Raw genomic sequence first — 144,179 nt, forward strand, 5'->3', positions numbered from 1 at the left:
ACTTTTGTAAACGTTAAAAACCTTATAAGGTATATTTCTATAAATTGTATTCATTCTTTTCTGCTTTACTTCTAACCTCGTATAAGACGTTTCAGAAAAAAGTAGACCGTTATTAGTAAAGCCAAGAACCTTTGGGCATATAGTACAAAAGTTCTAGTCAATGTAATTACAATAATATAGAATAATATGATTTTCAATGAATAAAAAACAACACATGCATTATGTTTGGTTGAATTTCGCGCAAAGCTACACGAGGACTATCTGCGCTAGGCGTTCCTCACTTAGATTGGAGGGAAGGCAATTAGTCATCACAGCACACCGCCAACTCTAGAACTACTCTTTTATCAACGAATAGTGGGATTGACCATCACATTATAACGCCCCCACTGCTGAAAGGGCGAGCATGTTTGGTGCGACCGTTATTCGAACCCGCAAACCTCAGATTACGTGTCGAGTGCCTCAACCACCTAGCCATGTCGGGCACTGTTACGCTTGAGTCAGAACAAACGAAATTATTAATAGAAAATTCTAATGCTTTGGAGTAAATAAATATGACATTCAACGTCATAAATATAACATATATTGAAAGCTATACCAAAGTCTCGATAATAAATAACGAACTACGGTTGTATATTGTTAAGAGAGATTAGTTTTTACTATGTAAGCATCACACTTCCCGTGGACAAAAACTTCTTTAGTTACATTGGACTTTAGTAGCTAAGAAATGCAAAACATATATACCAAAAAGGCTACCGTTAATCTTACTGACTGCAGCTAGGATTCCCTGTATAATTTACATACGTAATGGGTGTTAATTTATCAAATTATTTTGATCGGTTTTCCACACTTCAGTAGAAAATGGGCGAGATCACAACATTCCCCAATATGTAGGTCTCACTCGTAGTAAACCACATGCAAGAAACTTTGCACTTGGAGGGTTAATAAAGCTAAATATTATGTATGGATAATAAACGGCTAATTACTTTTCTTTATGACTAATTACTCGATCCTCAAACTATACCGTTTTTAAAGCGCCCTCTCATGTCATAAATTGTTACTAAGTATTGCACGCAAACAATTCAAATATTAAAAACTGTGCAAGCTCCCTACTGGGTGATCTCTTTTTGTCTGAGAACCATTTATCATGAGAACCTGGAAACGTTTATCTTGACAGTTTCTTATCCTTTTTAATACAGTATTTCATTACTTATTCTATTATAATTATGCTGTAAACAAGGAATAAAAATATCAGATATTAAGAAGCATATTTGTTATGTACAACTTTCCGTTACACACCTGTGAGTAAATAACTTTTCTCTGTAAGCCTCCTAGTCTGTAACATTTCTTTGTAAACCTGTTATAATTTTTCTCATAAGTTTGCTAGCAATCCGACACAGAATTAATGTTGCAACACCGGGACAAAAAAAGAAACAAATATTTTATTGTTCATTTTAATTAGTTATGACCACATCGCATAATTGTATTTAAGAAGCTTTCGGCTAAAATACGTGAAAGAACTCCCATGACACTTGGTAACTGAAGTATAAGAAGATACCATAACTAACTGTTCATGGAGTTTTCGAACTATCGTATATTAAATAAGTACATTATTTCCAATAGCCAAATGAACCAAAATTTTGAGTATTATTTTCGTCACGTAACAACACCAAAAATGCACGCCCTTTCAGCTGTGGGGTTGTTATAAGTTGCGACCAATCCCACTATTCGTTGGTAAAAGAGTAGTCCAAGAGTTGGCGGTGGATGATGATGACTCGCTGCCTTCCCTCTAGTCTTACACTGCAAAATTATGTACGACTATCGCAGACGGCCCTCTTGTAGCTTTGCGCGAAATTTAAAACAAACCAAACTAATTACGTAACTTTTCTTGTGCTGCCATCTAAATAGATTGAGGAAAATTGGAAAAGTTAAATAAAACAAATTATTTTAAATCGTGTAATCCCGCCAAGAAAGGTTATTTTAAAGCATCTTTTTTACACTTTATTCAGTAAGAAATGAAAATTTTCGTCAAAGTACTTTCAGTGATATTTTGATTGGTAAAAATTATTTAATGAAGGTTGTATTGCTTTGGGGAAATTTAAATTTTCGTGATCGAGAGAGAAATTATGTTATCAAGATGCAAATGATTAAACATTAAGAATGTCATCTGATGATTGCTTTGGTTTGTTTTGAATTTGGCGCTAAGCTGCGTGAGGGCTATCTCAGCTAGCCGTCCCTAATTTAGCACTGTAAATCCAGTCATCGCCACCCACCGTCAACTCGTGGGCTACTCTTATACCAACGAATAGTAGAATTAACCGTGGGTTATAACGCCCCCACGGTTGAAATGGAGAGCACGTTTGGTGTGTTAGGAATTCGAACCCATCAATGTACGAGTTGAGTGCCTTAACCACCTGGCCGTGCCGGACCTTCAACATCTAATGAAATAAGGTAAAATGGTATACAATACAACTACAAACGTGATAACTCGGAAGAGAAATCTATAAATACAAACAAAAATGAACAGATCAATTACAGATGAACTGTAAACAATAGTTTGATTATTGATAACAAACGATTTTGTCAAGCACAAAGAAGTACAACAGATTATGTGTAATCTATTCACTACAAGTTCCTGTATCTGATTGGTGGATTTATAAGCTACTTAATGTTTGGCTGAACCATCAGGGATTTACATGGGGATCTCGGTAGATTGCTGGTTTAAGAAAAAATACTTATTACTTATTATTATTATTACTTATTACGCAACTAATGAACGAAATTATTTATGGAAATGAAAGAAAGTTAAGAACTTACTAGGCTAATGGTAAGATATGTTCCAGTAGTAAGGTATGCTACAGTAGGAAGGTATGTTACAGTAATAAGGTATGTTATTAGGTAGAACAAAACCAGGCAGAGACGATTGCTTACATTCGATCCTTTTCAGAATGACGTTATTATATAGGATAACGTAAAAGTTCCCGTATGAAAATCCTTCTCAGATGCCGAATGATCAACGATCCGGAACATTTTTTGTATAATAATGAGGAATCTCAGCCTTAATATTTACATGAAATTTGGTTCAAATCAAATCGAACTTTACAGAGTTATTAACCCAAAATCGCGAAAATGCCCTATTTTAACATTATAAAAAATGTTGCATAGTGATTCAGAATCTGGGTCCGGCCCAGATTTGGGGAGAATTGTCCCATAGAGACTTTCCATCTTGTTCGAACTTCCCACGTGCAACGATCTGTCAGCTTTTTAAATAGGCGCATGGAATCACAGACAGGGACCCGATTATTTTGCCCGGCATGGCCAGGTGGGTTAAGGCATTCGACTCGTAATCTGAGGGTCGCGAGTTCGAATCTCCGTCGCACCAAACATGTTCGCCCTTTCAGCCGTGGGGGCGTTATAAAGTGATGGTCAATCTCACTAGTCGTTGGTAAAAAGAGTAGCCCAAGAGTTGGCGGTGGGTGGTGATGACTAGCTGCCTTTCCCTCGAGTTTTACACTGCAAAATTAGGGACGGCTAGCGCATATAGCACTCGTAGCTTTCTGCGAAATTCAAAGCAAACCAAACCCGTACAAGGTGATTCCTGATTATGTACGATATAGTACAGTGCTTCCGTATGATTCAGTTGCAAGTTCATGACATCATAATTAGCTGATATTTAAAAATTAAACCTTTTTAACAAATATTGGGAAAGTACTGCTTCCTTGGGCCGCATGTCTTTAAATACAAAAGTAGTTAACGTTACATAATTATTATCGATAGGGTTAGAAACATTATGCCTTTATATTATAATTAATGTTAATGACGTTCACACATTTTGATGTAATAAAATTGGACTCCGTATCGTTTATTCATTGCATAGCCGGGATTTATAAATACGTCTGTTGTAATTGGTGTATCGTAGCCAGAAACGACGTTCCCTCGTTGCTACGATAAAGCAGACAGGTCCGTCATGGCCAAGTGGTTAAGGCACTCAACTCGTAATCCGAGGGTCGCGCGCTAGAATCCCCGTGCTAAATTAGGGTTTGTTTGTTTTGAATTTCGTGCAAACCTACTCGAGGGCTATCTGTGCTAGCCGTCCCTGATTTAACAGTGTAAGACTAGAGGGAAGGCAGCTAGTCATCATCATCCACCGCCAACTCTTGAGCTATTCTTTTACCAACGAATAGTGGGATTGACCGTCACATTATAACGCTCCCACGGCTGAAAAGGCATGTTTGGCGCGACCGGGATTCGAGCCCGCGACCCCCGGATTACGAGTCGAACGCCTTAACACGCTTGGCCATGCCGGGCCATACTTGTGTTTTCCTATAACAGCCACATCGGGATATCTGCTCAGCCCACCAAGGGGAATCGAACCCCTGATTTTAGCGTTGTAAACCCGTAGACTTACAGATGTACTGGCGGGGGGCAGTTAAATTAGGGACGGCTAGCTCAGATAGCTCTCGTGTAACTGATGAAAATATCTTAACGTAAATTCTATAAGTTTTTCTCCTCAACCAATGAAACAGTTGCTTGTTTGTTCTTACTTTGACCTTGTTGTTGTACTCTGTATGTTTCCTCAACCAATGAAACAGTTGCTTGTTTGTTCTTACTTTGACCTTGTTGTTGTATTCTCTATGTTTCCTCAACCAATGAAACAGTTGCTTGTTTGTTCTTACTTTGACCTTGTTGTTGTATTCTCTATGTTTCCTCAACCAATGAAACAGTTGCTTGTTTGTTCTTACTTTGACCTTGTTGTTGTATTCTCTATGTTTCCTCAACACTAATGTTAAGTGAATTACGTCCAATTACGGAGTATAATTAGTCGCACGAAAATTATTGTTTTCATTACTGAGTTTATTTCATAACTGTACAACATAAACATAACATTAAAACAGTTGCAAGACGAATTTCAGTTTCCATATTAATTATTATTGTTTGAGAACATTTAAATATCCGTCATTCTCAAATGATTTTTTAATAATTATAAATATTTTAGAACAAAACTATTTCAATAGCACTGGATGAGTGGATCAGTGGTTTATGTGTTACATCTCGTCTACGCAAATTCATATACGTAAGAATTTATACACATATACTTATGTTTATATACAATTCTACATGAATAATACCTTGGTTACAAGCCATCTTAAGGTATTTGCTAAAATTAGGAGTGAATTTGAAACTTATTCAAGGAATTCCAAAACATGTACCTACTCCATAGAGTATTCCAAGACATACTTCATGCGTAAGTGGACGACATGAACTGAACTAATTATCTTATCAGAATATTATTCTTTGTTCGTGCTTTTTATAATGGGTCAAACAGTTATGAAGTTATTATAGAACGAATTATATAACTATTTGTTTCTTGCGTATACATACATACAGTTACTTTACCAATCGAAATAGTTGCAGGTGTAACAATATGTACTCTCACTTAACATGTTCAGTAACATTTAAAACACGAATCGTGAAAAGCCCTTAAATATTCATTTCTGTATTTCCTGGAGTCCAATATCATTAGAGCTGTTTCTCTCACTGGAATATATTTTGGGAGAATAATTGAGTTTATCTATGATGCCTCACAAACTAATTAATTTCGTAGTTTCTCAAAAAGTACAATAATATTGTTTAATATTTACGAACCTATTATGGATTTTATTAAACATCTGGAAGCTTGCAAAAACTTTCGTAAAAAACAACAACATTGTACATACAGGAACAGTTTTACGATTTTTTTTGTCCATTTATATTTATGATGAAAAGAATAAAACATTTTAATGTTTATTTTAAGTTCCAGTGTGAAACATTCAAAATAACTAATTAAATTTCACTTTTCAAAAAGAAAAATTTATCAGGACTTTTCAAACAATTGTTACTTACAGTTATTTTCATAATAAAATATATACTGTGCAAATAACGAAATATGGTATTAAATAAACTTATATTAGTGTGGTATAAGTTGACTTTATAAAGATGTTACGCTATCATAAGTGGAACAACGTTTTACTGTTAGAAGAAGACTGATCCTTCAACTGCATATGCTATCTTTATTTACGTTATCTTCGAGTTTCAAAAATCACAAATAACGCCAAACACAGACTTTCATTAGAGGTGATTGGTCCAAGTAATTTTTTACTGGATATTTTAACAAAAACTATACTTTAAAAGAAAGCACAAATCAATTTTATGGCTACTTTATTTTATAAATTCCTTCAAATACTTAAAGAAATACAGAACAAACACCTATAAAGTTAAACAATAAAGATTAGACCCAGTCAAATCTATAGAATTTCTTTAGACTTTTCAGTTTAGCGACATGGTTCCCGATACTTTTAACAAAGAAAATTCTGTTGATTTTTGTGACCTATTATTGTTTGTTTTTTTTATTCCTGAATTTCTTCTTATTTTATTATTCAGAAAAAAAGTGAACTATTACAATAATATATGGATTAAAGTGATTGAAATCCAAGACATTATTTTCAATTCTATTAGTTTTAACAGATGTTTATATATCACTCGAAATTCAATAAATAAAACACCTTTCAAAACACTAAGATTTTTAATACGTCCAATGCGTGTTTTCAAACTGAAATCATAAATCTCACAGTATTAGGCTTTATTATACTATTAACGTTTGTGAACTAAACAAATGACTATTTAATAAATAGGTTAACTTACAAAATTTCTGCAGTAGCTGCCTTCAGAAACGTTACCTTAAATATCCTCAACATTCAGGTAGTCCAGATGTATGCTTTTCTACTTTACATATTCTCTCTGATGGATATAGTAAATTTATAATCTATATTCAACATTTATACTGAAAAACAGGTATGAATAAAGGTATAGAACTATTTTACTAACTTTCAAGTATTACAATAAACAAAAGATTGAAAACTGGAGGTAACAATACTTTGTTCATCTATACAATATATAAATAATTATGTGAATAAATACAACACCCAGTGTGGCATAACCCTGAATCTCTGACTTTGAACACAGAGACTATTTGTGCTGTTGAGGTAAAAGTTACGAACGTGTGACACAATATATGAAACTCTACATTTTTTACTAATTCACACTTTATTCAGAGATATGTAAATAAAAATTCATTTGGTTTTCTCTTATATATTGCACTTTCTGTCTGCTATAAAACTCATTTTCTCTAGAACAGTTTGTTTTAAAACATACACAAGTAATTAAAATTAGTGTGTTATATGCATTATACACGATTTCTATATATCCCATGACTTATTTTGAATTATCTTACTGTTTCTTAAAAGTATAACTAATCTGTGTGTATTTCATTATTTTAGCTCTATCTGCTTCAGATTAATAGAGGGTGCAACCTTTAGGTTACCAGGTAGAGCAGTCATTCTTATACCATGTATTGCCAGTTGGTTAGGACGTTCAACTCGCAACTTGCATTTAACTCGCCCTAATAATTTATTTCGCGATAAAAAGTCAATCAGATGATAAATATCATGCTCCTTGGAAATCAGACGAATAGAATAAAAACGTCGTGTGATTAGAGGTAAATTTGATAAATTCGCCTTTAGATATTAATTTCACTCAAGTCCTAAAACATTTTGATATAAATCTTTTATCAAAATAAAAATAAACAAAGAAGAAAAAAGCAATTTCAAAATGAAAAAAGTTAACAAAACAAGTGATTTGTTTATCAAACGTCACAGTGGGTCTTGTGACCTTAGCGACATCTGGCAGCCTTTATTCATCTATCTTTCGTTCACACCTTCCTGAATCTTTCCTTGAGCCGTAAATCTGTCATAAATTTCATAGCTGTCGTGGGACAATAGTTTTCTGTGTTATAAACCTTTGCGTCTTTTCTCTTCGTATGCATTGATTTTGCATATAAACCTTATATGCATAGCCGTATACCTTACTTTAAAAAGGCAGACCAGTGTTCTGTAGAAATATAAAATTTTCATTATGCTTATAAATCATTGTTGTTCGATTTAGTGTTACATAAAATACGGTGCCTAATGACCTTTCTCATAGGTTCGTTACATTTTCTTTCATAATTAGCCTAATAATAGTGGAGCATTTGTTTTATTTTAGATTTTTAGTGCCTAAAATCGAAATACTCCCTAACGAACTAATCAAGTAATTTTATAGTAAGCACCAGCCACTGAGGTATACGAACATATCAACTAAACCTTACAATACTTTGAATACTTGTTTTAGAGAGTTTGACTGCAATATAAGCAATAAATCATTTTATTGTGAAACGAGCGCATTCCTATTGTATAATCATTGTTTAATGGTCAGCAAGCTAAGTAGTTCTGTAGCAACCACATAACGTACACTATTCTTCCATAGCTTTGGTCATATCATTATAACTGTTGGTACACACAGCTTGGTATTTTTAACATAATAAGAACCTCATTCGATACATCTCAGATGTCAAAAGGTACAGGAAAATACAATCAGCTATTCATCGCTGTTTCGAACCGTGGTTCTTCCCACCTTGGCACAGCAACCTGTAGTTGAATCACTGTAAACCATACACATTATATCGCGATACGTTAGCATGACCAATTTAAATGGTAAATTGTGTCTTTTGTCCTAATTATTGTTCAATGTTCAACTGCTTCGTTAAAGCATAATAATCCTATGGTAACCATGGAAGCCATACTGATTTCACTTTTGTGCAGTAGTTTAAAATGCCACACCTGTATAATTATTGTATAACAATAAACTTAGTCACTGTAGCTTAACAACTATATAGTTACTAATTGAGTTACACAAGTGAAATCAACTCAACGTACAAAGATACATACAGGTAAAATTGTTGTAGATAATGTTCGTGGTACTGTTTCAAACTTACAAAATGACTTCCTACTTCAACACCAGCCAGTATTAGTACATCATTTATAACACAAGATAAGGCTATATACCTGGTAGTACTTATGAGTATGAGAGATACACTTCTGTACTATATTTGTATCCTCAAACTGATGGGTATTCCAGATTTATCATAACCCTGTTCCTGGACAAAGTAAAAAACAAATTACGAATCGGAACCCATAATGAATATATGTTATTGTTTGGCTACTGGATATGTAAGTTGAATAATGCTAAAACTTTAGGTATTTTATATTTATCTATATGTTTACTATTTTTAAGTTCTTGTATAACTTGTTATAAGTATAATTATGTATTTAACAGAAAACATTTAGACCGTAAGAAAGTAGTTGATATATATTTTGAGGTATTACATAATTCTTTTATAGCCTAATCGAAACAAATTTCAAAACATTAAAAACAACTTAATGTTGAATATTTTTCATTACGAAAATAACTAAATAGTACATACATATTCTAGACATAAATTACTACGAAAACAAAAGCTTTTGTTCAATGAGAAGAAATTGGTCTTTCAAATTAGCAACTTAAAAATTGTTTGTGTAAAATTAATACCTAACGTACATATCTGTATTTCATAATAACAACTTCGGCATAACATTTAATAAACTCTTGTTTCTTTTACATATCTTTTGCACTTTTTTTCGGTTTCAGAATAGATACATTATATTTGTTTACTAAGATAGAAATATAAACAAATAAAATCGATATTAAACACTTTGAAATAAGAATCCGAGACCTCTAATTTCCATTTCACAGATACAAATGCTTATGACTTTTCCTGTTACTTTGATCAGAAGATAGAATATGTTAGAATTAACTCAAGAATTCCGTTTAGAAACCTTCTATCGGAATACTAAAATCTACAAATCATTGAATACACGTTGGTGAACTATAAGTTTGCCAACTTTGTACTCTAATAACATTATACATATTTTATTTCAATTCCAATTTTGTAATACACGTGTCAGCCTCTAGACTTACTCGTGGCTTATGCCCAACAAATGTCAGCTAAGGAGCAGCCGGATGTTAATTTGGCATAAATTAATTCTACGCTTAGAAACCAATAATTTTATAGAATACAGCACAATTAATCTGGACGAAACGAAGAATAATTAATGCTCTGCAGTCACATTGAACTTTCTTTTTCTGTTGCACGTGCAGGAACATGGTGCCCAAAAGAGGTTTTTTTTTTTTAAGAAGCAACCAAAAGAATCGAACTAATAGATCATCATAAAGCACGTGGTTTTTTTGCTGTACTAATAATGTTTGTTTGTATAACGTACTTTGACTGTCTCTACTTGACTCTAAAATATGTCTAAAGATCTTAGTAACTAGATATATTCTGAAAGAGATAATAAATAAAAATCATATAAATAGAACATTTTCATAGACCACAGAAACACCAAACATTCATTCACACGTTATAAGGCATCTATGGTGTTCTTAGTAAAAGCCTGAGTTAACATTGTTCTCTGCCATATTTCTGTCCTTCATCCATGGCAAATGTGTTGACTCAGTTTTATTTACGTATAGTTTACGGTGCAGGTCAATGGAACAACAATAATGACCGATAAAAGTTACTAGCACGAGAGGTCATCACTGTCGTCACCTATCCCACAGCTCCAGTCATCTTTTCATCTTTATTAAGCTTTTCCAAGATACTTTTCCTAATAACTACGACAGGCATTTCTTTCCATACACATGGAACCAAAGTGTCCAGCCTAGCCACAGCATAGTGTTTCAGATTATGTAGGAGAGGGTTAGCAGAAGAAAAGAACAAGGAGTGTCCAGCCTAGCCACAGCATAGTGTTTCAGATTATGTAGGAGAGGGTTAGCAGAAGAAAAGAACAAGGATTGTCCAGCCTAGCCACAGCATAGTGTTTCAGATTATGTAGGAGAGGGTTAGCAGAACAAGGTAAAGGAGGAAATTGGAATGCTATTTGAGTGTTCTTCAAACCTAGACATACAGCCATCCAGTATCCTTTGTTTCAAAGAGCGTATGAAGCTAAATCACTACGATCATTGTTGTTTCTTATTCCTACGACCAAGTCCAAAACAAAAGGCACTTCAGTAAGTTTTTGTTTGTTTTTTCCACCTGGGTTCTTCGTATGATCTACTGATACTTGTTATTCTGTAATAAAATAAAACGTCTTGAAATAGTTCAAACATTAACCGTTAGTACAGTTAATATCTCAATATTAACCACTAATCGCATTTGCAATTGTTTTCAAAACTGTTATACTCAGCCATTCCCGAAATCAACATATTTCTAGGAAATACGTCATGTCTATTTCACATCGACGTTTGTTCGAATATTTCGCTTAAATTATAAATAAATACGAGATTTGATTAGATAGAATTACACACTAGTTAACTAACGTATAGGATAATAATATACTTGTTTCTTTGGTTAAATACTTAACGGTAAAGATTTAGCAGTTATTAATCTTATCAAAATAAATTATAAATTATCTACCTTCGCTTCATCCGCTCATCCTGTCTTTGGTTCCAAACCACCAATAATCGGTCACCGATCTCTGTTTGCTCCATCATCTGCTTCTTTGAACTTTGACCCAACATTAAGCTGGCACTGTGGGAACATACTGTTTCCTTCTCTCTCGGTCACATGAAGGAGTGTGTTAACACTGGCAGGAAGCGAGGCACGTTGACGTTTCTCTTTAAAAGTCACACTTCTAATTCCCTCGTGTTAACTTGTCCTAAAAGTGGTAAATGAGTCTTGCTTGGACTACTGGGGGTAGATTCTGACTTCCCGCCCCCATCTCCTCCTCCCGGCCCAGCCCCGGGACTACACACAATACCTTGTTCGGCGGCCAAACAGAGAGATGTATTGGTACTCTCGTCCGACGTACGCTTGAAGAAACTGTGCTGAAGACAGTGGTAGGGGACAGCACGGGTTCTTGGGTCAAAGTCTAGCATTCTTATTATCATATCTCTAAACTTGAGGTAATCAGACACCGTGTGGCCAGTTTCACCCAACCTTCTGCCACTTGGTCCTCCTTTCTCAACACCCAAAATATCGTGGAGGCGGCGTGACCCCGGTGTTTTGTACTGTAAATAAATAAAATCACAACTTAGATAATCCAGACTTCAATGTCACGTTATGGCTATATAAGGTGGCTTTAAAACCGTGTGGGCACTTGGAAACATGAAAAACAGCGGTGTAATATGCAGATGGAATATTTTAAATGCTTCAATAAATGGTAAGGACCAAGTCTTGTTTTAATGGTTTCTAGAAATTATATTATTTAACGCCATCATAACAACTGTTCACAATTCCCGCTATACTGAAAATAGTGCGGAATATTGGAGCACTGAACATCTCCCAGAATCGTTTGAGATACTTAGCACTACACCCATAGATCCGTACTTTTAGAAAACTCAACGACCAGTGCGTCGTTTGGGGAGGGTCGAAGGCGACAAGAAAGAACAGCCTATTTTTAAGCTCGGAAGGAGACCACAAGTAATGGTTTCTGCGAGATATTCCTAGACAGAGCGGATTAATACATGTACCCAAATTATGCCATAACATATGAACCTAGTTTAATTAGGGTCATTCTTCTTTGTTCCTTCCCAAGCCTTGTGAAATAACATTAGAGATTAGTTGAGTGTTGTGGTCAAGCGTAAAGGAAGTGATGTCCAAGAACTTGACCTTCTATAGAAGTCTGAATAAGCATTGGTTTTTAAGGTGGTCAGTAGTCAGCTATTCTAATGTTAATATGAACCATTCTCCAAGTTGAGTATTGTATTTTGTCTACCGCCACTCGTGGATATTGTTCGTTTCGTAATTTCTTCAATGACAGCTCATATTGCACAAAACACTGTTCTGCAACCCTAATTCTATTTATTGCAAATTACAGTTTTTTACAATAAGGAATAATATTTTCGAAACAGTTACAGCGTTTTAAACGCCGTACTTCCTTTAAAAGCGGTAAATTTCAGTAAAATAACCCTTATAATCAGTAAATATACTCAAAATGAAACTATTTACAGTTTATTTTCTCATCTAAGCAACGCCTTATGCACACAGTAACCTAAGTGATTAGTTCAGAAGCTTATGGATCACGCATACTTGATCCTAATTTTAAAGTGGAGAAAAGAAGCAAAGTGACCACTCTTAATGAAATAGCAGAATTGACTGTCTCTCTCTTAACGCACTTATATCTTAGATATAAAAAAAATAACTGTTTAGTAGGACTAGGTCAAAAATCCGAGACCAACAAAATATCAATCCGATAAACCAACCACTAGGCCACCGTGAGATCTGTGAAATTCATCCATATTCTCTTAGGCACGTTCACAAATATATTTTGCCCGTTGTACACTACACAGTTCGCCCAAAATATCGTTCCAAAAACCATACTGACTTTATAAGTACCCTTCTTAGTACCACTCTTAAACACAAACTCAAATAATCTTGTTTTGGTTAGATGCGCAACTGTTGTAAAAGCTGCTCCCAATAGACTTGGGGCAAATAAAAAACAAAAAAAAACCTACATAAATTGACGTGTGATAATAAACTTTAACATATAAAATTTCTTGATTAATTCAAAATATTCTTCCCAAACTAAAGAAAACTTGTAAAATAAACAGTGCGGTAACTTCAATGAAGAAACCGTTTGAATGCAGGCTTCAATTCGTGTCTGAATATTTACGTTTTTGCTTTTATTAGAAATTAAGACAAGTACATATCACTGAAAAACAAATTAATATCTTTAAATATACATACTGTAATTAATCCGTTATTCTGTTACCTGTAAAAACTACATATTTTGCGAAAATGTTACAAAATACAATTGCCACGTTAACGATTTAAGTATATTAATGAATAATTAATGTAAGAATTACACATGTAACTTTACCGTCCTAACCTTTTTCCCATCTTTTGAAGGTTTTGTAGAATAGTTGCCGTCCGGAAGTTTATCAAAGAATTTTCGAGATTTTGGTGCTTGGTCGAGAAGATGTTTCGGCGGCATTCCGAGGACTTCGATAATCTTGTACATCTGGTCCACCTTTGAATTAAAAATACAAAAGTATATTTTATTCATTACGTCAAAACATGAAACGCAATAAAACCAGGATGATTTAATAAATAACGATTATTAAATGCGTATAGAATAATAATAAAAAAGAATTTTCGTGAAATTGTCTGTATTTCTAATAAATAGCAAAATCGTAGACAAGACGATTTGTTTTGAATTTCGCGCAAAGCTATCTGCGATAACCGTCCCTAATTTAACAGTGTAAGACTAAAGAAAAGACAGCTAGTTATCACCACCCACCGCCAACGTTTGGGCTACTTATTTGCCAATAAAAGTGGAATTGACTGTAATAGCTTCCACGGCTGAAATGGTGACCATGTTTGGTATGAGGCGAATTCGAAATCGCGACCCTCAGATTGCGAGTCAAGAGCCGTAACTACTTGGCCATACCGGGCTCGCGAAGAAAACCGCCACACTTAGGCAGGAATTCTTTTGGGTCATCAACGTAAAGCAGCATATCTTAAACTTTCTCGGTTCATGGTACCCTTGGTGTCTCAATTTGTTTTTTCAAGGCGTCCCCAGGCAAAAAGAGAAACCTAACAGTTCTGTTTATTAAGTAGTTATGTCCAAACAACTTAATACTTAATAAGTATTTATGTTATAACAGCTTAGTAGCCGTTTGAAAGTAAAAAAAAAAAATGTTTTTATTTCATTTTTAAATAACCATAATTAGTAATGGGATGTCTGCTCCTGTTCGGCACTGCACAGTTTCTCAAACCTTGGAATCAGATTGGACATTGCAATCCTCATTTCCTGTTCCACATTTATTTTAACGTGGTACTTGCTTTTTATCACAGCAACCTCCGAAAACCCAACTTCGAAGCAGAGATATGACGTCGCACATGGAATTAGGATTCGCTGAGCTTTATCACTTAGCAGAGGATATTCATATTTTACTGATATTCAAAACTCAGTTCGTTGCATGCTGCCAAATTTTGTTTTTAAAGTATTGTCACAAGGCAGTTCAATAAGATTTTCTTATTCTGCAAAGGTAAATTAAGATGGGGCCTAAGCCTTGAATGGGTCTTGGATCCATGCAAACTTCTCCATATCTTCTGAAAAGTAATTTTCAAACCAGTCACTGAGCTGTGTTAGGTGCTCCTCTAAAACAGATTTTAGTTCGCGGGTCAAATCAACTTTATTGGATGTAACAAACTGCTACATCAGGGGAAACAGTCTTTGCCACCATCTTCATTCATTTTTTCTTCATAGTAATAACTTTTTCTGAAGGTTGAAACCTTCTCTGCGAGTTTCAGAATGCGTGTTGCTTCCCTGCATATAGAGAGATTCAACTCATTCAGTTTTTCAAAGAGATCACACATGTTTGCTAATTTTGACAAAAAATCAATATTTAAGAAATTTTTAGAACATTCGTGTTCTTTTTCTTCGAGACAAGAGAAGAATTCCTGTCGTAATTCAAACAGTACAATCCCACGGGAGAGCCATCGCGAGCTATAGTAGTACAACAAAGATATGTGATGAGATCCCATATCCTCACATGGTTTTATAAAAACCTTGCCTTCTGTGGCCTAGTTTTTGTAAAGTTCACCATTTTCAACACACATTCTAGGACTAGGTTCAGTGGATGACTCGGGTGCTTTGACGCAAGGGCTTCCCTATGTATTATGCAGTGGGTCCACAGTGCATCAAGAGCTTTGATTCGTATGAGTGCCTGCAATCCTCTATAACAGTTGGACATAGAGCGACCACCATCAGTACAGATGCCTACGCACTTAGTCCAGTCTAAGTTATTTTTGTACGTAAAAGTGTCAAGGATCTCAAACAAGTCTTGAGCCTTTGTACCTGCAGTGATACTTTACAAAGGAAAAGGTCTTCCACCATCTTGTTACCATCCACGAACCACGTGTATCCAATCAAATGAACATCCTTCCCTTTCATTTTTTTCAATTAGCTGATCGTTGAGGTTTTCGGCCACGTGTTGGATTCTATGACTAATAGCATTGTTGAATGAAAGCATCTTTGAAAGAAGTCTTCTCGGAGATTCACCTACCATAATGTGCACCATATCCACTGCAGCCGGTAAAATCAGCTCTTCTGTGATGGTGTGAGGATTTCTACATTTCGCTACTCTACATGACACCTTGTAAAATGCTAGCAAAACATTGATTGGTATTGGTGTTTGTTTCAAAACGGTACCTTTCTGTTATTTTTTTTTTAACTTTCTGATAAATTAATCACGAGATTTACTAGCCATGTTAGGATGATTGGTCTCCAAGTGACGTTTCAGTTTACTTGGAAGCATGCACTCTAGATCCGTATCTTTTAGATATAAGACACACTGCGGACACTCTTCATGATTAACATTACAGAAGTAAAACTAAAATCTGGATAACTATCGTCATATTTCCGTTTCTTTACAACTTTACCACTGGTCTGTGGTTCGCCATCCTTTTCTTCACAACTTTACCACTGGTCTGTGGTTCGCCATCCTTTTCTTCCACACTTCTTATTAATGTTAAAAAATATTTCCATTTTTGTACATAAGAACTAAAAAACCAACAAAATAATTCACTGAACTTCTATAGAGCTCGCATCACAACACCTTTCAGTTATTTCGGTTACAGACGGACCCGGAGAGTCAACAGGTATTTATATACAAAATCTAAGAAACGAGAAAGTTGGAGAAGTTACTGGCGTAGCCGAAAGTACAAGTAAACAAAAACATATCTCAAACTTTCGAGAACGTCATCGAAAGGTTTGTTTTGTTTGTTGTTTTTTTTTAATTTCGCACAAAGCTACTCGAGAGCTATCTGCACGCGCCGTCCCTAATTTAGCAGTGTAAGACTAGACGGAAGGCAGCTAGTCATCACCACCCACCGCCAGCTCTTGGGCTACTCTTTTACCAACGAATAGTGGGATTGACTGTCACATTATAACGCCCCCACGGCTGAAAGAGCGAGCATGTTTGGTGCGACGGGGATGCGAACCCGCGACCCTCAGATTACTAGTCGCACGCCTTAATACTGCTGGGCCATATTTCAAGTTACTACATTCATTGCTAGTCTCAGAATCATCGAAAGGAATATAGCTCGATCTAATGTTAAAATTGTGAACTACCTCCAGCTAGTAGTTCGCACAGTGTCCGACAGATATCAATATCTCTGTGTTTCCCTTGAAAATTTGAAATATTTCGCGGCGCACAGTTTGGGAACCACTGATGTGAAGAATTCTTGAATTTTATCTATCATAACAATCTAGTTTTTTTAAATGAACATTTAATAAGTATACCGCTGTGAAAAAATATATACCGATCTCACGAGAACAGAGTTCACATTTTTATTCCAATGTTTTAATTATCTATGCAAAAACGGCCGTTTTTGCACATATATTTCTCTACAAGTGGGTTTTCTCGATATAACTGAGTTTTGATTATCTGCTCTGTCAGGTGAATATTTACCGAGGCCGGCCAGGCATGGCCAAGTATGTTAAGGCATGCAACTCGTAATCCGAGGGTCGCGGGTTCGCATCCCCGTCGCACCAAACATGTTCGCTCTTTCAGCCGTGAGGGTGTATAATGTGACGGTCAATCCCACTATTCGTTGGTAAAAGAGTAGCCCAAGAGTTGGCTGTGGGTGGTGATGACTAGCTGTTTTCCCTCTACTCTTACACTGCTAAATTTGGGACGGCTAGCACAGATAGCCCTCGAGTAGCTTTGTGCGAAATTCAAAAACAAAAAAAAAAATTACCGAGGCATGACTTATTGAGACGATAGAAGAGAAAGAATCATTTGAAGCTTGATGTTTTCTTGTGTTTATGAAAGAAACTGGATTTAAGTTATCATTTAATGTTATCCTCTATTATTAACTGTATTATCTCCAACATTTGATCCCTTCTTTAAAGGAATCAACTGTCCAGACAATTTCTCATGGATTTATATTGGAGTTTGAGTCGTTTCTATTATTATTATTATCATTTCTGGGGAAAATTGCCTCAATAATTATTTATTAAAATACTTTCTCCGATGTAAAAAGAATTTAACTTAATTTGTTTGTTTTTCGCGCAAAGCTACTCAAGGGCTATCTGCGCTATCCGTCCCTAATTTAGCAGTGTAAGACTAGAGGGAAGGCAGCTAGTCATCACCACCCACCGCCAACTCTTGGGCCACTCTTTTGCCAACGAATAATGGGATTGACTTTCACATAATAACGCCCCCACGGATTAAAATACGATCTTGTTTGGTGTGACGAGGATTCGAACCCACGACCCTCAGATTCCTAGTCGAACGCCTTACCCCACCTGGCCATGCGGGGCCTATTGAAATTAATATACTGAACTGATTGTAAGTCATAAACATCAATTTGCTTTGATATTACATTATTTGCATTTGAATACCATTTACAACTTCAATAAATTGTGCCTCTGTAACTCTTAAAAATAAAGATTTTTCTTTCCTATTGTTATTGAAACCTGTTTATGTAATTTCATAAAGTATCCATCTTTATCTAGGAATAAAGGGTTTATTTCTTTGAAACAATTGTCATTTCCGTTTACTTATCAATTTTTAAACGAAAGTTTCTTTGGCCATTTCAATTTTCTACTTTAAGGTAACTGTCATGTTGAAAAACGTAAGGTCTATTGCATAATCTTTATTCATAATCTAAATCTATTGCTTTAAGCTGCCAGCAGACTTTACAAAGGTTACATGCGAATTGAATGTACATTAGTATGAAAGATGAAAATAATTATAAAAAGAAAAAAATGCTGTTACCACATTCAGATGTACGTGAAATATATTACCAAATTACCAACATACTTAAACCGTGTACGTTATCCTGCAGGCACAGTGATAGAGATTATTGAACTACTAACTCTCGTAGGAAAAAAAAAACAAAAACATATACAATTTTATCTTAAACATTTCAACGCCCAGTTCCTGAGCGTAAAAGGTATGGGAATCTGAAACATTGGAATTATGGACAAATAAACAATGTTATCACACTGGTCGGAACTTTACTCCTGTTGTACGTACATATGTATACTTGAGTGTGTGTGCTTTTCGTAAAGCAAAGCCACAAAGGGCTATCTGCTCAGCCCACCGAGGGGAATCGAACCCCTTATTTTAACGTTGTAAATCTGGAGACATACCGCTGTACTAGCGGGGAGGGGGGGTTCTGCTGAGTCCACCGAGGGGAATATTTGAGACTTTCAATTGTGTGAATGCTATGACTTCAGAATATTCTCTGTCAATTTTCTGATAGTCAGTTAAGTAGTTGTTCGTATGTTGTTCTTTATGTTCCTTGTTTTGTTTTGTTTTTAATTTCATACCAAAAGTAAAATTGGGTTATATCCACAGCATGAAATCGAGCCACGGATTTTAACGTTGCAACCCACTAAACGTATAACTTGTTTTAAACAAGCGCGTAAGGCGTGCGACTCGTAATCCGAGGGTCGCGGGTTCGCGCCCGCGTCGCGCTAAACATGCTCGCCCTCCCAGCCGTGGGGGTGTATAATGTTACGGTCAATCCCACTATTCGTTTGTAAAAGAGTAGCCCAAGAGTTGACGGTGGATGGTGATGACTAACTGCCTTCCCTATAGTCTTACACTGCTAAATTAGGGATGGCTAGCACAGATAGCCCTCGAGTAGCTTTGTGCGAAATTCCAAAACAAACAAACAAAAAGTTTTAAACATTTTTGTATTTAAACACAAAGCTACACTGTGGGCTACCTGTGCTCTACCCATCACGGGTATTGAAACCTGCTTATTAGCGTTGTGAGTCCGCATACGTATCACTGTGCCACTGGGGCGCGCTCAACATATAAAGTATATAATATTAACGCTAGCGATGAGTTCATTTCAGACAAGACAGCAAATTGAACATATGGATAAAAGTTGTTGTTTTCTTTCAGTTGTGGACCTCTCATTCAGATTGCGATTCGAGCGCCCTCACCACCTGCCAGCACAAGCAATAGGTAGAGAATAAACTCGGTTACAAGCAATAGGTAGAGAATAAACTCGGTTTATTTCAGACGTTCCGTTGAGCGATAATATTTCACTTGATCAAAATGTCCATAATTCTGGAAATTTCTAATTAATTCAGATTCTAAATTCAGTCTTATTTTCTGACAAATTTTTATTTCCCATAAGAACTCACTGCTAAATTAAGGACGGCTAGCGTAAATAGCCCTCGATTAGCCTTGCGCGAAATTCAAAACAAGCCAAACCAAACACATAAAAACTAAGGTCTTCTGTTGAGACTAAAGTTGCTCGTTAGACGCAATCAGTCAAAAATCATGAATTATTATTTCCACTTGTTATTTGTTGTTGTAAAGCCAAGTGTGTGTGAACTGAATCTTGCCAGATTTATTGTACGAAAAATAAGAAATGGGTCTGTTCTATCACCGATAAATATATATATTTAATTCACGTGAATAAGAGCTAACCCTAACTAAAGTCGAGCTGCAAATGGCTTTTGGTGAAATTTAACAAAGGCTTCTAATAGGGCTGTACATTTGAAACTATGAAAAGACATTAAGGTAGCACGTGTATTTTCATATGAATTTTGGCTCGTAATTAAACGTTCTATTTATCACTATAGTGAGTCTCTAAACAGCGACAAATCACATAGTAGTAGATAATATGCGAACGAAACAATACGATTTCACACTATTACTCGAGAGAAAACGTAGCACGTGGTGTAAAACAGGAAACAGAACAACACACAGCTACCTACAGCTTAATAAACTGTTAATATTTCTTTGTGCAAGTTGTACTATTTTTCAGTCAACAGGTTCATCTGCAAAGTTTTTTTGTTATTTGCTTCACACGACATGTGATATAAAACCAAAATAAAATATCAGGGGACATTAAATATGTCATTTTTTTATATTTTGTTTTTTACTCTTACGATCCATAATTTCGTTTACTCTAAATAATTTTGTAGAAAGTTCCAAGTTTACCACAAAAAAAGCAAATGTATTGGGTTGAGGAATAATTCGTGAGCGTTTTTTCAAGTTAAAAAATATATTCAGAAATGAAACGCTTTCGCAAAATATTTCATGTCATTTGGTAGATAATTTTTTGCTCTAATAGATGGTGTGTTTGATTTTCATATGTCTTTAATTTTTGCTTTCATTTTCAGCTCATTAAATGAAATGTCAAGTGGACAAAATCGAGCATTTTCGACACCATCTGCTTATCGCATTTAATTTCTTGCAATTTCGTTTAAAACAACGCATACTATATACCTTGGTATTACATGAAATAAAGTATCATAATAAATGTTTTGGGTGTAATGTATTCATGCATTGAAGCATTGTATAGTCTTGCATGTAATGCTTGAATGAAATTATTTAAAAACGCTCACGAATTATTCCTGAACCTAATACTTAAATCTATTATTTTGTTGAGCATTTTTTAAAAATAAAAAATGAATAAGTTTTGTGTATGAATTATGTGCATAACTGATATTGGTTTGCTTTGAATTTCGCGCAAAGCTACAGAAGGGCTATCTGCGCTACCCGTCCCTAATTTTGCAGTGTAAGACTAGAGGGAAGGCAGATAGTCATCTCCACCCACAGCCAACTCTTGGGCTACTCTTTTACCAACTAATAGTGGGATTGACCGTCACATTATAACGCCCCCACGGATGAAAGGGCGAGCATGTTTGGCGCGACGGGGATGCGAACCCACGACCCTCAGATTACGAGTCGCACGCCTTAACGCGCTTGGCCATGCCAGGCCCTGGGCTACTCTTTTACCAACGAATAGTGGAATTGACCATCATATTATAACGCCCCCACGGCTGAAAGGGCGAGCATGTTTGGAGTTATAGGAATTCGAATCAGCATAATTGGCGGAAAATATCGAAAATATATTGACTTATAGGTTATCTTAAAGAGTTTATAAAAGATGAACTCGAGCAGACCATTACTAAATATACGTATATATATTTCTGAAATAAGTAAACACGATTCCTGGACAAACAAGTGAGATATTGTTGTTGTTTTCTAAATTTTCTTTTAATTTTTGTTATTTGTTTTAAAAAATTATTATAAATAATACAATTTCCTAATTATGAGTCTTATAGTTTGTTGAATTATATAATACACAAAGAAGGATTTGACACATAATTATGGGCCTTGTATTTTGGTAAATTACATAATGCACAAAAAAGAATGTGGCCTATAATTATGGCCTTATTTTTGGTGAATTACACAATACACAAAAAGGATTTGGTATATAATTATGGCCTTATATTTTGGCGAATTACACAATACACAAAGAACTATTCGGTATAACTTCAGCTACACGTAATTAAAATTTATAAACATTTCTCAAAAAGCAACAAGCTTAAATAAGTTGCTTCGCTCAGCAACGTTCAATATTTGACCTCATTAATATTCGAATCTTACTTGTCAGAAAATACAATAAGACAAAGAATAAATAAACACGTTTTTGTCCCTTACTTTACACCCAAGTTCCCCATCTTTTGGTACCACTTGTAAGTCTACTTATTTCTACAGATATATAACAAGAAAATTAGAATTCTCAGACGTATTTTAATTTTATCTGAAAGCCAGTTGAATATTTAAACAAAAAAACATTACAATCCACAGTTGCCTTTTATACAGGTAGTTACACTTGAGAATGGTCACTTACTTCATTTGCACCACTAAACAAAGGCTCTCCTGTGTGCATTTCAACAAGAATACAACCAAGACTCCAGATGTCAATGGCCATATCGTAGGACATTCCCAATAGAACCTCTGGAGATCGATAAAACCTGCTTTGAATATATTGGTAAATCTATAAAAAAACAAAACAGAACAGAATTCATTCTTTAATTAAAAACGTTCAGTGTTAACTATTTAAATAATAAGTGAAACGACATGAAGCTTCGATGTTTAGACTCAACTATTTCATTCGTTTATTATTGTTATTTTCTTACTTTATCTATATATTATGTTAATTTATCTTAATATTCCTCATAGTTTGGTTTGATTTGAACTTTAAGCAAGACTACTCGAAGGTCATCTAGGCTAGCCGTCCCTAATTTAGCAGTAATGGGCTAGAGGGAAGGCAGCTAGTCATCATCACCACCCACTACCAACCGTTAAGCTACTCCCTGCCAACGAATAGTACAACTGACCGTGATTTTATAACGCCCTTATAGCTGAAAGGGAGAGCATGTTCCAAGAATGGGATTCGAAACCTTAACACACAGATCGCGAGTCGAGCACCCTAACCACGTGACCATTCTTCTGTCGTGTTTCTTTTCTTGTCACTTTGGACACGTTTCATGTTTTTTAAACATTTAATGTATAAATATTTCTTTATTACTTTTATTCTGTCATGTTTGAAAAGTTGGCATTCATGTCATGAAACCTGTGGCTTACCACAATTAATTACAGATTTTCACTGTTAGATACGTACAAATAGATAACACACATTGGAACGTTTAGGATAATCTGATTAATACGTTAATTTGCAATAAATATAAAATCTTTGGCAATAACCTAACCTGACCATCGAGTTTTAATGTTTGTATCGCTGTCTCAAACAGTTCACACTTTGAATATTTACAGATTATATTAGAAAACTATAATATGAGGTCTAAATACGTGTGAAACAGGTAGTGTAATTCTGTAACTGAAAACTGAGCTGTTAAACCCAATTAAGAAACCTCACTCCTGTATAGTTAGTTACACAAAACGTATCGCTTGAACATCAACAATCTCAGCATCACTCTGGGTTTAAATATGCAAGTAACACCATCAGAGCTTTACATGGTGTCCATCGATCAGTTATGTTCTTTACGTACGTGATTTTCATTATTAGATGGTTGGATTGTATCAAACCATGTAAACGTTTCCTGTTAAGGACGAGATTACATAATACTTATTATTATGTGGTTTTATTTCGTCAAACGATATTCATTTTTGTCAGCAAATCGTTTTATAAATTTTGTGTCATTGCCCAATGTGAGAGTTTTGGTTTAATGAACTACATTAAAATTAAAGATAAATAAGAGCTTGACATATCTGAAAAATTCTGCACAGCGTAAGGTAAATAAAACGTCATAGAACATAAACGTATTTATACCAAGAAATAAGTGAGTCCATGGCAAATACTGACAGTTTTATTTAGTGAGTTAAAGCAGTTAAGATTTTGTATCTCAGAACAACTGGTATGGGTTTATCACTTTTTTTTTTTCGACCTTCCCAGGTCATCTTCAGGTTATAAAAGAAAGAGTTTGCAGGGGGGCGATGTAGTTGGATGTTAGGTTATTAATTAGTAAAGGTATAAAGGTGTTCCTTTATATTGGTTTAATTTTGGTTTTAACGCCCCCTCAATCCCGTACCCGTTTATACTCTCGACCCTAAGACATGTGTCCGGCAACGGTCACCTACAAACTCTCTCTTTCTTAACCTGAAGATGACCTAGAAAGGTCGAAACGTTGTTCCCTCCTTATCAATAAGCCCCCCAGTGGCTCAGCGGTATGACTGCGGACTGACAACGCTAAAAACCAGGTTTTGATACCTGTGGTGGACAGAGCACAGATAGCCCATTGTGTAGCTCTGTGCTTAATTCTAAACACCACCATCACCTTATCAATAAAAGTGTCCATACCCATAACAGCCGTTCTGAGATACGTTTTTATTTCGAGTGGGTTTATCATCATTAAAAATTAAAGTTTTTGTGACACTCACAAATTTCAAATGTGTATTCAGCTTAAGACCGTTACCGATAGATAAGTAAACAGATAGCTATAGACTTTCCCCTAGAACTAATAAAACAAACCTTTCGTAGAACAAGTGATGAAATGTGTTGAAATACAATAATAATATAGGCTTAGCTTAGTATTCTTATTTGTAATACATAATTTTTTCTTTACACTACTGAGTGCTAATAATTGATATTTTTCTGAACCTTATTTGACTGTTATATTTAAAGTCAAATAACAGTGCCTCATAATTTTCAGTTTTTAAATAACTTAAAGTATTAAGATATTTTAATGGAGATACTTTAACTCTAATAATAAATAACATCAACTATTTCTATAATGACAAAGCTTTTACTTTTGAGTTAGAATAATTTAAATTTACCCTAACCATTTAGGTTGACATCACAGATTTATGTTTTCTAGATAGAAGGAAAAGGCTTAACTTATCTTTCAACCTTCAAAGTTTTTTTGTTTTTTTTAAATATAGTAAATTCGTTTTTAGAAATGAATATATTCACTTCCAGTATGACCTCTGTAGTGGCTCAGGTTGAAGGTTTATATGATGGAATTCAGGGTTAAATTCCTGTGTAGCTAAATACATAAGAACAAACAAACTATTCCAGAATTTAGTCTCCTTAAATCGAAATCAAGTACAATATACAATACGAAATAAAACGTTATAATTTATAACATTGATTATCTAAGCTAAAAACAAATTCCTACGTGAAAGACGAGTGAAATGGAATATTGGAAAGTGAACATTTTAAATTTGAAAATGTGGCAGAAAATAATTCAACATTAACAACATAAAAAATGTAATAAAATCTATTGATGTTATCTTTCTTATATAATGGTGACTTTATAAATGCAGGACCCATGTTGACAGTCCAACAGGATCGAAATTGGAGGTAGACATTCTAACTTTGTAAAATTTTGGAACGTTCTAAGATATCATTTTATTGGTTGAATTAACGAATGTTTAATCTAGCTTTAAAAATATTTTATAATTTTATATTGAACTAAAAATAAGAAGAATGCTTGCAATAATCAGGCTTAGAGCAACTGCATAAAGATGTGAAGTTTCAAGTTAAACTGAGAACTGAGTTCCAAAAGAAATAGTTCTGGTGAGAATCAACAGTAACATTGGGCCTACCTACTAGTGATCTAATACAAAGATGGCTTTATTAAAACCTACAATACAAGAAGAAATATTACTTTAAGTAAAAAAACACTTAAGTGGGAAATTTTATCCATGATTGTGTGTTCATTAAACGAACTGCGAGAAAACATTAAGCTGATCTCACAGGCCTCCACATCACGTGGTTTCATTAACAGAATAGTCAGTTTTTCCTTACCTTTCTCCTTTTGAAAAATAAAACGTAATAAATTTTGTGAAAACAGTATCATAATTCCGCACATTGCTAGATATGCCAAGAATTGATTTGATGATAAGGATTATTATTTATTTGTCATAAAAATGACCTCGTAATTCAAACATTAGTTGAAAAAAAGGCTTTACTCAACATGCTCAGCTTGTCGGTCTTTAAAGAGACGATTCTTTAACTTCTAGTAAGTTTGTACTGAACAGAACCAATATGGTCTTTAAAAAGGTTGTTCTTTAACTTCTAGTGAGTTTGTACTGAAAAGTACCAACATGGTCTTTAAAAAGACTATTCTTTAACTTCTAGTGAGCTTGTACTGAACAGAACCAACTTGGTCTTAAAAAGACTATTCTTTAACTTCTAGTGAGTTTATTTTTAATCATGCTGTCTGCTGTTGTTGTAATACATTTCTTTTTCGATCTATTTATGGGATTAGTCCAGCGATTGTTAATGTTACACACACTATTTGAAAGTAATTCGCTTTTCTTTGAAACAAGTACTCAAATTAAATGGTTTTGAGTGCAGTTCATATGCACGTTATCTGCATACGTAACACGAAAATACGTATATGATACACTGATTAAGTTGTAATCATAGCATTTCGAATAAGGTCGTATGTTACCAACAACAGGTTTGCTGTCGCTCACTGTATAGGGGGCATTTACATCTCCATAAACAAGAGCTTTGGTATTATAGAAAAAAATATGGTTGCATTTTAGCTACAACTCGAGAATATTTATGCACTGTGAAGCACACATACCCACAATATCTCTTTGTACAAATCCCACAACAACTGAAGGTAGGACGCTCGATCAGTGCAAACCAAATCAGCTCAGTTCAATACGATTGAAGTGAATAGATTAACGCGCATATATCGGGTTAGTTAAAGTTCTGATGTTTACTACAGTTGAGAAGTAGAAGTGAAATACTGAAATTCTGTTGACACACTGGACCCAAATGTCGCTTGTCATGACAAAAAGGTCAAATCAAAGTCAAGAAAATGTTACGTCAAGTTTGCATTATTTTAAAGCTCACCCCATAGGTTGTGAGTATTATTGTCCTATTGTGATATTAGTATTGGCTTCAGTTGGGTGTGTTAACATCCAACTAAATTATGAATATTTTAAGTATATTGTGATACAATTATGGGGTGTTGGTTGAATGTGTTATAATCAAACTATATTGAAGGGTATTACATTTCTATCGTGACACAAGTATGGGTGGAAGTTGGGTTTCCATTCATTGATCTTTGACGTTCGAATTTGTTAAAAATGTTTACACAAAATGTTGCTCGTGTTTATTTATTACAATATCTCCGGATGGATTTTAATGTTTGTTTGGAATTTTCGCGCAAAGCAACACGAGGACTATCTGAGCTAGTCGTCCCTGTTTGTTTGTTTTTGAATTTCGCGCAAAGCTACATGAGGGTTATCTTCACTAGCCGTCCCTAATTTAGCAGTGTAAGACTAGAGGGAAGGCAGCTAATCATCACCAACCACCGCCAACTCTTGGGCTTTTCTTTCATCAACGAATAGTGGGATTAATCGCCACATTAAAACTTTTCCACGGCTAAAAGGGCGAGCATGTTTTGTGTGACGGGGATTCGAACCTGCGATTCTCAGATTACGAGTCAAGCGCCTTAACCACCTGGCCGTGCTGGGTCATTTTCGGATGGAAAAGTGAAATATATTGCTCGCTAATCTTTCTAAATCTAAATTATATATGTGTATGTATGTATGCCATTATGTAGGTTGCTTATAATAGTCATTACAGGTCACCATGAAGCTTCAATGTTACATCAAATCGATTTTTCCATCTGTTTTATTATGACAAATTAAAAGACTATATACGTTAATGACTTGAAAATAACGACTGCATGACTTGACTTACCCTATGACCCAGTTGGCACGAGCTGCCAAAATCGACAATTTTAATTGCACTACGTTTGGGGTTACAAAGAAGGATGTTCTCTGGCTTGAGGTCACAATGTATGACACATAGGTCAGGAGAAGATAAGTAGGCCAAAGCCATGCACATCTGTTGAGCAAATTTTCTGGTCAGGTTCAGAGAAACTCCACGGAAGTTTGTATTTCTGAGAAGGTCGTACAGATTGTAGGAAAGCAGCTCAAAAACTAGACACAGGTGGTTCCGCCACAGAAAATGACCTTTCAGGTTAACTGCAATAACGGGAAAATAATAAAATATTGAAAGCAAATAGAACAATTGCTGAGTTAACTAAATGTAGGTACAGTTATTTAGGCATTCGAGAATGTTCACGATCTATTAAATCAACGGAATCACACTGACTGACACGTTTCTAAGTGAGAAAAATAATACATAGTGTCATATTTACTTCACAGAAAAGTTGAACGTAATATATAAATAATACATCATTACAGAATCTGGAAGCGTCAACTGATGTAGTCACGTGATTATAAAATTACATGAAAACAAATTTCTGGTGAAATGTACATATATATATAAATCCTTGTATTCATATACATTTATATGAATGCAAGTATGCATTCATATATACACTGCTGGCCAAAATCTTAAAGCCAATGAACATAAAGAAAAAATATGCATTTTGCGTTGTTAGACTCAACCACTTATTTGAGTAGAGCTTCGAAAAACAAAAATAAGAAAAGCAAAAAACTTTTTTACCATTTAATAGGGAAAATATGAACACTATGAAATTAGCCTAAATACTAGCTGGTCAAAATATTAAGACCATACTGAAACGAAGCCCTCGCTTGTGTGGAAATGATTGGATCTTTCAGCAGGACAACACTGCAATCCACAATGCCCGCAGAACAAAGGACTGTTTCATGGCGAGTAACGTGATTCTTTTGGACCATCCAGCGTGTTCGCTCGAACTGAACCTCATTGAAAATGTTTGGGGGTGGATGGCAAGAGAAGTCTATAGCAATGGACGTCAATTTCAAACAGTGCATGATTTTCGTGAAGCCATCTTCACCACTTGGAATAATATTCCAGCGAGCCTTCTGCAAACGCTTATATCGACCATGTCAAAGCAAATGTTTGAAGTAATTCGCAATGACGGCCGTGCAACTCACTACTGAGACCTCTTGTTGGGCATTTCCTACCCTGTTTAGGACTTCTTTTTGGTGTTGTCTTAAACTTCTTTTGGTAACTATTTGGAATTTTACTAAAAAAATTGGAATGTTTTATTGTAATTCACTCAATGAAAACTAAAATTACTGTAATTCTGAAAGGTAGGTTATCTTATAAAGCTCATTAACCTTCGTACTTTGATTGTCTGTATTTGTAAAATTCTATTGATAACCTAAAGACATCACTATAACCTACCGATTTTATCTTTTCCCATCGGGCAGACACCCTTTTTCCCTTCGTAACTGTTCATCAGCCCTAAGAGTTTAACTTCGATGAGAGCTTGGTTCAGGAAGGGTTTTTTGTTCTTGATTATTTTAATGGCAACAAAACAATGTTCTTCTGCATCATATGCTTTCACAACCTGGAGAGATTTTGTTTTAAAAGTAAAATACACTTAAATACGTTGTGGTAAAAACTGTCAAACCAAAACAATATAGAGAAAAAAATATTATCTTTGATTTTTTTAAGCCTTAGTACGATACATTGTGGTAAAAACTGTTAAACAAAAATACTATAGAGAAAAAATCTTATCTTTGAAATTTTTAAGCCTTAGTTCGATGCATTGTGGTAAAAGCTGTCAAACAAAAATACTATAAAGAAACAAATTTATCTTTGAATTTTTTAAGCCCGAAACCCTCAGATTACGAGTCGAATGTTCCTAACCCCCACGTTGAAAAGGCAAGCATGTTTGACGTTACAGGGTTTCGAACCCGCAACCCTCAGATTACGAGTCGAATGCTCCTAACCACTTGCGATATAAGAAAGAGAGTACCCACTTTATAAAAAAAAATTTCCAAATGCCACCAAAAGTACATAACTTATCAATCATTACGATTTTAAATGTGGATAAAACGAAACTGAAACACACAGAACATACCTGACCAAATGATCCTTTTCCAATCAATGAATCAATTTCATACCGATCCACAAATTTTTCCCCATTCTTAACAATATAATCATAATTCTCGTCATCAAATTCATTATAAAGTTTTTTTTCCTTCTTTGTACTAGTGTCCTCACCTTGACCTTGTTGGGCTCTACGTTTCTTCTTTGCATAATACACCTAAGATAAAGGTGTTCGTTATTTTTTGCATGAAATTTAAAATAATAGAACGTATTGAACCTAATCAGTTACTCCCAACTACTTGAACATAAAATTTCTCATTGTGTAGAGTTCTTTATAAATTCGCTCCTTTGAATATTATATATGTTACAAAATCGTTTACGTTTTTTGCATATTCGAACAGGCCCATATTATTATTACTAATGTTCCTCGCTGATACAGCGGTAAGTCTACGGATTTACAACGCTAAAATCAGGGGTCCGATTCCACTCGATGGAGTAAGCAAATAACCCAATATGGCTCTGCTATAAGAAAAACACAAATATTATTACTAATGGTTTCTGTCTCATGTAATTCTTTGTTTTTCCTTATAGAACTTTATCTTGACGTCACAATATTTGTTTTTCATTTCCGAACAGAACGATCAGTTTTTAAATAATGTTTCATATTTTAAACATTTTAGCGAGAAAGCAAGAATTACGTTATTTCATTTCTTATTGTATGCTTTTACACGAGGCACGCTGTCGTTAATTAGGTAACAAAAACTGCAAAATAACTTTGTTTTCTTCATGACTGTTTGTTTGTTTTTTTAATTTCGCGCAAAGCTATACGAGGGCTATCTGCGCTAGTCGTCCCTAATTTAGCAGTGTAAGACTAGAGGGAAGGCAGGTAGTCATCACCACCCATCGCCAGCTCTTAAGCTATTCTTTTACCAATGAATAGTGGGATTGACCGTCACATTATAACGCTCCCACGGCTTAAAGGTCGAGCATGTTTGATACGACGGGAATTCGAACCCCTGAACCTCAGATCACGAGTCGAGCGCCTTGATGACTGAAGTGTGTTTTTTATTAAATGTTGTTAAATACGAGATGAAATATTATGCATTATAACTTGTAGTTGTTAAACATAGTTACCAGTTTATTGATTTATTATAACTTACGTTAAAGGTTCTTACAGCTCCTTGATAAAATATAAATTTAATGAAGTATTAGAAGTATATTTTAAGTACAATAATTTTATCTTTCAATCGCTTGTTTTTTGTCACAGAAAGTCAACAAACACCAATGCATATTTTACACTAATAAAAATGTTCACCGTGAATGTGTGACTTCCATAATTACCAATATTTTAAGAATTTAAATGTTTTATTATGTAAAGGTATAAATAAATAAAGGATCCATATAAAAATGGTTCTATTGTCCAATTTGTTCATCAAATCTTTAAATACTTATTTATCAAGTATTACTTCTTGAATTCATTTATATAAAATATGGACATAGGATGTCCACGACACATTTCTATTTGTTTTGAAACAAAAGTTGTTTGCAAATGTCCCGTGATTAGCATGGGGGGCCCGGCATGGCCAGGTGGGTTAAGGCGTTCGACTCGTAATCTGAGGGTCGCGGGTTCGAATCCCCGTCGCACCAAACATGCTTACCCTTTCAGCCGTGGTGGCGTTATAACGGGACGGTTAATCCAACTATTCGTTGGTAAAAGAGTAGCCCAAGAGTTGGCGGTAGGTGTTGATAACTAGCTGCCTTTCCACTAGTCTTACACTTCTAAATTATGGACGACTAGCGCAGATAGCCCTCGTGTAGCTTTTTGCGAAATTCAAAAACAAACTAACTAAGCATAGAAATTCGAGTGATACTGATTGAGACATCAGATTATAAAGGACATGGTGCATGACAAGTTGACACATTTCTATTTCTTTTGAAATAAAAGTTGTTTGCGACGAGTTCCGCGACCATCACGGAAATCCGAGCAATGTTGATTGAATCATGCGATCAAATTATGGACGACATTTGCTGTTGATTTACAAACAATTAGAAGTTACGACATCAGAATGTCTCCAGAAAGGAAGACGCACACTTTTGGGCGCGCTATTGATGCGTAACTATATTTCTATCAAACACTTTGTCAATAATCACTACAGTTTTGTATAATTACACAAAAAACGTATACAAAAAATACCAATGTGTCGCTACCCTATGCAACCGAAAGTTGTACTCGACAAAATAGAGTAGAACAAAAGTAGAGGAGATTTCTTTCAAAACCAGCGGTAGTTTGGTTTGGTTTGAATTTCGCGCAAAGTTACACGAGGGTTATCTGCGCCAGCCGTCCCTAAAATAGCAGTGTAAAACTAGAGGGAAGGCAGCTAGTGATTACCGCCCACCGCCAACACTTGGGCTACTCTTTTACCAACGAATAGTGCAAACGCAAACGCAAACTAACGTGGCAGGGGTTTAGTTTAGAGAGAGAGAAATCGTTAAGAATTCTCTCTCCAACTGGGGTGTTCAGGAACGTTGTGGTTCCTCTTCGTCCCCTTTCGTGAAAGGTTATTAGGTTTAGTTTTATTTATTTATTTATTAAATAATTTTGACTCTTTTTTTGGGTGACGGAGGTCATTCTTAATGTTATCCTAGACCGAGGCAAAGGCAGCACCGGAGAGAACGGCCAGGTCCCGTCCCGAAAGGCAGAAGTCAAAGTAAATATGAACATGAACTCAAATGATCCGACTCAGGGTCTGGCAATAAAGTTGCCTGTGCTTGGATCTTAAAATCCAATGCCTAAGTTTTTGCTGTGGGGGGAAACGAGAGTGCCCCGAGAAAACCCACTTTCACAGGACAGGCGCCGAAAGTTTTGCCTGTCCTGTGCCCGATATCTGAAAAAGAGAATACATATTATTAACATGAGTTTAGTTCTTTAGATACTTTGTTGTGTAATTTGTGATTCTTGAAATATGTTGTAAGGTGAAATGTAATTTGTTGGTGCACTAGTTAGTTTGTATAATGATGCCGTTAGTTTGTTTCTGTTTTCTGCTTTTAGATAATATTTGTGTGATATTTCCGTTAGTCTATTTCTTAGTGTTGGTAAGTTACTGATTTGATGTATATAATTTACTGGCGTGAATGACGGTAGACTGAATGCAGATCTCAGTATTTTGTTCTGTTGAACTTGGATTTTCTGGAGTGTGTTATTTGACATATTGTATGGTGGGATTGACCGTCACATTATAACGCCCCCTCGGCTGCAAGGTTAAGCATATTTAGTGCGGCAGGGATTCGAACCCGCGACTCTCATGTTGCGAATTAAGTGCCATAACCACCTGACTGAAGAGAAGAAATGTTATTACACTGAGCATCACAAAGTGATTGGATTCGAAAAGTTAATGAGTTGACTTGACTTTCATTGGACTAAATGTTTCACTAATTTGTTAACGTTTTTGTTGAACTATGTTAGTTCTATAATGTATTATAACGACTATAATGTAAGTGAGACACATAGGTTGACTTTTTCTCTTTCCTTAGGGACTTTACCGTACAAAATATGCTGTTATTGTAATGCAAATAAAGGTAGTATTAAGTTACCCATGCCCGTTCTTAGTGTTAATGGGTTTTAATAATTCGTGCAAGTAGGAACATTTAGATACTTAGTAGCATAAACATAACGTTGTTAACACTACTGTAGTGGGTATTTCGCGTGAATTAGCTAATAAATGAGGTCATTACCGAGTTGACAACTAAAATATTACACTAATTTCTGGTACGATCCCAACTTTCAAGGAACAGCTTTTGTTTTCCATAAACTCTGTATGAAGGGGAATTGTTATTACTGTTCAAATTGCTTTTATTCGTCACTGTTGATGAAAACCACAATACCAGTAGTGAAGAGTGTGGTCTACTCGCTGTGCATATATAATTTTAGACCATAGAACGTGGTCTATAGTTAGAGTAATTAGTGTAGTCTATAAATTGTCTGAGAATTATTTATGGATTATATCTGACAATCGTTAGTTTGTTTGTTTTGTGAATTTCGCGCAAAGCTACACGAGGGCTATTTGCACTCCTAATTTAGCAGCGTAAGACAGAAAGGATTGTGTGTTTCTTCTAGAATTTCGCGCAAACCTACTCGAAGGCTATCTGCGCTAGCCGTCCCTAATTTAGCAGTGTAAGACTAGAGAGAAGGCAGCTAGCCATCACTACCAACCGCTATCTCTTAGGCTACTCTTTTACCAACGAATAGTAGGATTGACCGTAACATTATAACGCCCCCACGGCTGAAAAAGCGAGCATGTTTGGTGAGACGGGGATGCGAACCCGCGATCCTCAGATTACGAGTCGCACGCCTTAAACACCTGTCCATGCTGGGCCCCACCGACAATGGATCTAACTTTTTTGAAGACAGAGATATATCTTACGAGTTTAAGTTAACTTCGTACATACTTTACTAAGTTATCAAAATAAAACTTTTTTTTTTTCACTCTTAATCATTTTCGCATTTTTTGTCCAAAACGATCTTTATGATTAACTAACCCACTATAAAGCTGCACAAAAAATAATAGGAATAACTAAAAACTATGCAAAAATAATGTTTTACTTGAAAATATTGGCTGAATTTAACAGAAGACGGTCCTTTAATACGAGGCCCGGCATGGCCAGGTGGGTTAAGGCGATCGACTCAAAATCTGAGGGTCGCGGTTTAGAATCCCCGTTGCACCAAACATGCTTACCCTTTCAGCCGTGGTGGCGTTATAATGGGACGGTTAATCCCACTATTCATTGGTAAAAGAGTAGCCCAAGAGTTGGCGGAGGGTGGTGATGACTAGCTGCCTTCCCTCTCGTCTTACACTGCTAAGTTAGGGACGGCTAGCGCAGACAGCCTTCATGTAGCTTTGCGTAAAATTCAAAACAAACAAACCTTTAATACGAACTACCTAATTTCATATCATTTCTCATTATGAATTCAATTATCCAAGGTTTTATTGGACAATTCGAAAAACTCGAAACTTTTGAACTTAAATAATAATACTGACCCAAAGACAGGTCACTTACTGTATATAGTTTTTCGAGTAATGGTCAATAATTTGTTTGTAATTAAGCACAATGGGCTATCTGCGCACCGCCCTCCACGGGTATCAAAACCCGGTTTCTAGCGTTGTTATTCCACTGTGCCATTGGTTGGCACTGGCTGGTAACAAAGTAGACACGTTTTATCATTATATGATTTAACAGTAGAACAATAATTTACCGTAAATAAACACATGACTAGAGTAGCAAGAAACTCATTTTCTGCTTCCTGTGTAAAAGGAAATCATCTTTTGAAAAACCTATAAGGCACTATAAAGATCATATAATGACGTACAAAGTTAAGAAATTTTCTATCTTGTATCTCTCATTATTTAGTTCAAGGATTTTTACTGTGATATTAAGTACAATTATTATTACACATTGGTTTCTACGACCACGAAACAAATATGATGAGTTTGTAGCTAGATACGAATTTATTCGATTCTCGCGGTAAAGGTCCTCAGACACAATGGGACAAATATAATATAATATATAATAATATAATCTGAATCGTTACCTATTAACTTTGTTTCTTTTTTGCGTTATTTTTAATAAATTTATTTTATTTTATCTTCAGCACATAACCAATGTTGATTCAGTTTCCAGCCATAAAATAAAACGTTCATACTTTATATTAAATTTGTAACTGTGTAACAGCAGACGTTTTCGCATTTTGTGAGGATATTAATATCAAAATATAATTCCAATTGCTACCACGAAATATGAGTATTGAAATAAAAAGAATGAACAAACTATTAATTTCGTGTTTTTCAAAGTATCCTTAGAACATCCTTGACGTATTCGTCAGAATTACGTTTCACTTACATATTTTATCCAACAAATATTTATCATTTCAATTAGCAGTTAACATATTATAACCATAAAGCAAATTGAAATTTCACTATCAAATACAACGTTAGATATATCTTTATATGGAAAAAATATATCATACTTCATTGATATGTTTATATGTCTTTATAAGGTCAACACTGAGTTTATGTAGAGGAGTGGCGCCGGGGTCACGACGACCTTTAGTTGGAATTTCAGAAAGCAGGGGTGCGACCTGTTCTTCTGTGGGAGCTTCAGTGCCAGTTCCCATCGCCACTAGTTGATCTTGGGTGACTAGTTGACCATACATTGAGGTCACTGCTTGTGATGGTTCCCCTACGAAAGGCACAAAAATAAACTAAATGATAAACATGAAACTGTTTTCATTCCAAATAATATTTAATTATATTTGGGTTCATATTACACGAACAAAAGGTTTGATTTTACCATGAACATACTGGCAAATACACTTACTACTTAAAATTAATATATCTTAAAAATTCATCAGTAATAACTGAATACAATACACTGAGAACCGCAACCGCTTTTCAAGAAAATTTGATCGTGGTATAGCACCTTCCAAAACTGTCAGAGAAAGTGTCCAATAAGCTTTCCATCATTCTCAATCAGAATACCAAGCCTAGCCCGAAATCAAGCTATTGCTGGCACCATCTGTCCCAGACAGTGTTTGTCGATTTGCAATATTCTGCCAACTGACACACGTTTCATTCAAATCCGTTATATCATATCGTATGGAAAGGAACGAACGTAATATCAGCTTACATAAAGAAAACTGTCATTATGCAGAACCACACAGTTTGAGACAATTTGTGCCACTTCCATACTTTTCTGAATTGAAGATAATTTGAAGTTCTCTCTGATGAAATATAGTTTACAAAATCAACTCATGTTTAAAGTATAGTCATATTACAAACGAGATTTTGCTTAAAATGACTTTATTATGAATATTCACAAGGTGAAATAATCATCTTTCTGAAGAAATAAAAAAACGACCGACGTTGAATTCTCTGATGATTTAGTTTCTCATTGTATAGTTCGTAAAAATATTTTGCTCACGATTATTAATAATTAGCCTGGGTTTTGTTACACTTGTGTATATATCAGAAAGCATCAACTTTAAAATCGCAGAGAATGCGTGATTTCAACTGTACAAGGTTTTCTTTAGACGAGTATTTTGCGATTACACTGCACAACAAAGTTTTTGCTTCTTGAACACTGTTGGGTGTTTCTTATAGATTTTTGGCTGCTGATCACGAAAATCACATTCATATTTGCCCATCACGTACCGTTTCATCGAAATCTTCAGTTTTGCTACAATTGGAAAACAATATCAGGGTAACTGGAATCCGTCAATGCTTGCTGACCACTGTTGGACACTGCAACGTGATGCACAGGACATTGAATACAAACAAAAATCAGGAGCAAAACACTTTTAATTATGTTGAACTTAATAGCGTATTAGAAACATAAACACAATTAAATACGTTGTTGCCGGTAAACAGTTAACTGTCTATTTCTCAGAGTTCCTACGTGATGAAGCAAAACCAAAACTATATTTGTGCGTACCCACCAGGTACCTGTCACAATCAGCAAACACTTTTCAGGAAGCGAAACTTTTCAAAACAATTGTTGTGCAGTGTAATTTATTCGGCATTGTGATATAAACATACACACAATCCGACAAAATACCAAAGGGTAGACTCTAAACCATATTACGTTTTATTCATCTCATATTAGCTTTCCAAAAGCATTTCACTTATGTGAATGAAAGAAGCAAAAACGCGCACTTAATTTGTTTGTATGGCAACTTGTAAAACGATACAACAGTTTGTCATTTACCTTTTATTCAGATTAACTAACATTTTTTTACAAAACTAATTCTGATAGTCACAAATCTCTATAGTTTGTTTGTTTGTTTTTGAATTTCGCGCAAAGCTACTTGAGGGCTATTTGCGCTAGCCGTCACTAATTTAGTAGTATAAGATTAGAGGGAAGGCAGCTAGTCATCACCACCCACCGCCAACTCTTGGGGTACGCTTTTGCCAATGAATAGTGGATTGACCGTTACATTATAACGCCCCCACGGCTGAAAAGGCGAGCATGTTTGGTCCAACGGGGAGGCGAACCCGCGACCCTCAGATTACGAGTCGCACGCCTTAACCCACCTGGTCATGCCAGGCCTTATTTTTATACTATTTTCCTTAGTTAGGTTGATTTCTCCATTTTTGTGTCTGTTGTTACTTTTCGGGAATGATATAAAGATAAAATGTCAACTAATCCAGACATCTAAATGTCATGTTTAACCTTTGACTAACTTGTTATTCTTCCTAACTGTCAATAATCAGGTTTCGTGAGTGTTCCAGGTGTAATGTTACATGTGTATAGATAAACTTTTTCCTGACTTTTGTTGAACCAACCACAATTTACAGATATTATTCCGCTTAGAAACCATAGCGCTAACGACCCCCTCGTAACAAATTAATTACTATTAATGCACGAGGCCTGTCGAATTGAGCACCACAAGTTGACGGCTTATTTAGGTGTCATCAATATACCAAGACCTCAGAGAGTGTTAAACAGTGTATTCTAACTCCATACAGGTACATTTTGAGGTGCATTAAATAATTTTAATATATATACGAGACATATGAATGTGATAAAGTTCGAGAATGTTTTTTTGTGATTATTAAACACATAAACTGAATTGAAATGTTAGTAATTTCAATATCACACAACTCGTTTAACAGGCTTAGTTTTATATCATCTGTATTATTGGCGTCATATGTCATATCAAAGTTTCGGGTCGATTCGATTAGCCACTTGAAAAATCTCTAATTAACCTTATCCTAATTATAAGCGCAGATAGCCCTCGTGTAACTTTGCGCGAAATTCATAGCAATCGTAATTTCAAAGCCTTTCTTCAGTTTTTCTCTCTCTACGTATTAAGGTGTTTAGCTTCAGTGTAAGAGTTTCTCAGTTGAAATTATAAATTTCTGGGAAAATTTCAAACAGTTCCAACAAGACACTGAAGTGACGCTTTATCTTATCAGATCACCTACTCTCTGGTTCTCATAGACCAACTGATAACTAAAGGGAAACCAGTATTTTTATACATGAATGAGTCATCATTCTCAGTATGCTTCCCTTAATATACATGTGAAGAAATCTTGACACAAACATGCTGCTACCGAAACCAGATAAACAATTGTTTGCTTATCCTGAATCCTTTTGTATAAAAAGCAAAACTTGCACATCATTATGCACAAAATTTTATAGAATCAACAATAAAACATGCACATAAATATTATGTCATAATAATGACCAAAGTTTAGGAAATCAACAATACAAATTGCACATAATAATGAACAATAGTTTAAGGAATCAAAAGTAAAACTTGAACATAATAATGCAGAAACGTTTGAGAAATCAACAACAAAACATGCACATAATAATGAACAATAGTTTAAGGAATCAACAATAAAACTTGCACACAATAATGAACAAAGTTTTCAAGATTCAACAATAAAACTTGCACATAATAATGCACAAAAGTTTAAGTAATGAAAATAAAACTTGCACATAATAATGCACAAAAGTTTAAGTAATGAAAATAAAACTTGCACATAATAATGCACAAAAGTTTAAGTAATGAATAATAAAACTTGCACATAATAATGAAAAACGTTTTGAAGACTCAACAATAAAACTTGTGCATAATAATGCAGAAAAGTTTAAGGAATCAACAATAAAACTTGTACATAATAATGAACAATAGTTTACGTAATCAAAAATAAAACCTTCTACATAATAATCCTGAAACGTTTAAAATTTGTTGTTGTTGTTTTTAGAATTTCGCACAAAGCTACTCGAGGGCTATCTGTGCTAGCCGTCCCTAATTTAGCAGTGTAAGACTAGAGGGAAGGCAGCTAGTCATCACCACCCACCGCCAACTCTTGGGCCACTCTTTTACCAACGAATAGTGGGATTGACCGTCACATTATAACGCCCCCACGGCTGGGAGAGCGAGCATGTTTAGCGCGACGCGGGCGCGAACCCGCGACCCTCGAATTACGAGTCGCACGCCTTACGCGCTCGGCCATGCCAGGCCCAAAACGTTTAAAAATTAACAATAAAACTTACACACAATAAATTTTAAGGAATCAACAATAAAACTTGTACATGATAATGAACAATAGTTTAAGTAATCAAAAATAAAACCTTCTACATAATAATGCAGAAAAGTTTAAGAAGTCAAGAATAAAACGTGCACATAATAATGCACAAAGTTTTAAAGACTAAACAATAAAACGTGCACATAATAATGCCCAAACTTTAAGGAATCAACAATAAAACTTGCACATAATAATGAACAATAGTTTAAGTAATCAAAAATAAAACTTGCACATAATAATGCAAATAGTTTTAAAGACTAAACAATAAAACTTCCACGTAATAATGCACAAAGTTTTAAAGACTAAACAATAAAACTTGCACAAAATAATGCCAAAACTTTAAGGAATCAACAATAAAACTTGCACATAATAATGCATAAATATTTAAGAAATCAAAAATAAAACCTGTACATAATAATGCCCAAAGTTTAAGGAGTCAACAATAAAACTTGTACATAATAATGAACAATAGTTTAAGGAATCAACAATAAAACTTGTACATAATAATGAACAATAGTTTAAGAAATCAACAATAAAACTTGTACATAATAATGAACAATAGTTTAAGGAATCAGCAAAATAATGAAAGCCTGTAATGTTCCAGAGACTAAGTTTTTTATTGTCTATCCTTTTTTTTTCTTCTTCAAGTTATTGCCACATTGTTGCATGCTTATCAATACTGTCCAGCTGATGGAATGGCGGGAAAGATAGGTTTCGGCTTATACCTATTAGTAGTCTCGGTTGTATAAATTGTGTGTAGAACTCCAACATCATTGGCTGACTTACTTAACTGTAGATATACCATGGCGACTATGAGGCAGTTTCCTATCTATGTTCGAACGAAAGGTTTTTGTCAAACTGTGAATTTTGATTCATCGTATTCTTTGAAGTCTGATGCTATTTCATCCTTTCTGGTTTAGTTATCTCTCCTAAACGGATGTTTATGAGCATGTAAACATCCATAGATCCACGAGGAAATGTACCCACTTTTTCAGTTGTTTAAACACTCTCACCTCAATTACATCTATTATCAATGGTACTAGTTTAACATATTCTCTTCAGAGTTTTAATATATTTCTTATTGAACATGACGTTTTGTGTCAATCTGTTGCATGGTGTCCACACTAGATTTCTACCGCTCTCGTGACAATAGTTTGACTGGCGGCACTTTGAAAGGCATTATGCTGATGTGGCGCTGTCTGATTGGTTGAATGGCAGAGAATCCCACTGTAGTCTCTTTCTATTTAATATAGTAGGAATTGTCCCGTAATGTGTGTATTTTATAATTACTTTATTTACTCTTTATATGATTATTTCCAATGTTTATTGTCCGCACAAACAATATGTACACACATTATCACACACACGCACAAATGTTCATAGGAACATTAATTTTGATTTGCGGATTAAGTTGTCAGTTATTCCAACAATTAATAACCAAATAAAAAAACAACAACAACTTTCTAAAGCTAGGAACTCCAATATGAAGTATTGGAGTAATATAAATCATGAACTGTAAAATTATGGTAACTTTATATTCATGACCCACACCATCAAAACTTATATAGTAATGGATATATCTTTATCTATTAGAATTCAACACAAAGTGGTTTCACTAGAATGAAAGGACACTTAGGTAGAGATTGTCTTGGCCATTAGTGTAACCGATTGTTGGTTATCTTATATACTCGTTGTTCTTTTGCTTTGAATGCTCTTTTTCTTGGGAAACAGCCCTAATATAACAGGATTACGCTGGCCTATAAGCCATCATAAGTGCCAAAAGTATTGGTTACTTTTTCACATTAAATCTGTTGGTACAATGTACTCTGATTGGTTAGATTTTTGAACAGCAGTACAGCACTGAATAAGATATACGTTTTTCATATTCCATCTTCAATCTTCATAGTACAAGAACACTAAACTTCCTCAATATTATATTAACTATTTTTATTCAGTTAACAGTAACTTCAATTTCATTCTTAAAATAAATTTTTAAACATCCAGTGATGTTCACTGTACCTTCAATGTGCTGTCCAAGGTCAATCAACTTAGTTTTCATTGTTCCGTTTCTCGTCAACAAAGGATATATTGTTTAAAACTCATACCGTAATTATATACTGACTTTACTCTGCTTTAAAACAGCTTTTATTTGCGAGGTATCGGGTTTTTTACCTGTGCCTTTATTGGACAACACTATATATATATATATAAAGGCCAGTTAGATGGTTGAAAGCTCGCAAATAAATCTATTTTATCTTAGGGAAAAGTCCGTGTATGATTCTATAAAAAAAATTATATGTGTTTCACAAACACAGAGCTCAGCTTTATTAACCACTTCAGTTAAACCTAAAATAAATACAATGTCGCTAAAAAGTTTTCTGGGTATATAGCCGCAATAATTGAAGGATTCTATTTCAAGAAAGGGCCGAGTGATTAATATTTACAAGAGTAATGGAAATTAGTGGTAGTAACATTAAGTAGTTCCCATTGTACTGTCTTTAGTGCCATTTCAAGAAACCAGTTCCCACAGTACTGTCTTTAGTGCCATTTCAAGAAACCAGTTCCCATAGTGCTGTCTTTAGTGCCATTTCAAGAAACCAGTTCCAATAGTGCTGTCTTTAGTGCCATTTCAAGAAACCAGTTCTCACAGTACTGTCTTTAGTGCCATTTCAAGAAACCAGTTCCCATAGTGCTGTCTTTAGTGCCATTTCAAGAAACCAGTTCCCATAGTACTGTCTTTAGTGCCATTTCAAGAAACCAGTTCCCACAGTACTGTCTCTAGTGCCATTTCAAGAAACCAGTTCCCATAGTGCTGTCTTTAGTGCCATTTCAAGAAACCAGTTCCCATAGTGCTGTCTTTAGTGCCATTTCAAGAAACCAGTTCCCATAGTACTGTCTTTAGTGCCATTTCAAGAAACCAGTTCCCATAGTACTGTCTTCAGTACCATTTCAAGAAACCAGTTCCCATAGTACTGGCTTTAGTGCCATTTCAAGAAACCAGTTCCCATTGTACTGTCTTTAGTGCCATTTCACGAAACCAGTTCCCATAGTACTGTCTTTAGTGCCATTTCAAGAAACCAGTTCCCATAGTACTGTCTTTAGTGCCATTTCAAGAAACCAGTTCCCATTGTACTGTCTTTAGTGCCATTTCAAGAAACCAGTTCCCATAGTGCTGTCTTTAGTGCCATTTCAAGAAACCAGTTCCCATAGTACTGTCTTTAGTGCCATTTCAAGAAACCAGTTCCCATAGTACTGTCTTTAGTGCCATTTCAAGAAACCAGTTCCCATAGTACTGTTGTTAGTGCCATTTCAAGAAACCAGTTCCCATAGTACTGTCTTTAGTGCCATTTCAAGAAACCAGTTCCCACAGTACTGTCTTTAGTGCCATTTTAAGAAACCAGTTCCCATAGTACTGTCTTTAGTGCCATTTCAAGAAACCAGTTCCCACAGTACTGTCTTTAGTGCCATTTCAAGAAACCAGTTCCCATAGTACTGTCTTTAGTGCCATTTCAAGAAACCAGTTCCCACAGTACTGTCTTTAGTGCCATTTCAAGAAACCAGTTCCCATAGTACTGTCTTTAGTGCCATTTCAAGAAACCAGTTCCCATAGTACTGTCTTTAGTGCCATTTCAAGAAACCAGTTCCCATAGTACTGTCGTTAGTGCCATTTCAAGAAACCTGCAAGAGGAACTCATCGTGATATCTCATGCAAAATATTTCACAATTACTTTCTACGATTCCTCCTAAACATATATTGTTCCAAATATTTATTCTTAGTTTAAAATCAACCTGATATTTCTACATATTCATTCGCACACTCAGTTCGTGGGCCACTACTACCTGTGTACTGGTAACTCAGTTACTTGTTAGGAATAGTATAAAAATAAGAGACAGCTCTTAGATTAAAACTGTTGTGAATTATCATATAATAATAACAAAATATTGACCAGATCATAAAACTATTTGAATTCTAAAACATATATATATATATATGTGTGTGTAACCCAAAGAATGAGCAGCTTACGAAACCTGTATTATGGTGTTTCGAAGCAGACGAAATAAAAGCGCCTACTCGTGACACGGTGGAATGTCCGTAGGCTTATACTGCTGGAAACCGGGTTTCAATACCCGTGGTGGGCAGAGCACAGATAGCCCTTTATGTAGTTTTGTGCTTAATAACAGACAAGCAAGCAAAAGACAAAGCTGACACTATTACTTCACATATCATTTCTGATAAAACCGTTTAGCACATGAACTGTTGTAATGCACAGTGACATAATACTGTCTTTTGTTCTGCAGGTTCTGTTAAATCCTTAGATTAGCTTCACACACACATATCTCTTCTTGAATCTACATAGTTTCTTGGTGTGTGTGTTTCTTTTTTCAACAGATAGGTAGTGTTACGATAAACAGAATTCGTATAATGTAACACTTCTTTAATGATGTTTTTTTTCTCTCTTGGTGATCATTGGCAGTAAGGGTTAGTATAAGTTTTTTACGAACCTTCAATACTTTACGAGTCTACAGGGATTCATAACCTTAGCTTTTTCGCTAGGTAAAGACTCTCGCGCACTTGTTCCCCAGAATAATATATTAAGCGCGTTTAGTCTTCAGATAGCCAAGGGAATGCCGCTCTAATAGTTAAAACAAACCGCTGCGTAGTATCATTGGATATCCACAAGAAATGAGGCAGTTAAACAGGAAATTGAATTATTTAAATTGAGCGAAACATGGTTAAACAATAGTTTCAAATTGAGCCGGTAGAATTATTCGTTTGAACAGAATTATCCATTCTTTGATCTAAATCTCATTCAAACACACATGACTATTTCTTGACTTACACGCCAGATGAAGTGTGTTCCCTTTGACCAGAATGTCCAAAATAAAGTCTGTATTGTTTGTTACAGCACAATGTCAGATTAGATAAATTTGTTATCAGATTTTTCAGTCTGTATTCAACTGTCTGTAATCAAGAAATTATGTTTTAATATAATTATTTGATAATATTCTAAACATTTTTATAATGATATACTTACAACATTGGTTCATTTCTTCTTCAAACGTTTATAAGTTTGTTTCAGTTATTTATAGCTTTTTTATAGGTATGTATTTATATATTATTTTTCTTTACTTTTGTGAATACCTTAATACTTTGTAAAATACCTCAGCCGTAAGGCTTAGACAAGTCTATTTGAACTTAACGAAGAGACCTGAGAAGCTCAGTAAATACTATATAATTCCATACGGTAGTTACATCTATTTCTTATATTTTATATACATGATCAAGTTCATTATAATACTAATAATTTTTCAGCCGAATATAAAAAAAAACATGTTATTCCAATTTAAGAAATCCAGGTCTTCATACAAAGAACATGTTATTCCAAATTAAGAAATACGCGTCTTTATATAAAAGAACATGTTATTCCATATTAAGAAATACGGGTCTTTATATAAGAGAACATGTTATTCCAATTTAAGAAAAACGGGTCTTTATATAAGAGAACATGTTATTCCAATTTAAGAAATACGGGTCTTTATATAAGAGAACATGTTATTCCAAATTAAAAAATACGGGTCTTTATATAAGAGAACATGTTATTCCAAATTAAGAAATACGGGTCTTACAATACCACCGTTGCACCGCAAGTGCTTTAAATGCTTGATGTTCTCAGAATTCGATCTAAGTTATGACACCACAGTTTGGTTATTCTAAACTTCGTTTATGGACAGCAGTAAGTTACTCTGAAAGAGTTAATACGCTTTGCTACAAATATGTAAAACATAAAAAGAAGAAGAATTAGTTTATTTGAATTTCGCGCAAAAACACACGAGAGCTATCTGCACTAGCCGTCCTTAATATAGCAGTGTAAGACTAGATTGAAGGCACCTAGACATCACCACCCACCGCCAACGCTTTGGCTACTCTTTTACCAACGATTAGTGGGATGATTGACTGTCACATTACACTTTAAGTATGTCTTTACTAATTGTCTATTTTGTATATTCGCTTCTAAAAATACATGTGTAAGATGTTGTTACGTAAACGATTGTGCTATTTGTGACAATGAATCTCACTTTCAATGTATAAGAAAGTAAGAAGCGAACTATTATTGTTAATTACCTGTAAATATTTTGTAGACTGCTAAAAGTCCATAATTCTGTGACATTTGTTTGCATTCTTCACAAAGAACAGCTAAGATATGATGTTCTAGTGAAATAAAAGGTGTTAAAACCTTTAAAGGCGAAAACTGCTCAAAAATCAAATAAATGTCATGTGTTGTTCATATACATCACATCGTTTCCATGAGGCACTCTTCATCAGGTAATCGCACGTTTGATTCTTTGTTTGTTTGTTGAACTACTCCGGGGATTATCTGGGCTAGACATCCCTAATTTTGAAGTGATCGACAATAGGAAACATTATCCACCACCAGTTCCTTGAGGGAACATTATCCACTACCAGTTCCTTGAGGGAACATTATCCACCACCAGTTCCTTGTTTAGTCTAATCCGTTAGTAAGATTTGGCTATCACTCTTAGATTTGGTTTGTTTTGAATTTCGCACAAAGCTACTCGAGAGCTATCTGTGCTAACCGTCCCTAATTTACAGTGTAAGACTAGAGGGAAGACAGCTAGTCATCACCACCCACCACCAACTCTCGGGCTACTCTTTTACCAACGAATAGTGAGATTGACTATAACATTAAAATGCCCCCACGACTGAAAGCTACTTAACAACATAATTACAATTTGGTTTATTTGCCAAAGTAGAAATAAACTTTCTTTTTTAAATATTAAGTTTGTTCGTTTATCAATTTCACGCAAAGCTACACGAGGACTATCTGTGGTAGCCGTTCCTAACTTAGCAGTGTAAGACTAGAGGGAAGGCAGCTAATCATCACCACCCACCGCAAACTCTTGGGCTACTCTTTCACCAACGAATAGTGGGATTGACCGTCACATTATAACGCCCCCACGGCTGGGAGGGCTAGCATGTTTGGCGCAACGGGGATGCGAACCCGAGACCATCAGATTACGAGTCGCACGCCTTAACACGCTTGGCCATGCCGGGCCCTCTGGAAAAGTGACTTTAGTACTTAAATGAATATTCAATGAAATAATGCAATTTCTATTTGTTACATAAACAGGTACGTAATGGTTTAGACCGTTTTAGAAGTTTTAAGTTTGCTCAGTTAGCGCCCTGAAGTAGTTATTGTTAGTTTCCAGATATTTTAAAGGTGGTTTAAAACAGGTGACCTTTTTTTCATGGTCACCATTTTGTGTCTTCACGATTCCTACTATTAAGTTCTTCTGACTTAATGGTATAACGTTTTGTTTCTCGCTTAGTGTTTGGAATTATACATGAACGTTCTGTTTTATACGGATACGATACACTTTGGTTTTAGTGTGACTTTCAGTTGAAGTTAGAAGAAACAGGTTTAAGTTGTTTTGAAATCTTCCAGATGTAAAGAATAACAACATTACGCGGCCCGGCATAGCCAGACGGTTAAGGCACTCTACTCATAGTATGAGGATCATGGGTTCGAATCCCCATCATTTCGGACGTGGTCGCCCTCTTAGGCGTGTGGGCGCTATTATGTGACGATCAATCCCACTATTCGTTGGTAAGAGTTGGCGGATGGTGGTGATGACTGGCTGCCTTCCCTCTAGTTTTACACTCTTGAATTAGGAACAACTAGCGCAGACAGCCTTCGCATAGCTTTGCGCGAAATTCGAAACAAACCAAACCATACTACATTATGTTTCTTATAATATTACTTACCCGTCCACAAAGGTCATGTCCCTGAATAAGGACGCTTCGTGAATGACGACGTTGTGGATAAATTACACCATGCGTACTCAGCAACTTGTTTGCAAATTTCTCGCGTATTAGCAGTTGTCTTTCTCACTTTTTAACATGACTGAAAGAATTTATAACGATTTGTACCCAGTTTCGAATACTAATGACCATAACCGAAACGCAATATAACGTTTGACGATAGCAAGCAAATTCGATTCCAGCATTCACTGTAACTGTTCTTCTGTGTAACGTTCTTTCTGAATGTTTATTACTTAGTTGAAAAGTATTACGATAGTATTACGATAGTATCACGATAGTATTACTTTCCAGGTTGGCATCTCTTTTCAATTCTTCCCAGAGCTACAAGAGGACGATCTGTACCAGCCGTCAGTAATTTAGTGGCTGAAAGCAGAGGAATGACAGGTAGTCATCGCCAACCAACTCTTGGGCTACTTTCAGTAATGAAGAGGGCCCGTCACGGCCAAGCGTGTTAAGGCGTTCGACTCGTAATCCGATCGTCGCGGGTTCGAATTCCAGTCGCACCAAACATGCTCGCCTTTTCAGCCGTAGGGGCGTTATAATGTAACGATCAATCCCACTATTCGTTGGTAAAAGAGTAGTCCAAGAGTTGGCGGTGGGTGGTGATGAGTAGTTGCCTTCCCTCTATTCTTACACTGCCAAATTAGGGACGGCTAGCGCAGATAGCCCTCGAGTAGCTTTGCGCGAAATTTAAAACAAACAAACAAACAAGTAACGAAGAGTAGAACTGATCGTAATATTGTAACGCCCCCATCGCTGAAAGAGAAGCATATATGGTGGGACGTAAATTCAAACCCACTACTCTCGGAATCCAGCATCCTAACAATCGGGACCAGTTTGAATCTAAAAGTTAGAGAATTTGATACATTATGTCTTTTTGTCCTTTTGTTTCCTACCAACAACTAACTTTTTTTATAAAAAATAAAACTTGATGGGAGTAAAGGTTTATGTATATCTGGACAGCTGGTATAAGTATTAACAGTTACTAAAAAAGCAGAGAAGAACGTTTCGACCTTTTTAGGTCATCTTCAGGTGCCAGCCAGTGGCTCAGCGATATGTCTGCGGACTTCCAACGCTAAAAAGAAACCGGGTTTCGATACCCGTGATGAGCGAATCTCAGATAGCCCATTGTGTAGCTTTGTGCTTAATTCAACAACAACAACATCTTCAGGTTAACAATAAGTTGTCACGAAAGTGAAGGTTTCTTGCGCTAATTTTGTTTATTTATAAACACGTGCATTACAGACAAACATCGTGTCAGAGTGCACATTTTGTTTCCTAATTCGTCGATCCAATTAAGAACTTATTTTAAAAAAACGTAGCGTCTCTGAACAACAAACCTTTAGTTCTGTATCAAACGGGTTACGTGGACTGAACAACGGTCCTATTCTATAAATACCTGTGATTCAAAATTTGTAATGAACAGCTTAAGCATGACGTGGATGAAGGTGTCGTCCAACCTTACCCTTATTGCTAATATATTATACTTATTGCCCCGTACGTGCGCTCAAATTTCCTTGAAAAACATGATTTAACATTTGATATGAATTTTAACAATTGAATATTAGTGTTCGGCCTTTCTCGGAAATGTTATAATTTGGGTCTTTAAATTATATTAATTGAATTGACTTTAAATAATAACCGTCTTCCGGTTTTAATTACATTAGCATAGATTGTATTGATAATACAATAATAGAGTATTACAATGATGTGAGACTTCCGCAAATCAGAATTATCGACTTGTGAAAGTAACTCGTTCTGTTCGAAATACTTCAAAATGTTGACTTTACTGATTGTCTATATAAATGCTCTAATTTCCATGAAATATAGAGCTCGAAGTTCCTTGTGAAACGTAGATCTTTCCATGGAGCCAACGAATTTGAATAATTATTAATATAACAAACAAATAAATCTAGAAGCGTATCTAAAAGTCTAGAAATACTGTTTCCATGTACGATACAGCAGAAGTTGTAGTCTTCATTTGCTGTTTTTAATTTGTGGTTAATAATAAAACGGTCTTAAAAACTTGGAATCAAATACCCCAATAAACATAATAACTTGTGTTTGATTATACTATAGCCTATATACTAGATTAGACTAACAGAGTGTTTGTAAACCTATGAACGTAGTCCAAACGACTGGTTAACTACCCAGAAATTCCTCCGAGAAAAAATTATATAACTTTTGTTTTTATTTTAGTAAGCGGTCGATTTGGTCAACTAACTAGGCGCTATTACGTATGGCATTACTTCCCATGTTTTCACATTGGTATACAAATATAACTGGATTTCATTCGCAAATGGTGGTAGCAGAGAACGTGGGTAAACAAAGTACTTGAAACAAAATATTAAATATTTGTATCAAATTTTGTTTAATTTTCTCAAGTCATTTTTAAGACAGTTATTTGGTTGACAGTCGTTATAAATCGGTCAGTAGTTTAACAGTTGAGAACAGAACTATTCATGAATTAATATTTGTAACACTTTAAAACGGGAACAAAAAATTAACGATGTGGGGGAATACAGTCAAAATATCTAACTGTTAAAACATTCTCGTGTGTCAACAGTCAAAATATCTAACTGTTAAAACATTCCCACATGTCAACAGTAAAAATATTTAACTATTAAAACATTCTCGTATGTCAACAGTGAAAATATCTAACTGTTAAAACATTCTCGTATGTCAACAGTCACAATATCTAACTGTTAAAGCATTCTCGTATGTCAACAGTAAAAATATATAACTGTTAAAACATTCTCGTATGTCAACAGTCACAATATCTAACTGTTAAAACATTCTCGTATGTCAACAGTCAAAATATCTAACTGTTAAAGCATTCTCGTATGTCAACAGTAAAAATATCTAACTGTTAAAACATTCTCGTACGTCAACAGTAAAAATATCTAACTGTTAAAACATTCTCGTATGTCAACAGTCAGATTATCTAACTGTTAAAACATTCTCGTATGTCAACAGTCAGAATATCTAACTGTTAAAACATTCTCGTACGTCAACAGTCAAAATATCTAACTGTCAAAACATTCTCGTACGTCAACAATCAGAATATCTAACTGTTAAAACATTCTCATGTGTCAACAGTCAAAATATCTAACTGTTAAAACATTCTCGTATGTCAACAGTCAGAATATCTAACTGTTAAAACATTCTCGTATGTCAACAGTCAAAATATCTAACTGTTAAAACATTCTCGTATGTCAACAGTCAAAATATCTAACTGTTGAAACATTCTCACATGTCAACAGTAAAAATATTTAACTGTTAAAACATTCTCGTATGTCAACAGTCAAAATATCTAACTGTTAAAACATTCTCGTATGTCAACAGTAAAAATATCTAACTGTTAAAACATTCTCGTATGTCAACAGTGAAAATATCTAACTGTTAAAACATTCTCGTATGTCAACAGTCACAGTATCTAACTGTTAAAACATTCTCGTATGTCAACAGTAAAAATATCTAACTGTTAAAGCATTCTCGTATGTCAACAGTAAAAATATATAACTGTTAAAGCATTCTCGTATGTCAACAGTCAAAATATATAACTGTTAAAACATTCTCGTATGTCAACAGTCAAAATATCTAACTGTTAAAACATTCTCGTATGTCAACAGTCAGAATATCTAACTGTTAAAACATTCTCGTATGTCAACAGTCAGAATATCTAACTGTTAAAACATTCTCGTATGTCAACAGTCAGAATATCTAACTGTTAAAATACTTTTTGTGCAGCAACTGTCAAAATAAATGACTATTAAACGTATTTAACAGTCGGAATAGTCAACTGTTAAATATATTTCGTGTTGCAATAGATATAATGGCCAAATTCGAAAGATATATTTCATGTAGCAGCAACAACAATTATCAGAACAATAAATTATTAAGTGTGTATGTGTGTATTTTTATAGCAAAGCCACATCGAGCTATCTGCTGAGCCCACCGAGGGGAATCGAACCCCTGATTTTGCGTTGTAAATCCGAAGACATACCGCTGTACTAGCGGAGGGCAATAAATTATTAAACAGTTGTCTTTTAAACAGAACAACTGGCTTAAACATTTATCGTCTAATGATAATCAATACAATTGTAGGTTTAGCTGTTATTAAATTCAACAGGTGTTTCTGCCTGAACAGATCTGCCCTATTTCGATACAGTAACATATAACTACTTAATGCCAGCACGTCGCAAACCACTTATCGACTAACAAAAGTGTACTGTAAATGACAGATCAGGGACACTTAAATTTCTCCATTTTCTATTAACCTTATGTAAACGATAAGAACATTCGCTGTGATTGTTATACAGCAGATCTGTTTGTGCTAATAACGATACGTATTTGGTCAATTAAATGTGTATTAGTTTGATGAATACTTGAACGAATTGAAAAATGTCCTATTTTTTGTGTTTCTCAATAAGAATTATTTGTTATTTTGAATTTCGCGCAAAGCTACACGAGGCCTATCTGTGCTAGTCGTCCCTAATTTAGCAGTGTAAGACTAGAGGGAAGGCAGCTAGTCATCACCACCCACCGCAAACTATTGGGCTGCTCTTTTACCAACGAATACTGGGAGTGACCGTCACATAATAATGCCCCCACGGCTAAAAGGGCAAAATATTTGGTGCGACGGGGATTCGAACCCGCGACCCTCGGATTACAAGTCGAATGCCTTAACCCACTTGGCCATCGCGTGTCTTTTCAATAAGAAACTGTGGACTATACTCGCGTTATGCAGTTCTAACTAGAAAACCTATTTTTGAAGAATTGTTTGTTTGTTTGTTTTGGAATTTCGCACAAAGCTACACGAAAGCTATCTGCGCTAGCCGTCCCTAATTTAGCAGTGTAAGACTAGAGGGAAGGCAGCTAGTCATCACCACCCACCGCCAACTCTTGGACTACTCCTTTACCAACGAATAGTGGAAGTGACCGTCACATTATAACGCCCCCACGGCTGAAAGGGCGAGCATGTTTGGCGCGACCGGAATGCGAACCCGCGACCCTCAGATTACGAGTCGCACGCCTTAACACGCTTGGCCATGCCGGGCCCTTTTTTTTTTTAGAAGAATACATAAAATAGCGACATTTATAAAAAGTAACGAATCTTCATACATTGTTTTCTTCTATATTTTTGGAACTCTATACCGGAGAAAAATTATTTTTTTTTTACCTTATCAAATTTCGGAATTACACGACATTAGGAAAATCAAAGACAAGGTCTGGTTGAACAAAATGCTATATAAAATTAAAAATGCAGTTTCACTCGTATCATTAAGCCTCGTGTATGACGAAAACTCACTTGTTAGATTTATTTTGATAAAAGTAACTGATACTTTTTATCAAAACAAGCTACCCATTTATATTAAAACTACAATTGACCTTTGGACTAACTTCGGGTAATCCAATATACCTTTCTTACTCGTAAATATTACAATGCATTTTTTTCATCAGTTGGGTACCTACCCTCTCTGCTAACAGTACTTTCGGGCATAAATCCAATAACATCTCACGATGACAAGCCCGTTGAGAAAATTTAACTTAATCCTAAGTTAATGTGTTAACAGTCCAAAAAACATCTAATAAAAATAAATAAATTAAAAAAATTATAATCTCCATTGTTAATAAAAGTAACAACAAACAAAACACACACTTAATGTTTTAGTTTAATTATTAAACCCTACTTCAAAACTCTAGTGAATAATTAGTTAACTGAAACAAACAAACAACGTCTCCTAAAAAAGAAGGTTCTACAACCAGAGGTTCGTTGTGATGATAAAACAAAAAATCGATAACTTAGATAAAAGGTAAAGAGCTGGAATTATAATTTGAACTGCTACTATTGAGTTAGCTTTTATGGTGGAGTGGAGAATATGTTCGGTTTAACACATGCTCTGTTAGAATTTTATGTTGTCGAGACGTCGTGCGTTGGCGGAAACTATTGACGATCCATTTGTGATTCTGCAATCAGATTAAACTGTCAGCATTATTCAGTGGTATCCGCTAACCTGTGTCATTCTCGTCTATAAGATCTCTACTGTTTGATATAAAGTGTAGGCGTTCTTGTTACAAAATACAGAAAATCATTAAATCACTAAATTGGTTATCAAAATATCCAAAGAAGCCCGAATTTAATTTATCTTTCTTAGTGAACTACAAGCTTGTGTAAGCGATACTTTGTTAGTAACGTTACAACAGTACACCCTTTGTTACTCCATTCAAACTACAATTACGGAAGTCAAAAGGACACTTAAATCACACACATTAAATGATTTCTACTCAAAGATCGAGAAACGATTTTAAAAAATGTTGCACGAAATAATTACGTTACTTTTTCGCTCGCAAAATATTTTGGGTAATTTTTTTTTCAGAAAGTCAGCTCCATCAAATATGGCCCAAAACGTCCAGGTGGTTAATCTGAGGGTTGTGGGTTCGAATCCCCGTCGCACCAAACATGCTCGCCTTTTCAGCCGTGTGAAGCGTTATAAAGTGATGGTCAATCCCACTACTCGTTGGCAAAAGAGTCGGCGGTGGGTGGTGATGACTAGCTGCCTTTCTTCTAGTCTTACACTGCTAAATTAGCTATGGCTAGTGCAGATAGCCCTCGAGTAGCTTTGCGCGAAATTCAAAAAAACAAACAAGTTTCCAAAAGCTAAAGGGTTTAATCGCATGAGGCCCGGCATGGCCAGGTAATTAAGACACTCGACTCGTCATCTTAGGGTCGCGGGTTCGAATCCCCGTCATACCGAACATGCTCGTTCTTAAAACCGTGGGAGCGCTAAAGGGTTTAATCGCATGAGGCCCGGCATGGCCAGGTGGGTTAAGGCGTGTGACTCGTAATCCGAGGTTCGCATCCCCGTCGCGCCAAACATGCTCTCCCATTTAGCGGTATGGGCGTTTTAATGTTACGGTCAATCCCATTATTCGTAGATAAAAGAGTAGCCCAGAGTTGGCGGTGGGTGGTAATGACTAGCTAGCTGTCTTCCCCTAGTCTTACACTGCTAAATTAGGGACGGCTAGCGCAGATAGCCCTCCTGTAGCTTTGAGCGAAACTCAAAACATATCGGTTAATCGTATGAAGGCACGTAATTAATTTACACAAATACGTGTACGCCGCATTTTACTGACGAATATTTCGACTTTATTTTTTACAATAAGTTATATTCTGTAAGTGTACTATGTGTCCTGTAACTGTAAACATACGTTGCGCTTTGAATAGTTGAAAGGATGTCAGTGTATACTGTGTATTTAACAATAATAAATTAGAGACGTAAGTTTAAAGAGGATTTAGTAACTGTTCCAACTGTGCAAGTAATTATACTAAATGTCGTAAAAACTAGCTTAAGAAACATTAAGTAATGTGTGTTTGTTTTTGAATTTCGCACAAAGCTACTCGAGGACTATCAGCGCTAGCCGTCCCTCTAAGACTAGAGGGAAGGCAGCTAGTCATCACAACCCATCGCCGACTCTTGGGCTACTCTTTTGCCAACAAATAGGGGGAGTAACCGTTACTTTATAACGCCTAACACGGTTGAAAAGGCGAGCGTGTTTGGTGCGACGGGGATTCGAACCCGCGACCCTCGGATTACGAGTCGAACGCTTTAGCCCATCTAGACATGGCGGGCCTCTTAACGTTGTAAATCCGAAAACTTACTATTGTCCCGCAGGGAAAGAGTATGAAATTTTTAACTTCTACACTTCAAAACAGGATATCTGTGGACGTTTCTCCCTCTCAATGTATTTTAATCCGTGTAAAATTTCAGCTTACTGAGCGTTTGACTAAGAATTCCATTTCTGAATACTTTACATAATAGTTAAATATTTATATAAAGCATGCGTAAGAATCGACACTCAACGTTTATTTTTTTCTCTCCTAAAATAAGGAGAACATTACGTACATTAATTTCTATTTGTTTTTAAATTAAAACACAGCGAGCTATTATGCTTTCGAAATGTTGTTCAAACGAACGACAAGAAAAATAATCTTTACCTCTGTCGCCATTGTCTAACAGTTTAATGTTTAGTCTTAAGTTAAACGTACAGGTTGAACGTGACATTGACACTCTATATGTCTATATGAAAAATCGGATATTATTCATAACCTTTGAAATTTAAATTCTGAACCCCCTTCCCCAAGAAAACCGAAAGATGAATTGATCCACGTTAACGGGCGTGTCTTCCTCGACGGTTGTCCTGGGCAGCTTTCAAGAGCTGCATGTTACACCTGATGCACGAGCACACACGGTGTAGCGTTTGAACCAATCATGTCGAAGCATCGAAGGGCGAGGTTAGACTATTAATCAGACCTAACCAGAATTTCCGTAGTGATGTATATATTATGCAGCATAATACACTGATCCACTTTCTCTCACATAACTTCCATTTCAAAACAGTAAAAATATATGATAAAATGCATTACCTATTTCATGTTTACATTAGACATGTATTACCAAACGTATATGATAAAATGCATTACCTATTTAATGTTTACATTAGACATGTATTACCAAACGACCTTAGCCTGATTAAAACTCTAATCGTCGTAAACATTCTCCAAGTCTGTGAAAATATTAAATAAATCTTCTTTTAAATCTAAACGAACTCTCAAGTTAATGAATTTGTTAGTTTCATTTTATTCGGTATTCAACATGTATACATGTTTCGCTCATAACGTTTTCCAATCAGGTACAGTTTTGTCTGGAAGCCGAAGTAATACATTACTGTCGCATTCAATCAATAGCTACTCGGTTTTCTTGTTTGTACTGTTAAAGTCCGCGCTCATTAGATTTTTCTAACGTAAGGATCTAATTTCCAATTGACGTCATCAAATCCTTGCTACGCAACGATGACGTTTGTCTTCGTTGTGATCGTCGTGCCATCCACGCAATATCTTGCGCGCGTTGAGTGTTTTGCAGAGGCTGACAGTGGACGATCAATGTATCGATCCATCAAGAAATATCGACAGTAACCACAAACTGACATTTTCATTAGGCTTAGAATTATTTTTCTAACATTTGTCTACAATGTACAGAAATATATTACTGTACAACGATAGTTACAATTCTCTTAAAGATTAGGCCTAAGCAACATAGCGTTGACTTTTCCTACTTTCCTTTTTAAGAAGTATATTTAAATTATTTGTCTTTTTCCGAGAGACGTTAACTTCTGTAATATTACATATGGAAACAAAATGTTATTAAATTCAAAAAGTTGATTTTTTTATCGTAACTTAATTTGAAAAAAAAATTAAAATAACAAAAAAGTTACGGAAGATAACGGTAGTAAGGTTGACTTTTGTTAGAATTTCTATGGCGGTACGACATATTTTGTTTTTGCCTTAAATGTATAGAGGACGTGTTCAAACACATTTTACGTCTCTATTATTACACTTTTCATACACGTTCAAAACTAAGCCTCATGTATTGAAAGAGAGAACTGTTAAAACAAGTCGGTTTTATTTGAAAACTAGATTTACGGAACCTTAAATATAGATGTTTTAATACTTTTTATATTTCAATTAAAGCTCACTGTATGTAATAAAAAATAAATATAAAAAGAGAGACTGACCACTAACAGCATGTTATAAAGTGCTTATTGAAGGTATTACTTATTTTACAAGCTGAAGAACGTAGATTATGTTCAACTAATCAAATCATTAATAATATATATGTAAAGACTTAGTCTATTTTCTTATCAAAACATAATCCTCACCTTGAAATGCTCTGTTCAAGTATTTTTTCTCTTTCTCACTTTTTTCCCAATCAGCGCCAGGTTGGTCAGTGACCGGTGGCTGTGAATTGGTAGTCTCCATTGGTTTCCGGGTTCTCTCAGTTGTCAGCACTTTATCACTTCGTTAAAAAAAAATAAAAAAATTTGCATGATAAATAATAACTGTTTTTTTTCACTATGATTTGAAATATCTTAAGTTAATAGGCCATTAATAGTTCATAAGTCTTTACAAATATATTAATACTACGTATGTATGTAACAATATTGTGAACTTGCTCATTTGTAGCTAATTTCTACACTTAATCATTCACTTAGAATAACAAAGAAAGACCTCAAAGGAAATCCCAGTTTATTGTAAGACACGCATTTCCTGGGTCACGTCCACTACTGACATTGTTATACGTCCTAGATCTACCTACATTTATGTATTTATTGTAATTCGCTAACAACCACTTAAAAGGGGAATCTCCTCTCCATTTCAAGGAAACTAAAAGAGCTGATAAGTTTTCGACTTGAGGGATTAATGTTGAGTGGTGAGTAAATTACACTGAACACCTAAACCAATCTTTAACCCTTGTTGCTCCGCTGATGGTTTAATTCGAAGGTCTTCTAATTTAAGAAGTACATTCCAAGGTCGAATTTGAAATCTTTCTGATATAAGAAGTGAATTTTGAGCTGCAGTGCAAACAAGGGGAACCACACGCAATTCAAATTTATCTAAGATATAAAAATGCACAGAAGATAACATGTTCGGGTATGGACATGGAAGGATAACACACTTCTTGTATAGTCAACATTTACAGACACTTTATAGTTTTATATGAAAAGATTACACGAGGGATGCGTTTCACAAAGGAAATCCCGTTGCACTGTATATGATAAAAAATAAATAATAATAAAAAGAGAGAGTGACCACTAGCTCACATTTTATTTCAAGCCAATATTTTCAACCAACCATACTTATGCTACTTATTAAAACGTATGTATTAGGCCTAGTTAGTTTTCTGAAACTTTAGTATTCATTTACGCCAAAGATGTAAGATAATAAAAATATTTTAGGTATCTAAAACAACCAACCAAATAAGATATTTGTAGGTAAAAATAATAAAACTGACTGGGTATTCATTCGTTTGAACAAGGACTACGTGTAACAATAAAACACGAGCTGCTCTATATTTAAATAACTAGATAATAGGTTTTTCACAATCTTCTGAGTAAACGTACACTGGCATGACAGAAGCCTCCCAGTGGCTCAGCGGTATGTCTGCGGACTTGTAACGCTAAAACCCGGGTTTTGATACCCGTGGTGGGCAGAGCACAGATAGCCTATTGTGCAGCTTTGTGCTTGATTAAAAAAAATCATCAACAACAGCATGACGGAGAAAAACAAATCTCTGGGTGAAGATCAGAAAAATACACGTGAAATTTACAGTGCTACGTATTGCGCAGTAGGTAAATAAATGAGCGACTAATCGTGTACAAACCATAGAACAATCAGTCTAATGATCTGTAACCAAACAAACGTGACCATACTAATTGACTAATTTATATGCAAAAACGGCTCGTTTGGGTTGAGAAAATATTTTACATAGAAGAGCGAACAACGTTTCGACCTTCTTCTATGTAAAATATTTTCTCAACCCAAACGAACCGTTTTTGCATATAAATTTCTCAACAAGTGGGTTTCTCGACATCACTAATTGACTAATTGACCATACGTGACTAATTGACCATACAAAGTCGCCCAACTTTCACCATACCTCTTGGAAGAGAAACACCAGTCGCACCTACCTGTATGCAATTCCACTCTTGAAGTGGATACAGAATATTGAGCTGTCTGCCATTTAGCCTTACTTTTATTCATTCCTGTTATATATCAATGAAACGTTTCACTCTTCCTATACATGGAGCCGTTGGTACCTGTACACAAACATCTGACCATCGAACGTAAAGCTACTAGACTTCCGCGCCCAGATAGATTAAAAAAACAAAACAGAACTGTTTGTTGTCGTCTCAGCTGATCGTAACGCCGTGTCTGTCACCGCCCTGACGTTTAGTTGAAACAAGATATGTGCATCATACCATGCACTGCTCTCCTGCTCTGTTTTACGATGCATTTAACTTTACGTATATTCTGAAGTGGTAAATATTCAAGTTTCGTTATTTTACTTCGAATTACTGAGGATAGACCGCTTATTTCTTTGAATTAGTCTTTGTAAGCAAATTATAATGTTACACACATAGAACCAAAATATCGTAAGTCAATTTATATATGTAATTGGATTTGAAACTGCATACCATTGATTCTATTAATTACGTACATTGTAAAACATCTTTTCTTTCCATTCTATAAGTTTGCCGTAAATTAATTGAACATGCTGTCGATAGATGGCAATAGTGTGTGTAATATAACTTTTTATTATTATTATTATTTTCAAAGCTATTATCTTTATTCCACGTGCTACGTTGTTTTGTTTTGTTTTTCAAATATTTAGCCGAGATGTTTCTTCTCGATTTTAAAGTTTATAAATTTCGCTAGTTCGCGTATACTAATCTTTTTTTTTTTCATATTCATAAATCACGTTAGAGAACAATGGCCTTCATTTCGCGCTCAAAGGTTAGAGTCATGTGATTGAAGCAGCCTGAACAACGCACGCTGTTTACCTCAACCAGCCATATTTAATTGTAGTAAAGCCATATTAACCTGTATGTCCGTATAATATTCACTGATTATTTACACAAGTTATCTTTCGGTTCTAAGGAAAACACATTTGCTCTAGTTACGTATGTTAAGACTAATGGTAACCTCTGCCAAGTTTAAACCAATATTAAAAGGACTATTCTGATGAAAATATATATCATAAAATTTTAAATAAAAAATTTTAAAATTAAGGATAAAACTTAAGTTCGTAGACTATGCTTAATATAGTGATAACGAGCAGAGAGGGGTGAATGGCGCCGAAAGTCGTGTTTATTTAAGGTGGTTGCTCTTTCCGGCCGTTAGGGGGTAGGGTAATTAGTGTTTTCTGTTAGCTTGCTTGTTTCATTATTCTGCTTTGTAATTCGAGAACGGGAACAAAGATTTGTCAAACTTGACAGATGGATTCCCTGTAACACATGTTTAGAACTTAACAGTAAATGTGTTCAGTACCGCTTGAGTTAATTAATCGCAACTTTGCATGAACAAACGAAGAACCTCTGGGAAACCGAGATGAATAGTAAATCACGTACTTTGATGTTAAACAATCGGTTACACAATGGGCTATTTGGGATCTGCCTATCACGGGTATTAAAACCCGGTTTCTAGCGTTGTAACTCCGCAGACGTGCTGCGGTGGCACTTGGGAACAAATCACGTATTGAAGTTAATGTCGAAAATATCACCTTTGCTGGATTTGATAGGTCACATACTCTTGTTAAAGTCGGAAATCTGTCCTCTGCTGGACTTGGTAAGTTACTTACTGAAGTTAACAAGTTGATTCTACCATATTTTCTACAAAATTATTCTTCCATGAGAATATCAACTATCATAAGTTATTATAGGTAAGCATGGTTAAACACAACTGTCATAAGTTATTATAGGTAAGCATGGTTAAACACAACTATCATAACTCATTATAGGTAAGCATGGTTAAACACAACTATTATAAGTTATTATAGGTAAGCATGGTTAAACACAACTGTCATAAGTTATTATAGGTAAGCATGGTTAAACACAACTGTCATAAGTTATGATAGGTAAGCATGGTTAAACACAACTGTCATAAGTTATTATAGGTAAGCATGGTTAAACACAACTATTATAAGTTATTATAGGTAAGCATGGTTAAACACGACTATCATAAGTTATTATAGGTAAGCATGGTTAAACACAACTGTCATAAGTTATTATAGGTAAGCATGGCTAAACACAACTATCATAAGTTATTATAGGTAAGCATGGTTAACTTCTTGATTTATATTTTAAAGATATTTAGTGTATCTACTCTACTAAAAGATTAACAATGAGGCATGCTGGGTGGTCGAAACAACTATCGTTTTTCATTTAAAATGTGTGTCTGTATGTGGAACATAACTTAGTTTTCGGACTTTCTTTTTTAGCAGTTCTCAGTTCTATCTATCACATTGTTCATTTATGTTAAATAAATTTTATCAGAAGTTTGATTTATTACTTGAGACTTTAATTCCGTCACAAATAACATACGTATTCAACTCTATTTTTAAAGATAATTCTAATAGAACAAAGATTGAGGTATTATTGAAGGTTGTTTTATCGCAGAGCTTACACAATAAGCTACTTACGTTTTATCCACTGCGAAGAATCAAATTTCGGGTTTTATGCATTTATGAAAGTAAGTTACCATTGACCTAAGGGGGTGGTGGAAAGATGGTCTTGAAGAGATATATTACGTATTGTTTACATACTATTTACGTTAGCAAAGAAAATTGTATCGTAAAGGAAAATGCGTGAAATGGCTTATTTTACCGAAGATTATATAATAACTGACACCAAGCCCCCCCATCCGAACAAAATAATTAAACTGGGATGATCCATGAGCTAACTGGTGACGTTTTTAAGTGGTTCATTCCTGGTTAGATCGGTTATCATGTGCTACTTTACATTTTGTACACATCATTGTATGTATGTACAAATAATGTTTAAAACTAACTTGAACAGCTACCCCACCTTCCCAGCAGTAGCAGAGCAATGTGTCTGTGGACTTACAACGCTAGAAAACGAACTTCGATACCCGTGATGGACAAAGTACTAATAGTTCATGTAGCTTTGTGCTTAAAAACAAACAAACAGTTCTGCGTTTCCTTAATCTGAGGGTTTGATGCTTTGGGAATTATTCCCATACTTACGATGCCATAAGAATTGTAAATTATTAATATTATATGTACCGTGCCACATCTCTTACACATACTACTTTGACATTGTTATCATGTCATGAAAATGTCTTAAAAAGGAAATTCTCAGAGTCTTCCAATGTGAAAAGGTGTATATAAATATTCCAGCTTTCGTCTATGTATGTGCGTACAGTGAATAATTGTAAGTCAGAGCAATGTTCGCGTTCTACCACGTTTCACACACAAGCTGGTGATACTAAGAATATACGACAAACTGAAAGAAATCAAAGTCTCCCACTATTGCGTTTAACAAGATCACGAGAGAAGCAGTGTCAATGCTAAATCGTTAGTTGTATATCAAGTTGCGTGAGACAAACCAATTCATATTACGGTAAGACCAACCACTGTACGATTGAACTTTTAAAAACAGACGTCCATCTGTGCATTTATTACACAATGAAAGCTGGCGATCATTTGAATTCTGTGATACTTTTCTTCGAACTGTACGAAAAACACATGTGGAAGGAAAAAGAATTACTTTCATCACTTCTATTTAACAGAGTACAAAAATAACGGAAAGAAAAACTAGGGTAAATCTTCAAATCTATCGATCAAGATACATGTTACTGTCTTGCGGCAAAAAAAAAAAAAAAACACGTGAAAAACGCATACACACACAGGTATGGTGGCTTAGCGATTTTCTACCTTATCGAAGTGTTGTCATCCAAAGTTTCTCATACACACACAGGTATGGTGGCTTAGCGATTTTCTACCTTATCGAAGTGTTGTCATCCAAAGTTTCTCATATTTTTAGTGGATTTGCTCTACTGGATTCTTACTTCACAAACTAAATTTCAAGGCAATCTATTACGAAATACCTGAAATATAAATATCTACAGTATTGAGTTTCTATATTTTTTTTCTTAGCACCAAAATCACGGAAACTTTATTTAATGGAAAAATATATTCAGTTGTTCTTTTTATTAATTTGTTACACTGATAGATCTTTGTGACTTAGTTACACGGTTAAGACTTCTAATTAGGACAAAAATGCAAAACTAATTGGTAAAAACGTTCAATTTTGACTGAAATTTTGCGCACTCTTACACAGAATGTCAGGTGAATTATTGATCTAACATTTTTACTACAGTTTAACTTAGAGTAAAAATGGACTAGTTTTATATTTTCATTAGGATTAAAGTTGGATGAGTCAGATCAGCCAAACTAAGGTGAAAGGACGTGTATACAGGTATTGTTTAGACAAAGCAAACTAGATTAACAGTTTCTGGGTCAAGTTTTCAAAATAATAATACAAGTTGACGGTTGTTATTCATTATTCACTATCTTTACAGAATAAATTTACTAAGTTTTATGAAATTATATTAACTAAAGAGCTTAGCGTCATATAATACTAGTTTAAGCAATTAGCAGAAATAATGACGCTTGATACGGTTGTACCAATTGCATGGTGGTGATGACAGGAAACTGTAAATATTAATTCCATGGCGTTACTAAAAAGGAAGCTGTTAACACTGTTTAAGAGAATAAAAACTACCATCATATATTTTAAAGAATCTAGTTACTCCTGTAAAGTACAGATCTGTTCCAAATAATAGGGTTGCGATCCTAAAGTTAATGTTGGTTACTATCGAGTGTCACTTATTTTGTGTGGTTTATTAGTGTGCATTGGCAACAAGTCACGATTTATAATCAAAACCATCTCAGGTGTGAAAAAAGTGCAGCCAAAAGTGTTCGACTTCAACGAATCAAATGAAGATACCTGAACCTGACGATGACCGAAGAAGGTCGAAACGTTGTTCGCTCTTCTATGTAAAGTGTTTTCTCAGCCCAAACGAGCCGTTTTTGCATATAAATGTTTTTAATTACATTTTTAACGAAATACTTTTTTATTCTCCTATTTTATCTTGCATAAACAAATTATTCTAAGGTTTTTAATGGGGTATTTCCTGTTTTTATAATGATCATTATTTGTATCTATCGTTTATAGGAATGAAGTATCGAGATAAGGTTTTGTTTGTTTGTTTGTTTTTTAATTTCGTGCAAAGCTACATGAGGACTATCAGCGCTAGCCTTCCCTGATTTAGAAGTGTAAGACTAGAGGGAAGGCAGCTAGTCATCATTACCCACCGCCAGCTCTTGGGCTAATCTTTTACCAACGAATAGTGGGATTGACCGTCACTTTATTACGCCCGCACGGCTGAAAGGGCGAGCATGTGTGGTATGACGGGGATACGAACCCGTCATATCTCGGGTGCCTTAACCACCTGGCCATGCTGCGCCATCGAGATAAGAGTGCCCATAATAACATTAGACCTAAGCCTTTTGGAAGTCTTTTATAAATATGAGGTTTTCTTCAGTGATCTCACCCGTAGTTTAATCACGTCGACGAGTAACTAATTACACGGTATTAGCGAAAAACATACAATATATATACAAAATACACAATTCCTCTCACATAACAATACTTTTGTTGTTACTACAGCAACTTGCACGAAGAAATAGGAAACCGTATATAAAACTTCCTGCGCTAAACAAAGAGTCATGGCACTGAAGCGAAATTACTCAACCCTGGGTACATTAAGAAGACAGGTTTGTTATTATGGTAGCTCTTATAACTGACGTCACAAAGAAGCAGAAGAAAAGATAGAGAACTCTTCTGTACACTGAATAATGTTAATTCGTTGTAACAACACAAAATATCTGCTATACGTTCCTCTAAATAACTTAAAATAACAACAGATGTTTAGAAGTTTTTCTTATGAAAATCACAAAAAGATGTGAAATCTTAACTTTGCTCAGTTGGTTGCAATAAATAAAAATAAACTTTCGGATATTACCGGTTATGTTTGTAGACAACGACCAATAATGTTGATACAAAAATAAGACAAATGACCTATAACCCGAGCCAGACAGACCTTCTTTTTCAGGGACAAACGGCCCGGCATGGCCAGATGGGTTAAGGCGTTCGACTCGTAATCTGAGGGTCGCGGATTCGAACCCAATTCGCAACCAAACATGCTCGCCCTTTCAGCCATGGAGGCGTTATAAAGTGACGGTCAATCCCACTATTCATTGGTAAAAGAGTAGCCCATGAGTTAGCGATGGGTGGTGATGACTAGCTGCCTTCCCTCTCGTCTTACATTGCTAAATTATGGACGGCTAGCGCAGATAGCCCTCGTGTAGCTTTGCGCGAAATTCAAAAACACACAAACAATCAGGGACAAACTTGTATGTAATCTGCGTACTAGAACTTTAATTGAAATAAAGTACAGAACAACGTTTCGACCTCAGTCCATCTTCAGAAGTATTCTATACTTTATTTTGATTAAAGGACTAATACCCATACCAAATATATTTAAGAATGCAATTTGATTATTATAAAACAGAGATTGTTGATTTATTTATCGAATCAATCATATGCTGCAGCAAGGATTGTAATTTCTATAATAATTCTTAACAGGATATTTGCAAAAATATATATTCCCTCGATCTGTATATACACGTGGCACATTTTACAAGTAATTTCTATGAGCAGATGCTATACTTTCTCCTTAATTTTAAAAACTAAACTTCACTATAGTTTTAATATAAAACACATTATCTCCTCATTTCCTTGAGTTTACAAGGTTATTGCGAAATGAATCTTTTCGTAGAAACTTGTGTGCCCCTCTCCAGTGTCACAGCGGCACATCTACAGACTTATACTGTTAGAAACCGGGTTTTTTTCGAAAGACCGTTAAAATGTGGTCTTCTGTGTGTGTTACGTTACAAAGAACATCGCTGATGAAATGTATTAACGCCAACTAACGTGACATTGTTCACAGCACAGTCCACTCTTCAGTTGACACTATTATAACATCCCAGTTGATCTATTATTCTTCTTTAGACACAGAACTCGGTGGTGCTGTGTGTCATGTATCTTTGTGGTCACTGAAAATAAACTATATTGACAATCATGGACTTGGTGTTCATCTGTATTTCTTCAAAAACAAAGTGGGTTTAACGTGATTATTGGCCATTTTCATAGCTATCCAAGTTTCAACGTTAAGTCAAGTAACAAATTCATGACATTAGCAACTCTTATTGAGAATACCTAGACATCGTAAATCTTATACGATGCCCATCCTTGCGTAGAATACATTGCACGGAAATTGCACTCGAGTTCTTATATGTAAGACACTGTGTGATATTGACTACACTAAGTTTGCAAGTGGCATGTACATAGCTCAAACCTGGATTTATAAATATAAAGAGCCTATGAATGGTCCACTCGTAAAATGATAATTGTGCCTAATTTAGCGATGCTACACTTATTAATCAGACTTATTAAAATCCTTTATAGCATTTCATTGATTCGATAAATAACTCAACAACCCATGTTCTAAAATAATAGTTTAGACTGTAGGAACCTTTAGATTGTGAGATCCATTTAATCTGAGACCATGTAAGATATTTTTAGGAAATATGCCAGAAATTACACACACACACACACACACTGTTACATCCAAAAAGATGTTAACTGTTGACCATAATTTTCTCTTGAGGAAGGTATTGATGCATCATTGTCACTTCACTGAAAATGTGTATGCACTTTACTGTTATAGCTACCCACTACTAAAGCACGCACCCACTCAAATGGGTGTATTGTTCCCATGTGCAACTTTTCAAGTATTTTCTCTTAAGCTATCGCAACGTAAAGGAATTGATCCGTTTATCGATTTTTGCTGATAGCAATCCCTGGTGGCAAATTATTTGGTTAGACTGAGAGCAATAAGAATTTTACTAAAATCAAAATTTCGCGCCACACAAAAATCGTGTTGTTTACAACGGTTGTTGTTATTGGTGTTTTGAATTAAGCACAAAGCTACACAATGAGCATCTGTGCTCTGCCCATCAGGGGTATCGCAACCCGGTTTTTAGTGTTATAAGTCCGCAGACATACCGCTGAGCCACTGGGGGGGTCTGTTTAGAAAGGCTAACTTACTTGAAGTATGTTTAGTGTTGTAAGTCCGCAGATATACCGCTGAGCCACTGGGGGGGGGTCTGCTTAGAAAGGCTAACTTACTTGAAGTATGTTTAGTGTTGTAAGTCCGCAGATATACCGCTGAGCCACTGGAGGAAGGGTTGTTTAGAAAGACTAACTTACTTGAAGTATGTTTAGTGTTGTAAGTCCGCAGACATACCGCTGAGCCACTGGGGGGTCTGTTTAGAAAGACTAACTTACTTGAAGTATGTTTAGTGTTGTAAGTCCGCAGACATACCGCTGAGCCACTGGGGGGTCTGTTTAGAAAGGCTAACTTACTTGAAGTATGTTTAGTGTTGTAAGTCCGCAGATATACCGCTGAGCCACTGGGGGGGTCTGTTTAGAAAGGCTAACTTACTTGAAGTATGTTACTTTTTTCAAACACAAGTACAATAACTACTGGCAACAGATAAACACCAAAATATTTATTTCAAAACACTACATTTAAATTTTCACTACAGGTATCACATATGAGGAAGATAACTTTTAAAATTCGAACTAATCAACGAACCTTCAGATCAGGTTAGTACAATAAATGTAACTCTCATTGCTAAGACTAAACATTCTACTGTTTGTCGATTACGATGAACTATTTCAAGCAGGATGAGTGAATTACAAGTGTTTAGGAACAACTTTATGGATTTTTAACTTACGCAATTTGTCAGCACTTTATTGGTGACTTAGATCTAATAGGTAAATAAGCCCACGAATTTAAAAAGGGCTGAAATGACGTTAAAATAGTCACAATGGGCATATTAACTTTGTTAAATTCTCAAACACTTGGTGTGTTTTGAATTTCGTGAAATGATACGCAGGGGTAATGTATGCCAGCTGCCCCTAATTAGCAGTGATAGGCTAGAGAAAGAAAACTAGTGAATATCACCCAACGCCAACTCTTAGGCTGCTCTTTTTACTAATGAACAGTAGGATTGATTGTTTCATCATAACGAATAAACGCCAAAAAGAGGCGAGCGTGTTAGACAATGAAAATTCGAACTCGCGCTGTTTATTAAACATAGTATAATAAACATTGCAATTGGTGTTGAAGGTATTATATATGTAAGGATGGTCAATGTTTGACCTTTACAGTATCAGGAATACATTTTACTAATGTTTGGTAAGGCTACACCAAACATTTCAAATTGTTATGTTACACCAAAGGCTATATTTAGATATTCACGTTTGATATTGTTAATACACAATGTTTGAACACACAAGTGGTATTACAATTGCAAGTTCAAATTAATACGGTTTGTTACGTCTTCGTCTCTCAGTGAAAAAACGTAAGAAACATAAGATTTGATCTAATTATTGATCTATGTGGCGCCGTGTGACGTGTTACTTACCTTTAGCGCACGTATAATGAGAAACTATCAGCTATTCAAGTGGACATCTTTTAACGAGTTTCGTCGAATGAGCTAGTCACAAGAGCATTTCTAGGCAAGGAAATGTTAACCAAATATTGTCTACATAGTAGTGTGATTGCATTCTCTATTACGTCCGTGCGAAAGTTTGCTTAATCAATGAAAACTCGTATTAATAACTTTTATACTAAGCAGCAGATCTGATTAAACTGTCAATAGAATCGTAATCTAGCAACTTGACGATTTAATAAATCAAGAATTTTTCTAGATGTCATTCGTTAAGCAAACTTTCGCACGGACGTAATACAGAATGCATTATGACATGACTGAGTTTTTTTTTGGGGGGGAATACAATATCTCGAACAACTTGTGTGAAATAGTGATATAAGGTAATCAGATATCTTATCACCCATACAGTGATAAGTAGTGTTCATAGTACAATGCAGATGTCATGAACTTGGTGCGCTTCTGTTAAACATTTACAAGAATTTGGTTGAATAGTGAACGAGCTTATCTCTACCAACCTTAATTAATAACAATTTTGTGAGTTTGATTAAAATATTCAGTGTCACTTGTCACGATGCCAACATGATAATTCCATTTGTGACCGAAGTTCCCCCAAGAAATTCAAAGAGGATCACACACTGCTCATGTATGTATGTATTACGTTAAAGTATTTTTTTGTTGTTGTTGATAGAGCATTAAACGAGTATTCGTGTTTTTAACATGATTCGGAATATTATCATAACGTATTATACAGAAGAGCAAACTGACAACCTGTTGATTAGGTCGGTAAAATCCCTTTATGTTAAGGTATTTTTAATTTCAAAGTACAATAACGGCAACTTTTACAGCAATCTAATTCTGAACACTAAAAATAGTATTTTTGTATCGCTTGCATGTGCTTTTTATACATACCATGTTCCGGCCCGGCATGGCCAAGTGTGTTGAGGTGTTCGACTCGTAATCTGAGGGTCGCGGGTTCGAATCCCCGTCGCACCAATCATGCTCGCCCTCCCAGCTGTGGGAGCGTTATAAAGTTACGGTCAATCTCACTATTCGTTGGCAAAAGAGTAACCCAAGAGTTGGCGGTGGGTGGTGATGACTAGCTGCCTTCCCTCTAGTCTTACACTGCTAAGTTAGGGACGGCTAGCGCATATAGCCCTCGTGTATCTTTGCGCGAAAGACAGCACATAGAGCATACCTCTCGTGGGAACCGTTCTCGGGATATCACGTGGGGTAGTAAGAACGTAACTCTTAAGTTTCTATTTCATAGCAGCCAAAAAAGATAACGTTACATCCTGCTTGTCCCCATGCGCAAATATGATATTAAAAAAACAACAACCTCTCGTTACAAGTGAGTGTACTTTGTACTTTATTTTTCACTGTAGAGATTGGTGGGGGTTCTGACACTGCAATATGCGTTAACATTTATATTTTAATGTATAATGAGTTAAAACATAAGCTCTAGAACATGCCTCTCTTTCTATATCTCGATGTAAAGTGTAAAAAGGGATTCTAGAAGCACGTGCCTTTACATATTCGTCCTATTACTCTTAATTTTCTCAGTTGAAGTTGTATTAAAAAAAATAATATGTTCTACTTGTATAGCAATATTTTGTAATATTTAGTGTCTGCCTATCTCGCCTACTCCGAAGTCAGGTGTTATATTTGGAAATGTTTTCGCTTCTAAACTTCTCGGGTTTTAGTTTCAATAGTTAGTATATGCGATGTTTTCTCTAATATCGTATTTACAAAGACGCTAGCGAATAAAATAAATTTTAAAAAATCCAAAATATATTAAATATAATTCTATCATTAATTGTTCAGGGTAGTTTAAGCTATCTAATATCCGATCCCACACCGCCGATGACTCTACAGTACAGCCGTCAAATCTATGTTTTTCCCGTCGTGCGCCGCTTCGCACGTTGACCAACCTCGTCAATCAATAATTGAATTCTACACTCTCGAATGGCCGACGTTTCTGGTTGGGGCGGTTAAATCATTCGATAGGGAAAAAAAATTGTTTTAAATAAATCTATTAAGACCACTTAAACGAAAAAAACAAACAAAGTAGGGTGGGGCAGAGGAGACCAATGGTGAGCGTAAAGCTTCGAATAATAGGAGATATTGATTTTTGTTGTGTTTTATTTTGTCTTCTAATACTTCACGACTTGTTTGTCACTTTTAAAAATCAGTGATATACGTAGAAACCAAATGTTGTTTTTTTTGTTCTTGTGGCAGGAATTCTTTTACGTGTGAGATGGAAAATAATCCACATCAAAATGTTTCGAAAATATATTCTCCTTTTAATGTATTTATTTATTTAATTTTAAATATGGAAATAACGGAACATTTGTGGCTATTTTTTTTATTTACTTACGATGTAAGATATTTTGTGTGTATGTATAATACTGATACGCTGATGTTTTGGCTTATTGTTCGATGGAACGAAAGTTCAAAGTAACTTTAGCTCGAGTTATTATGTGACATTTTACATTTCACCGCTTGTGATAAACGTAAGGGTTGTAAACTCGTGCAGGATTTTTGTTTACTCACGAACAAACGTTGTTCTATTTAGAATTTTTTGGGAGTTTAAAACACGGAAAATTTATGAAAAATGCTTATTTGTTGTGACACTGAAAAGGAAACGTAATTGAAGAATGCCATTTTTATTTCGCACGACTTTACGTTAACTTGTTTATTAATACCTGTTTCTTTAAACCGATCCTTTCACCTTGATACAACAACGAAACGGTATAAGTCAGCTCCTAGCTCGCTAAAAGCTATAGCTATACACTCATACAGGCGCGACTCCCGTCTCAAGCGGGAATATATACACGGCCTCTGCAGGTTCTATGATCGAAGAGGCGGTTACCGTGGCAACCGTCGTCTACCAGTGATCTTTTAGACGCAAATGGAAGGTCCAGCTGAGCGCTTTGTCTTGCCGATTTCTTACACTAGGCAGACACGTAGACAATCGACTATAATTGACAGTACCTTCAAAATATATGCTACGAGGCGCGTTAACCCTCAGTGTACAATAGATAGCCTCTGAAACAACAATACGTGTTTGGATTATATTAGAATGAACAAAAAATTAATTTGATTTCTAAAAAGTGTTAGTGCATATCAGATACACTATTTAACATGCATAATTACTCATCAATATTTGCTGTTATTCGTAAGAAAATGGTGGTAATATATATATATTTTTCAAATTAACGGAAAACGTATGGGATTCCAGTATTAAAAACTCTAACATCTAATATTAATTTTTGATATTTTCAAAGTATCACATGCAAACTTATTCATAAATTAGTATTTTTATTTCAATCATATATTAAAATTTTTCATTACGCCAGTATGAAAAAAATTTAGTCATAACCGTATCGTAATATTACATCGTAATTGTCTCATGGTTTACAATAGAAAATTAATTCAAAACGGATTTTTTTTTTTATAAACGATTCATCAACGTGCGTTGGCTGTATGGCATAACTTTGATATTATGTTTTACATATGAATATAAAAATTAACAGCTAAACAAAACGTTAACTCCATAACTTGCATACATTTTTGAATGAAATATATAAATTTATATTACAAGCTTCGATACTGGAATCGAATCCCTAATGGTTCGACGTTCTCTGTAACTTCTTAAAAAAGGCAGACAAAACATCCTTCAAAGGGCGCCATAAGGTGGCAACACGCGAATTTTTGTTTGTTTTATTCTATTGTAGAACTTTTTTTTACGTAGACGATATCACCTTAATATTTCAATAATTAAATAATTATAATTCGTAGTTAACACTAATACTAAATTTTAAAATAAGTTAATTAAGGTTAAAATTTTATTAATTAATTTAATGTTTTTAATTTATTATTTTGATGTTTTTTCGATTAATATTGAACGAATTCCTTTCATATAATATGCGCAATACGTGTCGCAAAAAATCTTGTATTTTAGTTTTCCCTGCATATATTTACGACGACAGACAGAGAAGCTAGCATACACGTCACGTTCAAATATTATTCACAGTTGAGATTTTTAAAACACTAATATCAAATAGATAAATTATTTTTTGTATTATAAACTTAACATAATTTAATTAACTCTACGTTAATATTAAAATATAAAACAACGTTGACGATTTCTCGTCATTCGTCAGGTCCGCGCTCATGTCTTGGCCACGAAGCACTGTTGTGGCTACCTCAGTAGTGAGTCGCTTATTGTAACCCTGAATTCAACCGCAACCAATAAATTACGCTACAAATTAAAACGTTTTTATATTTACATAAAAGGGTTAGTTCCTACCTTGAAAACCTAGGACACAAACTCCAGACTTGCTTACAGTTCCCAAGTGTCTCTCGGCTAAGGATCTTGTAAATAGTGTTCATATGATATGAAAACAGACTACACCTCTCCACACTTCTTCACCACAGACGTTACAAACACGCATGCGTCCGTAGCTAGGGTTTTTGATTAGACTGGTATATGTGCGCATGGATGGGGGTATTGGTCGCTGCGTCTGGCTAGCGCTTTGGAGTGGCGTATATCCTGACGTAGTCCCCCTTGGTAGCAATTAGCAAGTACGGGTCGCATATAGAAATACATACTAATAATATATTTTGTAAATTACACAAGGAAACACCAAGGTATTTTAATGCTAAATGTGGTATGTTTTTCCTTGTTTTTTAGATTAATATTTACGGAGATTATTTTTCCTTCAAACATATTTATTTATTATTTTACATTTGCTATCTGCACATTATATTTAATTTCTTATTTAAACAAGTGAATTATTTAGAATTATAAACGGCAAAGTATCTTTAAAAAAACGTACTGGTGTGCTGTAGGAAAATGTTAGAATTTTTAGGCGATGGAAAAATAATATCGTAGGCCTAATTTTCACGAAAAAAATTTTTTTTTCTGCAAACGTGTGATACATGAAAACTTGTGTTTTTGAAAATAAAGGTGTTTTAATAAAAAGTAGGTAAATAAATCACGTAATAATAATTGCACTTCTAACAACAAAAAGAGCTGTTAAAATTATGTTGATGAATTATTTTCTCAGGAAATTCATTCGATTATTTACGAACAATAGAAAAACAAAACGCGATTTTTAAAGTAAAAAATACTTTTGTCCACTTAAAAAACGATTTTCTTTAGTAGAAATTTATAAATTTTAGATGATTTGTAAACAAAATAAAAGATAGCTAGAAAGTCACGTGGAACTAATTACTTTGTTCTTGGTGAGAACTCAATAAAGATATAACTAAATAATTATACGGAGGACTGTTAAGTTTTGTTTTGTTTGTTTTTTACGTTCTAGAATTTCAAGTTGCACAGCAATGAATCCTATCCAATATTTTTTTTCAGACAGCCACCTTCCGCAACAACAGGTAAATGGAACTTTTTTTTTTAATTTTAATACAACAATTAGTTATTAAGAAGGAATATTCTTTATTATGTTTCGACCACTAAAAACTCGATCCATTATCAAATCGGATACAATGTTATATAAATGTACAATCATTAAAAAAAATTATGCGACCCTCTGAATGGCGGTTTTTTCTTATCCAGTTTCTTAAGTCACAGCCAGTTCTTTCAAAGTACTTCTTGTTCGTTTAAGATAATTCAGGCCCAGGGGTGGCCTACCAGTCAATGTGAATATTTATGGTTCGCCACCAATTGCTGCAAAATTAAACACTTCACTTTAGAAACATGGCAACACTTTAACTATGACAATCAAAATCTACTTTTTAATCAGTCAAAAGTAGCTCAAAAAATTAGTAGTGGATGTCTTTACTCTTGTTTTGGGTGTGGCCTAATAGTTAGTGCGCGCCTGGCTGTGAATGGGTATTTGTGAAAAAAAGATTAGCTCAAAGGTGCCATTAACGAAATATATATTGTATATTTCGATTGAGACACAGGAGAAAGGCACATCTACACCACAGTACTGAAGTAATTAATCCATAGTTAACTTATCAATATTGAACAAACTTCCCCTAAGTTGGTTACTTTATTCTAAACTGTCTCAGTCATTCTGAACGTATTTCAATCTCAGACAGTTGAGTGGACGCTTTATACCCTTAAGTTACTAATTAATGTCTACAAGTAATAAAGTTAAGTTCTAAAAAAATTCTGTTTCTATTCTTAAACCTACAAATGCATGTTTTGAGGTCACTGTCTTCTTTATGTATGTCCTCCCCGGGACAATGCTGAAATTAGGGGTTCGATTCCCCTCAGTAGACACAGTAAATAGCCCGATGTGGCTTTTCTCTAAGAAAACAGCGCACAGACACACGTCTTTATGTATGCCAATATTCATAGTTTATATATAAAATGGTTGGTTGATTTTTTCTTATAGCAAAACCACATAGGGCTATCTGCTGAGCCCACCGAGGGGAATCGCACCCCTGATTTTAGTGTTGTAAATCCGTAGTCTTACCGCTGGACTAGCGGGGGATAAAACAAGAAATGTGTGCGAGTATTTCCTAAAAGCAAAGCCACATCGGGCTATCCGCTGAGCCCATCGAGGGGTATCGAACCCCTCATTTTAGCGTTGTAAATCCGAAGACATATCACTGTACTAGCGAGGGGGCTATATAGAATGATCATAACGAACCATCTGGTAAAAATACTATGGATACTAATTCTACTGTACAGTTTCATCTTCCAGATCATAATCGCTATCAGTTACTACTAAGTTGGTTGCAAGAATGAGCTAAGGCCAACGGCTAGGCTTAAGTTAGTGATAAAATAACATGAGAATTGAATTGGATATTTTGTTTATATTATATTTAGACTAAATAGAGCTTGTATAATGAGACAACTTGCATAAAACCCTATACCCAAACATTAAATCCATTAAAAATATTGTTATATATAAATCACACCCAAAAACGAATTATTTGAAGTCGTTTAACTCAATTACATACAGGATAAAAGTGTTTGGAATTTTAAATATATATATATGTATGTATATATCTCGCATTTCCATAACTCCTTACCAAAACTGGAGATGCTCCGGCTTACATAGACTATTTGCTAGTCGTTGTGACGTCATTTTTTCATACTGTTCTTAACGTGTCACTAGCAACTTGCGGATATTAAAAATACAACTAATAATAATTCAAAACTAACTTATCTTCTAACAATATATCACACGAGAACCATATTTTTCTGAACTAGAAACTTATCAATGAGAATAAATGTTGATTTCTTGTCTAATAAGACGACTTCACTAAAATCGCGCATTAATAAATAGTCCTAGTGCTTAAAATGATTTAAAATACCGATACCAATGTTAAGTACTTTATTTACGTATATCACTGCGTCTTTTGCATACTTATAAAATTATACGGCGCCACTAAAACTATACAGCTAGTCTTTCTACACAGGCAATAACTTAAATTCCTATCCGTCATACCATAACCTCTATACATTCCTATCTGTCGTATTGTGACCTTTGCTACGAGAAGCAGAATGTTCGGTTTATGTATGAACAAAGGACGAACAAGCATGTCAGATGTCGGTTCCTGTTCCCCGGGGATTTCTTTCAGTTGAAGTTCAATAGTCTTGGAGGTCGATCGATCGATCTACACCATATGTATACTTCCGACAGTGACGTCATGTTAAAAGTCTGTGGGGGGGACAAGTGAATGTTGAAAAAGGTTTGAAGTAATACTAGAAATAATTAATTTAATTACAAAAAATAGTAAATGATTTTAAAACTAAACGTATATCCTATAAAACCGTATTTTTATTGTTTTAATTTTAACTAGATTTAATATAAGTAGAATTTGGAAAAATTCTCTTAATGTGACTAAGATATAAGAAACTAAATGACATACATTTCCACAACTCCTTACCAAAACTGGAGATGCTCCGGCTTACATAGACTATCTGCTAGCAGTTGTGACGTCATTCTTAACGTGTCACTAACAACTTGTCTCGCAATTTATTAGCTAGTATATCACTGATATTAAAAATACAACTGAGAATAATTCAAAACTAACTTATCTTCTGGCAATATATCACACGAGAATTAATTTCTTACATCATGCGTTAGTGTCCGATCAGGTAACTTCAAGTTGAATTCTGAATTTCAGTTTTCAATATAAAAAATCGTGATTTTTTTTATATCTTACTTAAGGATTAATGTTAAACGAAAAACATTTATATTCGTTTGTTTCTATAGATTGAAATATGTATATTTTCCCTGATTCTCGTGTAATTGTTGTTTATGGCCACGAAATTACTGGGTTCAGACTACATGTATTTTTTTTAAAATATAAATATTTCTATGTAAACACTTAAATTGTATAAAAATTTAGTTTCAGGGCAAAGAAAACTAAATATTGATTTTAATTTAAATATTTGAGAAAACGTTTTGTTTTTTTATGAATTTCGTGCAAAGCTACACGAAGGCTATCTGTGCTAGCCTTCCATAATTTAGCAGCGTAAGAAGAAGGCAGCTAGTCATCGCCACCCACCGTCAATTCTTGGGTTGCTCTTTCTACCAACGAATAGTGTGATTGACCGTGACTTTAAAACGCCCCCACCAGCTGAAAGGGATACCATGTTTGTGTAAGATATGAACACAATGCTCTGGATACCCACTGATCATTCTGCTTTCGTTCGTTTTGTTCTTGAGATTTCAACATATAAAAAAACAGCCAAAAAATGTATTGAGAACTATTTAAATATAAAATTTATATTAATATAGATGGTTGAAACAGGTGAAATGAGACATATGAGAAAAAGGAAAATAGTATAGTTTGAGGAAACTGATATTACGTGGTATAATTTTTAAAGAAAAATCAGTAAATATTGAGGAGAATGAGAAGAACACATTGAGAGAAAATAGGTGTATAAATTGAACCATATAATATGACATTTAAAAAATGCATTATCTGTAAGATAACAATTAAAAACGTACTTATCGTACACACTTGTAAGTCGAGTATCAATACCCTGACCATCATATACGTTTGACGACCAATAAGTCTTCTGTGGCTTTGTTTGTAGAATAGTTTTCTAAGAAAATATGATCAGTCATACACATCTATATATTATAAAAGAGGTAAAATATGATCAGTCATACACATCTATATATTAAAAAAAGAGGTAAAATATGATCAGTCATACACATATTAAAAAAAGAGGTAAACTAATTTTCTAAGGGTAAACATCATTTGCTTTTTACCAATGTTAAACAATATTATAGAAATAAAATTTTATCAATCGGAAACAATGAAATTATGCGTCTAGTGTCAATCTCAAATTTGTTGAGCACAGAATAAATTGTTATTAGATTTTTGGTTAGCTTACAATTCTTGCTCCCCTAGCGGACAGTATAAAAGTTTCTAACGCACAAAAATAGTGGTTCAGTCCCCGCTGTCGTCAAAGTAGTGGTAGCTATTGTACAGCTTTGCGCTTTAGGATAAAGCCCCAAACTTGTGATTACAAATGAAACAACGGTATGTAAAAACTTCCTAAGAATAAGAACACCTTTGCATTCAAAATGTTTTGATCATTTTTAAAAACAGTCGCAAAAAAACAAGATATGAGAAGCTAATAAAAGGTTTCTTTTGTGTTCCTTGTTGTGTTGGTTTAGCTAAAATAAAGCTAACCTTTTCATAACTGTTAATAAGTTAAGCTTATCCACGACACCGCGACACTGTTTTTCACATATTAGAGTATACCTATGTGGTACAAACAAGTTTATTTTCTAAATATTCATCAATCACTTGATAGATTCAACAGAATTTAGTAGTAGTTTAAATGTAATACGTCACTGTGTTTACTAATAGGTCCGCGTTACTGTCATCCTTTCATTATTTTTTGTGGTTCTCTTCGAGGTCTTTAAGATTGGTGTAATTGTCAGTATGATACATTTTACTGATTCATCTTATCAAAGATCGATATAATTTGGGTAACATTGGGGTACTTGTGAAGAAACACATTAAGCTTGTTGTACAACCGCCCTCACGGTTAAATCGTCAAAAAATATCTACTGTATCGCGTACGATACTGATATTAAGCTGAGCTCGTAATGCATGTTTATTCGTTATGCGAGGGAAAACTAAAGCTAACCCTAAAATCCTCGAATCATGCTTAGTTATTCATCTATGAGAATCCTTTACATGGAAATAAATAGCTAAAGATTTCATCAGTTTTAGTAAGGTAGGTCTAATGGCAATACTGCAGCACAAGAATATCTAATGAGATAATAAAAATGTTATTGAAAGCTACTCCTAGTACTTTACTATAATCGTTTTATGAGAACGTATACAACACTCATCAAACATGCAACATATTTAGCAACATTGTAGGGGGGTAGTGTTTCACTCGTTAACAAACATGATACAATAAAGAGGTGTTTTTTTTCGATACGTAGTTAAATATATATGTAAGTTGCAAAAAAAAATACTATAAAAATATCGTAATTTTTTTCCACATAACTGAATGCACTAAGGCAGATGATGTCACGTGGCGATTAATGAAACAGAAAACACTTCTAATTAAGGCCTACTTCTCTATATCTCCTGCCATAACTTGCACAATGTTAATTCATTCTTTAGGCTTTTATTTTTATGCTTAAGAAAGATCTGTTTTTTTCTACTAGCCTTACTTTAAAAGGTTTCAATATGACGATACAAATGGAAGTAACTTGTTACATTTCAACGAGAATAAAATATATAACACTGTTATTAACAATTATAAAATTCTATTGAGAATGTTGTACATCTGTGTGACTGATGAAACAGTATGGGAAATAAGAAGTGTTGGAGGATTTGAGGGTAAACAGTATGAGAAATAGGAATTGTTGAAGGATTTGAGGGTAAACAGTATGAGAAATAGGAATTGTTGAAGGATTTGAGGGTAAACAGTATGGGAAATAGGAAGTGTTGGAGGATTTGAGAGTAAATATTTTCATACAAAAGTATTCAACGAGGCCATTTTTATGACGTCATTTATAAGTAACTTTGTAGAAAGTTAATTTTGATGGTAACATTAAGACTCTGCTTAATATTTTTCCAAACAATTTCTAATGTGTCAAATAATCGATTATTTTTCGCCCAAGTATGCCCTGTTAACCGTTGAGGATTTAGGCTTAGCATATTAACTATTCTTCAATTCCGTTCTTTCAATTTTTTATTTATGACGTCATTATTTACGTAAAATACTATTATATTTTACTAACAAAAGTTCCTTTTGTGGGACAAGTGATAAACTTAAGTACTTAAAACGTTAAAATGCGGGGTTCGATTCCTCGCAGTTGACACAGAGTATAGCTCAATGTGATTCTGGCGTTAAATAAAAAGATACATACTAAGGAAAATGACTTGCCAGGCGCGATATTTATTTCGCTGAGCTAACGGGAAATGCGAGAAGAGCTATGCTAGCAGCGACAGGCATAAAATATAAATAGCAGTAAAACTCGTGATAACGAAAAATTAATAAGTTAAGCAGTATGAGAATCACTAAGAATAGAGGTCGGAGAAGTTACACAAGCCACTTTAAGGCATAAATTCACGTAAAAAGACTTAAAGTTGTAGAACATTATTATCTCCTACAGTGTAGTTCTTATGATAAGTCACTAAGAACAGCAAACAGAATTTTCACAGCTTTCAGAAACAGATGAAAAGGAAACAAATAACCATAGATTAGCTTATTCATTCGGAAATAGTAGAAACACTTGTGAATGTAGCTTGCGGTTTAATCGTTAAGTAAGACTATTGACAGTTCACACAAACGCGACACGCTGCTGCTACTTTACGGTCTAAACAGTATGGTTTTAGGATAAGAAAGTTAAAATGGCAGTAAATAACGTTTCTATTTTAGTAACTTGTTGGAATTCTGTAAAACGAATTGATTTTGCTTAGGGTACATTTTAATTAATTGGAATGCTAGTAGAAACGCTTGCAACATTTAGTAACAACTTTAAATTCTGAGAAAATAATTTAATTTTTCATAGGTTACATATAACTAGTTAACCCGATAGTGGTAATTCGTATCTATTTTAGTAACAGGTTTGAATTCTGAATAACCTATTGATTTTATATAGTATACATATGACTAGTTAAACCGTGAATAGCTGGTGTTGAAACTAAAAATACATATACACAGTAATAATAATATATAACGTAAAATTGGCTACTTCAAGCCGGATGCTTTCCTGTTGCTGGTGGTTCAGAGTCAGGGATCCACAATGTTACTGTTCCGTAGGGATAAAGCGATAAGTCTATGGACATGTACTATTAGAAGCCTGATTTTGGTATCCATGATGTGCAGATCAGATAGCCCATTTTGTAGCTTTCTGTTTAACCACAAAAAAGTATTTAGTTGTTCAAACCCTATCAGATGCACACTGACAAACGTGCTGCGATGGGACCCCACCATTGCAGAAGGAAGAGCCCGTGTTTCGATTATTGCGAATTTCCTCAAGAGTGTAAATAACTAACTAAAAAGAAGCACCCGTATTGCAGCGCCACCGTCCGAATTTTTTGTAATCTACGCAGAACCTACCTGAAATATACACTGAGCAATTCCTAACCCTCAAAAATATGCGAATGAACTCGAAGATGGTCTTTCCATTTCTACTTGTTTGAAAGTTTAAACTTGTTTTTTTTTTCCACAATCCCTGTTTATTACCAGTATAACAATGGCGGATGATCTTCAGTTCCATCTTGACTTTTCAGCTACCCTTCCAAAAATTCAATCTTTTTGCCCTTTTGTGGTTTGAAACTACAAGGTTTGGTTTATTTTGAATTTTGCGCAAAAGCTACACGAGGGCTTTCTGCGCTAGCCGCCCCTAATTTAGCAGTATAATCATAAAGGGAAGGCAGCTAGTCATCACCACTCACCGCCAACTCTTGAGCTACTCTTTTTACCAACGAATAGTGAGACTGACCGTCACTTTATAACGTCCTCTCGGCTGAAAGGACGAGCATGTTTGGTGTGACGGGGATTCGAACCCTGGACCTTCGGATTACAAGTCGAGTGCCTTAACCACATGGTCATGTCTGCTGAAACTATAAGGAAACGCTCATCAGAGTCGGATAAAACTTTTTAAACTTTGAGTGAATGCAGGTCAAGGCCTTACTGAAAACTAACGACAAAGTTAGCCAATGGGAAGAACAAAATAGGTAGCAGAACTGAGAGAAATTTAAAACATATGTAGACGGTAAAAGATAAATTTCTGAGGTATAGTTTGGATAATAAAAAATTAGTAATCAGTTCGGGTTGGTTCGACGTCACATTTACAAGATCTGAAGTTCTGAAAAGGAATGTTGGGTCGAAACTGCAACATTGAACCAATGAAAGGAAGACCTGAACGATTATGATTCAGTGACGGTCGTAACCGCAGAGCAGAAGGTTAAATCGAAGGAGGGTTCTGACTTCACAAACGGATGTTGATAACTTGTATTATCTGGAAGAAACGCAGTTCTTGTGAATTAGTTAATGCAACAGAATAAATAAATAAATAAATATTTAATTTTGAGATTTTTATCACGTAAAAAAATTGTATTACCGGAACATTATGAAATCAACCATTATCATGGCAAAAAACCTGGAACATGAAAGTTTCATCACAAAATTTGTACTCATACAGACATAAGTAATAGCGTACGTGTTTGCTAGATGGTAATACTTTTATTTTCAGCAAATTATTCAATTTCATTTTTACTCGAGTTTAGTGTGATAATATATTAGTTCTCTGTAATTTTTTTAAGCACAGTCATTTACTGTACAAGGAAATGTTTACTTTCAAGAACATTATTATTTGTCGGTAGTAAAATGCACCGGCAGTAAAATGTAGTGACTGGTTTTGGTTTGTTTTGAATTTCACGTGAAGCTGCACGAGGGTTATCTGCGTTAGCCGTCCTTAATTTTGCAGTGTAAGACGAGTGGTAAGGCAGTTAGTCATCACCACCCACCGCCAACTCTTGGGCTACTCCTTTACCAACGAATAGTGGGAATGAGTGTACATTATAACGCCCACACGGCTGAAAGGGCGAGCATGTTTAGTGCGATCGGGATTCGAACCCGCGAATTACGAATCGAGTGCCTTAACCACCTGGCTATGCCGGGGCCTTACCCATATCGTATGCTGACTTTTAAATTTTAATTTACGTGTTACGCAAGCTTAATATTCCTCCAATAATAGCTTGATTGAAAAGATCGATTTAATTAAATCGAACACAGTTAGAACCGTGTTTCTATAAAGCACAAAGAGTTATCTGTGTTCTGCTAACCACGGGTACCGAAACCCGGTTTTTAGTGTGTAAGTCCGCAGACATCCCGCTGAGCCACTGGCGGGTTGTTATTGCTGTTCTTGTTTTGAATTAAGCACAAAGCTACACAATGGGCTATCTGTGCTCTATCCACCACGGGTATCGAAACCCGGTTTTTAACGTTGTAAGTTCGCAGACATACCGCTGAGCCACTGGAGAGTTGTTGTTCTTGTTTTGAATTAAGCACAAAGCTACACAATGGGCTATCTGTGCTCTGCCTACCACGGGCATCTAAACCCGGTTTTTAACGTTATAAGTCCGCAGACATATCACTGATCCACTGGGGGGGGGAGTAAATGTTCAGTTAATAGTATTAAGTTACTATTCACATATCATGGTGACTGTTGTTGTCATAACACCAAATAACACGTGTCTTGTTCCTCAAAACTACAATAACCGAACAATGAGAATTGTAATTAAGGTTAGTTGAAAATCCAAACCTTGGTTATAACTTAACCGGTTATGAGTGTGATATACGACACCAGAGCACATAATGGTTAACAGTTGCACTACTTTAACCCATTATTAGATATATTTTCACCAAGGTTAAATTATTCCACGTATTAACGTATTATGTATTCAGATACACAGAACTTTGGAACTTATGTTCGTTTTTATAATTATTGCAGTTTGAGTATTACAATTTCGCGGTGCACAAAATGCTTTCAGCTTTACAAACATTTTAACGTACGCGAACACAACTACTTTAGAGATAAAAAACAAATTCAGTAAACAGCTGCTTAATAATACCATACATCTTAACTAAACGTAATTGTTTCCATGACAACGAATAGAAGAAAACGGGTATAAACTACTTAACGAGGTACATGTAAATAGGACATTAAGAAGGAACAGTAATATAAAGATTCTATGTCGTCGATATTGTCACCAGAATAGAAATACCACTGACGAACTTGCAGAAAAATAAAAATAAATATAGTTGTTATTTAACTCCTAATGCTTTCCCATTAAGATTGCTAGGACTTCCAGATTAACCGAAAATACAGTGAGAGTTGTATAATTACCTTTGAGACTTCTTCTCATTCTAACTGCAAGTCTATTAAATGAAAAAAAAAGACGATATATATTTTTTAATAATTTCCTATGATTTGTGACAGTGTTTGGAGCACGTTGTCATGGTAATGCTTCGTGAATGGGAGTGAGTGGACGTAGAAGTTTCCATGACAACAAGGGCAGTAGGACATAATATTCAGTGAATATTTCTCTTATCAAAACTGCCATTTTATATAATTGTTACTCAATGTAATTATATGTACTTGTATTCTTCTGAAATATATAGATCATTCCAAAGTGGTTCATTCTGTGAAGTTTCACATAAACGCAATATATGTAAAGTCAAACAGGTAAGAAAATAATCCAATAATAACTTCCTTTAACAAAAAATGTTTGTCTTTTGATTATATCGGAAACTATTAGGTTGTTCGAAAAATAATGGCCGATTTTTATATCGTGTTTCTTAACCCTATAAATGCCAAAAATTGTCTTTTTTTACGACTTCATATGTGTACCATTGAAAAACAAACATTCTTCTATCAGTTTGTGTTTTATTCTTTTATTTCCAATATTTCAGACCCTTGAGTTTAATGAAAAAAATTTCGCCTCTTTATGTTTTTTTCACGAATTCAAACTTGGTCATAGTGCATCATAAACAGCTTGCAATATCGACCAAGCAGGGGGCGAAGGAACCACCTCCGAATGCACAGTACAGAGTTAGCTCCAAAAGTTTCGTAATGGACATGCAAGTCTTAAAAGTAAGGAGAGCAGCGGACGTTCTTCTACGATTGGAATTGACAAACTGAGAACATTAATAGAAAGAAACCCGCTTCAAACTGTTCGAGAAATTGCACGAAAATTGGGTATTGGAACTTCCACAATTTCGAACCATCTCGAGCAAATTGGAAAATTGAGAAAAACTTGCTGATGGGTACCACGCGAACTCTGTGACAATCGGAAACATTGCCGTTTTGAACTGTGTTCTATACTGATTTTGTGTAACAGAAATGACCCACTTTTTGATCGAATTGTCACCTGTAATGAAAAGTGGACCCTTTACAACACCAGAAAGCGACCTGCGCAATGACTCAACCCTAACGAGGCTCCCAAAGCCAAAGTTTTATCGACAGAAGATTCACTGTATGGTAGTCTGTGGCTAATAATATCCATTACAGCCTGCTAAACCAAGGCCAGAATATCACTGTGGAGGCTTGCTGTCAATAATTTGAAGAAATACGTAAAAGGTTGCGTGAGGAAATGCCAGCTCCAGTCAGTCGAAGAGGATCAATCGTACTTCATGATAATTCTCAGCCACACGTTGCTCAGAAAACCAGAAGCTCAACGAAATGGGCTAAGAAACATTGCCTTATCCTCCTTATTCCCCAGACCTCCCGCCCTCCGAATACCACTTTTTTTCAATCATTTGGACAACTTTTGCTGGACAAAACTTCAATAATGTAGCAGCAGCAGTGAATGGCTTCAAATAATGTTTTTAGCTGTAGGATTTCAAAGTTTTATCGTCATGGCATAAATTTTTATTTGGCAAAAGTCTGTAAATTCACTTTTTGTTTTGTTCTTATTTCTCATTAGTTAAAATTTAAAATCCGCCATTATTTTTCGAACAACCTAATAAAACTTGTAGTACCTTCATAACACTTAAGACAACAACGTAGGAACTTCATGAGAGTTGAATGGGGGCTAAAAACATGTTACTTTAAATTTGAAAAAAAAAAAGGCGTAAAACGCACCTTTTCTACTCCGAATAAGAAACTTCTTATATATATAAAAATCCACATATAATATTTTGCAGATATTAACACTCAGGTTAAGCGATAATTCTACGGATCTACAACGATAAAATCAGGGATTCGATTCTCCTCGGTGTACTCGGAAGACAGCCTGACGTGGCTTTGCAATAAGAAAACACGCGCGCACGCGTTTTTTCTTCCTTTACCTTTCGATAGTAATGTCATTAACATGTTTTACATTACATAACTTCATTAAAATAAATAACTATTGCGTTATGTGGTTGTTTACTTATTCTTGTTGTCGTTGTTAACCGAATTAACTTCTATTTGCTAAGAAAGTAAATCTTGTATAGCCAACCTTAATTTAGACTAATTCAAACACGACATTATCCTAAACTGCTACCAAAAAATAAATTTGTAGTCGAGAAACTTAAGTGAAATAAATGGATGTGTGTGTATTGTTGCATGCAGAGACATTATACCCTTTATATCTTCTTATATCAATGTATACTTTTTAAAATCTGATTTTAAGAAGTTTCTGACTGAGCACATGTTCAAGAAAACCACTGAAGTACTTCCTTCTTTTCTTTTTTGTTCTCTTGTTGATGTAAGTTGTATATTATGAAAATGCCAACGGCAGCAATGTACTTTGTTGGCCGAGTAGATGGTATCTATATACTACAGCCTTGATTATGTTGTACGAGAACAACCACCACGTATGTAGTACATAGAATTATGGGTAAATCTAATGTTTCGCACTTGATTTCTAACGTTCGTTTGTTGCAAGGAAACAACTTAACAGAAATAAGCTGCCAATTCATCCTCCGATATTGTAGAAAATGTGTTTGTTTTGAAATTTCGCGCAAAGATACACGAGGGCTATCTGCACCAGCCGTCCCTAATTTAGCAGTGTAAGACTAGAGGGAAGGCATCTCGTCATCACCACCCACCGCCAACCTTTGGGCTACTCTTTTACCAACGAATAGTGGGATTGACCGTAACATTATAACGCCCCCACGGCTAAAAGGGCGAACATGTTTGGTGCGACGGGGATTCTAAACCGTGACACTCAGATTACGAGTTGAACGCCTTAACACATCTGACAATGCCGGACCCGTTTTTAAGAAAAAAGGAAAGTAACTTCTTGACCGCATGACGAGTTTAAAGTTAATTAGTTTTAAAGTTGAATTTAAATGTTGGCTTGAAGACATGTCTTAAAGATAACACGGGAAGAAGTGTGTTATGCAGGTATACCGTGCATTTTTATAGTAATGAAGACATTTTGAACGTTTGTTCAATCTGATTCTATGCAATTTTTGAATACGCATGTGGTTCAAAAAGAACCATTGAGTAAGCCTAATTCTAAGTACTTTCCTATCTTTGTTGTTCTCTTGTAAGTTATACCGGCTTTTCCTGTCTAAGAAGCTATATGACAACAACTTCCTTTGATGGTTGAGAAGATGACATTTAAAACTTACCGCCTTTTTAAAAACGACCACTCAAGTGGTTATCGAAAGTTGTTATGGGTAAATCTGATGCTTCCTGTTTAAATAAGGAGTATTGGATTTGCACAGTTTTGTTTGGTTTCAAAGGTGAGTTGGTTGAATGGAAAATATTTTGACAAACCAAAACTGCCAAATGATCCACGGGTCCTTTAGAAGAAAATGGGATTGTAATTTATGCAAAGAAGTGAACACACTGCATGGCAATATTAAGAACGACTAGTTTAGGAATTGTTTCAAAATTATATATATATATACAGGGAAAGCATGTACAAAAATAATGAGCAAATGTAATTACGTAGTTGGATTATCATCAGTACATTACACAGAAGAGCAGAAGAGCTGGTTATTCAATAAACTTGCAGTTTATATTAGATCTGAACGATAGTCTGATAGACTTGTAACATCAGTATAACCTCTTATAATGTTACAAATCTATCAGTTTAGGATATTGAAATATTCTTCTAAATGTCTTCTATTACTCCTCACAATTCAGCCACATGGTTTGGCTTCAGTAATCTTCCCAGTTTATAAACAGTATAGTCTTAACAGTATTCATAAAAAGGCATTGTGTGTGTGTTCTTTTGCCCTTTTAGACTTCCGGATATTGTTTTCCCACCTTGAATAAATGTTTAGAATTACTGTCTTGGTGAAAGACAGATTTTGTTCCAGAGGGATTCACGTAATGGAAAAGACACCTAACGTACATTTCAGTAGTTAGGGAATCAATCAGTTTTGTGTAAATTCCAGGAAAATTGACCGAGAGCAAACACACATTTATATTGATATCCCAGCATGTTTCACTGTACGTGTGCAATTATCGTGATATCTTTCTTCTCTTTGGTAACAGTCAGCAATAGTTAGGTTCCTATCATATCTTTAATTTAGATTCATTTGCAAAAACCACACTCTTCAGATCCAATCATCCTATTATTTGTAAGCAAATGTCAATTTTACTTATATATTTAGTTTGGTTATCTTTTCTTGGCAGATCTGAAGATGCTTCTGAATCCTTTTCATGCACATGTTACTGCTATGTAGCCAACATTCACACGTGTTAGCCAGCGACAATACTTTTTGTTACAGAATTGTCGTGTATCGTGTAAAGAGTATTCTATGAATTATTTACATAACTTTTGAAGAGTTTGGGATTTTTACTTCGAGTGCTTCTGATATCGAGTATAATTCTTCCATGTATTTCCTTCAGTGTTCTTGTACTGAAGCATGTGATGGTTCTATTCTGGAAGCCATGAGTACATTATCAAACCACTGTTGGGAATAATATTACTGCTCGTACTTGGTCTTTTATTACGTGTTTTTGTTTGATTGGTTGGAGAAAAGCCAATTAGAGTGTAAATTATCAACTCGTGACTGTTCTCTTGGTACATCATTTTTGTACAGCAGAAAAGGATCAAACCCATAACATTTGCATGCTCAACCCATTTTGTTCATCTTCAATAATTATTTCCTATGGTGTATAAGTTTTAGGGCAAATTATTTTAGGAAAGTTCCATAACCCAGCTAAATCTCTCTTTTCTCTGATTTCAAGTCCCCCAGTGACAGCGTTATGTCTGTGGACTCGTACTACTATAATTCCGAACTGTAATTTTCTACATCAGTAACAACACTAGAAAAGAATTTGACTTGGTCGTGGGTTTGGTTTTTAACATGACAAATTATATAATTAGATAAATTTTCAAAGCAACTGGAGGAAACTCCAATAAAAAAAAAATGAAACTTTGCACCATTTTCGTTCAACAAGCAGTTGCCGTTCATTAAAGCCTTCAAGCGTTTAATCAGTGTTTTCCTGAAAGGAGTTATGATCGCCATGAGTGAACGGTTTGGTATCTTTGGTGACAGATAAAGTATTACCACGGTAATGGAGTATAATGCTAGTGATGGAGTATTCCGGTTAGAATACGCACGTAAACGACGCAGTTCCGTTTATTGACAAAACTAGTTTCGGTACATGTAGTGTGGCCTGATATTCATTCAGAATGATTAAAAAGTTAATAGCTTTTAAAAATTTATTCGCAAGAGTGAATAAAAAACTTGATTGTAAGAGGAGTAAAACTTCCAGCTGGAAGCGTGTTTGTTTGTAAAGTGCTGGTATCGAAATTATTTTTAGCATAAGCGAATTGCGGGGCTGTAACCGAAAAACGGGGAGTAATTTCAAGCTGTAATAGTAACGAACAATTTGATTGCAAAGGTACTTACTTAGTAAGCTCTGAACGTAAGAGAAACATGGAAATAAGCTGATTGTTCCACATACTTAGTAAGCTCTAAACGCAAGAGAAACATGGAAATAAATTGATTTTATTTTTTTTTTATAATAATAATAGAGAATCTATCTTTTCACTCCACCTTTTATAGTTATTTCAAGACAAAATGTGAAATTTTCCGCAAATAAAATTAAATAAATTTTAAGATTACAACATATAATAATGATTTTTATAGAATTTTTAGACGTTGTCTAATTTATTTTCTACCACTATTTCATACGACAAACGTTTGATATACAGGTTCTGATGTGAGACAACGTTTCGTTCTCTCTGTAATTTAAGTATACAGTTTTAGTAACAGTCTTATAACTGATTGAAACATGATCCGGGAAAACATCTGACTAATGTCTTCAAAGTCGAATGTTCCGAAAATAAAGCTCGTTTACCCATTCGTCACTTTTATTTTGATTGAAGTGGCAATTATTTATAAAAGTAGTGTTTGTTTTGTTTTGAATTTCGCACAAAGCTACTCGAGGACTATCTGCGCTAGCCGTCCCTAATTTAGCAGTGTAAGACTAGAGGGAAGGCAGCTAGTCATCGTTACCCACCGCCAACTCCTCGACTGCTCTTTTATAAACGAATAGTGGGATTGACCGTCACATTGTAACGCTCTCACGGCTGAAAGGGCGAGCATGTTCGGTGCGACAGGGATTCGAACCCCCCGCGACCCTCGGATTACGAATTAAACGACTTAACCCACCTGACCATGCCGGGCCTAAAAGTGGTATAAAGGTGTCTAATTCGTCATATTAACCGTATTATATCACTAATAATTTGGAGAAAAAAAGTAGTTGAATCAGAAATGGCATAACCAAACTCACAAAAACGTATTTTGAACACGACTTAAATTATCAGAGTATTGGTCTGCATATACATTTAACGATTTTTTAGTAACTTTTTATAACCCCAATCCAAGAACGCTACATCCAAAACATGGTATATTTCAATGTTTACTTGACTGAAAAAACCCGCATTCTTCTAAAGAAAGAGAACTTACCAAATTATTTCGCTGACTCGAGGAATGTATCATTGAAAATGAATCTTAAAGATGAAACCTGTGTATACTTTAAATATTAAAAAGGGAGGGGGTAGGGGGGAAAGCAACATAAAAGCACATAATAGATCTGTAATAGTAGATCTGTAATTGCACAAAAGTAGAACAAGTTGCACGTTATACGGACCTTCTGACACAAAGATTTATTCTTCACCATAAAGAATCATCTGTAAAAATAATATCCGTAAACACTAGCGCCATACTGCAGTAAATGCTGTTTGTTAGGTGACATAATTTTAGAACGAATACCGAAAATTTAAACCCGTAACTTGTTATTCTCTTTCAAAATTCTAACATTTGGATTTTTTTATCTTTCTTTGTTCTTAAAGTTTGAGATTTATTATTACAGATGAGCAATGAACAGAAATCAAAATATTGACTGTAACATTTACAAGGGTGTTATGTTTTCTTTCCGTAATTCTGATAACGCGTGATCCTGACCTAAAATAAATCCATATACCTCAAACATTCCCCTGTACTACAATTATTATAGCAGAAGTGTTTACGCATGTTTGAGTTTAAGACTGCTCATTTTGTATGTTCTACTAAAGATAAGCGATTGACTTGGTAACTCATATTTGTAAACTTTTCGCGCAAAACTACTAGAGGGCTCTTTGCGTTAGCTGTCCTTAATTTTAAAGTGATAAAGTTTTAGTTAGTTTATACCACCAACTCGTAGCTACTTTAATAAGATAATGCTTCCGTTATTTCTTTGAATCTAAAATGTGCCACTCGGTGTGGATTCCTGTACGTGGTAAGGGGACCTCTCGGGGAAGGTTCTTTCAGTTTGCCTCATCTGGGATCCAAACACCCACCCACGTGTTTGTCGTTCGTGGTGACCCGTGAAGGAAAGGAGAGGATCCTGGTGGTTGAGGGGTCCAACCCTAACACACCACTTAGGCCTTGAATTCCTCTAGACCGTCGGTGTAGAGGATTGACCCAAGGGGGCTTGGTGTGGCCCCCCTTGGGTCAATCGGCTGTACTACTTGAGATAGGGTCAACCACGTACCAGTGTTGGATGTTCTCAACAGGTGTTGTGGATATTGTATCTGATGCTGGTGCTCACTAAATCCTGGCGTTACTGCAGTGCCTACAGCTTGATGCTGTAGTCCGTCCCCTCATAGGGTTCTATAGTGGTAAGGTCAGTGAGCACCGAAATGTTCCGTTTTTTGTTATGGATCTTCCAATTAAAACAGTGAAAAAACAGTTCATAGGTAAACGACCACGTCTTGAAGATTCTGAGCAGCAATCAACATCTGTAACACCTGTTGTATCTCATTTTCTTATCCTACATTCTCTTTCAGACAAACCTTTAGGGCAAATGTTCCCTTTTTCATTCAGAAAGGACTAGAGGAACTTGCTGATTCTCCAAAGTCAGTAAAGAAGTTTCGACCTCATGACACATCTCAACACACTGAACTCCTTTTGCATTCAAAGGCAATTGGGGAAATACTTTATTGAAGTTACACCTCATGCTACTTTGAATTCATCACGAGGAGTCATTGTTGAGAGGGGTTTGAAGAATATCCCAGAGTTGGAGATTCTCGCTGGTTTCTCCACTCAAGGAGTTTCTGCAGTGAGGCGTATCTCCACTCGCTAAGATGGAATTATGATGCCGATCAATGTCCTCATTCTCACATTTACATCACCACATCCGCCTGCCACCATCAATGCAGGTTATCTTAACTGCAGGGTACGGACATACATTCTAAACCCTCTCCAATGTTTCCAGTGTCAGTGGTTCAGTCACTGAAAAACGTCATGTCGTGATTCCTTGACGTTTGGTCGTTGTCGTTGCAAGGATCATGATGCCTATGAGTGTTAAACGGACCCTCATTGCGTCAAAGGCAATGGCTCTCACCCGTCCTACTTTCGTTCTTGCCCTAAATGGTTGGAAGAAAAAGAGGTGAAATATTTGAAAACGATTCATAACATTACTTATCCTGAGGCTCGAAAGTTGCTGTCCACCACTTCATCTTGGACGTATGCTGCTGCACTTTGTTCCACTACTACAGTGGGAGTGCAGACGAATTTTTCTGTGCTTTCAAAATAATTGTTTTGAAACCAAACGAAAAGTCTTCTGACCTCCATGGTTAAAAAAGTTGATGAATCAACTTCAACACCCTTCTCTGTCCCTTACATACATTCCAGAAAATCTCAAGATCCATTTACTTTGGTTTCAGGTACAAACATTTTCTTGGATACATCTACTTCTCCCACCCCAAGATGCAAAACCATCATTCGTTCACGTTTTCAGTCACTGGAATCCTCTTTTAGCAGCAAATACCTGCCCAATCGACCCAGAGCAGAATCTTTGGAGGTCGACAGATCTACCTTGAATAAAGACAGTAAAGATAATAGACGTGGTCGTAAACAGAATAGTTCTCTATCCAATTGGCCTACACATAAATAAAAATGGCCACCTTGATACAATGGAACTGTCGAGGTTTATGTTCTAATCTGGAGGACATGAAAACACTGATTGCTTTCTACCATCCTGTATGTCTTTCTTTACAGAAAACATTTCTGAAACCTGCCGATACAGTCACCTATCAGAGTTTTTCTTTGTACAGAAATTACAGGCTGTGTGATGGACGAGTGCATAGAGGGGTGGCACTGTTGGTTGATCAGCATATGCCCACCCTCTCTTTGCCACTCGACACACCATACCATCACTGTTTGTTCTCTCTACCTATCGCCTGCAGAGACCTATGATAAATGAGACCTTAATGCTCTCATTGAACAGTTTCTGTCTCCTTTTTAATCCTGGGAGACATTAATGGACATCATTCCCTCTGTAAGCCATCAATAGACAACTGTGTGGCAACAGTAACTGACTGTATTATCCAAGCAGCTGCTGATTGTATTACTAAAACCTCGACGATTTCCTCGTCTGTGGTAGAACCCTGTCTGCCACATGGCACAGAAGGCTCAAAAATGGGCCTGGGATACTTTTTGTAGATATCCTACACTCTCGAACCGCATCACTTTCCAGCAGGCCCGTGCTCATGCTCGGTGAGTAAGATGCCAAAGCTAGAAGGAATCTTGGAAGTTCACAACCAGCATATTTTCTACCACCAGTTCCAAAGTCATATGGGACAAGATTCGAAAGGTCAGTGAGCAATATAATTCTGTGCCCCTCTCGATCTTGCTCTCTGATGGCCAAGAAGTAGCTGATACCTAGAGCATCGCCGATACTCTAGGTGAAAGCTTTTGCCGGGTAGTTAGCACTTCTGCTTCTTCCTCCACCTTCTTATCCATCTAGACTCGAGCAGAGTGATCACCTCTTTCCTTTCGAGCTGATTGTCTCTATAATTATAATCGTCCCTTTACAGTGGTGGAACTCAACGTGGCCCTTTATTAGTTTGGCAGTACACCAGGGCGACCTGATGATGTACACTATGACATGCTGGTCCATCTATCTCCTGTTTCTCTTGCTATTCTTCTTATTGTTTTTAACCAGAACTGGCAGGAGAACGTTTTTCCCTGGTGCCTGGCGCCAGGGTATTGTTCTACCTTTCTCTAAGCCTGGGGACGATCCCAAGATTCCTTCAAACTATCGTCCAATTACTTTGACGAGCTGCCTCTGTAAGACTTTAGAGAGAATTGTTGATGCTCGTCTTGTTTGGTTCGTCGAATCAAACAACCTCCTCTCGCCCACCCAGTGTGGGTTCCGACGACAACGCTCCACTGTAGACCACCTGATTCGACTTGAAACGTCAATCAGAGAAGCCTTTCTGAAACGACAACATCTTGTATGAATAATTTTTTCACATTGAGAAGGCTTATGATACAACATGGAGGTATGGCATTTTGCGAGACCTCCATATATATGGGTTATGTGGCCATTTGCCCATGTATATTAAATATTTTTTAATGGACAGGAGATTCCGAGTTCATGTGGGCTCGACACTTTCCCGTTCTTTTACACAGGATCTTGGAGTCCCTCAGGGCTGTGTTTTGAGTGTCAAACTTTTCAGTATAAAGATTTATGCCGTCACGGAACAACTATCACTGATGCAAACGGGCTCTATGTCGACGACTTTCACGTCTCATGTCAGTCGTCGAACATGAAGTATAGTGAGCAGTAGCGACAGACTTCCCTCAGTCGTTTACTGAAGTGGACCACAGAAACGACTTTAATTTCTCTCTCTCTCTCTAAAACCGTTTGCATGCACTTTTGTCGCCAACATGGTATTCATCCTGATCCTGAACTCTGTCTTGGTGAAGTTGTGTTGCCTGTGGTCCCTGAGACAAAGTTATTGGGGCTTAGCTTTTACCATAAGCTGACCTTTATACCACACATCAAGCAGCTATGGGTCAAGTGTACAAGAGCACTGAACATCCTCCATGTTTTGTTTTCCTTCTGCAGTGTGCCATACTTTTTCAAAACAGATGATCTGCCATTGCTCCTTTTGGCCTTAGTATTCAGGCGCAGTTGGATGAATTGGGTCTGTCCTTGGATAAAATTGCTGTATCCACTGGTCAGCCCATCCTACCATGGCTTCTTACATTTCCCAAATGTGATCTATCTTTAAGTCATCTGAGAAAAACAGACACTCCCGATTAGAAATACTGTCTGTTATTTGTTGAACATCTTTCGAACCATCTTTCCATGACTATTTGTACAGATGGTTCGAAATCAGGTGACTGTATGGGCTTTACCATGGTTTATTGTGGTTCGGTGATTGTGGGCAGAGTTCCCTCTACAGCTTTTGTGTTCACTGCTGAACTGTACGCCATTTCTCTTGCCCTAGATCACATAGAAGCTAAGTACTATTTATACTGACTCGCTTACTTCTCCACTGGCCTTGCAATCACTTCCCGTTAGTCCACATCCTGTTCTCTTCGATATTCAAAACCAACTGGCCCATTTCTCTTTAACATCTAGTTTTATCCAGTTTTACTGGATACCGGACCACTTTGGTATTCGCGGGCACGAGCTCGCCTACACCGCAGCTTAATATATCTGATCTGGTACTATCACCGCTGTGCCTGTTCCATACATGGACTATGGCCCTGTATTCAAGGTTCGGCTCCGTGTCAGCTGGCAGTGGACTCGGAGTGAGCAACGTGAAAACAAGCTTTTCCAAATAAAACCCTATGCTGGACTTTGGCCGTCTAGCTTCCATGAGGATCGGAAGGAGGAAGTTGTTCTAACTAGACTACACATTGTTCACATTTTTTTAACTCATCGTTTTCTTTTATCTGGGTCTGATAAACCAGTGTGTTGTCTGTGTGATACTCAGGTCACAGTAAGCCACATTTTACTGTCTTGCTGTCATAACGACTCCAAATGACGGCACCATTGCAAACATGTTCTGTCGCAAGGTTTGTCCATAAAGGTTTGTTAGACAGTGTTATTGGTGATGGTGATGTTGTCCCCCTTGAAAAGGTTTTTTTTCATTTTTTAAAGAGCATTAATTTTTTTAATGCCATTTATGTTTTTTAATTTATACATTAGATCTTTTTTAATGTGATTCCCTTTTAAGAATCAAATTCCATATAGTTCGATTTGAAATTAGAAAATGGTCATAACGTTAAATAACTCAACCAGGACAGGAACGGCTAACTTCAGGTGACTAACGCTGTTATTTGAACTACCCATTAGTCATCCTGGCATGTCATTATTAAAATTTTGCTACACGTCTTTTAAAACTTTTATTACTTTACTTTTCAAAAATGGCCATAACGTCAAATAGCTTGGAACCAGAACTGGAAAGGACAACTTCAGGTGACTGATGGTGTTTTTTTTCTACTTACCTGTTAGTCTTCCTGGTGGGTTATGATAATTAATTATGCTACAGAAAGTCCTTTACAACTTGTATTACTGTAGTTTTTCTCTTAACTTTGTAGACTGGATGTAAACTTTGGTTTTATATTTATTTTGTTTTGTGTTACCTTAATTTCCTTTTTATGAATTTTACTAAATTTACTTTCATTTTAACTTTTTACCGGATGTTTGGCTCAGGTAGCCTAGCTGCTTTGTGCCATAACAAACTAAATCAACCAACCAGCCTCAAATGTGGAGCACGAATCTGAATCAGCAGTCTTGTATAACACTTTTGTATCAAGTATAAAATATGAACGAAACTGTTTAATTTCTTTGTGTAAGTAAATCTCCAATAAATATTGTTCAGTTCTGTAGTAAAATTATATAACATGAAATTAAATTACGAACAAAAAATGGTTAATACAAAACTTTAAACACATTAAAAACAACCAAAAACAAATCTGTAGTTTAAGTCTGTAAACTTGGTTTGTCAGATTTTTCTTTCAAGTAACACTTTTTCTAAATAATCTGAGATTTCCGTCTGTAAAATATAACGCAGTAAAGTTTTGAAAAAGGTTATATTTTCTCACGACAACGTTAGGTAAGTTAGATTTTTGATTATATTCACACTGCAAGAAAACTAGGTAGTGTGAAATTCTGTAACGTAAAAACTATCATTAGCCAACTCTTGCAGTGGTAAGTAATTTGTGAAAAACCAAACATACAATCGTTTATTGATATAGCCTTCCGTGTTAAAATAAAATTGTGGAACAAAACGTGCCGAATGTGTTAATTAAGATACACACTGCTGGCCAAAATCTTAAGGCCAATAAACGTAAAGAAAAAATATGCATTTTACGTTGTTAGACTCAACCACTTATTTGAATAGAGCTTCGAAAGATAAAAATAAGAAAAAAAACCTTTTTTAGCATTTAATAGAAAAAATATGAACACCATGAAATTAGCCTAAATACTAGCTGGTCTAAAGTTTAAGACCATACCAAAAAGAAGTCCTAACCAGGGTATAAAATGCCCAACAAGAGGTCTCAGTAGTGAGTTGCACGGCCGTCATTGCGAATAACTTCAAACATTTGCTTTGGCATGGTCGATATAAGCGTTTGCAGAAGGCTGGCTGGAATATTATTCCAAGTGGTGAAGATGGCTTCACGAAGATCATGCACTATTTGGAATTGACGTCCATTTCTACAGACTTCCCTTGCCATCCACCCCCAAACATTTGCAATGAGGTTCACTTCGAGCGAACACGCTGGCCTTCAGTCAATAAGGATGCTCTCTCCAACATGCCAATGGAGCCAGCTGCTGTTTGACGCCCCTGTATAACCTGAAGCTCCATTGTTCCATGGAAGGAGAAAATACTCCAGATCATGATGGAACTTCCTCCACTGTGTTGTATAGAAAATGTCTGCAGTGGGATATCGTTATCGTGCCAGTAACGCTGAAAGCCATCTGGACCATCCAGGTTAAATTTTTTTCTCATCAGACAATAAAACCTTCGTCCACCTTTCTACGAGCTGTTTCATGGTGTGGAAGGAGGAGTGGTCTTTGAAGACGATTACGGGTTTTTAAAACCTTTCTCTCGTAGATGCCGTCTTATTGTTCTTGAGCTGCATTTTGCGTCCGTAAGGGCCTTAATCTCGTTCAACGATCGGCTGGTGTTTTGCAGGACAAACCGTCGAATCCTCTTGCTCAACGCTGGCGAAATTTTCTTGGGCCGACCACTTGAAATTCTCGTTCTGTATCCCTCAGGGTCTTTTAAGAAATTTTCAACAGCAGTTTTACTACGCCCAATCTCACCAGCGATGGCGCATTGAGAGAGACCTTGCTTTTGCAGCTCGACAATTCTGCCACGTTCAAACTCTGTCAACGTTTTAGCCTTTGCCATGTTAAGGAGATGTCAGTGGTAGATGTTGAAAACGCTAATGCTTGAGCACAAATGATTAACTTTCGTTACGTGTTTACCGATTAACGCTCGTTTCAGTATGGTCTTAAACTTTTGACCAGCTAGTATTTAGGCTAATTTCATAGTGTTCACATTTTCCCTATTATATGCTAAATATTTTTTATTTTCCCTTTTCTTATTTTCATCTGTCGGAGCTCTATTCAAATAAGTGGTTGAGTCTAACAACGCAAAATCCATATTTTTGTTTATGTTCATTGGTCTTAAGATTTTGGCCAGCAGTGTATAGAAGGCTGATTTTTGATTATTGGATATTATAAACAGTAATTAATACGAGATATTTTCAAAATGGTTGGCGGTGGATGGTGATGACTACCTGCCTTCCCTCTAGTCTATCGCTAGCCCTCGAGTAGCTTTGCGTGAAATTCAAAAACAAAACAAACAAGCAGGACTAGATGGAGGGCAGCTAGTCATCACCACACACCGCCAACTCTTGGGCTACTCCTTTAACCCAAAGGGAAAAGTGCAATGTAAGGGTAATACTAGTATTTGTACAATTTAGTGTGGCATGGATCAGTGTATATGGCATAATATTTGATGAAGGTATTTTAAGCAATATGGGATACTGCACTTGGACTCTGATGTGACTTGAAAGCACAGCAACTCATTATTTTTCCGGACTTGTTCTGTTCGATCGTGGCCAGGTGGGTTAAGGCGTTCGACTCGTAACAAGCAGAACTAGATGGAGGGCAGCTAGTCATCACCACACATCGCCATTTCTTGGGCTACTCTTTTACCCACGCATAGTGAGATTGACCGTTACATTATAACGCCCCTATGGCTGTAATGGCGAGCACGTTTGGTGCGACGGGAATTCGAACCCGCAACCCTTAGATTACGAGTCGAACTCCTTAACACACCTGGCCAGTAACATATAATTAAATAAGCAGTCCACAAGAAACAATGAATGTTATCAAGTTATAGAAAGGAAATACATACTAATTTAGTATTTCTTATATCACTCGGTACATCAGCAAAGTTCAGAGTAATGGTATTGTCAAATATCTTTATGACGAAAGTAATTATAAGCAGCCATATACAGAGTATAGTTAGCATGTTTTTGCATTACTTGTAAAAGGTTAGCTTATGAAACATTTAATAAATGAGATCTGGTTAAGTTTAAGAACTCGCTATTCTTCTATTGTATTTAAGTATGTACACCTCACTTTTAAGACGTGAGCTCAGAATTTTTACAAATATGAATCAGACAAAGAATGTCGGAATCCCCATAGTGAGATTGCATTTTCGTTTTCTTGTATAAATATTACATGTTAATGTCTACAATTAAGCACAAAGCTACCCAATGGGCTATCTGTGCTCTGCCCATCCTGGCTATCGAAACCCGAATTCTAGCGTTGGGAGTCTGCAATCATGTCCCTCTGCCAATGGGGGTCGTATGTTAACGAACACATAAAATGCATTATCACTTGGAAATAGGGACTGACCAACAGGAAAAAACAAACCGAATTACAACTTGAAAGTTAACTTATTGTATTGTGAAAGCATTTCAAAAGCTTCTACTTTAACTAATGTTATTTTAATAAATGTTTACTTTGCATTACTTATTCAAAGAAACTTATTTGCATATTCAAAACGCATAATGTACTTTTTATCATTGTACATAATACGTTGCCTTTGGTTTAGTTTCTCCTGTTGTAGTACAAATGTACGTTTAGTGCTGGGATGTTTTGATAACTATTCCCAGAGATGAATTTTAAACGAAAGAAACAATCACTTTGAATATGAAAATAAACATAATAATAATCGATTATGTAAAAAAACTAGAAGGACAGCAATAGCCTACGCCAGATCTTCCCAGCTAACACAGTTCTAACCAGACAGTCTCCCAGATATCACCAGACACGATTAATCGATAAAACTATCTGACGAAAATGCTGGGTCTCCTACGAAATTACTAGTACCCGCACGTTGTATGTTCACATTTACGCCACCTGGAAACTGCTCAAGGAAACAAACAATCGAATGGCGGACATTTTGATTTTAGAACAAACGCAACCGATTCAGAACTAAACGTTTAGTTTTTCTCTCTTATACACACGTACTAATCACTTCGTACAAAACTAAAGCAGCTAAAATCAATCGTGTAGTAAATTAAACGTTAAAATTCATTCTCTCGATATTTTGTGCTTTTTAGAAGGCCCGGCATGGCCTAGTGCGTAAGGCGTGCGACTCGTAATTCGAGGGTTCGCGCTAAACATGCTCGCCCTCCCAGCCGTGGGGATGTATAATGTGACGGTCAATCCCACTATTCGTTGGTAAAAGAGTAGCCCAAGAGTTGGCGGTGGGTGGTGATGACTAGCTGCCTTCTCTCTAGTCTTACACTGCTAAATTAGGGACGGCCAGCACAGATAGCCCTCGAGTAGCTTTGTGCGAAATTCCCAAACAAAGAAAAAGCTTTTTAGAAGTTAGTTACTGAAATTAACCATTTTGCTAAAAATAAGATTTATGCCATGTGTTTAACGTTAGATTTTGTCTTCACCGACGGACGTAATTGTGAATGTTTATAAAATGTGTCGACTTTTGTGGTTTGATTAGAATTAAGTACAAAACTACACAATGGGGGGTTATGTCTGCTCTGCCAACCACGGGTATCGAAACCAATTTTTGGCGGTGTAAGTTAAACCTTCCGCTGTCCTCCTAACAGATTGAGAGGGGTATTGATATCTCTTTCCACACGTTTCAAACGAACGATACTCGGTTAGTAAAATAGAAAACACGTTTGCTATTACTCACTTTGTTACCACGTAATTGTGATTGGTTACTAAATTGTTTCATTTGTATGACAGTTGATGAGTAATTATTTTAATGGGTAACACAATGTTTCACTTTACAGTAGAACAGTTTAAATTTTATAGCAATGACAACAAATATTAAAACAAAGACTTGCAAAAAAATTTGTGCGTGGAAAATTGTTTCAAAGTTTTTAAAAATTGTTTCAAAGTTTTAGTTATATCAATAACAGGAAATAGTACTTAAATGTTTTAGTCCTGAGAAATTCCAACATAAACTTAGAAAACGAATACTTAAATAGTATTCATACGAAACACCCGGGTTCGTATATATTTTTTTTTTAAACAGACGTAATAACTTAATAGGTCTCGCATGAAACCCTTTAGTATATCGGATATTCAATGAAAATTTGAAAAATTTCTAAAGAAATGTCCAGTACATAGGAAATTATTTAATTTTTTTTTGTAGTTTATTGAAAAATGATTTTCTTTCGTCATAAATGTTGCTACCAATGTTAAGACTTTTTTACATATATATATTTAAACATAACGGTTGGTGGCAGCGTTTTTGTTTTACCATATTGACAAAGCATAGAGCTTTGGTTTGGTTTCCAAGGAGTCTATTACACGCATCTCAACATAGTTTAAAACTATCCAAATACCAGTGCACTAAAAAACTGTAAAAATGATGAACATTAATACATCTGTTGCACTTTGAAATGTAAGAGTGATCTACAAACAGTAAGTCTTAATGACTTGTTTTGGAGATAGGTTGACTGTGTGTGGCTGACTGAATTACTTTATTAATAAACGGTTTTAAATAAGAGAAGCATGTTTTTAATGCACATAGATCATGAAAACACATTGGGTATGAATTCCGTGACACTTATGTTATTATTTCTCGTACATGGAATGCTATGTGCTCTGGAACAGTTATTCAGACTGACAGAAATGGTGAGGTACAAGTCTACATCAAACCATGACCCTTCTACTGTTTTCCACCCGATATGTTTCCTCATCCCTAGAAAATGCTGCCATGTGCTATTGAGACTTTACAATAAAATATCACCATTAAAAGTCATGCAATAATCACTCAGCATGCTGGTATATATCATCTTATGTCTTCCAGTTTGTTTACATCAAAGAAGAGAAATCACAAAGTTATTTCATAAAAGTTTTATTTCCTGCACATGGAAACAGTTCCACAAGACAAAAACATCAGAAAGGAGAAATGAAACTTTCTTCTACTGCAGGAGCTGATCAAAAATTGAAATATTATTTACAGGCTGGGTTTCTTCTCAACTATAATTCTCCCTGGCTTTTCTTCGGTACAGGTCTGTAAGTAAATAAATACAAACCCATAAAGATCTTGACCCGAATTTAACTAAGTGTTTTGATATATTTGTAGGACACAATTACTGTCACTTTGCCTCGTGTTCCTTCCCACCCCTCTTCTTCTTGCTTAACATGTTTTATTTCAAATGTCTGAATGTTGTGTTGAGAGAACATTAAAAAGCTTTACCTAGATTAACTGCTAATTTCCATTTGAAATAAAAATAATTGCTTCAGACATATCTTTATCCAAGTGTATTTCAGTGCTATGAAATCACTTAATAAAATGACTTTATTTAACATTATCATTAACTACAACAGAAACCTGAGAAAACACCAAATCTGTAGTGCTAACAAAACTGCCAATGTGTATATTCAATTAACATTTTCTAATGTGCAAACCAACACAAGAACTCTTTCTCCATATTAAATTCCTCAAATATACAATAAAAAATACTGAGACGTACAATACAAGATTTTGTATAACACCAAAATTTGTTGTCATAACAATCTTCGAACATGCAGAAAAAGTTAAGCCTATTATAAGAAACATAAAATAAATGCAAAAGAAACCATTGGAAATCTCTTTCAAGAACTGCAAGTTACACTTATTTGACAACTTGCTAAGCCTAATAGTTTTCATTAACACAAGAGAAGAGAAAAACTTGAATCGATAATTATCTTGAGCTGTACACAAAGTCATATGGAAAAGTATATATGGATATTCAAACATACTTTTTAAAATAAGGTTCTATGTATTTTCTGAACTTCCACTTATTAATTTTTTTATTAAATTATATTTTTAGAAAAAAAAAAAAAAGAGGTTAGAGAGCTCGTTTCACTGACTTTAATACACAGAAATGTTAGAACCTCTTCTACCAGGTCTACAAAGAAAGATCGGCTTAGAATGACATACTTTACCGTCATGCTTTTCCAGTACAGTAGAGATTTGTCAATTTTAACTGCATCATATCTGAATACACTATTTCAGTACTTAGCAAATTAGTAAAATTCAACTTGCACTTAAGCTGCATTTTATAAATTAAATTGACTACAAATAACATGGTAGAACAGGGATGTCTGTAATTTCTATCAGTATCAAAATACTCATGTAAGAATGCTAAGAAATCATATATTATACTACAGTTATCAAATCAAAAGCCTGGATAACAATGTCCTTACCTATATATACCTACAACTACAGCATGATCTCTTTCATAGGGTTCTAATGTGATCTGCTCTTGGGGCTTCAGTCTCTCAGCTTGAAGTTTCTTCACTTCATTAGCAAACACAGCCTCTGGTTCAGCAGTTGAATCAATGCAGTTTGCCTATGTGTTTTTAAATAAACTTATTAGTAAGAATCTTTAAAGGTCATGTTTTAACTTAACTTACTGAACCGTTATCATGTGTAGCAGCATATATAAAAATCAGAGGATATTATGACTATAAGGTTGAGTACATTACGTTAAAACAAACTCGAATATACAAACCAGCTAGTCACTTAACACATCTATAAAATGTTATGGCGTAACAGCTTAAATAAGAACTGATTTGATGCATCGTTGTTAATTTGACACCACTGCATCTTAACTTTTGTGAAGAGTATGCAACAGCTTTTTCTAACTAAATTATTCAAGCACTTGTATCATAAAATGTATCCACATTTGGGATTTAAAATTTCCAAGACAACAATCCCTTTTACTAAATAATTGTAGAAAATAAAGAATTCTGGATCAACTAGAGACCCAAAACCATCCAAAAAGAGACTTATAACAAGTCACATATCAGCATGAACAAAGTACAGTGTCTTATAATGCACATTGTAAAATCCACAATAAGGTATGCAATAATACATAATGTAACCAAGAAATGTTTCTGTAGGGAAAAGGCAATATAATTCAGGTGTGCACAAGATGGCTTAACATCTAAATAGACTTATGAAGTAAGAATACTTTCTTAAAACAAATCTAGTAACATTTATCTTAGTAATCTTGAATTTTTTTTCTCCACTCTTCTACGTTAGTAGCAACTACAATTTACTTCAAGTGATTACACTAATAAATAAATGCTCAATTTACGTAGCACAAATTAATTAATCCACCGGTTTTCTCTGTATTTGAATTTAACAAACTTTACTTACTTTAATTGATATAACAAAATGTCCACCATTCTTCAGGAAATGGTGAGCGTTTATTGCCACAATACGTGCTTGATCTGGTTGAGCAACATCAGCAAAAATAGTATCAACCATACCTATTCAAAAAGTCGTAATACAATTTCTTTTATGCAAAATTGGTTGTATATCATTAATATATATTTTCACACACACACACACCGAATAGAAAAACTTCCCTAATTGAAACAAAAAAGAAATACCAGTTTCTTTTAAAAACATCAAACAGCACAATCTAAGAGGTTGTAGCATTGAAAGGAAGAATGTTCATTGGTTAAAAGTCCTGTACTATTAAACAAACACTATGTTCACTGGTTTAGGGTTCTGTACTATTTACAAGCTCCTCAACTTTTATTAATTTGATATCTAATTCATCTCAAGTTCTTGAAAAAAAACCAACCAACAATCTCCAGCTTCTGGGTTGGTTCTGATAAAAAATTTACTGTAGTAAAATGTAAAGTAAAACTTTGTCTGAAGTTTTCGGTTACTTGAACTGTTTTATCATTATCTTGAATCTCCAAATAATTATAATAGGAGTGTTTGTTTGTTTTTGAATTTCGTGCAAAGCTACTCGAGGGTTATCTGTGCTAGCCATCCTTAATTTAGCAGTGTAAGACAAGAGGGAAGGCAGCTAGTCATCACCACCCACTGCCAACTCTTGGGCTACTCTTTTACCAACGAATAGTGAGATTGAGTGTCACATTATAACGCCCCCACGGCTGAAAAGGCGAGCATGTTTGGTGCGATGGGGATTTGAACCCACAACCCTCAGATTACGAGTCGCACACCGTAACCCACCTGGCCATGCCAGGCCAAAAGGAAAGTGAGGTTTACAATTAATTTTTTTAATGAATTTTAAATTTTATTTGTTCACCTAAATCATAATTGCTGAGATTACACACAAAATAAAACTTTTCTCAGGCAATGCTTTTGAGTCAGTTGTAACACTTCTAAACCAGATTCTCTAATCTTTCAACAATTAGTGTCTAGTTTAATTCTATATAGACTTTAGTTAAGATTTATTTCTGATTACAAACCACTTACTATGATTAATTAAAAATTTATTCATTGTTTTATGAAATGTTTACTAATAACATTTTATCATATCATTTCCAATAAAACTTTCTTGTAGAGAAAGTTAATAGGTACACACTTATTGTTCATTCATAGTTTATCCTAACATTTTCTATTCCATGGAAAATTGATCAATGTAATTTTAACCCCCTTCAGAAATTATGAAATCTCATAATGCAACAATTTCAAAACTAACCTTTAATTTAGTTTATTCTGAACTTCACAGAAAGCTACACAAGGGTTATCTGTGCTAGTTGTCCCTAATATAGCAGCTATATACCAGAAAAAAGAAAGTTACTCAACATTCCCCACTGCCAACTCTTGGGGCTACTCTTACCAATGAATAATGGGATTGACTTTCACTTTATAATATCCCCCATGGCTCAACAGGCAAGTATTTTCGATGACAGGAATTTGAACCCACAACCCTCAGATTGTGAGTTGAGCACCCTAACCATCAGTCCATGCCAGGCCTCTTAACACTATTACGACAACCTTCTATTTTATTCAAATATTTATTTCTATTTTAACATTTAGCAAGAGAAAGAATCAACTTCTGAGCACTCACCTACAAGCATACGATACTTATGAGGGTGTCGAGCATCTTCAATAATTGGAATAACATTAGTTCGTTTTTGGGCAACACCTATCAAGTCACGACCTGACCGATGTGAAAACTCCACTGCATATACCAGACCAGACTAGAAAACAAACAATATTAACTGTTGCTAATTAAAAAATTTTAACACATGATGAACATGATCTTTCATAAATAAATATACGTTAGAAATAAACATTTCGTTTGAGGTTTATAATTTAGATTGAAAAAATAACCGATTTCACATTTAAGATATAAGCAATCACTCTCTTATCATACATAAATAAGGTTATTTATTAAGGGAAAAAAAAAAAAGACAACAGCAAGTATGTATTAGTTTTAGATGACAAAATTTCAAATTATTATCCATAGCCACACTTACTTCACCCACAACGTCGGAGACGTGCGAGACTGTAGTTCCAGATGCTGCACCAAGATACAACACTTTGGAACCAGGAGACATGTGAATCTGGTCCACACCACCAAGAATTGCAGCAGCTAGCTTGGAACGGAATGGATTCCACACACGGTATTCAATTTTACCATTAGCATCCTGTAACCAATTACAAATTCTAAATAACTAACTAGTAATGTGCTTAGCATCTTAATATAGATTAATGTATCTGAACAAAATTAAGGTACACTAATTACTTATAACAAAGCAAACATAACCTAAAGTGTATTTTGCTTAAAAGTACTTCCAATTTTTAAAGCTATTGGACTAAAACCCAAAAAGAAAAACCCCTTAATTACTGTGTTTATTAAAGAACAGAGCAGACATCATACAGTAATTAAGGTTTTCGTATAGTCCCAATAAACCAAACTTTGTACTTTTTATAAAACACTTATAATTTTAAAACAAACATGCAGACTTATATTTGCTTATACAACATGCATTAGCTTGAAGGATTTTCATCTTCAATTAGGCTACAAAACAAAGTTAACATATATATATATATAGTTATATATATAAAGTTTCATCTTACCTCTACTGCAATCTTCTTTTCTCCATAAACTGAATCTCCAGGAATTAGATTTCTTGTTACAAGTGCATCCTCTTTCCCTCTTGCAATGAAGACTCCTGGAAACACAAACTTAGAAATCAGATACACTGGAATATTTCTATTCACTCTTTGATGTACTTGAAATAAAAATTCTGTTTTCAAAGATTTTTCATGATGGAATTATGTATTTCCCATTATCAAAAATTCAAAAACTTGTTTAATTCCATATTTAAAACATCCACAGTTATTCACTTCATAATTATTAAATATAACTGTAAGAATGTTATGGATTTAGTTGAAATTTCCATTCAAAATACTATAAGAAACAAGCATAGAGAGATAATTATGAAAATTGTGCAATGCAACTGAAACATGGGGGGGTCACCATGATGTAAAAATGTGAGTTTTTAACAGCACAAGTCTACATCTCAATGGAATTGCTTTGCTGTGTGCTATAAACAATGCAAACTACTGTCCATTATTTCACATTGTCACATATTAAAAGGTCAAATCTTATTTAAATCATCTCACATGCAAACAGAACTGGAACAAAAACATTATGGACAGCTTCAAACCATGTGTGTAACTACAGTTTATTTCCTCATACAATATTTCATGCTTTGAGAAGACAAAATAGTTAATGTTAAAATATAAAAAAAAATACACAACAGGTGCAATACACAATACATGGCTGATCATCTCACCAAGATAAAAGTTAGTGCAAATTTGGAACACAAATACTTAAATCTATGGCTTAGTCTAGAGCTCCAAACTGACATTCTATTGTAACAATATTACTCAATAAAAGCAACAGTGTAGAAATTTAAATCTTGCAAATATAAACACTCAAATAAATTGCAGAAAATGACTTTGCATTTTATTTTATTTATAAATCCATTTTCATCACGAGTTCTTAAAATATCTAATGTTTCTACTTCAACTATTCAGAATTCTTTACTGGTCACAATAACAAATTTTATAAAAGCAAGAAGAATTTGAGTAACATTCTATCAAAGATAAACCTCTGTTGGGACTTCTCATTTTTTACCAAAAACTGACAGAAACAACCGCCCTACTAACACTAAAAAACATCAGAAAAAGTATATCGCTATACAGATTTAACCATACTAGTCATAACAACACATTACAACTACACGTACTGCACTAGTTTACAAATATAATACTTACCTGTGTTTTTTTGTCTTTTAACCGTTGACAATTTAAGAAATCTAAGCCTACTTTTTTGTATTAATTGCATCAGTCAACAAATTTTTTATCTAGTTAACTAATGCGAAGATAACAGAACAACATGCATAAATCAACTAATGTTCTATAACTATTGTAATTAGTTGTCCTTTTAACTATGTGATAAGAGCCTCTAAAAGTTCCACTAAACTTAGTGATGTAAATACCTTGAGAGAATCTTTCAAACTGAAGGAAAAATGAGCAATTCTCTGTGCAAAAACATTAGAAAAACTTTGGCTTTCTATTGGTTATAAACAATACAATATAAAGCACCAGAGAGAACTACTGGAAACTTATGAATGAGAATGTGACAAGAGAGTTTGATTTTCTAGTTTATAGTTCCATAAATAAAGACTGAAGGCTACAAAAATATTTTGTTTTAGTAATATCTATGTTATAATGATTAATTTATGTTTAATTATATATTTTTTTGTAGGGGTGGTAAATGAATTAAAGAAAACCAAGATAATAAATGTCACAAATTTCACACTTAGGGAGAGCGAAACATTTAAAATATTTCTTCATAAAATTATGAACTTAAAACTTGTATATTAAAATTTAATTTATGAACAATGCTTTTACAGCAAGTATATTCACGTACAAAGATAATAAAGTAGTGTACAACTGGCAATAAGGTCAACTTTTATTTAAAGAAAATATTTAAAATATCAACCTTAACTTATCATGTGTCACTCGTCTGAATTACACATTTTAGATTTTGTACTTTTTAATGGGTTTCAGTATCCAATAATTAGAAACTTATAGTATAGAAACTGCCAAATGAGAATATAAATGTATAACTTCAATCTTCCTTGACTGAGATATAAAATATGAAACTAATATAATGTGCTCATCTTTTACCACTTAGGTTTTCAAAAATATCTAATTCTCAATGTTATTACTACTGGATTATTTCTAGCCAGCAGAATGATAGCTTTCTTCTTTAGAAGAAACTTTATACAGGTTTTTCTCACTTTGCTGCTCACAAGTAGATGCATAACCCCAATTTTGTTCTTAGAGATTGGGTGTGAAACTTTCAGCAGTTAATTGAAGGTGAACCTATTCAGTTCTTACTTAGAAATTCAGTTAAATTACAGTCATTCTAATGGATTTGTTTAGTTTATAAATATTAAATATTTTTCCAAAATGCATATTTGGGGACATGGAGCATCATATTTCATGAGTATTTATAAAAAACAGTCCTTGATGGCAAAATTACTAAATCCAGACAGATACATTTATTGTTTATTATGTATTTATAAAAGTTTGAATGTATTCTGATATTCAGTATCTTGCATCTTGGCAACCATATGTGCATAACTCGGTGTGATTGTAACTTGTTTAATTATTACACAAAGATGTCCTGCAGTGATGAACCGTTTAACTATAATCTGAAACAGTTTAAGTAGAACTGAAAACAATAAAACCAGATGTGAATAAAATAGATTTAACCAAGAAAAACATTTTCATACTAATACAGGAGGTTATGGAGGTTAACCTCCATAACCCAAGAAGTTAACTACGAATGGAAAAGTTTTTTTTTTTTGCTTGAAAATTCCCTTTAACTGAAATTGACTCAGGAAAGGCCTAAATCATTAACAGACAAATTTTTAGTAAAAACTTTTCAAACATTAATTAATTTTATGAAGATAAAATATTAAATTCAGAACAGCAGTTAGTATTATTTCTCTGGTAAGTGTCTTCTATCGCCAAATTAACAAATTAAAGAAATAAAATTCACATTTCATTAAATGCTGTTGAGAAACAAAGATGACAAAATTACCAAGAGTTGTTTTGGAAAAGTGAACCATTGTTACCTTCATGTCGATGAGGTTCCACAAAAACCTTCTTTCCACCTTTCATTCCTCCTGTAAAACCAAACAAGGTAGATTACAATTAAAAATCAGTTTGCATTCCTCTTTGTGATAATTTTGTTCTCCAGTTACTTTTCATGACTCTTGTGTAATATTTATTCCTGATAGTTAAATAACAGATTAAGTATCAGGAAAAAAAAACATCTCAAATTAGAATTGCTAACCAGAGGGAAGGTAACAAGTTATGTAAACCCATAAACTGAGCAGGTACTTTTAATCAAAACAGTAGAATTAAATATGACAGTCATAACAGTCTAACATCTGAGATTACAGGGCATTTTTGCACCAGTAAAACATAATAATTAACAACAAGAAATAAACAGATTTTAATACCATTTTCACTTAACTCAAACTACAACTTAGTAAGATGAAATCATAACTCAATTCTGAATATAAATTTAAATGCCTAGAAATTGTCTTTATATTCTAAATTTCAATGGACATCTGTTTCCAAGACTAAGTCAAACTCAAATTAATTAGCTTTATAGAAAAACATTGTCCCTGCTTTGAATGTCACATTTTGCTATAAAGATAATGGTAAAAAAAACAACAAAAAAAACTGAGCCTCGTGACAAAAGAATACTTATATTTAGCCTTATTCATCTTTAAAGCCAATATATAATTACAACTGTTAATTATATTAACTGAGGATACAACTACTTACATCACTAGTATGACAGATTTAATTATTACCTCCTCCTCTACCTCCACGAAAACCAGGGGATTTTCCACCTCTTCCATTACCTCTTCCTCTTCCAAAGCCACCACGATCACCACCTCTTCCTCTACCACCAAACCCTCTCCTATCTCCACCACTGCCACGTCCACCACGGAAACCCCCTCCTCCTCTGTCACCTCCTCCACTACGAAAACCCCCTCCTCCTCTGTCACCTCCTCCACTACGAAAACCCCCTCCTCCTCTGTCATCTCCTCCACTACGAAAACCCCCTCCTCCTCTGTCACCTCCTCCACTACGAAAACCTCCTCCTCCTCTACCCCCACCACCAAATCCTCTACGATCACCACGAGGAGTGAATCCTAAAATAAAATGGAACATTTCATATTAATACAACTATGCCACTAGCAACCAAGACTTTTAATAATTCTTTACTAACAGATCATTTGTTATAAAACAAATTTCAAAAATTACTTAGTATGAAATTATTCATACGTGGTAGTAAATGTAGGATACTGATCTTATGAATAGTCAATATGAAGATAATTCTGGTTTGTGTGCTTATTTATGATATTTGTAAGGCACATTTGAAAACATTTAATATTTCCATGCTGTGAAGAGATGGACAGAAAGTTTGTGTTGTAGATTATAAAAAGAAACTGAAATGTATTAGAAATTAGTTGATTTCAAATTACAACAACAGTACCAAGCAGTGTAAGTTCTATGCTTAATAAAATATACTGTTCTTACAAACAACAGAAAGCACTGTTTAATCAATTGAGTAACTTCACTGTCACCAATATTTTGTACCATAAATACAGGGTGTTTGGAAAGTCACTGTGCACTTACATATTTATTAACAGACAGGTTTCATTATCGAATACAGGAGGTAAATATGAATGACAATTATAAACAATGTTGAAAGTGACCCCATTGGCCTGGATCCTTCTTATTTTGTTTCTAAACACCGCTATTAGTTGCTGGCTTGAAATAGACTGAATAAAATATGATTAAAAAACTGCACAGTGACTTTCCAAACACCCTGTACAATATTTCACTTGGTTTGGTGATGCAAGGAGACATGGGTTAGTACGAAGTCAACAATGCAAAATAATTTTTATGATAAGAATATATTAATAATAAAGAATAATAAAAACATTAAATATCCCAATATTGTTAGCAGAAAACATTAAAAAGTAAATCATTTAAATATGGAACACAAACACAAGTAGTTTGCTCCATGTATTATTGTTGATTTAATATTTCTTAAAAAGCTTAACATAATATTCAACAACAAATACACATGATGTAGGCTAAAAAATATGATTAACCTTCTCTAATTAATTATTGTGTATAATAACAAATATAACGTTCAAATAAATAATTTGTATATAAATTTGTGTGTGTAAGCCCCCCTCACCCAATACAATCAATTATTCAAGCTACCCAATCTCAAATTCATTCATAAAATTTGGTTATTGTTACCAAAATCTTAGAAAAATTTCATATTAGTTCACCTATCTCCAACACAGAAGGTTTAACTTACAACACCCTGTACTGAACATCACATCCAATAATTCTTACTTTCACCTGAGCATGGTAGAAACACTTATTTACTGTCTCTGATTACTTGCATTTCCTTTTGTGTTTTAACAGCACACCTTTTTAGTCATTAATACGATTGCACAATTCTCAAAAGGATCAAGAGATGCTAGATTATCGTTTTTTTTTTTTTTTGCATACAGGTCGTGTCTATTAAAAAAAGGCTTCATTTGGTAAAACTTTGTGACCTAATAATGTACATGTAATTACGATTCAGTCTTTTAGTAACATCTTCAGTTTGAATACATTTCTTAAAATCTCCCAAATTAATCCCTCACAACATTTTAACTATTCATTCTAATTCACTGGCAAAAAAAAATCTCATCTTGCAGTCTGCAAATTGGCTTTCTGAAAATTTAAACCTAAAATTTGAAAATAACTCCTATTGTCAATATTTTCCAAGCCTACCTGAGATTTAGTAATTCATATTATGATCATCCATTTCAAGACCTAACTCGCACATTTTGTTCCAAGTATTTCTAACATACGAATAACAGCAACAAAATATATTACTGCTCTTTTATGTATGTTGTTAAATTTTACACTACAAATGTCTTTTTCTGTACTCCCCAGGGCCCATCTGTCCTACTGATTTATTTTCTACTTCCCAGGATTTCCTCAACACTATAATACTAGTTTAATTTAAACTATCTTCAATTAATATAGTTTGAGCTTCTACAAACACCTTACTCTATAACCTGTTTAAATGGAGCCCAGCTCTACCAAATAATTCACCCACACTGTGAAAACTCTCCCACCTATTGCCATAAATACGTCCGTGAAAATCTTTCACCTCAGTCTTGGACCATGCCAAATGCTCGTAAAATGGTAACAGGAGCTTTGAGAAGGTGAGAAAATTTCATTCTTCAGAAAGCAATGTAAACACATTCCATAACAGCTTCATCAATAATGGTACTACTAGTCTTGAAGGAGTTAGTTCTCTTCATATAGCAATTAGCTGTTCCGATTTAAAATTTCCAACATCACTGGAACCTACATACACTAGTAAAAGAAACTTTCAAGACATTTAACATTTTGTATGTTGGCAGCCACCAAGCAAGTTGTAGTCTTTTGATGCTCACTAGTACAATTACTGTCTGTATTATATATGTAATAAGCAGCCTCTTTCTTTTCTCTTACCTCAGTACAAAAAAAAAGCCAATGACTCGTATCTGCTGAATACACATCTTAATAACCAATGGATAAGTGTCACTAATTTGTTTTCCTACTGTGCAACTTTGTATATCCAGCAAACAAACATCCATCCAAAGCAACCTTCAACACAACTTTATCCAGTTCCTTCCTTGTTTCTTCAATTTCTGCTCCCAGCCTACTATTCCACTCACCTTCCAATAGTAGTCTTTATACAGAAGGTATCTCATCGAGACAACTTTTTAGTAAAGTGTAGTTCTTTTAAACCTCCATGAAAGTTACGATTAAGCTAAATTTTAATGTTCACCCATTTCCTAAAATTCAACTATTTTATAGTTTAACCTGACAATTTCTCAATAAGTTGTACTGACATTTATTAGTAAACCAATTTTCATTGCAAGTTAAGATAATTTACTAATATACCCAATTTTACAAAACCCATACAACAATTTAAACTTTCACAGATAAACACATTACTTAACTAGTAATTATGACAACGATTTGTTTCAAGTACTAAATTATAATTCATTAAGTTAATATTTATTGGCTACTTTAATTTAGTACTTAAAGCAACACTGTCAACAAGTGAAGTGCACATCAAGATTTTGTACTTCCATAACATGAAATTATAACTTCATTTTTAAATCATTTGGCTAATTTATACCAATTTACAAATTGTCGTCCAACTAGAATTTGAATCTCCACTCAATATTTATAGAAAGTTAATGCAAGTTACAAGTCAGTGATGAGTTACCAAGCCTATCTCAAAAACTTAGTTAAATTTAGAGGCCTAAGCATTCATTTCTTGTTCACAAGTAACCAGTTTACACATGCAATTTTAACAGCTAAATTGCTAGATGCATATAAATAATGTACACTTATGATTATGAATACCAAACGATTACTTGCCTTACACGATAAGATAAAAAAAAGGGTAAGAAATTAGTAGTTCTAAGAATAGGCTTAATTGTCACTATTGTAATATTAGAAGTATAAGAAATAAAACAGATGACTTAGGACACCAACAAGAATGGACGATTTTGATATAATGGGATTAACTGAAACATTGAATGTAGATGATTTTTATCACAGAACATTCTTCAAAATATGTGGTTATAGATTCAGGGATGGCCAAACCATGGCTAGAGAGCCACATGCAGCTCTTTGACACATAACGTGCGACTTGCAGAAATATGTTGGATGAATTCCTTTTTGCATCACAATTATAATAAAAAAGGTAAATAAAAATTCTTCAAACTTTATAATTATTTACCAGGTATAAACTGAGAGTCCACTAGATTAAAACAAGTTTGATGTTCAAGGTGAGTAAATATATTCAAGAATTTAAATCCTAATTTTAATGCTAGATTTGAGTCAGAGATTAAAGAAATTTTGGATCAGCAAGGATTACAGAGGAACTATGCTGGAGGATCAGTAATTGTACAAGCCAGTGCTGCCAATGTTAGTTTTAGTGAGCGTGGCTTGTGTGGCTGTGTTGAGAGCAATAAAATTATTAGTGTGTTAGTGTGACATTGGTTGCTGTAGAGTTTGGTTGCAGTATGCATGTTGAAGCTTAATGCTTCTTTTTACTTTAAATTTTTTAGAAGTGTCTGAAAATTGTAAGAAGTGAAAGTATGAAGATGAAAAAGTTTTAGCCAGAGTGGAAGATTTTGCATTCACCATTAAAGGAGGTAAACCTTTGTGTCTTATCTGCAATGTGTTGCTCAGTCATTACAAAACCAGTACCTTGAAATGCCACTATGAAACAAATCACAAAAACTTTTCGTCTGATTATCCACCTAAATTAGAATTATGGAAAAACAAGTTAACTGTGTTAAAATCATCACTAAATAGCCAGCAGACACTGTTGACAACATTCAGTAAGGAAGTTGATACAATGACTGAAGCTACTTTTGTTATACGAGGGCTGTTAAAAAAAATATGCGGACTGTTTAAATTGCACGGCTCCAGTTGGTTCCAGGGGAATCCGCTTGGTGTCGCTAGGTTTACACAGATCAGCTGATTACGATGCCATTTCCCGATTGCAGATATCTTCATTTGTGTATTAGCTACGTAGTTTTAAGTGAAGTGCGATTTTTTCGTTTGGCAGATTTCAGAATGAATGACCTGAAGGAGCAACGACTTGCTGTGAAATTTTGTGTTAAACTTGGAAAATCTGCAACTGAAACTTTTGCTATGCTTAACACGGCTTACGGTGATGTTGCTATGAAGCGAACGGCATGTTTCAAGTGGCATGAGCGTTTTAAGGATGGTCGACAGTCCATTGAAGATGATGAGCGTCCTGGACGTCCTTCCACGTCAACTGACGACCCACACGTCGACAAAATCAACACCCTGGTGCGAGCAAATTGACGTCTGACTGTCAGGGAGCTTGCTGAAGAGTGTGGGATATCAGTTGGATCTTGTTACGAGATTTTGACCGAAAAATTGAAGATGCACCACGTTGCTGCGAAATTCAGCCCTCAGAACTCGTGAGTTTTTTGGACAAACACTCGATCACTGTTCTTCCCCACCCCCCTACTCACCTGACCTTGCTCCTTGCGATTTTTTCTTGTTCCCCAAACTCAAAAGACCCTTGAAAGGAAGAAGATTTGAGACGATTCCCAAGATTAAGGCAAATGCGATGAAGGAGCTGGAGGACATCACAAAAAGAAGCGTACCAGGACTGTTTCAACAAGTGGAAACACCGTTGGGATAAGTGTGTGCATTGGGGAGGAGAGTACTTTGAAGGGGTCCCAGACCTGTAACTTCTAAATAAAGTACATTTTGTTTTATGACGTCAGTCCGCATATTTTTTGAACAGACCTCGTATCATGGAATATTGCACGTACTAAACTTCCATATTCTGCTGGTGAATTTGTTAAAAAGAATATAGCTGAAGTTGATCCAGTGTTAGATCCAAATGATACAAACTTCAGCGACTAATAGCACAAACAGTAGCTTTATGCCACACTATAGAGAGGTGCATCTCCCAGATCAGTGCTGTGTTGCAGACAAAATGCAAAATGATTTAAAGAATTCCCTTGCATTCAGCTAAGCCCTTGATGAATCTACAGACATACAAGACAACCCACAACTGGAGGTATTTGTTCGTTATGGTTCCTCTGATGTAACTGAAAGAAAAGATATTGGACTTACTGGCACTATAAGAAACAACTCGTGGTGTTGACATTAAAAATTTGCTTAACAGAGCCTTAACAAATGCTGATATTCCACTGGATAAACTCGTCAGTGTTGCAACAGATGGAACACCTGCAGTGGTGGGGAAAATGCAGGATTAATTGTACTCATGAAAAGTGATCCCAGCTTTCCAGAGTTTCTCTCTGTTCATTGCATTATTCATAATGAACACTTGACAGTCAAATACTTCAATTATGAAGATGTTATGAAATTTATTCTTGAAATTGTCAGTTTCATACACTTAAATGGGAAGACCCACCGACAGTCCAAAAATTTCATTCAAGAATTGGAGCTTGAAGATAAACCCAGTGATTTCTCTTTCTACTGCATTGTGAGGTGACTGTTAAACAGCAATGTCTCAAATAGGTTTATGGATCTGTTGGAGCCTATTATTACTTTTCTTGAAGAAAAGATTCTGTCATCAACTGGGAAATGATGAATGAATCATCTATAAACTCAACTAGACACTCCAGGAGAAGGATAGGATTATTTCTTTTACGATGAGAAGCAAACAACGTTTCGACCTTCTTCGGTCATTGTCAGGTTCACAAAGAAAGAAAGTGGTAACTGACCGGAAGCTCAGTTACTTAACCCCTTTCAAAGATTGTTTCTGATCTTACTGAGACAGGTTTCAGCTTTCAGAATAAAATAACTTTTTCAAAGAGACATACTATCAAGAAACTTCAGTTACTTTCTCAATCTCTGATATTGAAATAAAAAAGACCACAAATTGGAAGAAAACAAAGAAATTATAAGGATTGCTTGATAATTTCCTAGACACGTTTGAGGACTTGCAGAAGCTGAAGCCCTGCTTTGCCTTTCTTATAAATCCATTCATGGTTGATGTGATCAATAATGGTTGTCCAATTCTCAAATCTCTGGTTACATAATCATCTGCTGTGGAAATGGAACTAATAGAACTACAGGAGGACCTGGGTCTAAAGATGATCCATAAATCCCATTCTACAACTGAGTTCTGGAAGCAAGTTTCAGAAATAAAATATCCTAAACTGAAAAAAAACCAGTCTGCGACTCATCTCAGTTTCCAGCACAACCTAGTGCTGTGTATCACTGTAGTCTGTGGTGAAATTTGTAAAGTGAAGGCATCGTGCAATCCTTATAAATCAACACCTGACAGAGCTAATTCCTACAGTCTTGACAAATATATGAGCTAGAATTTCAACGACTCACAACCGAGATGGAAACTCACAAGACCTCTACTAGCAGTAAATACCATGATAAGACTTGGCTCACAAAGGATACAAGACTTAAATCTAAAGAAAAGCATCATAAATTTATATTGACTGGTAGTATAGGAGATTTAAAATGTCACAGAAGATCAAGAAAGTTGGTCAAACACAAAACTAGGGCATCAAAATGGACATGTGAAAAAAAAGTTGATGAAAAATGTAAAAATTAAAAGCAAGGATTTCAAGTACATTAAGGGTAAAACAATGTTAGAATGGGGATAGGGCCCTTAAGTGATAAAGGCTAGTGTTTGATGATTACGAGATAAGAGTTATTAAGTCTAATTTTTCTTTAGTTTTAAGCAGTATTCCCTACCTTGACCAGTTGATAAATGGAGAGTTGGACAATGATTGAATTATTAGTTTGTTAAAAAATAAATTGAAAATTTTAAAGAAATGGTAAGATTCCTAGGCTAAATAATATTCTCTTAAGGGTTTTGAAAGAAATTAAGGATTGGATATGCAAATCAGTTATTTTTTGCACGTCCTTTTTTGTAGGGATTGGAAGTTACCTAATGTCTCTTTTCAAATGAGGTAAAAATAATTGTCTCAGTAATGTTTGACCCATTAGTCTTATACCAGTTATGGGAAAAGGTTGGAAAGTCTGATTAAAGATTATTTGTAAAATCATTTAACAAAGTTTAGAATATAATAGATAGCCCACATGGTTTCACTAAGGGGAAAAAATATTACGTTATAAACCTTTGATATTATTTCAAAAAGTTTACTACTTAAGGTTGGAAAGTCTGATTAAAGATTATTTGTAAAATCATTTAACAAAGTTTAGAATATAATAGATAGCCCACATGGTTTCACTAAGGGGAAAAAATATTACATTATAAACCTTTGATATTATTTCAAAAAGTTTACTACTTAAGTCGGTAAGGGTAAGGACATAGATTTAGTGTAACAGGAATTTCAGAAAGCACTTTGCAAGTTGACACATAAAAGACTCGTTAAAGAAATTCTCTCTACAAGAGTGGGAGATAAGTTAGCAAATTGGATAGAAGAGTGGCTGGATGAAAGAAAGCAGAGGGTTGTTATAAAGAGTTCAGTTAAACTGGATTAATGATACAAGTGGAATATCTAAGGACTCAGTCCCAGAACCTTTGCTTATTTTTATTTATTTATTTACATCAGTGGCACAGATGAAGGAATATTCAATAAATTATTTAAATCTATTAATAATATCAAAGTCTTGGGTGTTGCTGCTGGCTGTGTGGAGGATACTGCTGCTTTATAAAAGTTGTTTAGATTAATTAGTTCTGAAAATAAACAGCAGATGGATTTTTAATTACAATAAAAGCAAGACCATGCATCTGAATGGTAATTTGAATTATAACTTGGATAGAAATAACTTTAAGAGTGTCATGAAAGAAAATGACCTTGGTATAATGGTTGGTCAGTCTCTTACGCACTCCAAGCAATGTGCTATTGCTGTTTTAAGGACAAAGGATTTTAGGTTTTAAAGAGATATTGAATACAAGTCTAAACAGGTTATAATTTCAATGTACAAGTAACTGGTCAGGCCATATTTGAAGTGTTTCATTCATTCCATAGCTCCATACCTCAGTAAGGACTGACTTTCTGGAAAGGGTTCAGAGAAAAATCACTAGATTAGGCCTTTGAGACTGTCTTCTCTTAGAAAAAAAATTTAGGAAGGATCTGATTAAGATGTTTAACATTGTAATGTGAATTGAATATTGATGCATTACCTTTTGGCAAGGTAGAAGTACTCTTCAGATAAGTTTTATTTTTGAAGGGTACTTGGCCTCTGGAATAGGTTGTCTTTAAATGTTGTGGAAGTAATAAATTTAAACAAGACCAAACTTGACAACCATATAAGTATATAAAGATCTCTACAAGTGGGTTTTCTCATCATCACGGAATAGTTTTAACTACTGCTGTAAATTAAACAATCAACACAGTATTTTCTTCAAAGCACCTTGCGCTTGCTTGCTTGTGAACGTGGTACAATAATTGTTACATGTGAATACTAATCAGGCCAACAGTTAAGTCATTTTTAACCCTTTCATGATAGATCAGGAGTCAAAGCACATGTTATTATGTATGTTAACTGGGATTCAAAAGTTTATTCAACTTATTTTATGAAATCATGTCAGTAAGTCTGGAATCAAATTGTAGATTATAATTGAAACTTTAATATTATATACAAGTTAATTTAAAAGAAAACACCTAAATATAGATTTTTAGTGAGTTACATGGTATGTAGAATGGAGCACTGTTTAAAATTAGATGTTTGTGATATGAAAATGCTAAGTCTCTACCTTTGTACAAATTATGAACTCAAATTACCAATATTAACAAGCTAGAATACAATATAAGAACCTCACATTCTTTTATTTTGCTGAGATGTGGCTTATGTACTGAATATAACACAGTGGTTCCATTCACCTCTATTTTTGGCAATAGTTCCTTATATAAATTTTAATATATGGCATATGGATAACCAACTGAGTTTAGAATGTCCATCTGAGGGGTTTTCTCACTCATTTTAATCTGAAAAGGCTACCACCTTCTTTCAAACCACAATTTCAAGAAAGTAGGCTGCATCTTTGGTCTACTCAAAGTTCCATATTTTTTAACCTAAATCCATCTTAGTTACTAAATTTAATTAATTATAATAGAATTATATGGTATCAACATAGTTATTTATGATATTTTGGTTATTAACTCTGTGTGTGTGTGTGTAAAAATTGTTTGATATCCTTCACGTGTGAAATTTTAAAAGGCTTAGTAACCTATGTCCAGCAGCAACGAAGTTCAAAGGTCATAGCAAGAAGACTTGTTTGTTTTACTTCATTATTTATTGTTCTATATTTTAAGAAAAATATGTATAATTTATTTTTAAACAGTAATAATCTACATACATATATATATAATGTATAATAATTAAAATGTGATTGTATATAACAAAATACTAGTCCTCTAAAACACAATCAAAACAAGGGAAGACTAAAGGTCAGTCTTATATAACTGGATATGTAACATGAGTGCAACTGTACCCCATCAATGCAAGTTGTGTAATGTTAAATAGGCATGACTATAAAATATCATAATGAGACTTAAGCTACTTAGACTAAAAGTTTGTATTTTTGTGTCATAAGTCATTATTTAAACATGTTAAAAACATAATTTATTTATATTTATTTCCTGACTGTTTTATGATGGTGAACAGTTAAATAAAAATTTTGAAAGGAAGTCAATGAACACTATGATATATACTTTAATCCCTGACCTGTCATGAAAGGATTAATGTGGCATTAGACAGCAAATGTAATCATAGAAATGAAACACTGTATAATACACATAAAAAAGAATAATCAAACACTAGCTGGTTCAGTCTATCAAACAACCCACAAACTGGACAAGTATTAACATTACCTTGAATATCAAACAAGTGCCTGCACAAATGTTCAGTAAAATATTCAAGTCTCTTTCAACAACAAAAAATGAGTTCAAACGATATTTGTGGTCATGACACAGTAAGTCTGGTCCACACTTTGATAAGTTGGAATACACAACAAAGTGATATTCATACGAATACAGCTTTGTGACACATATAGTTTACCTTATTGTATTTGCATAAGCTCTGCAACCACTAGAAGTAGAATTGAAGTTAATTCTGTTTTAGTAACAATACTGCGTATAGTATTAGCAACACTAATAGTTTGATTTACTATCCTCTGTATAAGCTCTCGCTAAACTAGCAACGTTGGGTAAAAAAAATCAATAGTTGTTAACTGGCATCAACTACTTAATATTAATACTAATAGCTAATTGTGAATATCACTCCACAACTAGTGGCGGCTATTGCACTACTTGATTATCCACTCATGCGCATATGAAAAACAAGTATTTCTTTAGACGTATTAAAAAAAATAGTATTTTATATGCTTTGCAGTGTGTACTCTTGGTGTTATTAATGCTAAACCTGACACAAACTTTATTATGGAGGGAAAGAACATAATAGGCTTAGGCCTAAAAGTAAAACATTTGCGGAACAAAAGCTTACAGATATAAAAAAAAAAATTATAGCTCGTAATATTTCAAGATAAATCTTCAAAGCAGGAAATATTATTTATTTATATACCTCTAAAATTTGCATGACAATTATATACATATCAGTATAAAGAACAAAACTTACCAGGCCTTCCCATTCTTACGTTTATTTCAAAGTTATAATACTACCACGTGCAACCCTGTCTACTAACTGTAGGTGGAGAGCTATACTATTAATGCGCCACCTGTTAAACTACTTTTCATTCAAGCAAAATAATCACGTACAAGGGAACTCAATGACATGAAATATTTTAGAATGCCGGTCTGGATTCATCAGGAGAGAGCTGAAATATAAAATAAATTCCTTATATTAAAAACCATTATTTTTTCTTTATGTCTCAAAACATTTATCTCATACAAGTAAAATAATTTTTTTAAAAATTATCCTTCTAATGTAGGCGTTTTAACTGCACAAAGTAATTTAACACTAACACGAAAGAGCAACTTATGAAAAAAGTAAATCTCTGTTGTAATACATAATGTTAACCAAAACTATATTTTTTCTGATAATAGGTTTGTAGGGTCCAAAACGAGCTCAAATAATTCAAACTATTCAAAATATAATGAATGTTCTCACCCAGAATTTTTCTCATGTTAGTTCACTTCAATGTATCTTTGAAGTGAATCGCGGAACTTACAGAACTTAAAATTGTTTATGATAATTAGCTATAAGCCAAAGAAAAACATATTTTATTTATTCCTCTGAAAAACCACATGATGAATAGAAGTTGGCCAATCATATCGGTTCATTGTTAATTCTTAAAAGATTTGTTTGTTGAATTTCGGCAAAGCTACTCAAGGGTTATTTATCCGAATGTCCCTTAATTTTCAAGTGATAGACTAGATGAAACACAACTACTTAACATCAACCACCGATAACTTTTAGGCTGCGATTTACCAACGAATAGTGAAATTAATTATTACACTACGACATCAATACAACTGAAAGGGCGAGTATGATCGGTAACATGGTTTGATTCTGCGATTCAAGAAACCTAACCACCAGAACATGCCAAGTCCCTTAGTTATCTATATCTCTAATTTTGATATAAGAATGTAGAAGTGCTTATTTAACGTTGCTCAGATATCAGGACAAGGTATATCATTTTCCTTAACACTAATAGATCACTATTGTTATTCAATTCTAGCTCATCAAAATAGTGGAGTGTCGGTTTCGAGTTTGAGTCAGTTTCTCACATAAAATATGATATACCTTCGAAGGCTAATATAAATCAAATGTCTCATTCAGAAAAAAAAACAAAGTTAAAAAATACTTTATATTAAAGGATGACCTAAAAACCTTGTACATTTTTGTATTTCTGGATGAATATTTCGCGTTTCGAAACCCTTATCTTAACATTGTGGTGTTGAGAAGTGTAGTAAAATGTAATATACTCGCAATTTTGAGAACAACTAATGAGTTAAATATCACGAGTTTCGATAAAAAGAGTTCCACTTTCAAAATCGTATATCAAGTGTAGACTAGTAATAATACTAAGGCCTTGGTTATTTCGATAAGACGTCTGGCATAAGACGTCAAGTGGTTAAGGCACTTGACTCATAATCTGAGGACCGCGGGTTCGAATTCCCGTCACACAAAACATGCTCGCCATTTCAGCCGTGAAAGCGTTATAATGTGTCGATTAATCCAACTATTCGTTGGTAGAAGAGTAGCCCAAGAGTCGGTGATGGGTAGTGATGACTAGCTGCTTTCCATTATAGTCTTACATTGCTAAATTACGGACGACTAACGCAGATATCCCTCGTGTAGCTTTGCGCAAAATTCAAAACAAATCATTTTGACAAAAAATATCTTTTCATATCCTAAAATTCTTAAATATATATTTTTCAGAAAGACTGAAAAAACAAACAACACAAATTTGATAAAAAATATGATACCGCTTCGAAGGCTAATGAAAATCAAATGTCTTATTCAGAATAAAAATATAATTAAAACAAGACTATATATGAAAGGATGCCAATAGATGCTTTTTATTTCAGCTTTTATATGACCAGTCTGACTTTTTGAATTCGTTGTGTTTGTTATCTTGAGAATTGTGGTAAAGTCGAAGATATTGCGAGTATTGACACAGTTAAGTTCCTTTTCTATCAAAGATGCCTAAAAGTGTATATTTCAAACCGGAATTAATTGTCTTCTATTATCTTTATTTCTTAAAAAATCCAAGAACTGAACCATCTAACTTTTATTAAAAACATGATTACGACTTGAATGCTCAAAAAATGCAAATGTTAACTGAATTTTGGTGATAAAATTAAATCCAAAATGCGTATATTTTATTAAGAGGAGTTTGTTTTTTGAGTAATATTGTGTTATATACAGGAATGAGTATCATCTAATTTGAGAATAACAAAGAAATTACTTTGAACAAAATCAACTGAACGGTTGTTTTTTTTTAACGTGTGATAAGTGAAACATGCATATTCAGAAGAGTCCTCAAAAATATTTAGAAAAATTCCAATCGTACTGTAATTTCCTCTCTCGCCTACCTCAGGCTTGTCACATAGTACAATTAAGTTTTATTTTGCAACCAATAAACTTTTGTATTTGTGCTGCTCAAGAACTGTGTTATTATTTCCTGGCTGCTAAAAACATACACATCTCACAACCCTTAATGAGTGATTCGAAAATGAAAAAAATACAGGAATACAATCAATAAATATATGTACAATAACTTCTTTAAATACACATGCTCATGTAAAAAAAAAATCACTTAATGTGTGTTTTTCGTATAGCAAAGCCACAAAGAGCTATCTGCTCAGCCCACCAAGGGGAATCGAACCCCTGATTTTAGGGTTGTAAATACGAAGACATACCGCTGTACTAGCGGGGGGACGAAAATCACTTACGTGAGACAACCTTGATATTAACCAAGTTTGAAATAAAAACAATCAGATACGTAAAGACAACTTTATTACAGATTATCTACCCCTCTTAGGTAGAGGTAATGATCAAAGTTTTTCTCACACATTCAAGTGGCGTTACATTGTTTCATTATAGAGCTCTCTTACAAAGTCATTCTCGATGAGATTCTCATGGTTTGGTGAGAATATTATAAAATAAACTTTATGGTATAAGAAAGACAGATGATATGTGTGAAAGGTCACTATACCTATAGCATCCCTCTTTTGAATTACGAATTGAGCTCAATTCAATGTCATAATTTTAATCAGGCTGAAACTTTGGTGTAGCTTCGTTATAACAGTTTCACAGTCCTTATCGAAATACTTGATGGAATTTAGAATTGGGTCATTTAGAAATAGACTCAGGTGTTGGATGGTTTGCTCCATTGTTTAGCCATACCTGACACTTACCTAGCCGAAACTTAAAAAAACATACTTCACGTCTTCCTTTGAATTATCTTTAATTATTGCTAAGGTTATGTGCTTTGTCTCAGTTACAGGTGTCCATGGTCACTGCCAGAAAGTTTCTTTTCTGACTTTCCAATATATATGTAAAAACGTCTGGTTTCGGTTGAGAAAATATTTTACGTAGAGGACTACATAAAAAAATTTTCTCAACCCAAACGAGCCGTTTTTACATATATATTTTTCTCTACAAGTGGGTTTTCTCGACATCACTGACTTTCCGATCATTATTTGGTCAAAATCTTTTCAACATTGTTCACACACCATTGCAAAAATTCTCAAACAAATGGTAGGCTCCTGGTCGAGGGTGACAATTACATAGCTAATTCATTTATTGATTTTAGTTAACTCCAAGCTTTTATGTAAATCGTAAAGGGCCTGGCATGGCGAGGTGGGTTAAGGCTGTGATTCGTAATCTGAGGGTCGCGGGTTAGCATCCCCGTCATACCAAACATTCTCCCCTTTTCAGCCGTGGGGGCGTTATAATGTGATGGTCAATCCCACTATTCGTTGGGAAAAGAGTAGCCCGAGAGTTGGCGGTGGGTGGTGATGACTAGCTGCCTTCCCTCTAGTCTTACATTGCTAAATTATGGACGGCTAGCACAGATAGCCTTCAAGTAGCTTTGCATGAAATTAAAAAAAAACAAAACAAATGTAAATCGTGTTCACCATTGCAGTATACCTCATTGCTTGGAGGATTCTGCAATGCTCCAAGATCAAACTACTTAGTGTAGTATTCACCTTCTTACCTGCTAGTGAGATGACTCTAGTAGACAAGCTAGACAAAAAAAAATTAATTTCGGTTAGTTGTTTGCAACATAATAGTGTACTTTGTATATTTGTTTGTTTTTGAATTTCGCGCAAAGCTAATTTAGCAGTGTAAGACTAAATGGAAGGCAGCTAGTCATCACCACCCACCGCCAACTCTTGGGCTACTCTTTTACCAACGAATAGTGGAATTGACCCTCACATAATTACACCCCAATGGCTGAAAGGGCGAGCATGTTTGGTGTGACGAGATTCGAACCCGCGTGCTTTGTATATAATAAAAAACTGCGTTTTAACAACGTTTTTTTGTTTTCTTACTTTTATTTATTTTATGTGTTCAATTTATTCTTTGCTTAACAGTCTTGAACTTGTTATTTGAGTATGTTTTAAAATGTTGCTGGATATCATTGAATTTGAATACCATAGGCTTTGTTAAAAAAGAAACATTTTGTTACTTCAATCCATAGCCAAGAATAAAATGGACGCCAGAGGACATCTCAATCAGATTTTGGCAAAGTATCTGGTAATTGAAACTTGTAAAGAGGGATATATACAATTTTATCAAACACTACACTTACGTTATTGCTTGGAATAGATCGACCCAGGAAAAAGCAATGCAAAACCTGATCCTATAATTAAACTGTACAGTGGTCAATGTCATAGGGTATTTGGGAAAAGTATGACTTAATGACTGGAATACATTTTTCAATTAAAGAGATGAGCAATCAACAGGAATGGATTCAAAGCTTTAAAATGAGGACCTCAGTAGAATTTATTCTTATAAGTGTATAATTTAAGGTAATTACATAAAGAACATTTCCAACTACATCTCCTGAATCTCTGATTTATAACATTACTTAGATGCTATTTATTAAAGTTATGTGGCACCACATGTGACTGAGAGATGTATTTTCTCTCATGGAGATGGTTTCAATGGCGTGCCATATTAAAGTGTTCACATTAAGCTGTATACTTGAACAAGAAAGGAAGCCAACGGAAGTAGAAATTGGAGCTAACTGCAAACTCTGTACAAGACAATCTATAGAACCTGTGAAGACTCTAAAGTACAAAAGACATATAAACCTCCTACAAAACCAGTTCCATAATACAACATCAGTGGTCCTCAATGTGTCATTATGGCTTCCGTCGCTCAAGTTCCATGACTGAACTACACTATAGCTGTAGTTGTACGTTTAAAAGTGCCTTTTACATGAGGGAATGAACATCTGCTTCAACGACACGCTTAATCACTGGTTGTTCATATCATCTTATCAAACACAGTTATTTAATATTATTGAATACAGACATCCTTCAGATCAACATCATATACAAGAAGGTTGGTAATTAGCAATGGATGGAAACACTCACTCTTTTTTAAGCTAGCAGATAACGAGATACATCTAATTGCAATTTTGGCAAGTGAAGCATTAGCTCGCACCTAAAGTCACTGTAATTGATGCCAAAATATATCGATTAAGTGTCACGTGGTGTGTGTTAGTAACGATATATGGAAACAATCTTGTTTGACCTTCATGTGTAACAACAACTATGGATTAAGCAACATACTTACTGATTAGTACGAGTTTCATTTTGACAAGAGGTAAGAAACTGGTTTCAGGGTTTGGATGTGCATGCTGCATAATTTGTTAATCATTTGGGTGTGCATCAATCAAACTATAACAAACCACAAGATTCGATAACAGTGTACATCTGTCACAATACACAATATTGTGTATGATGTCACTTCTGTAAATAATGTACATTTATTGTAGTTAAGAAGTATCATAATACACAATATTGTATCTGATGTCACTTCTGTAAATACTAATGACAAACGTTATTTTTATACCATCTGGTCACTCTTTACGGGTAGCGTTATAAACCGATTTATTCCATAAAAAATAAGTTGTTTGGAAAATTAAGATATTAATACGTGAAGAAAATATTTATTATCATTTAATTATTGCAATATTGCTTTGTAGTAATTAAGTTTTAATAACTTGAGTAAACTTTTTGTTTTGTTTTTTCTGTTATTAGAGAAAGGTCACAACAAAAAGAAACCTAAGACCTTACCGTTGCTGTACTTTGTTTGTAAAACGAAAATTTACATGAAGAGAACAAGCAGAATTTATACCTGATTGTTTCGTCTATACTGAGATACCAATTCTTTTATATTGCTTGTCGCTTCTCGTATTTAGGTAGATTCAGTCCATTATTTGTTTATTTTTTACGTGTTGTGTTCATATGGTGATTTGACATGTGATGACTAACACGCTAATACGTATGTGACCGGCATTTGGCTTAGCACATCATGTTCTCTACTGGGAATACCATCAATCAAATATTTCTGTCAAAACATCAAGCCGTCACCCTTTGGTTGTGGCAGATCGTTAGACTTTGGTTTTATTATTTATCATTCCATGGATGTCATACAACGCTACTTTATTTACTAGATTGGTTCAAAACTAAACAGCTGTCCTCAGCTGTCCTTACTTTATTTCACTCGTTAAAACTCGTGGAAGGAGACCAATGACCTTTAGAGGTGAATCGATCGATAAAATGGCATTTAAGGTCTCGTAATTACTTATATTGAGCTATAGGTAATAGGTTTAAACTTAAATATATTTAAGACATGTTTAACACATCTATACTTTGTAGAGCAATGCAAACATTTTTCATAACTTTAAACTTAAAAAATAATGGTTTTGTTTTTATAAAAGATGTCCTTTGTTGGTACAGCGGTAATTATCCGGATTTACAACGCTAAAATCAGGGGTTCGATTCCCCTTTGGGGATACAGCACATAGCTCGATGTGGCTTTGCTAAAAGAGAAACACCTGTGCTTATTAAAAGTATATTTTAATTTTCTTTTTCTGCCTAAATGTGTAGGTGGAATACTAAAAGAATGTTTGTATTTTTATGAATAATTCTTTTAAGTCGTTGTAATGGAAAGCGTATCAGTTCCGTTAATATTATTTGTTTATTGTTGAGAGTTAAAATTCCAAATTATAGTGATTAAAACCATAGTGCTTTCTGGTGAGCCATTCTGGAGTTGTTTGTTGTTTTTTTCGTAACGAAAATAATTTGATGTTTATGAAAACTGTGTGTTTGTTTGTTGTGAATTTCGCGCAAAGCTACACGAGGGCTATTTGCACTACCCGTCCCTAATTTAGCAGTGTAAGACGAGAGGGAAAGCAGCTAGTCATCACCACCCATCGCCAATTCTTGGACTAATCTTTACCAACGAATAGTTGGATTGATCGTCACATTATTATACCCCTACGGGTGAAATGGGAGTATGTTTGGTGTGACGGGGATTCGAATCCGCGACCCTCATATTACGAGTCGAGTGACTTAACAAGAATTGAAAAGATAAAAGGAAATGTTAAGAAGGGAAACAAAATTTTTATTTTACAATAAAACGAGGAGCAAAATTAGAAACCTCGAGGCTTAGCTAAATGTGCAGTAAGTAGAAGTTTGGTTTTAAAACATAATAAGCTGAGGTACCCAATCTTTGTCAATGTTATGAATTAAAACAAAGACACATGGGGGGGTAGATGCATTGATAAATAATACGAAACTTCTAACTTTCACCCGGTTTATTTATAACCCAACATGTTATTATTATTACTTCGGCCAAAGTTGGCCCGGGGATGGCCAAGCGTGTTAAGGCGTGCGACTCGTAATCTGAGGGTCACGGGTTCTCATCCCTGTCGCGCTAAACATGTTCGCCCTCCCAGCCGTGGGGGCGTTCTAATGTGACGGTCAATCCCACTATTCGTTGGTAAAAGAGTAGCCCAAGAGTTGGCGGTGGGTGGTGATGACTAGCTGCCTTCCCTCTAGTCTTACACTGCTAAATTAGGGACGGCTAGCACAGATAGCCCTCGAGTAGCGTTGTGCGAAATTCAAAACAAAACAATCGGCCAAAGTTTTGTATAAGCCTTAAGAACATATGCATATATTCAAGTTGTCTGCGATGGTTAGGGTTACTCTGTAGGGAGAGATAGTCGTTCAATAGCTGCTTTTAATACTTAGTTGTTAGTACCCTTCACAGTACCTTATGCAATTAATTAATTGACGGTCACTGGCCGCCAAAGTGTCTTACGGTCAAAGTATGAATTTGGTTTAACTCAATAATCTGTTCTTCATATCAGCTTTGTAGTGGCTCTGAAGTAGAAACTTTAGTTGAGTTTATCTAATATTGCAATATAAGCGGCCATTTTGTTTGTTGCATTCCTTCTTAGAAAGTGCTTGCTAGCGTAGAGTTTGTGTGACCTCTTTGCGTGAAACGTTGTGTTTTTGGTTTTCTTGCAGTGTAAGGGCGTGGCGCCATCTATGAATGTAGTTGGTTTTAATTTAATCATAGATGATAAATGCTCAGTTTCAGCAATAATGCCTCCTGTTCTATACTATCATCCAATAACGTAGAGATTGACCCGGTGACCTAGAAGTAGTTAGTTAACGGATGGATAAACAGCAAGACATATAAAATTTTGTGCTTTATATGTATAATGTCAGTACTAAACACTCAAGTAAAATGATACAAAATCAACCTGAAGATGACCTAAGAAGGTCGAAACGTTGTTCTGTACTTTAATTTAATTAAAGTTTAAATACCCATACCAGTCATCTTGAGATACATTTTTTAGTTGAAGTGTGTCTCTCGTCATTACGAAAATCAAAGGAAGGACAATGTTAAAAACAGCAGGTTCAAACCTCTGATCAAGTCACCTTTTGCAGCATCTAAGGATTTCTTGCGGAAACAGATTGTTATCACTAGTGGTCAGAAACTCTCGTCTACGTTCACTAGATGAATTATGGAAAACCAGTAAAAAGGTTAGTTTGACTTTATGTAAAACGGCTTGGGTTGAGAAAATATTTATGTAGAGAAGCGAACAAGGTTTCGACGTGACCGCTTTATGACAGAGCCTTATCCAATGAAATTTAACTACACGATACATGAGTATGGTCAAGATGCAAAATGGTCAGAGAGATATGAACAAACATGACGACATAAACTGTAACGACATAGTGAGGTTCTCATACTGTTTTCAGATATGTTACTCAACCTTTTTGTATTTAATATATCTTAAGGATCAGTTAGCTTACAATGAAACAGTCTGCCATCAATGTACGAACTTATTTCTTAAAACTTCTTAATTGTTTGAACAACATAGAAGTATCTATCTATCTATGTATACAACTTTTTACCAACAAAAATGTAAAACATTGTACTGATCGAAAGGATCTCCACCGTGCAGACTTTAAAGTGGGATATAAAATGTACCCTATGTTTTGGAGGTTTCATTGTTGGTTTCATTCATACTTATTTAGATTGTACTTAGAAACCTATATGATACAACGCCGCTTAAGAAAAACAATAATAAAGTCATTTATTTCAACAATATGTGTATTATGGTACTCTTGTTGAGACAGCTGATTTTGTGAAACTTATTTGTTTCCGTTAAACACAAAGATTACGTTAAAATAATTTTGTTTAGTGTGTGTACTTTAATATTATACAATTTTTATTCACTTTATAAACGAAACGTATCAAATTAATGTACAGATTTTGTGTCTATACATTTAATATACTGAGTTTTTCAAAATAAAACAGGCTTATGACAAAAAGCTTCGTGTTCAATAGATATTAAGAGATAACTTTAGCCTAACTGTCACTGAACTGTTAGAAAAATGAGTTTCTTGGCTGTTTCTTTGTTTTGAATTTCGCGCAAAGCTGCACGAGGGCTATCTGTACAAGCCGTCCTCAATTTAGCAGTGTAAGACTAGAGGGAAGGTAGCTAGTCATCACCACCCACCGCCAACTCTTGGGCTACACTTTTACCAACGAATAATGGGATTGACCGTCATATTATAACGCCCCCACGGCTGGAAGGGCGAGCATGTTTGATGCGACCGGGATTCGAACCCGCGACCCTCGGATTACGAGTCGAACGCCTTAACACGCTTGGCCATGCCGGGGCCTAGCACATTCTCTAACGACAGTGGAAAAATTACACGTATAGTATGACAATAAAATATTATGAATTTGTTTTTGAATTTCGCGCAAAGCTACACGAGGGCTATCTGTGCTAGCCGTCCCTAATTTAGCAGTCTAAAACTAGAGGGAAAGCAGCTAGTCATCACCACTCACCGCCAACTCTTGGGCTGCTTTTTTACCAACGAATAGTGGGATTGACCGTAACATTATAACGCCCCCACGACTGAAAGGGCGAGCATGTTTGGTGCAACGAAGATTCGAACCGGCGACCCTCGGATTACGAGTCGAACGCTTTAACCTACCTGGCCATGTCGGACCCAGTTTATTTCTTTCATTTAAGATAATATTTCAGAATATACATCAGTTTCTTCTCATATGATACCAGATATTGAATTTTTTCAAACTTGAAAGTCAGTTTAATAGCTATAAGAATTATGCAGTTCAGTAGTGTTCATTCCATGATTGGACTACGGAAACAGCAAATGATCAATCCGTTGTTTTCCATAATTATAATTTTAACGTGAAGGCCCGGTATGGCCAGGTGGTTAAGGCACTCGAATTGTAATCTGAAAGTTGTGGGTTCGAATCCCCGTCACATCAAACATACACGACTTTTTAGCCGTGGGGTCTTTACAAAGTGACGGCAATCCCACTATTTGTTAGTAAAAAAGTAGCACAAGAGTTGGCGGTGGGTGGTGATGACTAGCTGCTTTCCCTCTAGTCTTACACTGCTAAATTAGTGTCGGCTAGTGCAGATAGCCCTTGAGTAGCTTTGCGTGAAACTTAAAACAAACCAAGCCCAACAGGAAAGATAGTGTGCTTGTAATCGAAATGAAAGATTGACTTCAAATTATAAACTCTTTTACTTTTAATATTTATTCAATATACGATCAATATTACGATGATGAGGTGACTATCCACGTTTTAAATACATTTATTTTAAACGTATAATTCGATTTGCCTCAATACTTTCGTATAACTGTTTGTTTGTATTTTGAATTCCGCGCAAAGCTACACGAGAGATATCTGCGCTAGCTCCCTTCTAATTTAACAGTGTAAGACTAGATGGCAGGCAGCTAGTCATCACACCCCACCACCACCACTTGGGCTATTCCTTTACCAGTAAGTAGTGTGACTGATCGTTATATTATGATGTCCTCACAAATGAAAGGGCGAGCATGTTTGGTGTGACGAGGAATCGAACCCGCGATCCTACGATAGGAGTCGAGTGTCGTAACCACGTGGCAGTGCCGGGCCTACTTGGTTACGTTGTGTGAAATAAGTGAAAGCTTGTGTCACCGACCTTTGGATCTGCGTATTCTCAAACGTTACAAAACTAGAAACTTTGATTCGCTTAACTGGTACACTTTTTGCAATTTTTTTTTTTTTTCTGGTGATTCTGTGTTCCTCTGAATTCCAGTTCGTTTAAGGGATATTTACGTCTTGGAACTATTACATAATTTCCTCAAAGTGAGGCACGACTCTGCTAAATAGCCTTAAAATATATTTCTGATACAAGCTGTCCCACGGCAACTTAATTTTTACTTGATATGCTAATTTTCATATTAAAAAAACTGTTTTAATATAACGTTGTGATCCTCTGTATTTACTTTGGCCAAAGTTTTTTTTTAATTACGAAAATCGGGATTTATTGAAAAAGTGAAATCAACCAGCTTTCATACCATTTCACAACACCATTTCTCTGTAATTTTGTTAAGACGTTAAAAAAATTGGGTTTCGATAACCACGGGGGATAGCCCATCGTTTAACTTGTGCTTACGAACAGCCAAACTTCAATTTTGTTTGCGTTTGCAATTTTAAGATATTAATAACTATTGTAACGTCTGTAAGTCTGACGCAGCTGTCGTATTAAGAAGGAGGAAAGTGTATAACGTTCTTTAAGTGATCAGAAAATACATAAAACTTGAAAGTTACGACAACAAAATCAGTTTTCCTTTAAAAGTTGACTCGTTAAAAACGAGATCATCTATTTCATCAGCACAACTGAACACAGAGAAAAACATAGGAAACATAAAACTTGTCCGAAGGAAAAGCAAAGTTATTCTTTCTATTTAAAGTCAGATATTAAGTGAAATAATTTTGGTAACGAGAAAAATTTGGCAAAGTATTAAAATATTTGATTTCGTTTATGCGTTATAAAATATTATAATAGTGAAATCGAACATTTTATACATTTAGATCTGATATGAATATGAAGTCTATGTATATAATGACTTGGAGTTCACGGTTCTCTGATTTAAAGGAAATGTTTGGTACTAATATTTGGTGTTTACAACACTGTGCAGTGTTAGTTTTTGTTGGCTCTTTATTAACTGTCTTGATCAAAAGAATCAGTACCCGGCTTTGACTTCTTAACAACTTTTATCTTATAAATTATCGCAAAGCTACTCGAGGGCTATTTGCGATAGCCGTCCATAATTTAGTAGTGCAAGAATAGAGGGAAGGCAGCTAGTCATCACCACCCACCGCCAGCTATTGAGCTACTCTTTTAACAACGAATAGTGGGATTGATCGTCACATTATAATGTCCCCCCCACGGCTGAAAGGGCATGTTTGGTGAGACTAGGATTCGAACCCAGGACCCTCAAATTACAAGCCGAGTGTCTTAATCACTTGGCCATGCCGAGCCAGTTATTATTGGAAGACTCTCAATCGGATTTTGAAAGATAAAACGTAAATTATATCTAACATGTAGTAACGTGACGAATGTAGTTTTATAAGTTTGGTTGCATTAATAGTATTGTAATAAATAGTTGCATATAAATTAATAGTATCAAGAAACATATTGAAACATTATTATTTTTATGTAGGAAATACTTAGCAATAATAAAATTATATTAGTGGATGTATTTCCATCCTGAAGAACACCTAATTTACAAATAGGTTAACTATATTTACTTAAAGCTGAACGTATGCATCAGTATTGGCATCAAATAGTTTTTAATTTGTTCAATTTATGTAAGGTGTTAAACCTCTTTTGTTTGTTTAAGTAAATAATTAATTTCTTAAGATCATTATGCTACACCACAACTGGCTTGTGTTTTTGAAACTGAGAATAAACGCGACGCAGCCCGGGATGATTTGGTGGATTAACGCGTTCGACTCGTAATCTGAGGGTCGCCGGTTCGAATCTCCGTTGCACCAAACATGCTCGCCATTTCAGTCGTGGGGGCGTTATAATGTTACGGTCAATCCCACTATTCATTGGTAAAAGAGTAGCTCAAGAGTTGGCAATGGGTGGCGCTGACTAGCTGCCTTCCCTCTTGTCTTACATTGCTAAATTAGGGACGGCTAGCACAGATAGCCCTCGTATAGCTTTGCCCGAAATTCAAAACAAACAAACCAAACACCCTGTGGTATTCTTGATAACTTAAATTGATACCTGAAAACCTTCTTTATGTCTAATACCTCAAAAAAGTGAAATTGATCTGACTTGATAATTATGATAATTCAATTAATACTTAATTAATACTTAGTCTGTTAATGCTTAATTAACAGTTAGTCTATTAATACTTAATTAATACTTGATCTATTAATACTTAGTCTATTAATACTTAATTAATACTTTGTATGTGAATATTTAATTAATACTTAATTAATACTTAGTATGTTAATATTTAATTAATACTTAGTCTATATTTAGATCTTTACGTTATACATATAAGTAAAATAACTGCTGGTTAGTTTTCTCAATCGTTCTTAGAATATGATTTTTATTTTTCATTTTTATTAAAGGCTGAACCAAATATTAATAAAAATATCTTTTAAATTACCACATTATTCCACTCTAACATAGGTTATTCTGAGTCAACTCCTTCTCATGATGTAATCGTTGGTTCAGTATAAATCATGTTATTAACATGGTTTATCTAAATATAAATAATTTGATTTTTCGTAGTCGTGTATACTCTAATTTAAGCTTAAGAATATAGTTTTTCTAACTTAAAAGTCTATACAACTCCACCAACAATTATGCTGTGCTAATCATATGCCAGATGAAGTCACTGACTTGATATAAATCAAGTAATTAACGTAGTCACGTAGGATATAAATGATGTTATTTATCCTAACCTTACATGCTCTAATTAAAGGCTAAGAATTTACCTCGTCATAACGGTTTAAAACTGAATTTATTATTTCTGACTTTCCTTAAATTCTACGATAACTTTTATTAAACTGTTTCTGAGTTTTAAGAACTAGCCACCTCTAGTTTTACTTTTACGTAATTTTTCTCTCAAGTGTGGTAGTTGGGCAAACTCTGTAGTAATTAAAACGATTTATTACTAATTGTAATCTTTGTTCTACATGTTCAGTAACTCTTCCGGTAGACGTTATTGCACAGGAGTTATAATGTGACGGTCCATCCCACTATTCCTTGGTAAAAGAGTAGTCCAAGAGTTGGCGGTGGGTGGTGATGACTAGCTGCCTTCCCTCTAGTCTTACACTGCTAAATTAGGGACGGCTAGCACGGATAGCCCTCGAGTAGCTTTGTGCGAAATTCAAAAACAAACAAACAAACAGTGTTTTTATTTTTAAAATCATTTATATTAATTTGAATATTTAAAAGAGTATCACAAAATCTTATACTTCTTTGTTTATATTTCTCAATAAATATGTTAAAATTATATTTTCACTTTGCTTACTTATTTATCATAAAATAAACCCCTTAATTATTCAATAATATATATCAACTATTAATTATGAAAACTAGAAATGTCCAGAAATGGCTATTAGTTAATTTTCTAGATATGTAAAATGGGTTTGATGGTATTTTTCTGTTAAAAGCAAGCAGCCATCATTGACCAACTCTATGTTGTACGAGATTTAGTAGAAGTGTGGATGTTTTACCATGATAATTGTTGTTGTTTTGAATTAAGCACAAAGCTACACAATGGGTTATCTCTGCTATGATCATCACGGGTATTGAAATCCGGTTCTTAGCGTTGTAAGTCCACAGACAAATTGCTGAGCCACGGGGGAGCCCATTGTAATTGAATATTAAAGTCAATTTCAAAGATGTTCAGGTCATTTGAGGTACACTGTGTATGCTATAGAAATAACTGTCCTTGAAACTTCAAGCTATATCTCTATAGAAACTTACTGAAAGTAAAATCCTGAGAATCAAACTAATTCTCCATAGGAACTTAGTGAAAGTGGAATCCAAGGATCAAACTAGCTCTCTATAGAAACTTACTGAAAGTGGAATCCTGAGGATCAAACTAATTCTCCATAGGAACTTAGTGAAAGTGGAATCCGAGAATCAAACTAACTCTCTATAGAATCTTAGTGAAAGTGGAATCCTGAGGATCAAACTAATTCTCCATAGGAACTTAGTGAAAGTAAAATCCTGAGAATCAAACTAATTCTCCATAGAAACTTAGTGAAAGTGGAATCCAAGGATCAAACTAGCTCTCTATAGAAACTTACTGAAAGTGGAATCCTGAGGATCAAACTAACTTTCTATAGAATCTTAGTGAAAGTGGAATTTAAGGATCAAACTAATTCTCTATAGAAATTTACTGAAAGTGGAATCCAAGGATCAAACTAATTCTCTATAGAAACTTACTGAAAGTGGAACCCTGAGGATCAAACTAATTCTCTATAGAAACTTACTGAAAGTGTAATCTTGAGGATCAAACTCACTCTCTATAGAAATTTACTGAAAGTGTAATCCGAGGATCAAACTAATTCTCTATAGAAACTTACTGAAAGTGGAATCCGAGGATCAAACCAACTCTCTATAGAAACTTACTGAAAGTGTAATCTTGAAGATCAAACTGATTCTCTATAGAAACTTACTAAAAGTGGAATCCTGAGGATCAAACTAATTTTCTATAGAAATTTACTGAAAGTGGAATCCGAGGATCAAACTAATTCTCTATAGAAACTTACTGAAAGTGGAATCCGAGGATCAAACCAACTCTCTATAGAAACTAACTGAAAGTGGAATCCGAGGATCAAACCAACTCTCTATAGAAACTTACTGAAAGTGTAATCTTGAAGATCAAACTGATTCTCTATAGAAACTTACTAAAAGTGGAATCCTGAGGATCAAACTAATTTTCTATAGAAAGTTATTGAAAGTGGAATCCGAGGATCAAACTAATTCTCTATAGAAACTTACTGAAAGTGGAATCCTGAGGATCAAACTAACTCTCTATAGAGACTTACTGAAAGTGGAATCCGAGGATCAAACTAATTCTTTATAGAAACTTACTGAAAATGGAATTCTGAGGATCAAACTAATACTCCATGGGAACTTACTGAAAGTGTAATCTTGAGGATCAAACTAACTCTCTATAGAAATTTACTGAAAGTGGAATCCGAGGATCAAATAATTATCTATAGAAACTTACTGAAAGTGGAATTCGAGGATCAAACTAATTCTCTATAGAAACTTACTGAAAGTGGAATCCTGAGGATCAAACTAACTCTCTATAGAAATTTACTGAAAGTGGAATCCGAGGATCAAACTAATTCTCTATAGAAACTTACTGAAAGTGGAATCTCAGGATCAAACTAACTCTCTATAGAAACTTACTGAAAGTGTAATCTTGAGGATCAAACTAATTCTCTATAGAAACTTACTGAAAGTGGAATCCGAGGATCAAACTAATTCTCTATAGAAACTTACTGAAAGTGGAATCCGAGGATGAAACCAACTCTCTATAGAAACTTACTGAAAGTGTAATCTTGAAGATCAAACTGATTCTCTATAGAAACTTACTAAAAGTGGAATCCTGAGGATCAAACTAATTTTCTATAGAAATTTACTGAAAGTGGAATCCGAGGATCAAACTAATTCTCTATAGAAACTTACTGAAAGTGGAATCCGAGGATCAAACCAACTCTCTATAGAAACTTACTGAAAGTGGAATCCGAGGATCAAACCAACTCTCTATAGAAACTTACTGAAAGTGTAATCTTGAAGATCAAACTGATTCTCTATAGAAACTTACTAAAAGTGGAATCCTGAGGATCAAACTAATTTTCTATAGAAAGTTATTGAAAGTGGAATCCGAGGATCAAACTAATTCTCTATAGAAACTTACTGAAAGTGGAATCCTGAGGATCAAACTAACTCTCTATAGAGACTTACTGAAAGTGGAATCCGAGGATCAAACTAATTCTTTATAGAAACTTACTGAAAGTGGAATTCTGAGGATCAAACTAATTCTCTATAGAAACTTACTGAAAATGGAATTCTGAGGATCAAACTAATACTCCATGGGAACTTAGTGAAAGTGGAATTCAAGGATCAAACTAATTCTCTATAGAAATTTACTGAAAGTGGAATCCGAGGATCAAATAATTCTCTATAGAAACTTACTGAAAGTGGAATCCGAGGATCAAACTAATTCTCTATAGAAACTTACTGAAAGTGGAATCCTGAGGATCAAACTAACTCTCTATAGAAATTTACTGAAAGTGGAATCCGAGGATCAAACTAATTCTCTATAGAAACTTACTGAAAGTGGAATCTCAGGATCAAACTAACTCTCTATAGAAACTTACTGAAAGTGTAATCTTGAGGATCAAACTAATTCTCTATAGAAACTTACTGAAAGTGGAATCCGAAGATCAAACTAATTCTCTATAGAAACTTACTGAAAGTGGAATCCGAGGATGAAACCAACTCTCTATAGAAACTTACTGAAAGTGTAATCTTGAAGATCAAACTGATTCTCTATAGAAACTTACTGAAAGTGGAATCCTGAGGATCAAACTAATTTTTTATAAAAAGTTATTGAAAGTGGAATCCGAGGATCAAACTAATTCTCTATAGAAACTTACTGAAAGTGGAATCCTGAGGATCAAACTAACTCTCTATAGAGACTTTCTGAAAGTGGAATCCGAGGATCAAACTAATTTTTTATAGAAATTTACTGAAAGTGGAATTCTGAGGATCAAACTAATTCTCTATAGAAACTTACTGAAAATGGAATTATGATGATCAAACTAATTCTCTATAGAAACTTATTGTAAGTGGAATTCTGAGGATCAAATTAACTCTCTATAGAAACTTACTGAAAGTGTAATCTTGAGGATCAAACTAATTCTCTATAGAAATTTACTGAAAGTGGAATCCTGAGAATCAAACTAATTCTCTATAGAAATTTACTGAAAGTGGAATCCAAGGATCAAACTAACTCTCTATAGAAACTTACTGAAAGTGTAATCTTGAGGATCAAACAAATTCTCTATAGAAATTTACTGAAAGTGGAATCTGAGGATCAAATAATTCTCTATAGAAACTTACTGAAAGTGGAATCCTGAGGATCAAACTAATTCTCTATAGAAATTTACTGAAAGTGGAATCCAAGGATCAAACTAATTTTCTATAGAAAGTTATTGAAAGTGGAATCTGAGGATCAAACTAATTCTCTATAGAAATTTACTGAAAGTGGAATCCAAGGATCAAACTAATTCTCTATAGAAACTTACTGAAAGTGGAATCTGAGGATCAAACTAACTCTATAGAGACTTACTGAAAGTGGAATCTGAGGATCAAACTAATTCTTTATAGAAACTTACTGAAAGTGGAATTCTGAGGATCAAACTAATTCTCTATAGAAACTTACTGAAAGTGGAATTCTGAGGATCAAACTAATTCTCTATAGAAACTTACTGAAAATGGAATTCTGAGGATCAAACTAATACTCCATGGGAACTTAGTGAAAGTGGAATTCAAGGATCAAACTAATTCTCTATAGAAATTTACTGAAAGTGGAATCCAAGGATCAAACTAATTCTCTATAGAAACTTACTGAAAGTGGAACCCAGAGGATCAAACTAATTCTCTATAGAAACTTACTGAAAGTGTAATCTTGAGGATCAAACTAACTCTCTATAGAAATTTACTGAAAGTGGAATCCGAGGATCAAACTAATTCTCTATAGAAACTTACTGAAAGTGTAATCCGAGGATCAAACTAATTCTCTATAGAAATTTACTGAAAGTGGAATCCAAGGATCAAACTAATTCTCTATAGAAACTTACTGAAAGTGGAACCCTGAGGATCAAACTAATTCTCTATAGAAACTTACTGAAAGTGTAATCTTGAGGATCAAACTAACTCTCTATAGAAATTTACTGAAAGTGTAATCCGAGGATCAAACTAATTCTCTATAGAAACTTACTGAAAGTGGAATCCGAGGATCAAACTAATTTTCTATAGAAATTTACTGAAAGTGGAATCCGAGGATCAAACTAATTCTCTATAGAAACTCACTGAAAGTGGAATCCGAGGATCAAACCAACTCTCTATAGAAACTAAGTGAAAGTAAAATCCGAGGATCAAACCAACTCTCTATAGAAACTTACTGAAAGTGTAATCTTGAAGATCAAACTGATTCTCTATAGAAACTTACTAAAAGTGGAATCCTGAGGATCAAACTAATTTTCTATAGAAAGTTATTGAAAGTGGAATCCGAGGATCAAACTAATTCTTTATAGAAACTTACTGAAAGTGGAATCCGAGGATCAAACTAATTCTCTATAGAAACTTACTGAAAGTGTAATCCGAGGATCAAACCAACTCTCTATAGAAACTTACTGAAAGTGTAATCTTGAAGATCAAACTGATTCTCTATAGAAACTTACTAAAAGTGGAATCCAAGGATCAAACTAATTCTCTATAGAAACTTACTGAAAATGGAACCCTGAGGATCAAACTAATTCTCTATAGAAACTTACTGAAAGTGTAATCTTGAGGATCAAACTAACTCTCTATAGAAATTTACTGAAAGTGGAATCCGAGGATCAAATAATTATCTATAGAAACTTACTGAAAGTGGAATTCGAGGATCAAACTAATTCTCTATAGAAACTTACTGAAAGTGGAATCCTGAGGATCAAACTAACTCTCTATAGAAATTTACTGAAAGTGGAATCCGAGGATCAAACTAATTCTCTATAGAAACTTACTGAAAGTGGAATCCGAGGATGAAACCAACTCTCTATAGAAACTTACTGAAAGTGTAATCTTGAAGATCAAACTGATTCTCTATAGAAACTTACTAAAAGTGGAATCCTGAGGATCAAACTAATTTTCTATAGAAATTTACTGAAAGTGGAATCCGAGGATCAAACTAATTCTCTATAGAAACTTACTGAAAGTGGAATCCGAGGATCAAACCAACTCTCTATAGAAACTTACTGAAAGTGGAATCCGAGAATCAAACCAACTCTCTATAGAAACTTACTGAAAGTGTAATCTTGAAGATCAAACTGATTCTCTATAGAAACTTACTAAAAGTGGAATCCTGAGGATCAAACTAATTTTCTATAAAAAGTTATTGAAAGTGGAATCCGAGGATCAAACTAATTCTCTATAGAAACTTACTGAAAGTGGAATCCTGAGGATCAAACTAACTCTCTATAGAGACTTACTGAAAGTGGAATCCGAGGATCAAACTAATTCTTTATAGAAACTTACTGAAAGTGGAATTCTGAGGATCAAACTAATTCTCTATAGAAACTTACTGAAAATGGAATTCTGAGGATCAAACTAATACTCCATGGGAACTTAGTGAAAGTGGAATTCAAGGATCAAACTAATTCTCTATAGAAATTTACTGAAAGTGGAATCCAAGGATCAAACTAATTCTCTATAGAAACTTACTGAAAGTGGAACCCTGAGGATCAAACTAATTCTCTATAGAAACTTACTGAAAGTGTAATCTTGAGGATCAAACTAACTCTCTATAGAAATTTACTGAAAGTGGAATCCGAGGATCAAATAATTCTCTATAGAAACTTACTGAAAGTGGAATCCGAGGATCAAACTAATTCTCTATAGAAACTTACTGAAAGTGGAATCCTGAGGATCAAACTAACTCTCTATAGAAATTTACTGAAAGTGGAATCCGAGGATCAAACTAATTCTCTATAGAAACTTACTGAAAGTGGAATCTCAGGATCAAACTAACTCTCTATAGAAACTTACTGAAAGTGTAATCTTGAGGATCAAACTAATTCTCTATAGAAACTTACTGAAAGTGGAATCCGAAGATCAAACTAATTCTCTATAGAAACTTACTGAAAGTGGAATCCGAGGATGAAACCAACTCTCTATAGAAACTTACTGAAAGTGTAATCTTGAAGATCAAACTGATTCTCTATAGAAACTTACTGAAAGTGGAATCCTGAGGATCAAACTAATTTTTTATAAAAAGTTATTGAAAGTGGAATCCGAGGATCAAACTAATTCTCTATAGAAACTTACTGAAAGTGGAATCCTGAGGATCAAACTAACTCTCTATAGAGATATACTGAAAGTGGAATCCGAGGATCAAACTAATTTTTTATAGAAACTTACTGAAAGTGGAATTCTGAGGATCAAACTAATTCTCTATAGAAACTTACTGAAAATGGAATTATGATGATCAAACTAATTCTCTATA

General features: G+C 34.8%; 2 protein-coding genes across 2 annotated transcripts; both read right to left on the reverse strand.

Annotated features, from left to right (window-relative positions):
* Positions 1-9,327: 9,327 nt before the first annotated feature.
* On the reverse strand, positions 9,328-73,372 carry LOC143222489 (dual specificity tyrosine-phosphorylation-regulated kinase 1A-like). Its single transcript, XM_076449095.1, has 10 exons — positions 73,244-73,372; positions 57,650-57,786; positions 36,018-36,229; positions 30,027-30,212; positions 29,345-29,510; positions 27,905-28,191; positions 22,568-22,714; positions 13,776-13,916; positions 11,363-11,955; positions 9,328-11,017 (listed from the first exon to the last, which is right to left on the reverse strand). Exons 1-9 carry the CDS (start codon positions 73,324-73,326, stop codon positions 11,572-11,574), a joined length of 1,743 nt encoding a protein of 580 aa, XP_076305210.1. The 5' UTR covers positions 73,327-73,372; the 3' UTR covers positions 9,328-11,017; positions 11,363-11,571.
* Positions 73,373-102,497: 29,125 nt separating this feature from the next.
* Fib (rRNA 2'-O-methyltransferase fibrillarin) lies at positions 102,498-122,820 on the reverse strand. The gene is made up of 9 exons (XM_076449106.1): positions 122,683-122,820; positions 111,330-111,674; positions 110,580-110,630; positions 107,500-107,594; positions 106,896-107,066; positions 106,484-106,616; positions 104,809-104,921; positions 103,851-103,996; positions 102,498-102,672 (listed from the first exon to the last, which is right to left on the reverse strand). Exons 1-9 carry the CDS (start codon positions 122,693-122,695, stop codon positions 102,639-102,641), a joined length of 1,101 nt encoding a protein of 366 aa, XP_076305221.1. The 5' UTR covers positions 122,696-122,820; the 3' UTR covers positions 102,498-102,638.
* Positions 122,821-144,179: the final 21,359 nt, after the last annotated feature.

This window comes from Tachypleus tridentatus, chromosome 1 (genome assembly GCF_004210375.1).
Source record: "Tachypleus tridentatus isolate NWPU-2018 chromosome 1, ASM421037v1, whole genome shotgun sequence".
NCBI lineage: Eukaryota > Metazoa > Arthropoda > Merostomata > Xiphosura > Limulidae > Tachypleus > Tachypleus tridentatus.

Bases quoted from the DNA above. Each gene is read 5' to 3' on its own strand.
- LOC143222489 (XM_076449095.1), bottom strand. From the start codon at position 73,326: ATGAACACTATTTACAAGATCCTTAGCCGAGAGACACTTGGGAACTGT. The intron at 13,917-22,567 runs GTAAGTGACCAT...TTTAATTCAAAG, and splicing joins TGTTTAGTGGTGCAAATGAA to GTGGACCAGATGTACAAGAT. The intron at 11,956-13,775 runs GTTAGGACGGTA...ATTTATTTACAG, and splicing joins CTTCAAAAGATGGGAAAAAG to TACAAAACACCGGGGTCACG.
- Fib (XM_076449106.1), bottom strand. The intron at 106,617-106,895 runs GTAAGTGTGGCT...TTTGTTTTCTAG, and splicing joins TCTCCGACGTTGTGGGTGAA to TCTGGTCTGGTATATGCAGT. The intron at 102,673-103,850 runs GTAAGGACATTG...ATTTACTTACAG, and splicing joins GTAGTTGTAGGTATATATAG to ACCTGTACCGAAGAAAAGCC.